Source organism: Electrophorus electricus, chromosome 7 (genome assembly GCF_041902795.1).
Source record: "Electrophorus electricus isolate QZ-2024a chromosome 7, ASM4190279v1, whole genome shotgun sequence".
Taxonomy (NCBI): Eukaryota; Metazoa; Chordata; class Actinopteri; order Gymnotiformes; family Gymnotidae; genus Electrophorus; species Electrophorus electricus.
Genome location: NC_137503.1, coordinates 26,790,282 through 26,934,460, shown reverse-complemented (window position 1 = coordinate 26,934,460; position 144,179 = coordinate 26,790,282). Strand labels below are relative to the sequence as shown.

The 144,179-nt window shown below is 39.0% G+C and overlaps 9 protein-coding genes across 16 annotated transcripts in view; 6 read left to right on the top strand and 3 right to left on the bottom strand.

Annotated features, from left to right (window-relative positions):
• The first annotated feature begins 28,922 nt into the window (after nucleotides 1–28,922).
• On the top strand, nucleotides 28,923–39,530 carry thbs1b (thrombospondin 1b). 2 transcript variants are annotated; one of them, XM_026998975.3, is made up of 23 exons: nucleotides 28,923–29,081; nucleotides 29,199–29,282; nucleotides 29,489–30,048; nucleotides 30,163–30,238; nucleotides 30,733–30,822; nucleotides 30,936–31,045; nucleotides 31,287–31,412; nucleotides 31,945–32,041; nucleotides 32,807–32,980; nucleotides 33,081–33,257; nucleotides 33,373–33,546; nucleotides 33,642–33,769; nucleotides 33,860–34,012; nucleotides 34,102–34,320; nucleotides 34,410–34,517; nucleotides 34,952–35,111; nucleotides 35,218–35,336; nucleotides 36,009–36,243; nucleotides 36,366–36,593; nucleotides 36,695–36,966; nucleotides 37,055–37,152; nucleotides 37,283–37,422; nucleotides 37,513–39,530. In XM_026998975.3, exons 2-23 carry the CDS (start codon nucleotides 29,219–29,221, stop codon nucleotides 37,518–37,520), a joined length of 3,516 nt encoding a protein of 1,171 aa, XP_026854776.2. In that variant the 5' UTR covers nucleotides 28,923–29,081; nucleotides 29,199–29,218; the 3' UTR covers nucleotides 37,521–39,530. The 2 variants fall into 2 exon arrangements, with proteins under 2 accessions (XP_026854776.2, XP_026854775.2); XM_026998974.3 differs by having other exon boundaries at nucleotides 30,933–31,045.
• A 31,230-nt stretch (nucleotides 39,531–70,760) lies between these two features.
• On the bottom strand, nucleotides 70,761–72,606 carry LOC113570548 (syntaxin-11-like). Of its 2 annotated transcripts, none has more exons than XM_026999009.3 (2): nucleotides 72,377–72,606; nucleotides 70,761–71,936 (listed from the first exon to the last, which is right to left on the bottom strand). In XM_026999009.3, the coding sequence occupies exon 2, from the start codon at nucleotides 71,922–71,924 to the stop codon at nucleotides 71,052–71,054; it is 873 nt and encodes a 290-aa protein (XP_026854810.2). In that variant the 5' UTR covers nucleotides 71,925–71,936; nucleotides 72,377–72,606; the 3' UTR covers nucleotides 70,761–71,051. The 2 variants fall into 2 exon arrangements, with proteins under 2 accessions (XP_026854810.2, XP_026854809.2); XM_026999008.3 differs by having other exon boundaries at nucleotides 70,764–71,936; nucleotides 72,452–72,606.
• Nucleotides 72,607–72,963: 357 nt separating this feature from the next.
• Nucleotides 72,964–77,162, top strand: LOC113570563 (syntaxin-11-like). 2 transcript variants are annotated; one of them, XM_081717851.1, is made up of 2 exons: nucleotides 72,964–73,281; nucleotides 74,151–77,162. In XM_081717851.1, exon 2 carries the CDS (start codon nucleotides 74,157–74,159, stop codon nucleotides 75,054–75,056), a length of 900 nt encoding a protein of 299 aa, XP_081573977.1. In that variant the 5' UTR covers nucleotides 72,964–73,281; nucleotides 74,151–74,156; the 3' UTR covers nucleotides 75,057–77,162. The 2 variants fall into 2 exon arrangements, with proteins under 2 accessions (XP_081573977.1, XP_081573976.1); XM_081717850.1 differs by having other exon boundaries at nucleotides 73,994–77,162.
• Nucleotides 77,163–78,872: 1,710 nt separating this feature from the next.
• irf4b (interferon regulatory factor 4b) lies at nucleotides 78,873–83,118 on the top strand. 2 transcript variants are annotated; one of them, XM_026998990.3, is made up of 9 exons: nucleotides 78,873–78,890; nucleotides 79,062–79,259; nucleotides 79,497–79,683; nucleotides 79,847–79,932; nucleotides 80,024–80,138; nucleotides 80,297–80,404; nucleotides 80,629–80,961; nucleotides 81,743–81,855; nucleotides 82,089–83,117. In XM_026998990.3, the coding sequence occupies exons 2-9, from the start codon at nucleotides 79,062–79,064 to the stop codon at nucleotides 82,248–82,250; spliced, it is 1,302 nt and encodes a 433-aa protein (XP_026854791.1). In that variant the 5' UTR covers nucleotides 78,873–78,890; the 3' UTR covers nucleotides 82,251–83,117. The 2 variants fall into 2 exon arrangements, with proteins under 2 accessions (XP_026854791.1, XP_026854792.1); XM_026998991.3 differs by lacking the exon at nucleotides 78,873–78,890 and having other exon boundaries at nucleotides 79,210–79,329; nucleotides 82,089–83,118.
• An 881-nt stretch (nucleotides 83,119–83,999) lies between these two features.
• On the bottom strand, nucleotides 84,000–101,529 carry exoc2 (exocyst complex component 2). 2 transcript variants are annotated; one of them, XM_026998969.3, is made up of 28 exons: nucleotides 101,426–101,529; nucleotides 98,197–98,324; nucleotides 97,391–97,567; nucleotides 97,055–97,181; nucleotides 96,629–96,742; nucleotides 96,283–96,407; nucleotides 95,331–95,411; nucleotides 94,597–94,742; nucleotides 94,282–94,363; nucleotides 93,991–94,093; nucleotides 93,459–93,577; nucleotides 92,159–92,272; nucleotides 91,875–91,999; nucleotides 91,711–91,779; nucleotides 91,130–91,287; nucleotides 90,906–91,027; nucleotides 90,458–90,519; nucleotides 90,278–90,358; nucleotides 90,057–90,116; nucleotides 89,716–89,777; nucleotides 89,513–89,579; nucleotides 88,813–88,929; nucleotides 87,404–87,545; nucleotides 86,941–86,996; nucleotides 86,281–86,403; nucleotides 86,111–86,172; nucleotides 85,736–85,795; nucleotides 84,000–85,615 (listed from the first exon to the last, which is right to left on the bottom strand). In XM_026998969.3, exons 2-28 carry the CDS (start codon nucleotides 98,312–98,314, stop codon nucleotides 85,522–85,524), a joined length of 2,766 nt encoding a protein of 921 aa, XP_026854770.2. In that variant the 5' UTR covers nucleotides 98,315–98,324; nucleotides 101,426–101,529; the 3' UTR covers nucleotides 84,000–85,521. The 2 variants fall into 2 exon arrangements, 1 of the variants encoding a protein (XP_026854770.2); XR_014124565.1 differs by lacking the exons at nucleotides 84,000–85,615; nucleotides 85,736–85,795; nucleotides 86,941–86,996 and adding an exon at nucleotides 86,808–86,871 and having other exon boundaries at nucleotides 86,156–86,172.
• A 21,023-nt stretch (nucleotides 101,530–122,552) lies between these two features.
• foxq1b (forkhead box Q1b) lies at nucleotides 122,553–124,675 on the top strand. Its single transcript, XM_026999005.2, has one exon. It carries the CDS (start codon nucleotides 123,088–123,090, stop codon nucleotides 124,024–124,026), a length of 939 nt encoding a protein of 312 aa, XP_026854806.1. The 5' UTR covers nucleotides 122,553–123,087; the 3' UTR covers nucleotides 124,027–124,675.
• A 1,505-nt stretch (nucleotides 124,676–126,180) lies between these two features.
• Nucleotides 126,181–130,598, top strand: foxf2b (forkhead box F2b). Of its 2 annotated transcripts, none has more exons than XM_035524503.2 (3): nucleotides 126,181–126,426; nucleotides 128,440–129,410; nucleotides 130,180–130,598. In XM_035524503.2, the coding sequence occupies exons 2-3, from the start codon at nucleotides 128,456–128,458 to the stop codon at nucleotides 130,344–130,346; spliced, it is 1,122 nt and encodes a 373-aa protein (XP_035380396.1). In that variant the 5' UTR covers nucleotides 126,181–126,426; nucleotides 128,440–128,455; the 3' UTR covers nucleotides 130,347–130,598. The 2 variants fall into 2 exon arrangements, with proteins under 2 accessions (XP_035380396.1, XP_035380395.1); XM_035524502.2 differs by lacking the exon at nucleotides 126,181–126,426 and adding an exon at nucleotides 128,143–128,312.
• A 4,644-nt stretch (nucleotides 130,599–135,242) lies between these two features.
• foxc1b (forkhead box C1b) lies at nucleotides 135,243–137,229 on the top strand. The gene has a single exon (XM_026999002.3). It carries the CDS (start codon nucleotides 135,611–135,613, stop codon nucleotides 136,895–136,897), a length of 1,287 nt encoding a protein of 428 aa, XP_026854803.2. The 5' UTR covers nucleotides 135,243–135,610; the 3' UTR covers nucleotides 136,898–137,229.
• A 4,706-nt stretch (nucleotides 137,230–141,935) lies between these two features.
• The window catches only part of gmds (GDP-mannose 4,6-dehydratase), a 44,286-nt gene continuing 42,042 nt past the window's right edge, over nucleotides 141,936–144,179 (bottom strand). For both annotated transcript variants that reach the window (XM_026998903.3, XM_026998904.3), the window contains 2 exons: nucleotides 142,700–142,768; nucleotides 141,936–142,612 (listed from right to left, as the gene is read on the bottom strand). In XM_026998903.3, the coding sequence (XP_026854704.2) occupies nucleotides 142,550–142,612; nucleotides 142,700–142,768 (132 nt within the window). In that variant the 3' untranslated portion in view covers nucleotides 141,936–142,549. The remainder of the gene's footprint in view (nucleotides 142,613–142,699; nucleotides 142,769–144,179) is intronic.

The following is a 144,179-nucleotide window of genomic DNA, read 5'->3' as shown; positions in this document are numbered from 1 at the left end:
GTATTATCCCTACAAATATGGAATGATTAAATTGTGTACATTTACACTGCTGCACAATAAATAATGAAGGAGTAATAATGCATTGATTGGTTAGTTTATATAAACTGTTCATAATATTTGCATTGTTAAAGATCATATTTTATATCAGTTTATCTATTTCTACACTTAACCCCCTTGCTTGGAGAACACAATTACCACAATTACTGCCTAGCCACATTACAGCATTTCAAATGTGTCAATGTGCAGACTATTTCCACTCATCTGTTTGTTGATGCCAGCTTCCTGCTATCCTGGCATGCCTAGGCACCAGAAAACTCTGGTGCAGTGTGTGCTTGCCTTATTTTCAGTATTTGGGGCGCTGTTGAGATACAGCCAAACCAGTCTCTCTCTCTTGTTCTCGCTTGATCACACATATGTACTGAAAGTTGTAAGTGCCAAACACATTAACTGACTATGTGAGATCACTAAATCTCCCTATTATCGTAACACACTTCAAGTCTTCACACCATAGGTACAAAATTTTACTTAGGTCAGTCATTCAAGTTAATTTACACCTAATTATACTGTTTTAATGACATACACATTTCCTTGTGACTGACAGTGATTTTATGTGAACTTCAGCTGGTTGATTTTTAAGTACATTGCTGGTAATCCAGGTACATATTAAAAAACATTCTCCCTTTCTTTCTGAGAACTGCCGACCCTGTTTCCTTAACCAAACATTCTCTGAAAGTTGCTTTCATTCACTGATGAATGTTAATGTTCTGAATGAACACACTAGGCAATTGCTCGCATCTGGATGTCAGGGTCATTTCTAGTGAATGTGGAATGATTTCCAGCATGTCCTTGCAGATGGTTGAGAAGCACTGTGTAATCACATAAACCTGCTCTTTTTAATGCATTTTTAACTGCAGTGGATCATGAAGAATCATTTAAAACAAATAAAACTGGTTAAGAGTTTTTGGTCCAAGGTTTCACTTATATAATGGCCTGAGGAATCTCTGTAACTGAAGGTGTGATATTTTTTTTTTTACCTTTCCCTTAGCATAAAAAAGCCTTTCCATCTTCAGAATCTTCTCTGTAAGGGGTCCTTTAATGCATGACTTGCCACAGTAATGTCACAACCAATTTGGTAGATTTTTGAAGATTTGAAGATTTTAAATGATCACTTTGTTCTCTTTTATACAAGCTACAGTATATTGAGGGATTTTGGATCACATGTATGCTCCGAGGGGTTGTCAGCTGTAGATCTGTTAATGTGCCTGAAAAACCCCCACAACAACGACAAAAAAAATCATCCAAGGACTTCTACTACTCTCAAGATTCCTAAGCTGCAAATGTCTTTAGGTACAGTTTTACAGAATAATCATGAACTCAGTACTCAGATTTTCATAAAAAGATTAAGGCTTGCTGCTCCTAAGGATATGGGCATAGATATTGGAAAAGCTAAAGGCCAATGTAATGTGTGGCAAAAGCAAGGGCACTTTATGCCACGAGTATTACTTAGTCCTTGATAGACTATTAATAACGAGATGCTACATTAACATTCACATCTAGAAAACCGCTGAAAAATGCAGGGGGAAAAAAGAAATTATGCTCCAACTGAGTAGAACCAAAGTCAGTAAACCAGCAGAGGAAATTAAACTTATATAATTAAGTTTTAGCGACTAAACGCAGATGAATTCAAAGCATAAAGCAGAGATACAATGAGTGCAGGATAACATAAATCTGTGCAGACAATGACTTTTAAAGGGGTTTTGGAACAAAATGTCTAAAGTAAAATAAAACAGAGGGCCATGGTCAAACTTACAATGTAAATGTGCTACAGAGCCAACATTACCTTTAAGTACATGTCACCTTAGACTGCGACATGTAGCAATATATTAATGGATTATTTTTTAGCATCTTTCCTTTCTTGCCTCATCTAAGCCAGCACATTTGATTGAAGAGCAGTTAAATTCACTTGTGGAACTGATATACAGTTTCATCCTTCTTCAAACTGTTTGTTTAATTCAAATCCAAACTGTTTTCCATTCTCTCCACAATGTTCTCAATAATTCTCACAAATTACTAGCTGGATTAATTAAGGGGGTAGGTAGGGGGTAGTTTCTCTCCACACATGCTACTATTTTGGTTTTGATCATATCCCACTAAGAGTGCTGAAAAGCACACATTCCATCACACCATCTCATTTCTTCATCAGTTGGCCAAGGAGCCATTCTCTGTGTCTAGTCGCACCACTTATGTTATGTTTATCTGCCACTGAAGTATTTTGGCTCCCAGTGCCCCAGAGGGCCAATTCCAAGATAGCATCTGGACTAATTTAACCCCCACACTTAGCTTTGCAGCATTAGAGAGTAAAGCAGTATGGTGTCCCAGGTTAATGTAATTTTTGCTCCGGTCACCCCTGTTCCATTTTTATAGACAGGAAAACACCAACACGAATCATTTTAAAGCAATTTTTCTTAATGTACCACAACAAATTTATATACCTGTGATGATTGGCCAACTCTTAGCGTCTCTGTTTCTTATTTCTCTCTGTCGTATCTTTTTTTATTTATTTCCTTGTTCCGCTCCTTGGTTTTGTTTTCTCCGCCCCTCGTCTGTTCCTTTAATCCAGTCCGTGTTTTCGTTCTCCCTGCTATGTTCACCTGCATCTGTTTTTCTTTGATTGTCTTGGTTATTTTAGCCCTGTGTTTTGTTTTCTAGTTTGTTGGTTATTTGGGTAAGTTAGATTGTGCTGTTGTGTTTATGCTATGGCCGCCTTTATTGTTGTCGCTCCTGCTCTGCTGTTTGCCTATTCATGTAGTACCTTCCCTCAGTGTTCTCCCTCAGCCTCTGTTTATTAAGCCCTTCGTGTTTGTGTTTCCCTCGTTTATTAAGTCGCCTCCTGTACTTTGCATTCTGCCTTCTCTCCTTGTCCTGTTGGAAGCGTTACAATACTATATAAATCTATATACAAATAAGGTGTAGAATGTAGTCATATTTATGTGATGGTGAAAGTTTCACCAGTGTTGGTTTAATTAGCTTGTAGCAGTTCAGGTTGCATATTTGGATATTTAACTCCTGATGTATATGAATTATGCACAGTAGACATGCACCTAACAGTTTAAGTCAATAGCATTGCATCTGATTGCAAGATTTGTTTCACTGAGCTGTTTAGCAGATGTAGAGAAATAGCCTTTTGACCACAGCTATTGCTGCAGAACAATGTCTACTCTATTCTTGGAGCAATCCATCTTCAGGTCAAGTTTCCTTGCATGTTGAGACCTTCCCCCTTTAAGCAAAATGGGTCATGCTCTGTTCTTTGCCCTCCCACATACTTTACACTCAGCCTCAAACAGGATCCTTTCCTCTCTTGGCCTTACACTGACCATTGCATGACAAGTATACAGCAATCTATTCATCCTGTCAAATGTTTGCATTTTAAAAGTACAAAATAAGCTCCTAGAAGGACACACCCATAATCAATTTACTTAGTATTGCTTGTAAATCAATGCTGCCACTGGGGTTTAGGTTTGAGCACCAGTTGTGGAATGTGCAGTAGGTGTTCTCACCAGGAGGAAGGAATAGGACTGTGCCCCATCAGCATGCAGCATAAGTTTTAGAGTACTCCAAGTGCTTGGAGGCACTGAAAAAGCCATGTACTCGTTAGTTTTAAAACGTGTGGGGATGGGTTTTACACACATCAAAGTAGATGTGTGACAGCTTACAATAAAGCCACAGACTGGGCTAAATTTCAAATTGGTTGCTAGCATTTAGCATGGAAGATTTTTTAAGTCCCATCATGTATCAAAAACTCTCTTCTCTTGAACACGCTGTCCTAGCACATACTATTCACATGCTATGATAACAGCACATTTGATATTTTTAAGAAGGGGGCAAGAAAAGAACCTCAGTCTGACTCCATGATACCAGTGAAGCCATCACCTTATCATAACTGGGGAAAGCTAAATATTGCTGTCTGGCAATGAATAATTAATGTGGAGAGATAACAGAATGGAGGGGTGGGGGTGAAAGAATAACACTAGCATATAAAAAGCTCACAGATTTTTCCTTCTGACTGCCATGTGCAGTGCCACGTATTTTTTGGCTGTGGTGTAGTGAACTAGTGATGCTGAGATGCAGCTCCCCCTGCTCCTTATTCTCAGCAGTTGCTTGCACAGTGCTTTCACGTAAACAATATTACTGCAAATGAGTGTGAGTGAAATTTTATATTTCCTGTATGCTACTTGCAATTATTTAATCAAATATTCAGGTATGATAGAAGAATGAGTCTTGTTACCGCAGATGTTAACCCAAGGTAAAGCAAACATGCAGTTGAGTACAACATCATTTTGTAAGGCTCTATAACAGAGTGCTTGCATATGAAGTCAACAGGATGTCTTAATTGTGGTAGTGAGCATGCAACTTGGTGTTTGATGTTATCTAATACCCTCTTTTTCCAGAATGTTGGGTACACAGGAAATTCCAATAGATCAGACCAAGGCTCCACAATAAACCTTAGAGCCAAAGTAAGAAGAAGAAGAAGACGAAGAAGAAAAATAAGTACTACATATTAATAATCATTCTAGTCTGCATTCTATGTAATAGCATACAGGCATGCCTGGAGAGCAGGGACATTAATTAAAGTCCCATTCCTCACATAACTGGCCTTTATGGAAAAAGTGGTTTTCAATAGAGGTGATTTCAACAACCAGTCATGCCCATGCTCTTATGAAAGATAGCACCTGGATCTAAGTATTCAAGAAATGCCCAGAGCCATTAACTGTGAGGCTTATGGCTTGCTTGAACTGTCTCTACAGATACTAAATAAAGTTACAGGTTGGAATTGTAGATTCAACAGTGATCTACATATTAAATAAAACTTTAAATGTGACCGGTGGGGCAAGCAACACATAAAGCCTTCTTGTATGTAGTCTGCACTCAATCTTGTATACTGTTGTATTGACATAGAAGATCCAGGAAATGTCACTTTCAATGCAAAATAAACTACTGATCATTAAGCAGAGCAACAACAACAGAAAAGACTGATTAATTGAGAAAATGATTGAGGGAAAACTAAGAACATCAAATTTCACAAAGGTTGTAAGACAGAGTACACTCTAATAAACTAAAAAGAGACATGACTAGACTTAACAACACATAATAGTAGATCAACATTTTAACTCAATTTAAACTATTCAATTTAGCCTTCTTACAGTTGGACGTCCTCACCGTGACTTCACAACTCGCGTTTTTCTATCAATGAACATCTGCCACGAAGTATTGAGCAAAGAGGAAATGTTAAAACAATGAAAGAAACTTTAACTGACAAAACTGCAAAAATTAGGGAAAGAAATGCGCCTTGTTTATTAAGCAAAATTATGCAAAAAAATCCCTTGTTTTCTACATAGCTGTACCTGATCACATTATTCAGAATGATCTGTGGTGTGGCGTGAAAAGAAAAAGGTACATGTATGTTTTCAGTTTATCACTTAAGAATAAATTACATTAGTTACAATAAAAAAAACCAAAATCATGTTAACTTGCATGTAAATGCCTGAAAATGACTAGCAGTAGTTGTAGTTAAATAAATTAATAATTTCAATAAAACAATCCAAACACTATTGCAAAACTTGATAGAAAGTTGTGGTAGTATTATGTTTAATTCTAAAGCTATACCTGATGTGACAATTTAACTTACGAAGCAGCTTGGTATAAGGTAAGCATCAAGGCTGTGTTTGAAATGAAACTTAATAGGATGCTACATTTGGAACAGCTGAAACAAATGTACTTGTGCAAATGTAGTTTAAATGGATGGTTTCCTGAGGTCCCAACCCCTTTGTCTTCAATGATCTTCAGGAAAGGAGGCTCTTCTATCCCCAAGCATTATGTAATACCAGTGTTGCCATAGTGATGGGCCCTATGTGCAGCTGGACAGAGTTTTTGAATAGGGCTCCAGTGGAAGGCTTTGATTGGTCTGGCATACTGACAGTAATTAGCTAATCATGTGGGTGGCCTAGGATGGTGATTCAGGTCTGGGTTTAAATCCTGGGGAAATGCTTTATTCTATCTCTATTCATCCCTGTTCATTCATTTGTGCAGAAAGACAGGTAATTATAATAGTCAAAGATTTCCCTACTAATTATGCAGTTTTGGTACATTATACTGCTATAAGGAATGAATATTCATGACAAACTTCAAAGAATTTGAAAGTCTATTAGTTTGCAAATTAACCTGATTCTTTACATATCATCTTCACCAAACTAAGCTGGACATATACACAATGGCTGCATGATATCCCATTTGAAAGCCTTTCAATAATCTAATTTACAGTATGGTAGTAATTCAAATCACGTTCATCTACTTCTAAAGGAGAACACTTGATTGATGACTATGGAATACTCTTCTTTTCCACCCACACAAACACACAGTTAAACTCAATTACAATCAATTTCCTTGACAGTTAAAAGCTACTCAATTAGCACATTTAGAAGGGGTCATCTTAATCTTTTTTAGCAGTTCAAAGAAAGAGGCATCTTCTGCAGTCTCACACTGTGCCCTTTCTGAGATGAACCAAAACAAGCTATTGAAGTGTTTGAACCTACTTACAGTTTCGGTCCCCAGCCCCACCTCCAAAAATGGGATTGCTTTCCACACAGGCTTTTCTTGTCAGCACTAGCTCATGGCTTGCCTTCACTTTCCCAGGACTGACTATAAGGGATTCTTAATACCTGCTCATCATTTCACACACAGTGACCTCAGCCATGCAAGTTGGCACACCGACACAGAGAGCTCAGAGCCTCATTTGCTCTGATAGCCTCTTTGTCTGAGGCAGTTATCCTCAGACCACTAGACTCCCTGTTAATGAGTCTATGTGACGTTTGGAGGGTTTAGGAAGGATGCAGGGACGAGGCACATTGACACAGACGTTTATTACGACACTTCACAATAATATGTAGCACGCAGGCTATTGTTTCAAACACCGACAACTTCAACGATAAGGCAATAGACTAATATACATGCATGACAATTACACACAACAAGGATCAGGTGAATGACATGAGAAGGTATGGCAATACAGCCAAACACACACACACATACATACACACACACGGAGACATTTGAGGTGGGGAGGGCCGTACCATGACAGAACCCCCCACCCCCCCAGTCCTGGTTTTGGTGCATGCGTGTCGGGAAGTGCACCAGCTGTGTTGCCTGGTTCCGGTGCAGGCACTTGTGCAGCTGCCTTTTTGCCTCCACGAGGCTTAGGCATAGGCGTATGTGCTCTGGGGCCCTTTGCCTTAGGGGGAGGAGTGTCCTCCTCTGACGATGATGCCTCCCTGCTAGCCACCCGGGGCAACTTGCTTGCTCCGGGGCAGCGTGCCCTAGGCGGAGCCTTGGGTGCTGGAGGCTCATCATTCTCGGAGCCTTTAGCATCGCTATGGGAGGGATGAGCCCTATGAGGGTTCTCTTCCACCTCCATTGGAGTGTCCTCCTCACAATCAGACCCCATGTCTGATCGCAGACTGACGTTGCTATACTCCCCTTTCTCTCTATAATCAGCATATCCCCAATAAACATCCAGGTAGGGGTCGTAGGACACAACGGAGTCCACCTCCAAGTACCGGTTCTCATAGTCCGACTGGTCTCTGTAGGACCCAGCAGATTCCACCTCTGAGTGCCGGTTCTCATCGTCCGGCTGGTCTCCGTAGGACTCCACATAGTCCGACCCAGGACCATACACAGGGCCCCCCCAAAATCGTCCCGTGGGTTCCTCCCTCTTTGTGGATTCATGTAGCAAGGCCAAATGAGGGAAGGTCTCTCTGCGGGATAGTAGGAGTCCACGGAGTCAGACTCCGGGGGCTGGAAATTGTTATACCAGTCCCGGTTGCCAGACGTGGTTCCGTACGACTCCCCTGCTTCCGCACCTGGACCACGCTCACCTGGACCACGCTCACCTGGACCACGCTCACCTGGACCACTCTCACCTGGACCACTCTCACCTGGACCACACTCACCTCGACCACTCTCAGCTGGACCACACTCACCTTGACCACTCTCACCTCGACCACTCTCCCATATTGTGAGAGTCCAGAGTGTGCCCAAGAACACGGGGGGCTTCCCTGTAAGGGCTGTAGGAGGGCGTTTACTTCCCTCCTTTCTCTTCTTCTTTTTGACTTTCCCAGGCATCCTTTGTCGGTCGGTGTTTCTGTGATGTTCGGAGGGTTTAAGCAGGATGCGGGGACAAGGCACGTTGACACAGACGTTTATTACGACACTTCACAATAATACTTAGCACACAGGCTATTGTTTCAAACATTGACAACCTCAACGATAAGACATGAGATTTATATATACGCATGACAATTACACACAACAAGGATCAGGTGAAAGACACGAGAGGGCGAGGCAATACAGACAAACACACACACACATACATGGAGACGTTGGGGGGGGGGTGTTCATACCGTGACTAATAGCCTCCAAAATGAAGGCTAACATTACCACTCCCCTTAACCCTATATACTCTGAGAATGTGTAAAATGGGGCAAAGTATGTCAGTGAAATTTTAATGTGTCTCAGAGTTATGATACATTAATTGCTACATTACATAAACATTAGTCACATCAAAGGCTTTTAGAATGGTGCAGGAAAAATGGGCCTTTCATGTTGGAGTGCTGTTGTTACACTTGTATTTCCTGGCTCCTGTTTTTATGGTCAAGCTCCAAAGAGAATAAAAATGCCTTGATATTATCTAGTTTCTATGGTACCAACCACATCACAAAGATGCAGTATCTGCAGGTAACTTCTGTAGAAATTAAAGAGAGAAAGCCTGCATATTTTAAGAAACAAACAAATGAAATGGAAACTTGATATGTTCTTAAAATCAGGACAACATAGCAGTTTGTTTTACATAAATTTAAAAAAGCTCTTAGATTTTTTTGTTGTTGTTAAAACATTTGGCACTCACTCTTACCCAGAGTGACTTACACATTTATCAATATGACAGTGTGTATGCTTCCTGGAAAGTGAAGCCATAACCTTATTGCTACTAGCATCATGCTCCATCTGCTCTACTAAGTGAACTACAGGAGAAATTTTGAAGCAAAAGCACTAAACTAGTGCATGTACAGAAATGTAAATTAGGTTCTATATTACTCTCTCCCTTTCCCTTTGGGTCTTGTGTGGCATGCCTTCATCTCAAGTGTCTGCTAGACTGTGGAAAAGGCCACTAATTGAGTCCTAATCTCCCCCACATAGCAGCGAGCTGTGGTCCCCCCTGACTGTTAGCCATTCTTCTTCTCTTTAAGGTCAGAACCAAGGACTGGAGTTAAACAGAATGAAGGATTACCATCTTCACTTCAAATAATGGAGTGTGACCAAACCTAACTTCTGCCTCTATTCATGCCACCCAAAGCATTTGCCAATATGTGGGTTTGTTTGCAAGCTGCCTCAAAGGCCTACTCCTGCACAGACTTGCTTTGAATTGATAAATAAATCCACATCTAGGGCCTACACACATATGTGCATGTGCAGGATATGTGCAGGACAGGTTATCTAACCCTGGTGCTGATTCACATACTTACAAATTTACACAAGCCAAATACATTCCTCCTTTCGACAATAAACAGTTTACATGTCTCATAAACCCTGGTTTGTGCACCTACCATGGTTTAGAGTGGCATAAACAAGTCAAGTTTGATTTCTGTCCTTCCATTGCATAGCTGCAAGTGAAGTCTTATAGTGAAGTCTTAACACTAATACATCTGCCAACTCAGAGGAAATGCAGAACCCCATATTACATTACATATGTGACATATTATGAATGTGAGAAAGCAGTAAAGCCCAAAGGAGTTATGGAAGTTTGGTAAAGATGAGTTGCAAAACTTTATTGATCTTTTGATTCTCAATGAATATTTGTGTGCTTGGAACATTTTAAGATTTTTTCAGTTTTTCTTAGAAGTCTAGGAATCATTCCAGTATCACTACACAACACATAGACAGAGCTTAGGCAAAGAGAGCAAAGCGCACACAGAGAAAAGGTAAGGGGGAAGAGACAACAGAGTGGGTGACAGGCCTCAGAGACCCCAGCCAGATGCATCAGGGATTATTAATACTGACGTTCAGAGACATGGTATGAAACACAACAAGGAAAACAAACAGCAAGATACAAAAACTCATGATTCTTTCCTACTCTATTTTGATGGGTTGTGAACCGTGTTGTTAACATTCGAAGTCTCATGTGTGTATGCATGTGTATGCCATGGAATATGGGGCAAATCAAGATTAAGTAAGGATGATTTATAGAGAGATGAGATTCAGATTTGTTTCATTTGATCATCATTTTATCGTCTTAGTCCATTTCAGGGTTGCAGTGGCAATAAGGTGAGCAAAACAACCCAGGGATCTTTGTCTTCAGCCATTTCTATAAACATCTGTATATTCACATGTGTTCCTAGGCCTGCGAGAGATATAATCCCTCCAGTGGGTCTTGGGACTGCCTTGAGGTCTCCGTCCAAGTGGCTGTGACTGGTCTACCTTCAGTAGGAGGTGACCAGGGGCTATCCTTATCTGATGCCCAAACCACTACATCTCTTCTCAATGCAGAGGAGCAAAGCTTCTACTCTGAGCCACTCCTGGATAGCTGAGCAACCTGTTACAGAATGTGAGCCCTACTTACCTGCCAGGAAAGGTAATTTCCATTGCTTGCATCCACAATCTTGTTCTCTTGGTCATTACCCAAATTTGACCATAGGTGTTAGCGGGGACGTAGATTAAACTGAGGTAAACTGAGAGCTTTGCTTTATAGCTCAACTCCTTCTTCACCACTACAGCCTGGTACAGTGACCACATTACTGCAGGCGCTCTCATGCCCTACCCAGAGGGAGTAAGCCATCATTTTCCAGGAGATAACAATGACCTCAGACTTGGAGGTGCTAATCCACATACCAACTGCTTTACACTAAGCTGCAAACCTCTCAAGTGCATGCTGAAGCCTTCCATACAAGGAAGCTAGTAGGACAACAATACCCACAAATAGTATCAATGCCACTTCCTGGTTCCTACACCAAAAACCCTTCAGTCCTTGACTATGCTTTGCTATCCTGTACATGAATACCATGAACAGTAGTGGGGACAACGCACCCCATTGGTGGAGTTCGATGTTCACACTGAACAAGCTTGACTTACTGCTGATGATGTGAACACAGCTCACAGGTCTGTCCTTTCTTTTATGTAAAAATTCATTATGTATGACAGGTGTCTTGAGAAGCTAATCTCATGAAGGCAAGCTCTTGTTTCTCCACTGCTAAATATATACACCATTTTAAACATCATCTTAAAGCCTGGATAATTGTACCCATGAAACTGTGAGAGCCGTGTCCTGCGTGTGTTACTGTAGCCAGGCCCGGTCTTAGCCACCCTCACATACATTACCTTGAATCTTATTTGCCTTCAACAGAACCATGCGTATGTGGAACATTCCAGTATAAAAGGTGAAAGTGAGTAAAAAAAAAGTCACTGTACCATGTGTGCTTGCCCTTTCCTCTCGTTTACTGAGGGTGCTGCAAAGAGGCCAGGAGGAAATCACACCCTTAAACAAATATGTGGTAGTTTTCCCTGTCCACTGAGCAACTGCTGCTATGGCTTTACAGTGAGAACTTTGAGAGGCAAGTGGTTCCTCACTGAGAGTGACTGGTGGGGGAAAATCCAGGGGGTGCGGGGTGGGGGTTTGTGAAAGGAAACTCTTTGGCTAACTCTCACCCTTCCCTTTCCCACTACAACTCAGAGCTTTTGCATGGCATTCTTGCCTTTGATGTATACATAGTCATTTAACCTTCTTCTGTCTGACACAAATCATGGAAAAAAATATATTATCGGACTCCAATTCCTCCAGCCTTCCTGTTGTTTGGAACATTCCATGAGCAGCCTTTGACTGTATCAGCTTTGCTAATGAAGACCTGCACTAACTTGCCATCTCTTTGAAGTTCAACAAAATAAAAAAATGCTCACTGATAATGCAGGCACTGTTGCTTTAAGTACATCAGAGTAAGCCTTAGTAAAATGTCTGATTGATGAAGAAAACAACAAAGAAAAGAAAGCCCACTAACAGTGTGAAAGAGAATACACACCCATGCACATGCTTCTATACCTTCTGTGAGCTCAGCATGTCAACTCACATTATGGCTGCAAGTGGACCTGCTCCTGCGGACATGATCCTTCAGTCAAATCAAGGTGATCCTATTCACAAGTGCAGGCAACATCTTGGCAGGCTACATTTCATCTAGTGGGGAGGACCATGTATCCTGCCAAAAAAAACCAAAAACAAAAACACGTGTAGTTTACTTGACACAAAAAAAATCATGATTCATTGAACATTTCCATATCAGACACATTTTTGTGTATTACATAATGTAACCTTCTAATAGAGCAATATTAATCTAGAACTATAACTTGACAAAACTCTGCAATGGCATTATTTTAAAACTTATATTAATGTTTCTACTTTGATGTTAAATGCTGACATATAACTGATGAAATAAGTATTTAATTATATAAATAACCAATCATCTTATCATATCATTCACATTTATTACACTACGATGCAGCTGGCCATGAACAGGACATTACATCGATCCTTTGGTACATGATGTTTTACCCAATCATAAATGATGCCTGCTGGTAGCTTCAAAAATAGCAGCTCCATTAAATGTGTGCTCTTCCTCCTCCTCCTCATGTGCACTTTGATAATGAAATCTATTTGTCTACTACAGGTTCCATCTGAGGGCTGAGAGACCTTTTTCCTTAGTGAGCCTATCCAGAAATATGGTGAAAGCATCAGCTCTAGAATGATTCTACAGTGAACCTCAGCAGTGAGGAGCAAAATGGTACTATTACTGATTACATCTACTGGGAGTGGACTGTACTTTGTTCACACCAAATCAAATTATTAAAAGTAAGTTTTGTTTTTTTTAATCTGTTTGGTAACTATAACTATATGCTTTCATCTAAATGGTGGCCTAATGTTCTGTGCCTTTCTTACTTGGCAGAGTAGAAGTCCAAGCTTCAGTGTACTGGAGGCACGGAAGCCATAACTTTCATATAAACAGAACTCTTTATCTGAGAGACCTCTGTCATTCTGTGGTGAGAGTCTCAAAAGCAGCAGTGTACTTTCTGAGTAGTCAACATAATGTTACTCTTGAGAACAGTTATCAGGCTCCCACTGAGCTTTTTTTAGGAGCCAACCAGTGAGATTTGGTTTAAACCTCAAGTCTCTGTCTACCATTATGGTTTTTGTGATCACTTCCAACATCCTAAATAGAAAGTTAGCAAAAGAATGGAAAATGGGGGGAACCCATCCTAGTGAAACAAACTTTGATGCGGAATGATGTTTAAGAAAACACTGGGTGTAGACAGCTGTAACCTGGCCAGTGGGAAGTTTGTTATGTTCAACCACGTGCCTTGGAAACTGTTTTGGCTTATCCACTTCTTTGGGCCATGTGGTTGATCCTAACTGAGTGGTCAGTGTTTTTATATTTTACAGTTCCACCTGCTGGGACTTCCAGTGGTTGCATAAATCATTGATATGAAACACATATTAAGGCTGGAATTAAATGGTTTTATACTATGTTGTAGACATATTATGGTTTAAAATGAAGCTGTGGATGGGGTTTGGATCTTCTGCATGAAACATGAGACTTCTAGAAACACTTCGTGATGAAGTAATACATGAGAAAAAAATTAATGTCTGTCCCTTTGTTTGTAAATAAGCAAAGCACTGCATTCGAATATCAAATTCGAAGCTCTCTTGATAGTCAGACAAATGAGGTATCTCAGTTGGCAGCATATTTAAGGAATCTAAGAATTAAGACTTCTTGTCAGGGGCGCGCATTCTATGACATAAAATGCTGACCGCAAAGAGCTCACTAGGTATTGAGACAACGGCTCCAGACTCATTGATGATAATGAGGATTGTTGCAATAATCCAAAATAGCACTAAACCTGATCCTTTACAACAACAAAAACTCATCTCTCTGGCAGCTATCCAATCCAAAACATTTTTCACTAGTTTATTACAATTTTCTAAATCATTGATCAATAGAAAAGCATATCAATCACTTCTTGAAATTACTGCCTCATGGCTCTGTGCTTCCCACGAATCTTGTTTAATGGGAAATAAATCATCAACTGTTTCTTACATCTGTCCTGTCAGAAAGGCCTGAGGATTATAGAGACATAGAACACTGTTCCTGAGAGTGCTGTCATCACAAGTCCCAGTTCAGATCCTCAGGGCAGTGCACAGTAGTAAAGGTAATCATTAAGGCAGGGAAAATGGCCATGTAAATACCTGCCAGCACATTGGATGGGTTCATACCTGAGTCACACTCTTGTTTTCGGTAATGTGTGTGAGCCTGTCTTCTCACCTGCTCGCATTGCTCTGTCTGGCCCTATCTGTGCTTTCCCTGCTGAGCTACAGGGTTTCTGATACATGGTATGACTGCAGTCCAAATGCTGCCCAACACCCCAGCACAACCACAGGATGCCTGAAAATGCCCCCAGGCTTAAATCCTTGCACATCATTCAAAACACTGGTAACCACAATAACATTCAAGTAGAATAATTACGTTCTTGAGAATTATACAAAAGTAAAGTTTTTGCCTTGCTTTCCCCACTGCTAAAAACAAAATTTGTGTTCGCCAAAATATCGCAAACATTAATACCTTTAGAGTCAGCACACCTCAGTGTGTGTACTTACAAGTGGACTTGCATTCAGCCACAGTACAATTCCAGTATCATGATTATTTTTTTTGCCACAGTGGCTTCTAATGCACAAAACCTAACCAAGGTAAATAATAAAAATCCTAAAAAACAAACTTTGCAATCAGGCATGATTTGACAGGTTCATTAAAATGACAAAGCACTCAAAGCTAACTTGCCCTAACAAGTGAACATGATGCATAATGTACACCTATTTGCAGGGAATCATGATGGCCATCAATTTATCATGATGACCAAATTAAATCACTGACCACTGCCTTTAATGTGTTTATTAAGTGCAGCTGTGGCCTACTTTACTGAGTTCTGTGCAGAGTCAGACTGGCAGTCCCTTGATCTGGACTTTACACTGTTACATAGTTCTGGGAGCACCCATTCATGAGTTATTGGTAAAAAGCATTTTGGGGAGGGTGACTAAAAAGCAGGGTGAATGAAACCCTGGGTTGCTGGGGTTAAAGCCTAAGTTCAATATATTCAGTTCACTTGAACTACTGATGCAAAACCCAATCCTAATTATGCAGTGGGGTGTCATTTCTATAACTTAGTGAACACATTTTCCATGAGGCTTGAATACTTCTTAATAGTATTATAGAAATATTAGAAGGATCTCTGTACATGTCAGTTGCGTTTTCTATTTCGCAAAATTTAGTTTCTGTCATTTTCTTTTTATATACTAGTAGTCATGCTTTATGAATAACACCTAGTTCAGTGTACCACACTTCTTCCCCTTTGCCCTCTTCTCCATCAGAGTAATAGTTTTCCCTTTCTGTCACTTCTCCAGAGGACCCTTTCATCCTAGTTCACTGCAGCCTATCATTTACCATTCCCAGTAGCTACCCACCTGCAGCCCTGTGACTGTCACTGTGAGAAGGGTGGGAAGGAGTGAGGGAATTCCCAGCAACAGTGCACTGGTAACAAACACTCATTTCAAAGTCTCTGGCACTGACATACAATTTCACCTTCAGTAAAAGATGAGCAGATGGCAGACATTCCTAGAATACCTGCCCATGCCAGTAGATGCTCATCCCAGAGCAGTGGTTTCTCACCCTCTGTATCCTTGCCCTTTTGCTGGCAGCACCCTAGCGCATCACCTGAGAGAGCCATCTTGTGTTTGTTTCCGCTGCTGCTTCTCATCTCCTCCTTGACATACAAAAGCCACACAACAACGAATGCCCTCAGACACCGTGCTAACAGAAGCACATGCAGACCATATGGTTGCCTCTCTGCTCCTGTTCTGTCTCACCAAACTGTGTTGCAGTCTAGTCTCTAATCACTTCCTAATTGAGATCAAATACAGAATGGGGCTGTTACTCTTATATAAATATTAGTGCTACACAAAACAAGGGATGTTCTCCAAAAAGAGCTTCCTCACTGCCTGGGTGGAAGAATTCTCATTGAAGCTCCTGCAACTGTTTATAAACAGTAAAGCTTGAGGAGGGAAAAATAAGTACAAGATGACCACAAAGTTAAATAACTGAAAGCTCATGGCAGAATCAAGCAATACTCAAATTAAATACCCTTGAATTGTATGTGTGCTTCTGGATGGTACAGTTGCACTCTCTGATCACCACAGATTACACTTATTTGCAGCTAAATTACACCAGCCCCCCCGACACACACAGGTGTGCAACACTGAATTCTAGTCCTTGTATGCAGTCCTGGTAATCACAACCTCAGACTCCACCCCCCCCCCCCCCACCCCCCCACCCCCCCACCCCCCGACATCTGCAATGACCATCTTTGGTTGCATTTAAAAAGATGGACTTGGATGTTAAGATGTTAAACACTTCTACGTGACAGAAGCTCTTCACATTTGTTTTCAGCCTGCCATACTAACAACCACACTCAGCAGCTTCTATTGTCAGTGTTAGTCTGTGCACAGCAAATGTGGGCTGCCTCATATATTACTCCTTTCTTGTAGATTACTCATTTCAGCATTCTTTTGCACGTGTGAATAACACTGAAGAGAGCAAGGAACTGGCACTGCTTGATCTATTCATTTCTGCTATATGAAGCATGCAAAAAGCTATTTAGCACTTAGGCCTATTGATGTGTGGTCTACTCATAAATGCTTTCTTGTACTTGGGTAATTTCTTGCACTAGAAGCTTTTTTTCCCAGCAGTGACACTCATATTTCATATCTCTGACATAAGTGGCAAGACATTCAGTGAATGATCTACAGATATCCATATCAAATGATCAAAAACCACTAAAAGAAATACCAGGAACAGGACACCAAATTCTTAAATACATTTTTAATTTTATCCAGATGATGCACACATGCATGAGTTATATGTCTCTCAATAAGGTATTCAGCTGATGTAAGTTAATGTGGAGCTGTCCACAATGCCACAATGCTAAGTAACAAACTCGGAATGGCAATTCAAGATGTTGGAGAAAAACTGTTGAAACTGTGAAGCTCAGAGATTCAGTTCAGTGAAATTTTGTCTTTCACTGAAGGTTATTAGGTTATTTCTTTGTTTCTAGTTTTAACAGGCACCTCTCAAATAGTTGGACACTTATTATATAAAAAGTTCTGTTTAGATATTCTGCAGATTCTGTGCTAAAAGCAATGGTAAGATGCCTAGCTCTCTAGGCAAACAAGCTCATTACATTGTAGATGTTATCTTGAAATTTAAGTCATGCTCTAGTGTTTGGTTTAAATTGACTTTTAGACCAATTCACAAATTAACCAGTTTACAAATATAAACATGTCTGAGATCATTTGAAAACAATGTTTTCAATATTTTGCAAATCCATCAGCATGTCATCATAAATTAATCTTATGCTTATTTCATGTTGAAACAGCATCGTTAAAAAAAATGTTGGATCAGCATAGATCCAAACAGTTTTTTCCCCCAGAGGGAGTTTCCCCATTATGTGTATAAAACAGTTGGATGTACTAATGATGGCAGTTTCTCTTATAATGAACACTGTCTTGGTAATCTGAGCCTCATTCTTAAGTATTAGCCTCAGATTAAAATGCCCATCAAGGAGTCCTGTCATATCCTATCAGGCTTAGGTTTCCTCTGTTTAGTGTCAACGTAAATTCCACTGACATAAAGAAAACTGCTATTTTCAGTATAGACAGGCCTAACAGCTAACCCAAATGCAAAATTGGGCAAACCTAAATCTCAAGTAAAATGTCTTGGCAAGTTAGAGATGATAGATAAGAGTCTCTACGCTCGCGGAATATAAATAATATGGGCATGTGAAAAGATGGATCAGCAAAAGGATTTTGTGTGTAGGTAGGAAGTCAGCAGAGTAAAGATATGCAGGAAGGTTATGCTTCACTGGAAAAGGGACTTACTCTTAAGAAATGCTGCCAACACATAGCAATCTCTTTGTTACCCTTAAACTTTTCAAGATTTTTTAAATAAACCACAAAATATAACCCTCCAATGAATGATATATGAATAATTGCTTAATGACAACCTGTCCTCATTAATACTCCATTATGATGGCAATTATCAGGGAGCAATACTTTATAATCGTGGTGTTTACCCAAGGAAAATATGCAAGACAAACATTTCTTTCACCACACATCCTCTCCCCTTTCAAATATGAATGAATTATTTGGTTAGTGGATTACTAGCTGCTAAACACAGTGCTCTGCTATGTTTCACATTTAGCCAAAGCAACTGAATACATATATGAATAATACATGACTGAATACAACTTGAGCAATTGAGGGTTAAGGTTCTTGCTGAGGGGACCAACACTGGCAACTTGGGGGTAGGCTTGAACTGGCAACCTTCTAGTCAGGTACCCTGACCACTGAGCTATCACCACCACTATGTAGCCTCTGTGAAATGTTGTGCTATAAACGTAGATTTAAAAAACTAAAATATAATAGGATCTTTCTATCTTGCTGGATAAATAAAATAAACACCATTTGGTGCTTTCAGTGGCTTTGATTAAAACCATAGTAGTTTAGTACATACACACACACACACACACACACACACACACACACACACACACACACTTTTGAGTGTCATTGTTTGGGATGAAAGGTCACAGAGTTTTTAAGCTGTAAATCTTTCTGGTACCCAGATAAGCATGAACCATATGATTCCCAATTGTGGATTATATATATATATGAAACTGAATGATGGCTAAACAGGAGCGCTAAACTGCCTCCAGTTGTTATGGCAGTGGTCCATGTGCAATTATTACTAGACATTCAATGCAGTTATGCAAACTGGAAATCAATCCAAGGTTTGTAACAATTCAAAAGATGTCCCTGCAGGAAAAGAGAATATCAAACATTGTCCAAATATGAAGTCAAAACTAGCCCAGTTAGACAGCATGTCTACACTTGAGGTGTACCTTGTGGTCCTATTTTGGTTATTCACAAAAAAATAAAAAAACAGCCATATGTTAGTTAGCAAGTATTGATGTCTTTGCGTTATTGTGCAGTTTTAAATATCAATAACTCTAATGAGTAATTTATAAAGAATAACATGCTGAAACAGAAGTGTTTTTAAGGTCAGAGTGTCAGTGTTTTAGGCCTGGAACATATTCTGCTTAGGCCATGTTTTCTTCATATCTCCACAGTCTGTCTGTATGTCAAAATATTACATTTTCCATACTCATCTTTCTTAGGAAGTGAGTCAGGAAAAATATTTTAAGCTATCAGTGGCCATTCTGACAGAAGACAGCTCATAACTGATAATGTACATATTGCCTGGTGACAGGATGGTTTCTGGGTCCAGTAATCTATCCCAAAGGATTCTAGCTACAAAAACAGTTTTTAGTAGTTTTTAAGGATTAAAAAAAGAAATCACAAAGTTATTGTGCATGCTCTCATTTTTGTTATTTCCCCTTTTAATTTTAGTGCATCCCATGTAAAATGTCCCTTTAAAAACATCATGTGTGAAATTAAATATCTTAAGTCAAAATATTATAGAGACTGACTACTTTACAAGAATCAACTTGATGTACAAAGACTTCAAAATATGACTTTTTTTATATCGTGCAGAATAACCTGAAAGTACATTTTTTCTTGGATCTGTATTCCAGCACACTGCATTTAAAATGAAGTGACTGGCTATGCAGATATTTCATTACTAGCTGTGTCAGCACATCATTTATATGTACAATTTCCCATCTTTTTTGTCTCTGTTGTCTGAGCAAAAGGGGAAAATAAATCATTGCTTATAAAGCAGGTCATTATGAGCCTATAATTAAGAATACATCAATCAGAGACACACACAAAAAAAAATAAAATCCAAGTGCTTAGAGTATGGAAAGGCAGATTTTTTTTAAGGCAACCAATTCAATACCATCACATATTTAGAATGAAAACAGCAGAACAGTGCTTTGCAGTGGTGCACCACAGGTCACATGTGCAGGTCACTTGATAAAGAGCTGGGATAGTTTGAGTACAGTTTATACATGGTAAAGCAAGTAAAGGATTTATGAAGTTAATTAATCTATAACCTTGGTATATTCAAACTGTGCAAAAATGCTGAAAAGTTGAGTTTTAATGTGTACTGGATAATTTTAATAAGAAGTTGAAGAATAAGCTAACTTCATCTTTTCAGATAGAAAAAATAACCATCTTGTAATCATTATCAGATTACATTTCTACTGATTTTAAGCAGAGGTTGAGTGAAGAAAGGCAGGTAGCCTCTCTCTGTCTGCTCACTTAGTGCCCGGTCTGTAGAGGGTAGAGCAGCAATTTATCACTGAAATTCACAAGAAGAAAATTGTTAAGGTCAATATTAAGTGGATGTGGAATTACAGTTGCATTCAGTAATGAGAAAATATGAATGAACTATAGTGTAAATTTCATAAGAGAGAGAGAGAGAGAGAGAGAGAGAGAGAGAGAGAGAGAGAGAGAGAGAGAGAGAGACAGACAGAAAGACAGAAGAGAACCAAGCAGTTGATGATCAAGGCAATAAATATCTTATTGAGATGCTGTATGGCAATGGGAGAAAAAAGTAATAAAAATAATGCATCTCAAACACACCACAAAATTCCTTAATAATCTAAATTTCACTTACTGAAGGCAAGACTGAAAATGAAAATTCCCTAAAATAGACTCTAAAATGCATTGTATGCCATTAGTCTGGTAATCAAACCTTGAATAACCATTGTGAGTCAAGGATGAGCACATGGACAAGGGCCATGTGCTGCACCTTCCTGACAAGGCCAAAGGCAACACAAAGAGTCACTTGAAGTTTTTGGTGAAGAATTACTAGCTGTAAAAAACCTGTGTAGTTAATTAGGGAACTGTGTTTCAAAAAAAAAAGAAAGAAAAAAACCCCACATTCCATTGAAGGGTATCCTGGAAAAAGCTTCCCAAATGTTAAAGATGCACACTTCTAAGAAGTCAGGGAGGCCCCTCCTGACACCGCTAAATTCTGCAGTGCCTCAATAAGTCTTCATTAGTGATTGCTTTCAGACAGTTCACTCAAAGGTAGCTTAGCCTTAGGTACATCACACTTGCAAGCATTTTGTGTCTGATATTTGATATATGAAGGTTTGAATTGATTAATTTAGAAACCTATGCTTTTAAATAAGGCTGTAATTTTTAGTGGTCAGATATTATATGTGAATCTCATTCACAGCAGAAACATATTGTGTGTGTGTGTGTGTGTGTGTGTGTGTGTGTGTGTGTGTGTGTGTGTGTGTGTGGATATATATTTTTTTGTTGTTGTTTTTTTGTTTTTGTTTTTTTACACAAACACAGATCATCAATACAGCATTTACAATATTTGAAAACCCTGCTGATGTATTAATTAATAATTAACATTAAAATTAACATTACTATGGAAAAGCTCAATCTTTACTAGATGACAGATGATACATCAGAGAAGTAGACCGTGGTGTGCCTAGCTTAACTGCTTTAAAGTGCCTCTATATTGGGTTTAATTAGTCAGTGGGCTGAATCACATCTTTCCTTGTAAATTTTTTCATGCACCCAGTGTAACAGCCCTCATAATTAACATGTTGATGGACCCATGTCTAAGGGTGAAAATGGTGTCTTCTATAATATACAGAAAAAAAATCAATATGGTTCAGTGTTCTGTTGGTTTTACAGACCACATTGTCTGTCAGTAAACTATAATGTTGGTCAAAACTTTGTCATGCCACATCTTTTTACACATAGACCATTGGGGCATCTGTAATCAGAGAGTAAAAGAAAATGGGGGAAAAACCCAGTTAGGTTCATAATAGCCTTAAAAATAAATGTTTATGAGAATGAGAAATAATAGACTTGGTGGTTCTAATATTTGTTCAGGAAGAGTTAACAATCACAAGGCAGACAAAAGTAGAGAAGACAGCCTGGGGGAAATGTGTCTGTATGCAGGGGCTATGTGAGCTGATCAGATGCACAGAGACTGGAACATATACATGAATTTCTGTAGTAGATCTGTACCTCCCTCAGCATGACAGCTTCACAGTGTGGCCAAGTTCTTGAAGTAGAGACCTTTCATATATATATATATATATATATATATATATATATATATATATATATATATATATATATATATATATATATAATTGGACCATCATATATTTAAAATTAGTAGTGAAGTACATTTTGGACAGAGGTCCTTTATCAGCTGTGCAAGCAAAGTGCTTCTGACTTAGTAGGAATCAGCTTTACATTGAAGAAACCAAGAGAAGGCTTGCTAAACATTTTGTTGACCATCAGAATTAAGGATTTGTTGTTTCCAGCAGCAAGACATTACTAATAGACACTGCATTAATGTGTATCTGTTTGCATTACCAGTTGTTGCTATAGCAGCAATTAATTTGAACATTTCTACATCTCTTACTACAGTACACTGTGTGTGTATATATATATATATATATATATATATATATATATATATATATATATATATGCATATTTAGACATCTATAAACCGAAAACTATTCCAAGTGAGTAATGGACTAATGGATACAGCATAATTGTAGGGCCATGTTCCCATGTGATTTTTTTAATTGTATGCGCATGTCCCCATATTTTGTGTATTTACTCTGTTCAACTGGTCATCATGGGAACTCTAAGCAAAGGCAACAGCTGGCTTATGTATAATGGAGCCAAATAAAAAGTAAATTGATTCCATCAGTCATTGCCAATGAATGCAAAACATTTCAAATAAATACACTACAGAACAGATGTCATGCAGCTTTAATCATTCAAAGTGCAAAAATATTGACAACTTAGTAGTGAAAATTAATCACTATATTCCACAAAGAAATGCCACATATTTGTGTTTAAAGCTTACTGGAAACCTGCACAGTGCCAATGACATTTTCCTAGTAGGAAGCCTATAAAAACATCAGATGAAAGAAGGTAAACTAAAAGAAGGAAACTAAGGAAAGTAAAATGGCCTAGTCTGCTTTTCTCTCTGAAAATAGGCCCCAAAGGTCAATTAATAAAAGTGGTAAATAACATTATATTTTATAAAGCATAATACAGGCATTATTAAAGCAATTTCTCATAAGAAATGAAAGGAATGGGGTATGGAGGAGGCTAAAAAATAAACTTTCGTATGTCACTGAACATTATCAAAGTTCATGGTTAATGGCTAAGTGGCATCAGTACAGTAGACATTTTGAAACACTATTAACAAACTTTCCTATAAACAAAAGGAAAGTCAGCGTCTCTCAATGCAGATTAACACATATTTTGTTACCACAGCACCTTACTGAGTAGCATGCCACCAACCAACACACACACATACACACTTCTTTCTAAGTGGGATTTGTGGCTAAATGCTTGTAGATGGAATGCAGGTCAGGTTGCTACACACACTCACTCTGCAGGATCCAAGTTCCTGATGAGGTAAAAAGCTAAAGGTGATTACAGAGGTAACTAGTGGGTGCGTCAGAGGTCGAGGGGAATACATCAAGGTGATCTTAGTTTGTTGTACAGCATAAACAAGTCCCTTTAACAAGTCCTTTTTCTTGATAAAGGGAACTGCATCTCATTGAGAATGCTGCACAAAACAGCAAATCCTGCAAACACTTTTACCTCAAACAATAAGCGGCATTTAACATGAGCAACTAATACAACATTTATCAATGCCACACAGCAACCAACAGGTGTAGAAAAATTTATGAGCATCAATTCACTAATCAGATTAAAGCACTTTAATTTAAGCACAAACATCAAGGAGCTATTTCCCTGGTTTTTTCCCTATAGTCCAAAACAATGTGGAGAATGCGGCCATAGCAAGTGACCCTTCTATGTCCCCAAATATGGGCAGCCTAGTTGTGTTTACCAGAGTCATGGGTTTGGTTTTTTAAGTTTGTTTATATATGTAGATGGAATGTTCAACAGTATAGAAAAAGGAATTTCTTGCTAAGCAACAGGAATTTTAAAAGTCAGGCAGTAAATTTGCTTTATAAAGTAAAATATTAACACAATGCAGACAGAAGAGAGTGTTTTTTAAAATTTCAGGCAGGAAATGTGTTTTTTAAAGTAAAACATTAATACAACACATAAGAAAGACAACATTTCTTACTGTGCATTTGTGGCCTCTAATATTTTAGTTATTTGGCAAATATTAGTTGTACAACATAAAGCCAGCACAAGTTTTTACAGCTATATATGGCTCTGTTTCAGTGAGGATGTTTCAGTGTTCAGTGCAGATAATGACAAGGAAATCTGTTATCTGCAGAAATTAGGAAGCACCACTGTGTTCCCAAATGCAGCTGAGCTGAGAGGAAGTACCACCCTCTGCAAAGTTCATGATACAAGGAACTTGTGAAATATAGTGGTGAAATTAAAGGACAAATGAAAGAATATTGCTGTGATCATCATCAGCATTTTTACAGAAGAAGGAGAACACTGCTTAAAAGGAATAACATTTCTTCTGACTGATATTCATGCTCTTAAGAAAGGCCTCAGTTACATATGATGTTTCAGATCTTCCACTGAGTAAGTGACAGTATTAGTGACAACAGGAGTGAGATGGTGAGAGCTCTAAGAAATGACACCATGAGGCCTTAGCTCAGTGGTTAAATTACTTGATCTGTAATTGAATGGTTGCCAGTTCAAGCCCTGCCACTGTTGGGCCCCTGAACAAGGCCCTTAACCCTCAATTCATCAAGCTGTACTCAGACAAGATTGTAAGTTGCTTTGGATAAATGCATCAGCTAACTGCCAGATAGGGCTGCAGCATTGTGATCCATTAGAAGACTCATACACATTTCCTTAGAACTTGGAGAGCCAGGATGAGAAGTGACTGGCTAAAGTAATGCTTACCAGGATGCAATGACATCAAGTTTACTTCAAGTCAAACTGAGAGGAAGAAGGAGTACCTTACAATTTTTTATGTCTTGGGTGCTGCTCATAACCCTTCTGTCTGTAGACATCTTTCAGTGAAAATAGTGATCTTATAGGAGATGCTTTCATTTGAAAACAACATAATCTAAGCAGCCTAATTTTCAGATCCCTTTTTGTGGCTTCTCAAAAGACATTCTACAGAATGTGAGATTGTGGTGTTTTTGTACAAAGCTCCAGTGCAGTTAATACAGAGCGTTTATGCACAACAACACCTTGAACTGAATGGTTCACACAGTGGTTTATGAGTGTTATGCAGACATAAAGATGCCTTTTGTTTAAAGTTTTTTTTATTGCGGTTTTGTTTTTTAGTACATAAGGTATATATTTGATTCAGGCTGTGAGATAAGCTATTATTAACTTGGAATTAGGCCTAAGATATCATTATTTTCCAACTTTTACAGATGGCATAGAAAATAACCAAATAAGGTTAATATCTCTAACTGAAAGTTTTAAGTGGGGAAGGAGTATTTGTTCTCAGGTGACCAAATTAAATGACTCAAGTAACTGAGTGGTCAGACTCAGAATAACAAAAATAGCATTCTTTGACTCTATTTGACATAGTGATCACAAATCTCTAGAACTCTGAGATCTCCAGAGAGGGGTCTGGGTAGCACATTAATGACTTCTCTTTTGACAATAAAGGTTGGAGGACTGGATTACTCTCTAGATCCATTTCTAAATCACTCTTAGAAATATAAATGCATGTGGGAACAAAATTTTACATATGCATTACAATAATGTTGCACTTACAATAACATTGATCACACCATGATGTTAACAGGAAAAAATAATTTGCACATAAATAAAAAGTCCTCCATAGTAGAGGCTTGTATATGTATTTGCTTCCAGTACAAAGAAAGTATACTGCAAGTATTCAGAATGTCAAAGCAGAAAAAAAGGTACCTTAAAGTGATTGAATACATAAAGAACCTCATCAGTATCATCAGTTCTCTGCTCCACAACTTGGCATTTCATAAAATTTCAGAGAATCTCCCATTCATTGCTTTAGGGAGGAACAGGTACTTTCTTTTATTCTCTTTCACATTTGCTACCAATGGATGGACTTTAAATAAACCTGTTCAGCCTATAAAGATAGGACTTACTTTGCATTTATTTTTCATGTGAACATGTGTGAAATTAGTTTGCCTCTGAATGCATATGATATAGAAATGACAAACATCTCCAGCCTGACATAAAAAAAGATGCACAGTCTTATAAGAATCAACCACCCTTCCCCCATTGGTCCCTGGCAGAGTCAGTGTTTCAGTGGCAAAAGGTGTTCCAGTCCATTACTGAAGGCAGATGCACCTGGGACAATCAAAGGCACAGTTGAGCTTATCATTGCTTAGAGACACCACAGGCATGCTTTTCTTTGACTTCAAGGTGTTTGTTTTTGCACACCTGGGAAATTCCACCAACATGCACCAGACCTGTTGAAAAAAACAAAATTCATTGTCTACAGGAAAGAAGGCTGAGGTTTTTTTTACAAAGCTACTCTCAATAATTATAGCAAACCATTTTGCTTGGTGGTTCCACTTCTATTAGTAGGCATTATATAGGAAGAGACACTCTGGATCAAGTATGCAAGCTATCAAACTATTTACCTTATAAGGAAAATTATTATGAGTAGGGGTTAGCCTGAATATAGCCTAGAGTGAAAATACTTGTAGTGAAAACTCCCTGAAGTGGATAACATTGGTCATCCATTTGATTTGGTCATAGCTTATTGGCCAACAAAACTGTAGCAGTTCTAGGTATAAAAACATCAGGTGGACATTACTTACATTTCTATGAAGACTAAGGATAAGACAGACATTAACAAAGACACTGAAGCTGACAAAAACCATCCAAAGATTTTCCTTTTGTCTCTTATATTTACACTTTTAACACAAACTCTAAACAAAAGAATGTTTGTTTCTGTGCTGTAACTAACAGTTCACTAAAGCTCAGAGTAGGGCTAGGTGAATATATTCAAAATGCATCAGATCTCAAAATGATGTCTCCATGGCTGAACAATGGGAGCAAATCAGTGGAATTATGCAGGAGCTTTTCTCTCTGACAGGAGTGAACTGTCCTTGTGTGAACAACAGGCCTGCATTACAGGATGGTAGAGAGGGTACACACCAGAAACTGCTTGTGGATGACGCATTCTCCCCACCCAAATAATCAGTTACAGCAAACATCTTACCCTGGATGTCTCCAGGGAGAGGGTCAACCCCTTGACCTTTCCGCAAAACCCAGCCTCTAAACATGAGCTAAACTGGTAATGCTCTGTGTCATGCAGTTATGATGCATCACAATGTATTCAGTATTCAATGCTTGACAGTCGCAGAATGAGTTAAAGGCAGAATAAATGAAACTAGAGGCCTTGTCAAGCTCTGTGGGGACAATTAAAAAAACAACAACAACAACAACTGAACATCCAGTGTCCATCAAATAACTCTTCCCTCAAGGCAGTAATGGTACATCAAGATAAACAGGTATACAGTAACCACCATGCCATTTTACTCTCTAGGACTGATCTCACAAATGGCTGCTCCACAATGCTCTTTATCATACTTTGTCATACAGTGACAGTGACAAGCAAAACTGGCATAGTGTACTAAAGAATGCATCACTAAACCTGATTGAGAAGACAGCAGAGGCCAAGTGAACCAGAACAAACACTTGAAGCCCAATCTCAAGATAGTCAAAACAGAATCTGTTTTGAGTACAACAATGGAGGCTGGCTGCCTGATCCTCTTTTAAATAATTTATCTGGCTTTAGCCCCAGATATCAGAGTACTGGTAGGAATATAACTTGGATCTGTGAAAGAAATCACTATTGCACAATAGTTCCAGATGACTATGGTTAGTGCCGTATATGGAGGGTTCAGAGAGATGCTTTGCTATTTTTGACTGACTACAGGTGACATACTTAGACCTGAGGATAAAAGCAAAAAGTACTCCCAGATTATTGTACAATCTAAAACGCTGATTACTACTGGACATCTAAACAATGTTTTGGTACGGAATATATGTGCACAGACAATGTATAAGAATTTATGCAGAATATGTGATGTCAGTGCACATACTAGCCCTTTTAACTTGCTAACATTTTCTGGTTTACTGCATTTAGATAATAAATATTATGAAATAATATATCGGCTTGGAAAATATGAAAAAAAAAGAAAAACAAAATATGAAAAAATATACTTGTAAAATTGAAGAATATGTTAATGACAATTACTGACTGAGACTGAAAACAAAGATATTTAGAAATCGAACGAGAGCATACATTAACACACTACAGCATATCTAAATGGCCTCAGAACGGCCTCTAGCGGAGAGACGAAAATGACGCGAGAGATTACTAAGCATCCTTTTAAGATGCCTCATGTTCTTAAGCGTTAGCCATTTCTTCAAATTAATATATATACTATCGATGAATATACGTGCTAAATAAGAAAGCTGTTCAATAAATGCATATCTCAAAAAACTAGACTTGTATCTTCAGTAATCACACCCTAATACATAGGTCTATATGATTAAAAAAGCGTAGTATACTCTAATCAAATATTAAATAAAGTCCGGTCGTAAAGCTAACGTGATTTTGCCTAATCATAAATGACTGACCGGATGTAGTGGTCACTAAAATCACAAGAATGTTTATGGAATGTGTTGGGTGGAATGTCGCGCTCTTTTTCTTCGTTCCCTTGTGTATACTTATGTTCCAGACGCTCGCTCTCAGCACGCTGAGGTAAGAGCATAAGCTCGTCCCTTTCCCCTTCGAGCATCTGATTGGAGGAGGCATGTTCTTAGGAATGTCATGAAACTATTTAAATAGAACTTTGTCCTCTCCGGTAATAGATTTAGCGGGTTTAACAAGAGCGGAGAGGCCTGAATAATGAACGTGTAGACGGGTAACTATTACCTTCAGTATATTTCGGAATTTAACGCATCATCGGCAATACCGGCTTTTTTGGACTATACACATTTGTTATTTTTTGTAAGAAATAAACAGGTAGGAACCGGGTTTTCGTTGTATACAGGTGTATTGAGGCATTAATTAGACTGTTAAAATTTACAGAAAGTTCCCAATTTCCACTTCAGGGTAAAGTTATGGACATTTTATTTACAGACACAAGACGAAGTTTTAGAATGAAGTTAACTGGAATATTTTTGCTACTGATGCTATCGAGCTGCGAAAGCGCAAGAGTCGCAGGTGAGTGATATGAAACCACAGTAGCAACTATCAGAAAGGGGTGATATTTTGACTGCTATCGAGATTCAAAAATGTAACACGAGAAGGGGGGAAAGGCTACCACCACACTCCAGGTATACTTTTAATGAAATACATTGCATAGACTGAAGAATATTTTAGGTCATAAAAATGCAATAATCTATTTCTGTTTTTGATCTTTCCTACAGAAAGTAGAGATGACAATAGTGTTTATGACCTTTTTGAGCTTGTCCGAGTCCCAAGGAAAAACCATGGGGTCACTTTGGTGAAAGGGGACGACCCCTATAGTCCCGCCTACAAAATCCTGAATCCAGACCTGATCCCCCCGGTTCCCGAGAACGCCTTTAGGGACCTCATCGATTCCATTCAGGCAGAGAGGGGATTTATACTCTTGGTCAATTTCAAACAGTTCAGACGCACCAGGGGCAGTCTTTTGACTGTGGAGAAGCAGGACGGCTCCGGACCCATATTCGAAATTGTTTCCAACGGGAAGGCAAATACTCTGGACATAGTTTACTCCACCGCAAACAAGCAACAGGTTGTGTCAATTGAAGATGCAGATTTGGCGACAGGTCAGTGGAAGAACATCACTCTTCTCGTACAAGAAGACAGAGTTCATTTCTATGTTGGATGTGAGGAGGTCAATACTGCGGAGCTGGATGTGTCTATCCAGAATATCATGACACATGACACCCCAGGAGTGGCGAATTTGAGACTCGGGAAGGGAGCAGTTACTGACAGATTCATGGTTCGTGCACAACAAACACATGGCATCTAAGTTATATGAATATACTTGATACATTTATTGAAGAACAATGACGAGTTGTGAGAAGTAAAATTACGCGTAATCTGTTTCTTGCAGGGTGTCCTACAAAACGTGCGGTTTGTTTTTGGGACCACGCTGGATGCAATTTTGCGTAATAAAGGATGTCAAAACTGTAAGTCCTATGTGGCGTTTAGGTTTTTATAAAGAGATTTTTCCATGAAATAAATGGCAATTCTAGTACTGCTGTGAAGGCACTGTGAGGCGCGAAGTTACCCACGTGGATAGCGCTCAAGTGAAAAAAAAACTCTTTCAAGTGTAATGCAAAGTAAAACAACACACATTTTAATATAATTTCACTATGACTTTTACAACATGCAGGCATTTCACGTTCTTAAAATTTTGTAGAGTCTTTTACTGCTTGTAAACTTTCTTAAAAGTAAACATTTTTCTAAATGCTGAATCAACTACTTATGATCAGTTCTTATATTAATGCAGTTTAGCGCAATGTTTGCACTGTGTTATAAATGTCCTGATATTTAGAATCTTGGGATTTAAATGGGTTTTGAACACAAGTTTATCAACAATACATCTGATTGTTGCTTAATGCAGGACATATGGTACATTATTTTTGCAGTCAATTAAAGTGTTTATACATCCCCAATACAGCAATTACGATTGATATAATCACCCTGGATAATCCTATCAATGGATCCAGCCCAGCCATCAGGACTGATTACACTGGCCACAAAACAAAAGGTAAATGAAACTCTTCCTTTTTGTAGAACCTCAGTGCAAAAGCCATCATTCATACATGAAAATGTATCTTTATCCCTATGGCTATAACTGCATCTCCCCCCTCCCCATAGCAGATCTGCAAATGATTTGTGGATTTTCCTGTGAGGACCTACTTAGCATGTTCAAGGAGCTAAAGGGCCTTGGTGTGGTGGTGCAGGAGCTGTCCAATGAGCTCCGCAAAGTGGTGAGAATGTTTGGTTTTTTTTATTCCCTGTTTAGGCACTACGTAGTTTTTACTTTTTCAAATGAATTAAGCATGGATCAATCTGAAATTAGTATAAATGCAATTACAGAAGTATCACTAAATGCCACGGTTTAGGGTGATGTATAATTTTGCTATGTTAGGCATAGATTTGTTCAAATAAAAATAATACTTCCCCAAAGCATCATCACCCACACTGAATGCACATGCCTTTCATTCCTAGACAGATGAGAACAATATGCTCATGAAGCGCATGGGAATCCATGCTGGTGTCTGCCTCCACAATGGCATTGTGCATAAGAACAAGGAGGAGTGGACAGTGGACGACTGCACTGAGTGCACTTGCCAAGTAAGTACACTCTGTGGAGTGGGCTCTTCAGATAGCCACCCAGCCACTTAAGGGCCATATGCTTTGTCATTAAGTCACTAATTTGTGAGTGAGAACAATGGCAGCCATGCTGTGATTAGTGACCTTGGCCTTGGTTATTGTTGTGTCTGGTTCTCTGAAGCACCTAGTCTGTAATTAAGAATAGGAAATTGGGGGTTGTACCACAAGCTCTTTGACAAATAAGCATAACCTAGAACAACAGAAATCAAGTCCACACTACAGCTACATTTTATCAACATTCAGGGACTGGGATATTCACTTGATTAATTAGAGAGTAATAGGATGTTGTCAAACTCACAGGGTTGTATGGAAGGCAGTTTGCATGTGTATTTATCTTTGTATGTGTGTGCGTATTCAGAGCTTAGTTTGACCCTCTTTGAAGGGCCCAGAGTGCTAGTTATGGCTTCTGACACAAGCAAAAGGTAATCTTTTCAGCCCTCTACACAGTAGTTTGGACACTTAATGACTAATGAGCTGTGGACGGTAATTGCAGAACTCAGCGACAGTGTGCCGTAAGATCTCCTGCCCTCTGATTCCCTGTGCCAATGCAACTGTGCCCGATGGTGAATGCTGTCCCCGGTGTGGAACTCGTGAGTACAATTCAATAAGTTCAGTACAGTTTATAGAATGACTTACTTGTACAGTCTGTTTTCAAGTGAATATTATTTAACAAATTATAATTTTCAACCAACTGTAGCACAATTCATTTGAAATTTCTGTTCCAATTAATAGGAACATTTTATTAAAATGTTAACAAAAACTCTAAATAATGGTTGTGTAGCCAAGATGAAGCCAAGATGATATATGTGAAATACAAGCTCACTGATTGCTAATCATAATATTGTTGTAAATGAAAGAATCCAAATTTATCCTACAATAGAACTTTGTGTATCTCTAAATGCAGAAATGGAGGTAATTGTCTAAATTGGTTAAAGAGAGGTGGAAAATTGTTGTAGTTCAAAAAGATTGTAAAAAGTAAAAATAACATTTTCTCCCTACCACAAAAAATGAGCACACATGGCTAGACCTTAAGTACATGTAAAAAGCTGCTTCTATTTTTATTTATTTTTTTTACCTCAGCAGTCTGAAATTCTTTCATCTGCAAAAACATTTTTGAATTTGAAATTCTACTTTCTGTTTTGGAAAAAAAATCAAAGGGAATCCCTTAGCCCTGAAGCTTTTCCCTGATGGTCAGAATGCTTGGTTCATGACAGGCTTCCCTGGAGTATCCTGTCTCAAGCAGCCTAGGCTAAATTGTGTCCATTAGGGCACTGCATTAAGAGCTTTTCTGCTCACTGCTGCTATAGAAAGTGGGAATAGCTCGCCTATTATCTCCCTCTCCTCTCCCCCAACAGCAAGTGACTATGCTGAGGATGGCTGGTCCCCCTGGTCTGAATGGACCCATTGTTCTGTGTCCTGTGGAAGGGGCATTCAACAGCGTGGCCGCTCTTGCGACCGCATCAATAACAACTGCGAGGGCACGTCCGTGCAAACCAGAGACTGCTACCTCCAGGAATGCGACAAGCGCTGTGAGTGGCGCTCCACCAGCACGAGCCCACTGTTTTCCCATTCACTGACTGGTATGAAAGAAACATCCTTTAACTCGCTACTCTTGTTCGTCTCTCTCAGTTAAGCAGGATGGGAACTGGAGCCACTGGTCACCGTGGTCTTCTTGCTCAGTCACCTGTGGATCTGGTGTCATTACACGCATTCGTCTGTGTAACTCTCCCACACCCCAGCTGGGAGGAAAAGACTGTCAAGGCAAAGGCAGGCAGACTGAGAAATGTGAGAAGTCATCATGTGCAAGTAAGTCTGCTTAACATTTAATTTAGCAAGCACAGCAGTGAGCAATTTGAGGAGGCAAACACACATAACAAGTGTCTAGCCAAAGATGTTTAATAAGGTCCTTTTGCCTTATCAGTTGATGGCGGTTGGGGACCATGGTCACTCTGGGATGCCTGCTCAGCCACCTGTGGAGGAGGTGTCCAGAGCCGCAAACGCCTTTGCAATGACCCACCACCCAAGTATGGGGGAAAGGACTGTGTGGGTGATGCCAAGGGAACTCAGCTCTGCAACAAGCAGGCCTGTCCTATTGGTGAGTTATCATGCCATTCAGCTGCGTAGACAAAGCTGTATCTACACACAGGTACACAGAGTAATCTTAACCTTCACTGAATATTTTTTTATCAGATGGATGTCTGTCCAATCCCTGCTTTGCTGGGGCTCAGTGCAGAAGTTTTCCAGATGGTTCTTGGAAGTGTGGAAAATGCCCATCAGGTTACACAGGCAATGGCATCAACTGTAAGGACATTGATGAGGTGAACCTTTTCTCCCATTTTTTTGAAATACCAAACAAAAAAGGCCCCTGAGAAAATAATAATAATTTGAGTCACCTCTCTTCTTAACAGTGCAAAGAGGTGCCTGATACTTGCTTCGGATTCAATGGAGTCCATAGGTGTGAAAATACAGCACCTGGCTACAACTGTCTGCCATGCCCTCCCCGCTACACTGGATCTCAGCCATTTGGCAGAGGAGTAGAGGAAGCTGCTGCAAAGAAACAGGTGAGCAACAAAATCTGGTGTATGGTTGAATTACCACAAACTCCCAAATTATCTGCACTTAATTACCATTTGATCTTTCCATTTTGTAGGTGTGCACACCCCGCAACCCCTGCCTTGATGGAAGCCATGACTGCAATAAGAATGCCCGTTGCAATTACCTGGGACATTTCTCAGATCCCATGTACCGCTGCGAGTGCAAACCTGGCTATGCTGGGAATGGGTATATTTGTGGAGAGGACACTGATCTGGATGGCTGGCCTAATGCTGACCTTGTATGTGTGGAGAATGCCACATATCACTGCAAGAAGGTTTGAGAACATCTATGCCACAATACACAAAACCACAGATGGCATACCTTTGGCCATTACTGACCACTTGCATATTTCAATATTTGCAGGACAACTGCCCAAACCTTCCAAACTCAGGTCAAGAGGACTATGACAAGGATGGAATTGGTGATGCTTGTGATGATGATGATGATAATGATGGCATCCCTGATGATAGGGTAAATTAATTGAAGCTGAAATATACCAATGGATAAGACATAGCAAAAAAGTACTACACATATGAAGTCAGCATTAAAACTATGTTTAAAATCTTGACATCCTTTGCATTCATCACTCAAGCTGTGATGAAGAAAAATGCTACAGAAAGAAAATTTACTTCTCACAGAGATATTTTACTTCTCACAGAGCCAAACCTTAAATTTCGGCACTGAGGGACCACTCTGAAAGGCTTATAGTTTGTCCTGTTAATTCCAACACATATGGTCTCAGCCCTAAAATAAAGCATACATTTATGCCTACCCAACTCTAAATCTAATACAAGCAAAGCCAAATTACAAGCCTACCATCTAAAAGTAACAATCTCCTATTGATAACTTTTAGGGAGTGGCTGGAGCTTTAGCATTTTTCCACACTGTGCCCTCTTTTCAAACAGGACAACTGCCCATTCATCTTCAATCCCAGACAGTATGACTATGACCGAGATGAAGTTGGAGACCGTTGTGACAACTGCCCATACAACAGCAACCCTGACCAGACAGACACTGATAATAATGGTGAAGGAGATGCCTGTGCTGTAGACATTGATGGAGATGGTAAGAGGTTGTCATGCTGCCCTAGATAAATTAAATAATATCAGGCATGGTACAATTTCATGGTATCCTAAAACAGACGTCTCTTAATACTTATGTGCTTCCTCAGGCATTCTGAATGAGAAGGACAACTGTCCCTATCTGTACAATGTGGATCAAAAAGATACTGATCTGGATGGGGTTGGTGACCAGTGTGATAACTGCCCTCTGGAGCATAATCCTGACCAGGTATGCATGAGAGAAAGCAGCAGCAAACTAGAGAGACTACTGCAGGTGCTTTAATCTGTAATCCACAAAGATCCATTTGTTGTTTGATTCAGTTTAAATGCACAATGGGTAGTTGCAGGGAAGCAAAGTTTTATCACGCTATGGAAGGGTGGAGTAAATCCTCTTCACCTTGGGGGCATGCAGCTATACAATATCGCAAAGGGGAGGCTTTTCAAGGGCACTCACTGGTGCTCAACAAGCCCAAAGGGAAGGGGGGGAGGGGTGCAGTCATTAGTGAGGAATGGATTTGCTAGTGGGTTTATGCATGCCGTGTCGGGACTCAATCCCAGTGGATCACACCTGTGCCATGCTTAACTGAAGAGGAGGAATGCATGCCTATGGAACAACAGGACTCAGTTAAGGGGAAAATGGGTGAAACTGACCCACCCCTCCTTTTCACCAGAAGAAGAGAAATGGGAGAGTGGTATGCCCAGCTCTAGGGCCATGAGACTTCTATGGACCTAACAGAATAGGGGTTGTGTCTTATTATTAGATGAAACACATCATCTGAATCAGACAAGGCAAATCAGGCAGGGATACTGGAGCCTCAAAACAGTTTGTGATTAAACCATAATAAACAGATAAATTAGCAATGCTTACATTGACATTTTGTTGTGGCACTTAATCCAAAAGCTCGACACAGACTCTGACCGAGTGGGAGATAAATGTGACAGCAACCAGGACATCGATGAAGACGGACATCAAAACAACTTGGACAACTGCCCTTACATTCCCAATGCCAACCAGGCTGACCATGACAAGGATGGCAAAGGAGATGCTTGTGATTATGATGATGACAATGATGGCATCCCTGATGATAAAGACAACTGCAGACTTGCTCATAACCCAGATCAGTTAGACTCTGATGGTTAGTGGAGTGAATTTAAAATTCAATTCACAATATCATCCTCAATTATTGTCTGAGGTCTATTATTGAATTTGATATATTTTTACAAATATGAAACCTTTTTACAAATCTTTTCTGATTAGGTGATGGACGTGGCGATGCTTGTAAAGATGACTTTGACCAGGATAATGTTCCAGACATCTATGATGTATGCCCAGAGAACTTTGACATCAGTGAAACCGACTTTCGCAAGTTCCAGATGGTGCCTCTTGACCCCAAGGGCACTTCTCAGATTGATCCTAACTGGGTGGTGCGTCATCAGGGGAAAGAGCTGGTTCAGACAGTTAACTGTGATCCTGGCATTGCTGTTGGTATGTTAGAATGACAATTTGTTTTTTTCAAGAGCCTTTTTAGAATAGTATAGTTGTTAAAAAACAAATAATTCTGACTAACTCCTTGTGTGCCTTGACAGGTTTTGATGAGTTCAATGCAGTAGACTTCAGTGGAACCTTCTTCATCAACACAGAGAGAGATGATGACTATGCTGGATTTGTGTTTGGTTACCAATCTAGCTCCCGCTTCTATGTGGTGATGTGGAAGCAGATTACTCAGACCTATTGGTCCAGCAAGCCCACCAAGGCACAGGGCTACTCAGGGCTCTCAATCAAAGTGGTCAATTCTACCACTGGACCAGGGGAACACCTAAGGAATGCCCTTTGGCACACGGGGAATACGCCAGGACAGGTAACTTGGACAATGTTATCATTTACTCATCTCTAAGATCTGAAATTCAGCAGCATAAAAATCTGTTTTTGGTTTGTTTCTTCTGTAGGTTCGCACTCTGTGGCATGACCCCAAGAATGTTGGCTGGAAGGACTTCACTGCTTATAGATGGCACCTAACTCACAGGCCAAGAACAGGACACATAAGGTATCATTTAAAGGATTACAAAATTTAAATTGTCTGCTCTAAACATAATTATAGTTTTAATTTAGCTGCTGCAATTGAATTATCTATAGCTATTTCCTTGCTTCAACAATTTTACAATTTACAATTTTAGAGTTGTTATGTACGAAGGAAAGAAGATTATGGCAGATTCTGGAAGAATCTATGACAAAACATATGCAGGTGGACGACTAGGTCTCTTTGTCTTTTCACAAGAGATGGTATACTTCTCAGACCTCAAATATGAATGCAGAGGTATGATTCCATATATTATCAAAACTTCTTGATAACACTATTGCACACAGTTCTAAATATTTATTAACTCTTCTGTATTTTTTTCCACAGATGCATAGTTGCACAGGCACAAGACTCTTGGAAGAACGCACCTTTTTGTATAAATAAGAATATGTATTTTGTTTGAAAGTCCAGGGACAGATTTTCCGCTACATTTTATGCACTCTGGTGGGGCAGAAAAAGCATGTGGTCAGTTTCAAGGTAGCTGATTCTGCTTTGGACAAAGCCCAGCTGACTGCCCATGGAGAATCAGGACCCCTCCACTAAGAGCAGGTAGAGCAGAAAAAAAAGAAACACACCGCTTTGCTTGATTGGAATGGGCAATCTTTCTCGGAAAAACCTCATTCAGATCTGTGTGGGAAGGGCTCCCTGCAGACAACTGTGCACTTCAGAACCTCTCTCTTTCTCTCTCTCTCTCTCTCTCTCTCTCTCGCTTGCTCACTCACTCTCGCTGCATTCCTTTTGCTCCTTGAATGGATGCCCAAAGAAGGGACCAATTCTAAGACTTTAATGCTCTAAAAGACTAAATCTCCCACCAGACTAATTTTATATCTTTCGAAAATGTCAAATTTCTTTACTTTAAACAGGATAATGATGCTTTACAATGAGACAGATTACCAACTGGTGAGTTTTAGTGATACCAACAGTTTACCAACAGTGTTTCAAGTGGGTCAAAACATGTTTGAAATTATAAACCCAAGACAATGTACTTGCAAATGAAGTTGAACCAAATAATTTCACATTTCTTAGCAATACATCAATGTACATTTTTAGGGCATTCCCATTCATTTGTGATGACATGTAAACAACAAGTTAAGTTAGTAGGCATAGTTTTCTCAGGGTGAGATGGAATATTCCATCTTAACAAAACATTTCGGATGACATAGTGGAAGGCTAGATTGAAGAGAGCTTGGACAGAGCCAGGCTCAGAAGTCAACATGAGATGTTAGGTTTTCCATTTTCCTAGTTCTTATAAATTTGTACTGCTTGTTCTAAACATACAAAAATAATGAAATATGAGATGTCTCTGAGAGCTCAAGATGAAGACCTCTTTCCAAAAGGCTGATTTGTTTAATAAAAGCACTTAGACAAAATACCAGTTGAAACTGGAATGATTGGACCATTGATACTTTGTGAATTCTATTTTTATTCACTGATTGATTAATGGGTAGAAGTGATGGTTGTTTTGGAGATAACCTTATTACAATAAACTATATGATCAATGATAAAATGATCGTTTAAACAAATGAAATTTAGAAAAATGCTAATACCTAAAAAACAACAACCAGAATTTCCTCCAACATACTGCACAAGGTCACAGGTCATGGATATCACAAGGCTCTGCCCAAAGCACACTGCTACATCCATCCTGATCAGTTTTAATTACTCATTTGGATGGTGGTGGTGGGGTCCTTCTGAATAGTGTGTTGACCTGTGTGCTTTTGCTGTAGAGAGAGAGAAAGGAAAACTTTAATGTACAAATATTACCTCACTGCTGTTGTATAATTTGATCAAACAAAAACTGAAATACTACTTTCATAATGTTAAAGGATGCAAATTGGTTATCTACATATTGCTACTGTAGGACAAGCTGTAAATAGTATTACATTTCTTTCTTAACAAGCATCCTGCCTCTGTCCCTTATGGTTAATGGAGCAAGATGGGAAAGTTTTTTTTTTTTTTTTTTTTTGCTAGTGCTTCCAGTATCCAGTACTTTTTAACAGATAAATTACTGGACTGTTGTAAGGCTATGTTTCATATGAGAATATGTGTTAGTGTGCGCAAGTGTGTATGAATGTTTGTGTGTAGGTGAATGCTATTTAAATAATTTATCAGGGAATGCAGCCACAGGAGGCATTTCCATCTGTATAAATGGTTTGCACACTGATGTGAGGATGTTTTGTTCTTTTTACCTTTGTTCTATGTTCTATTGTTTTACCTGTTATTTTTGTAAAATTAGTGATGCTTGTCTGTAAACATTTTTACTTAGCTGTACAATGCAAAATGTTATTTTTTATCTATAGCAATTATTTTGGTACACACAAAACAATAAACAAATGTTAAACCTTGCGAAATGTGTATTCGCATGCGTCTGATGTCTTTTAGTACAGCATGCCTAATACAATTAAGATCATATATGCACAACACCCTGTCAGTACAACATACCAACTTGTAGGCTAAAGCTAGCAATCATATACACTGCAAAAAGGTCACTTTTTTTTAAAATGATGTGTGGAACATTTCATGTAGGACTTCCAATATTTGATTTACATACCCCTTGCTGATCTATGTGCAGTCTGAGCCCCTTTGAACTCATATGTGACTCTTGGATGTTTGCAGATCCCAGTGATTTAGTACTACTCTAGTAGGCACAGGCCCACACATATGTGTAGGTAAACAGAGACATAATATTTTAGCCAAGGGTACACCAGACAACTAACAATATGTCTGCCACTGTTGATGTGAAGGTCTGCCAGTAAAATCAGCATTAAGACTAGGATTAATAAATTGGCTAATCCTGTGGATGTCATTGCACTTTGCACAAGGGGCTTAGTAATAGCATGGTACATCAATACAATTATAATGATCCAAAAGTTCATTTCCAATATGGAAATTCCATGCTATGGACACAATAGACAAGTCTAATCACTTGTCTTATCTATTAAAATAGATAAATATTACAAATGTTTTTCAACTCAATCTTATATTTTACCATGTTACCCTAAATGTAGTTGTAACTAATCCCCAACTTACTTATTCATTCATTTTAATCAAACCTCTACTAATTTATTCATTATACAAGTGCATATTTCCCCACTCTCCCTCTAACATGCACAATATTTTATTAGTTGCCTGCTAACTATGGTGGCCATGCACGTCCACAGATTAAATACACATAATAATACATCCTATGTAAGTAGTGGCTATAATAGTCTCACACTCAAAACACTGTCTTGTTAAACTAGATTTAAACATTGGTGGGCTAAAAGCAAATGTCAAACCATTACAACTTCAATAATAATAATAATAATAATATAATTATTAAAATATAATTACAGTTTAACCTCGGTTTCACCTATTTTCCCACTGTAAACAAGGTTTAAAAGCACAATCTGCAGGGTTGTCTCCTAGGGTTTAACAATTCTGTTAACACCAACTTGAACACTGATACTTCTTCTTTTAAAAAAAGATTTTACTGTTATGTTTTGTAATAAACAGCAAAAAAAATATGGCAAGAAAACTCAAAATGTATAGTTATTCTTCAGGCCTATAATTTTAGTACGTTCTTCAATACCACACTTGCAAGCATGCTACATAAAACATGGCTAATATTTTGCCCATTAATAATATTCAAAAGCAGTTTTCATACCACTAGTGCAAATAATTGTTTGTTTCCAAGCTTGTTCTCAAAGAGTAAAAGTGTGCCTATACACTGACCCACCACTAAATGCTCCTCTTCATGACAAATCCAAAATGTCTAATGTGAACTGTCTGTAGCAAAACAGGAAGACTGATCATATACTATTCAGTATGGCCCTGGCATAAGATGAGAGGGCATCATGAAGTGACCTAAGCTTTTAATTTCCTGGAGTGAGCAAGGCTGGTACCTCCTCTTTAACTCATGGTTAAAGAGAAGCCTGTAATTCATGCATTCTACTGGTTCAGTATTAGTTACAGTAGTGATGGCTTAAATATACAGTAAACAGTACTGTCCAATTTACATGGTGTACAGTCATTTCATATCAAGCTGAACCATACAAATTACAAGAACTTTGTGTCAATGGAACTGCATCATGCTAAAGAGAACAGCTGCAGCAGAATTATAATATAGTGCACTCAGTAACATCTGTGGCACATCTAGGCACAATTTTGACACAAGGATGTGTGACACAAGTGTTTCTGTTAGCCAGGGGGCAGGTGGGGAGAACTTAGCAGGTCTAGAGGAGAGAGGGCACAGAAGATTCATTGATAAGGAGAGTGTAGAAATGAAAGTATTTGTAACTGTATCCGAAGAGAGAGAAGATAGAGAGTCATGGTGAGGAAGAGAACATATTGGAAAGGACTGGATGGAAAGAGAAGGAAGGGAGAGAGAGAGAAGGATAGAAAGTGATGGTCCGAGAGGTGGTGGAGAGGGGTGACTGCGATGTCCGATGTTGTGGTGGTACGTGTGAAGATCAGGTCCAGAACATTGCCTGCTTTGTGAGTTGGAGGAGAGTGGTTGAGGGTGAGGTCAAATGCTGTCAACAGCAGAAGGATGCAGGAGGAATGTAGCTTGTCTGATGGAATGTTGAAGTCACCAACGAGAATGAGTGGATTTCCTTCAATGGGTAATTGACTCAGGAAGATGTCCAGCTCATCAATGAAGTGATCTAGGGAACTTGGAGGGCATTAGATGACGATGATAAGAAGTTTGGTGGGGAAAGATGGAAAGAGTGCTGAGCCCGCCTCTCAATTCACACCTAAGTTAACAAGCAACTAACAACTAGGTTTAGACAACAAATCTTGAATTTCACAGAATCTAAGGCAAAAGTAAGTGAACTCAGAGCCTACCTTAACCAACCAGATGATAATCCAAAAAACTAAAACACTGTTGTCATCACACTTAATCTCTTGCTACCACAGTCTGTGTCTCTTTACAGTCGAGTAGCTATCTAGAATGCCACAATACATATTTGTTGGTCACTGACACTTGCTGTGCTACAGTGAGGTACCCTTTTTCTCACTGTACAGAGGGTCTGGTAAATTGCATGAGAGTTGGTTTTGGATTGCGAGTAGCCCCATTTCACTGGCACTCCTGACCAGGCCAGACAAAAGGTCCACAGAAACTAGAGCCTCTGGTGTACAATGAAAGAGCTCCTTTACTCCCCCTGGAGCAGTGATAGGACTGTACACCTCAAACAAAGTGCACAAGAAGATGGGTTACTGTGATAGCAAGAACCCACACAAACTTGCACAGACAGACACACACACACACACACACACACACACAAACAGAAGCCTCTTCTGGTTCTCATTGAAACACTGAGCATTAGACCTTTGTCAATGCCAACACTTGCTGCTTAAAGAAGCCTGCACATGCTAGTTTCAACAGCAAGGCTTTGCTTAAATAGCCAACTAACCTGGTCTGAAATAAACATTTATTTCATGCTATTGTTCAACAGTTTGCACTGTTGCATTTTTAACAGATACTTGGCAGGAGAAAGTACTAAAAGATAACAACACAAGGTTTGTAATAACTGGACATAATATCCAGACATAATAACATCTGTTAGGAGTGACAAAGCATTCTCTACTTCTTGTTAAATAAATAAATATATAACAGCTCTATAGTACCCAACAACACTGTCACATTTAGGCCTAAATGTAAAATGTAAATCTTAAATACTCACAGAAACAACTCCAACATGTAAATGTCACATCTAGAAAAATTTCTAGACCTTTTGTTTGCTCTAATGTGAATAGTCTAAATTAGTAATCGAACAACATCTGTGCAGACAATGCTCCAGTGACTACTGGTTCAAATATATGAGAGGATTAGGCCTGTGTTTAAAAAGTCCTGCAACTTCTACATAGTTAAAACAACAGGGACATATATCCTCATAAAGGACCTTCTGCACCGGGACTTTATAGTCTTAAGGTCATTTGTTTTTAAATAGTTTATAAATATATTTCACAAAACATAAACTTCTAAGATTGTTAAATAAATACACATATCTCGGTGTCAATTAGTTGCTTTTCCTCCCTACCGGTTTCCCCAAAGCCAGCAAATTACCAGCATTCCTCTGCCATCTTGCAGAAATGGTTATAGACCCGAACAGAAATATCTGCGTTTTGATCTTTGAGCTGAGTCACAGTAGTTATGCTGTTGTACAGAGAATAAATATTTTAGAGGGAAACAGGTCAGCTCAATATTTAAGTGAGATGCTTTGCCAGTGGAAGCTGTTTGAGGGGATGTTGTTCACAGACGCATCTGAACTGTAGTTGGAGGTGCTAAATGCTTCAGACTGAAGGTGGGGGATTGCACAAACCATGATCTGGTAGTAATACATTTGCAGAAAATCCAGATCGGTATTCTTATAAACACCTGTCATTTGTACAGTATCTGTTCTTATAATTGCAGTTTTATTTTCCATCCACGAGAAAAGAACAGTGACTTAATTTAAAACATAGATTGGGACGTTCTGGTGGAAATTCCGCTGTAGCTAACTAACGCAAGCTAAGGTGACCTAACCTACCTCACTAAAACCAACAAAGAACTGCCGTTCATGTTCCATGGCATGGTTATAAAGAAGTAAGAATATACCCATTTTGATATGTCTTCAGTGCGTGTGCACGTTTTGCACAGTGATACAAGAAAGGAACAAGATTAATATCTTAATACTGTAGTTTGAGCAAGAGGAAAAAGAGCTAGCGTTAGCTATCTTAGCCAAAGCTAGTTACGTCAGGATACAAAAGTAAAGTATTTATACTGAAGCATTAGTGGCCCAAAATTATGTCAGCCATACAGGAATACCGTAACTGAAGTAGCTAGCTAATATTAAAATATGAAGAAATAGCACCGATGATTTCATAAGTGTCTTCTAAAATGTATTACGAATGTTATCTACTATTTGAATGTATTATTTTTTTCCCCCCGGGATACACATCTGAATACATTTAGAACAGTGTGTAGTATTCCATCCAACCCTGGACACTTTATACAATTTATAAATAAGACTAAACCACTGTCTACCTAATCGTATTGCCTTTTCCTATTGATCAGCTGTGCTTAATGCTGGGTACTGGGGTTCCTGCTTTGGCCCACACAATTTTCACTTTAGCAGTGTCACCATCGCACACACAAGACTCAACTCCCTCTCTCAAAGCACATTTTAATACTTTAAAGTGTATAAAAGGATTTTCAAAAACAAAGGGTTGGATAAAAAAATATCAGTACCAAATCAACACACACAAAAAAGATCTTTAAACAGTTGTATCATTTTGCTTGAACATTTCTCACACATGAGTACAACTGCAGTTGGTAAATAAGCTATTGCAACATTTGTACTAAAACTTTGTAGGGAAACCACAACGATCAACAAAAATGGACACAATTTGCATGCTTGCTAGAACTTCAGTGTAATAAATTACACAAAAACCCTGTTATTATAGTGCTTAGGAAAAGGGTTACATACTTAGCAACCAAGCATTTATCTACATGTTCATTATCAAATTAAAGAGTTTTTTTTGTACACCCAACCACAACAAAGAGGCTATTTTTTGGTTTTAATTCTCAGCTGGATGCTTTGAAGGTTAACTGCTTTTCTAACCCTGACCAGCACTAATAAGGACTAATAAGATTTGCTTAATCTATCATATTTTGTTTAGTTGTTGCCAGCTGTTAATTAAAAGAACAGGGACAAAGTACTATTTTTTATTCTCTTAACTTCCCAGGAAACAGCCTTAAAACCTCAACTAAAAATATACACTGTGTGCACAATTATTAAGCAAGTTGTATTTTTGAGGTTTCATTTTATTATTGAACAACTACAGTGTTCTCTGTCAATCCAAAAATGTTAATAACCTTAAACCTGAATATGTAAAAAGGTAAAAGTGAGGTTTTGGCTTTCTTAGGAGAATATCTATATGTGTATCATTATTGGCCACCTATTAGTGTGCAGAATTATTATGCAACTAAATGAAAAACTGAAATTTCACTTGTTTATTTTCATCTGTTAAAGTGAGAATAATAAACAAACAACTAATAATTTACAAATAAACATTTCTGACATTTCAAAAAAAAAAAAGGTCAGCGACCAATAGCCACCCTTCTTTTCAATAACAGTCATAAGCCTACCATGCATTGGAATACTTCGATGCATGCAATGGAGCATTGTCATGCATAAAAAATCACGGTCTTCTTGAAAGATGCAAACTTTTCACTGTACCACTGCTTGAAGAAAGTGTCTTCTAAAAGCTGGCAGTAGGTTTGGGAGTTGATTTTGAGTCCATCTTCAAAGGTCCAACTAGCTCATCTTTAATAATACCAGCTCATAGCAGTACCCCTCCTCCTCCTTTCTGGCATCTGAATCGAAGTGGAGCTCTGTACCCGTTACTCATCCAGGCACAGGCCCATCCATCTGGTCCGTCAAGAGTCACTCTCGTCTCATCAGTCCATAAAACCTTTAAAAAATCTTCATATATTTCTTGGACCAGTCTTGGTGTTTCAGCTTATGTGTCTTGTTCAGTGGTGGTCAGGTTTCAGCCTTCCTTACCTTGGCCATGTCTCTAAGTACTGAACACCTAGTACTTCTGAGCACTCCAGGTAGGTTGCAGTTCTGGAACATGACAGCACTGGAGGATAGGCCAGAGGAGGATGCCACCCCTTAAGTCTTGGTTCCTCTCAAGGTTTCTTCCTCACACTTTAGGGAGTTTTTCCTTTCCACTGTCCCCCTTGGTCTGGTCACTGGGGGCTTGGACTTGGGACATTTGTAAAGCTGCTTTCTGACAACATCTGTTGTAAAAAGCACTATATAAATCTGATTTGATTTGATTTGATTTAATGGTTTCCTGGTCACTTCATGTTTGATTATGCAAATATTTTGCAGTTAATATGTCTTTATTTCTCAACATGTTTCTTGCGACCCTGTTAGCTATTTGCAACAAAAGGTTTGATAGTTCTGTGATCACACCCCAATATCTTAGCAATTTTAAGAGTGCTGCATCCCTCTGAATTTTAAAATTTTGACTTTTCAGTTTTATCTCTTCTTTGGCCCATTTTGCCTGAGGAAATGAAGCTGCCTAATAATTATGCACACCTTGATATAAGTTGTTGATCTCCTTAGGTCACACCCTCCCTCATTACACAAATACACATCACCTGATATGCTTAAATCCAATAAGCATTCATGTTTATATAGCTTGGAGTTAGAAAATATGCATAAAAATAATGATATGGTCAAAATACCCTCTTGCCTAATAATTGTGCACACAGTGTACACTAGGTACCTGCAGGCAACTGTCAATGACCGCTCAATTAATATTTTAATAGTTTATATGTATGTTATATGAAATGCCATTCTGTAGATGCTAAATTACATGGGCTTTCTATGTATATAAAATTATCTCTGGTCCAAAAGATGAACTGAACTGCAGCTTCTAGCATATATTAAATTTGGGAGAAGGGGGTAGGGTAGAAATAAGAGAGAAAGAGGAACAGATTATAATGTGTAAGGTCTGCAGAGAGGTCATATCTGATAGTAATTGTAATTGTCATTGTTATGATGCCTCAAAGTGACTTTAAAGAGTACAGTCATGTGCAGTCCAACATAAGCAAATAGAGGCACTCTCATTGTATTATGTTTCAGCCAGACCAGGTGTGTGGACCTATGAGGTTGGAGAGTACCTGGCAGCTGTGATATGTGCTAAAATTAGAGTTTGACCAACAACTTAATCAGAGTGGAGAACAAAAGACAAATGGATTTGCTCAGAAAAAGAGAAAAAAAGCCAGCACTGGTATTCTTATATCCTCAGAAGCCTCCTCCTTCCCTCCTCCCTACTTGGTTTCAGGGCTGCCAGGACTACACTGAGATAATCTTGCCTAAATTAGACCTTAAATTTGCAAGTGAAGCCACAAATCCAGAAGTACCCTTAAAAAAGGGAGAGAAGGACTCCCACTCCAAACCCTTGCCTGACCTCCCACCTGGAGTATCACACCACAAACAGAAAAGAGTGCATAAACTCTGCACAGCACAGTAGATAGCAGAAAATCTGCATTCCAACACCATGAGTTTTAAAGTACAAATTTACACTTGTTTGCATACAAAAGCTTGTGCACATACACATAAATGGGTAAAATGCTGGAGGACTCTGCCAAACACATTCTAGCTCTAGACATTCTAGTCTGTGTTTTCCTGCCCTGTCCTACACATTCATATAGAGTTCATTGGGGTTGCTGAGGGAAGCCCTAACTGGCCCTTTATTTTGCTGTAAATACATTCTGACCAGAGAGCTGGACAGCTACAGCCAATACTGCAGCTTCAGCAGAGGAAAGAATGCATCTCTGCAAAATTGCTAACCCTCATTGCGTATCAAGAGCATGAGGGCAATGAAAGGAAGAATGGTTCAATATATATTACACTTAATTATCTCAGATAATGACGGGAGATTATTGATCTTAAAAATGGTCACAAGTGTCTACTTACTGAGCAGAACTCAATGTCTGTAGCCTCCTCCTCTTAGTAATTCCTGGAAACAGGAATGAAACATCCTAATTTCTCCAAAAGGAGCAGCTGTTCTGCAGTTGTTGTTCTGCTCCTTAAACAACAGGTCATTCCACAAGGTTTGTTTACAGAGGTGGTTAAGGCTCTCTTTCACTTGTGTGCATTATGCATTTCCAACTACACACCTAAGAAGGATTAAAGGGTCCACTTGGAAGCTCAAAAGGCAGATTTAGATTATAGAATGCATGCTTAAATCTACACTGGAGATTAGTGGCAGGTACAATCATCAAGTTGTAGCTACAAAACTATATTACTTAAACCAGAAAATTAAAAGATAATATTCATAAACTATCTGCTGCAGTACGTGTGCCATAAAAAGATGTTGATTTATTGCAGAAAAAAAAATTAATTTCACTACCTTCTACCTTCACACCCAGTGACAAAAGCCTCAATGCCAACATATACAAGAATCAGGGTTCAGATGTCCATTGTCTCCAAAACATTCCTTATTTCGAATCATGGCAACCAAGCCTTTTGAGACACACATCAATTGTGCCCAGTCTCAATGTCATCAAGTGCAGCCTGCAGTGAGGCAAGACTCAGCTATTCCCAGGGGAGCCCCAGCAGGCAGAGTAATGTGGGAAAACTCCAGCAAATAACTTGACGACTGATGAATGTGACTAATGAACCTGTGGCTCATCCAATTTAAGACATTCTAAAGACACAAAAGCCACAAGGCAGGACAGGGAGGAAATGGAAATAGTTGCCATTTTGCATTGCCGAATTTGTTTATCCGGCAAGACTTGCTCAACTGAAGCTGATTATTTATAGAGTATTTAGCATAGAATAAAAAAGGGAGATAAAAGGTATTTGACATGAGATTGGGATTGTGATAAACCATTGAAAGGGTTTGAATGTTTCTTCTGTGGGAAAAGGTATTAGTCTTTAGCTGACTTAGCATTTTCTTTTTCAAAAATAGTTTGTTCAAAGGATGTTTTAAACAGGATGTTAAACCCTTCTATCACAATATCCTATGGGTCAGAAAACACTATATATGTTAGAATTTCATGTTCAGTTGCTGGTGTATTTTGAAAATAATTGTATATTTCAAGTGGTTTGGTTTTTTGACATAACTTGACTAAAATAGTCAACCCGGGGTGAAACATTTATTCATCAGATTGGTTTGTCAGACTTCTATTCTTATGTATGCTACCATAGAATAATGATAAACAGTTCAGTTTCTTAATATGAGGGTCATACTTAACTGACCACAATTACACGGTAGCTGAAGCTTTTTATGCACACTGATTTAAGTGGGCAGAAATTCTTTTTAGCACTTTCTTCCTTTAACAGACCTCTCAAGTGACTGTCACCTTTCCAGCAACATTGCTGAAAAGCACTATTTTAAAAACTATCATTTTCTTCAACCACCCATACAGGAAGTTCTGACAAAAAAGAGAATTCAGCAATGACAAAAAATGGCAGACATACAGACTCGTGCAGGCCTGGGAAATTCAGGAGTACGTTTATGGCTACGTGCTGTTAAAGAATCCAAGATAAACTGTCAAAGGAAAAACAACAGAATAATGGTGGAAGGAAGAGTGTCTTTATGGGACAGCAGTCTTACATGTTCTCTTTAATGTGGTTTACAATTTGCTAAATTGCTCTGCCACATGCTGATTTACCTTCCCATCATCCTTGATAGCAACCAGATGACTGTATGTAGACTTACACTGACTGCATGCCTGAGAGCCTAAGGTATTCCACCAATTAAATTGTATTCTTCTAAACAGGATCATTACAGTTACAGGAAGCAGAATAGAGCTACTAGTCCACTACAGGGGGTACAAAAACAAGTAAGTTCAGCATAATTGTTATGAGGATTTCTTCTTTGGTTTTCTCAGTGGAAGCACAACTCATTTGGTAGGGTTTTCCCCATGTTTGATCTTTATGGCATGAAGGCCTACATTGTACTAAAGTACAAACTAATAGAGGGTTGCCTTATCTGGGTACGTCTGGCATTTCCTATTGCCTGGGATTCATCAGGAATTCATTTTCATCTTCCCCTCATACACAGCACTAAAAAAGGACACAAGAAAGTCATGGTTTAGGGTACTTAATGAAACATGGAAGGAAACCAGCTCAGAATTTCAATGTCAATGGGCTTAAAAACATTGTCACATTTCACATCAAACAAATTTTACACAGTTAAGTTAAATAATATACATGAAGAAATAATTATTTGCAACTTTGCTCTAACTATGTATCAACTTCCAATGCCATACATGCCTTATAATGACCTATTACAGCTTCAAGGAACTGTTAAGTCCTAAGGGGATCTGGGTTTTGTAATAAAGAATGCCTTCATAAATTCTGTAACAGTTTTAACAAAACCAAGAAGAGAAAGTTCTTTGTGCCTTTAATGAGAATTAATACTATAAAAATAAGTGAAGAGAATAGATTGTGAACTTGTGCTTAAGAATCTGTGGAAAGAATTTGCTTATGGGAATCCCCATCTTATGGGTAACGTACGGAGGCTTAAGCAGGATACGGGGATGAGTCACGTTGAAACAGACAGTTATTTATACACTCAACAATCGAAACGTAGCACGCAGGCTCTAGTTATCAAGCACAGACAACAACCACGATAAGAGAAGGGACTTATATACACGCACGACAAGGACACACAGCAAGGATCAGGTGAGAAACACGAGATGGCGTGGCAACAAAGACAAACACACACACACACACACAGACGTTTGCGAGGGGGGTGACAGAGCCCCCGTACCATGACAGAGCCTCCCCCAACAGTGCGACTCCCGGTGTGCCAGTCTATCAGGCTGCAGCCCTGAGACCCACGCCAAACGGCGAGGCAAGATGACTGGACAACCAGACGTGGGCCAACACGAGCAGGACAGTGGAGGAAGGACAGGGACTGGGACGACGGCAGACACAGGGACGTTAACAGGGATGGGCACAGACACAAAGGGGAACAAAGGGATTGGTACATTCAGTGTAATGGGGACAGGCACGGTGACAGGGACAGGCACATGAACAACACCACACAGAGGATTGGTAAACAGTCCGGAAAAAGAGGAAGGAACCCCAGACAGTCCCGCAGTCATTGGCTGAGTCGGAGGCCAACCAGCCTGGGAGGGATTGTCCTTTGCTGGCTTGGGTAGCGGCGGCTGTTCTGGTTTTGGCACATGCGTGTCGGAAAGTGCACCAGCTGCACTGTCTGTTTCCGGTGTAAGCACTGGTGCTGCTGCCTTTTTGCCTCTACGAGGCTTAGGCATAGGTGTATGCACTCTGGAGCTCTTCGCCTTAGGGGGAGGAGTGTCCTCTTCTGACGACAATGACTCTAACAAGTCACCGTGTAGCTTGCTTGCTCCGGTGCGGTGTGCACTGGGCGCTGGGGGCTCGTCGTTCTATAATATTGCTGTGAGAGGGAAGATCCCCATGAGGGACCGCCTCCACCTCCATTGCAGGGTCCTCCTCACAATCGGACCCCATGTCCCAGCGCGGATTGACGTCGCTATAATCCCCTTTCTCTCAACACTCAACGTAGCCCTTATATTCTTCCATGACCCAGCGGAGTCCACCTCCGAGTGCCGGTTCTCATAGTCTGGCTGGTTTCAGTAGGACCCAGCAGAGTCCACGTCCGAGTGCCGGTTCTTGTAGTCCAGCTGGTCTCTCTAGGACTCAGCAGAGTCCAACCCTGGACCATACACAGGGCCCCCCAAAATCGTCCAGTGGGTTCCTGCCCCATTGTGGACCCATGGAGCGAGGCTAGAATAAGCAAAGGTCTCTCTGCGGGATGGGAGGAGTCTACAGAGTCCAACTTCGAGGACTGGAAATCATTATACCAATCCCAGTAGACGTAGTTCCACAGGACTCCCCCACTTCCGCACCTGGACCACACTCACCTGGACCACACTCACCTGGACCACTCTCACCTGGACCACTCTCACCTATTGTGGGAGTCAGGAGGGTGCCCAAGAACACAGGGGGCTTCCCTGAACGGGCTGTGGGAAGGCGTTTACTTCCCTTCTTTCCCTTCTTCTTTTTATCTTTCCCAGGCATCCTTTGTTGGTCAGTGTTTCTGTAATGTATGGAGGCTTAAGGAGTATGCAGGGATGAGTCACGTTGAAACAGACGTTTATTTATACACAACCATCCAGACGTAGAATGCAGGCTATGGTTATCAAACATATGGGGGGGGGGGTAACGTGACACTATGACTTATAATAATCTTATATCCAGAATCCAAACATTCCCAAAAAACACAGAAAAAAAACTAAGTTCATTCTAAACACCTGACAAAAGCGCTGTCTTATTTTGACAACTGATTTTATATATTGTATTAGCATATGGGACTGTTTGGACATTGTCACATTGTGAAGTCTTGTTCATCGTTTGCTTGTTTCTAAACCCTTCTAATGTATATTGATGTGTTAGCAACCTGTTTCAGTCCATTACTTTCTGTTTCTGTTAACCCTTGTATACTTTTGCCTGTGCGTAGATTTCATGGTACAACCCTTGCCTGTCCTGGTTTTCCTTTTATCCAGTGCGCTGTGTACTTCTGCCTTAAAACCTGACTCTGTTTACCTGTGTTTGGCTCTTCTTTCTCTGTTCTGTGTTTTGTGACAGCTGCCAGTGCAACTGCTCTTAACACTTCATAATTTTGCAGCCCAGACTTTCATATTGTCATGTTTTACTTTGGCTTCATTTCATTTAAGGTTCACTATTAGTTCAATATTCATTTTAAGATACATAGACTTTGTGAATGTTCATTGAAGATCGCCTTGGCAAGAAGACATAAAAGTGTAAAATACAGATTTTGATTAGAACCAAATATGATACAGGACTCTCTGTTACTTATCTACTCCCTCAGTAGATAACATATATAATATGTTTCTTGGGTAGCAATGACTTTATTTAAAGAGGAGTATACCCTTCAGTTAGACAGATAAAATGGCTAAGCATGTAAAGGTATAAAAATGACGTAATGCTTTAGCCTTCTTAATGTGTTATACCTCCTGAAAGAGTTGTGTTCACACCTGGTATATATCACCCAAGTTTGGCTTGGTGCCTCCAGCCTGGAGGGGGACGCCACAGGGCACAGATAAACAACCTCCTAGAGCCTGGGAGGTTGTGTGTGTAATCTTCACACAGGAGAATGCCAGTACTGCAAACACATGAGAGGAGTTTAATCTCTGGAGGGCTGACACAGAGCAGGAGCTGGAACATGTATATATATATATATATGCTAACCTTAATCTTAACGTATGCTAACACCCTTTCTTTAATTTTGGAAAGCTTCGAATTCTAGATAGTGCCTCTTTTTTGGTGGACAAGGAGAAATCACCTGTATGACCCTGAGGAACAAAAAAAACATCTCACTGTTATTCTAAATAAATATATTAATGCCTAATTTGCAAACCAAATCCATGAAATTGCTGCCAAAATCTCTGATTGTCAAGCCAAGTAAAATTTTCTTCATGGCCAGAACTAGTAAAATATACTAATCTGTATGTATATTTAAGTCTAAGTCCAAAAGCTTCTTAAGTACATTTGTGTATGGACCAACCACATCTGTAATTTATTGGCCATAATTCCTGTGATTTCGTCCTGAAAAATCATACTTATGATTTTCTCCAGGACATGCATGTGATTTATAATCTGATTTATATGTATTTAGTTAAGCATGTAAAGTCACTCAAAGAGATTTGTTCCAGCTTCCTTTTAGTCACAACACTGCAATATTTGCTCTGGATTCAAAGCACTATGTCCTTGAGTTCTTCTGTCTACTGTTCACCTCTGGACAGAGTGTGAAGTAGGGAAAATATATTCCTCATAAGCCAGCTCTCAGCAGCTCCATCTTGAAAGGGGCTGTGTATGTTGGAAGAGGGAGAAATAAAAAGAAAGCAGCACTTTATGGGATTTGCCATGTGGCTAATCACTGGCTGCCAGGCATTCAAAGCTTTGCCTTTGCTGGATTTTTCAGAAGGAGCCAGATTCTACAGGTTATGTTTGAAGTCTGTTTCCATCTTGGGCCAGTCCAGCAGTGTGTTTACCTTTATGTAAATCTCATGCTGATTTCGTTGCATCAAAGTCCAAATTTAAGATATGTAAAATAGTTGCTCTAAAGATGTCTGTGTAGCATGATTTAAAAACCTGCATGCTAGAATTCAAACCCTTTGATCCCTCACTAACATTATATGAAGTTTCACAAAACTGAAGAACAATGGAACTGTTTTGGGCACACCTTCACCTTTTATGGTGTGTTCAGTCTAGTAGTTTGGTTCCCCTAGTCTGGACCAAATAAGAAAATGATACATAGTTACATATCAGTCCTGGTTTGCTTAGTGTTCACACTCATAAATTTACAATCGAATCAAAATAAGTTAAAAATGTGATGTATGACGCACGTATGATATAGTACATAATACAATTATCCTTGTTCTGTATACCTGTATTTTTACCATCTGGAAACACAGCAAGAGGTAGTAAAATGGATAAAGGAGTCAAAACAGCTCCAAAAATGCCTGCGCTGCACATATCAAAGAAGGGACACTGCACAGAGAAGACGACGTGCGTTTTTCTGGAAATTCTGTGTAAAACTTAAAACCATATATATATTGGCATATATAAAGCCACAGAAGAAAATGTATTTGTTTTAATGTCTTCAAAATATGGAACTGAAAGTGGTATTTACAGTCACAGTTCACAATTCACATTATGTCACACTTTCTGAGAACTGTGAGATAAGCCAGAGAATACCAGAAAATTATACGCAAGGCACTTAAGTCAAAATTATCTAAAATGTTTTTTCATGTTTGTCCACAGCATCCAGATAAAACTCAAAACAGTACTGACAGACTTTCTTTTGGGAGTTTTGGGGGTTATTTTTGTTTATATGTTTTTATTTTTTTCTTTGTTTATGTAGCATTGTCTTCACTGATTGGAATGTGTTTATATGACTATTGTGGTACTGTGCATGACATTTCATTCTGGTGATTCCTCAGGCCATTCTGGAAATGAAGGTACACACAGGTTCATGACACCAGTCTTACATAACCTAAAACAACAGCAAAGTTATGACACACACAGACCTAGTAATGGCACTTGAAGTACTGTATTTGCAAAGTTGTAAACTTGAAAAAATACTAATGTGTATCTAAAAGGTGATGATGGTCTGGTTGACTTTAAGAAGAAAGTCAACCAGACCAGCACTGTGCAGAAAGCTGAGATAGATGTTTTGAAGAACACAAATAAAATGAGAAAGGTGGACTCGACTGAGAGGAAGCTGCAGGTACCTGGCCCTGAGCCAAAATCTCTGCTGCAGACAAAGCTGATGGATTTTATTAGGGCTTAAAAAAAAACTTCAGTTTGAATAAAGCAGCCAAGTTTTCCAAAAACCAAAGTCTAACAGTTAAAAAAACTTTTTAGTGCATTAGAATCAGAAGCCTACTGCAGATTTCATATTGGGAATAAATCAATATCTGTTATAAAAAGTAGCTTATTTTCAAAAGACAATTGTGACATTGTAAGACAAGAGAGCAAGACCTGCAAATGAGCAAAACATATTTATTAAAAGAAAACAACAAAAAGGCTACCAAACAATTAAAGAAAGCAAAAGGGCACATAAACAACATAAATGAAAACTAATAGGCTGAATAGAAAGGTTAGTAAGAAACAGGTTTAGCATTGATCTGGAAGCAGGCTAATGCAAAGCATTGGTGGTAATAACGTATGTTAATATAGCGCTGATAACAGGTGTGGTTAATCTGTATTTAGGTGAAGGGGAGCAGTGTCATGCATGATGTGACAGAGAGGTGTGTTGTGGGCCAGAGTGATTGGCGCTTGTGGGGGATGGGGTTCTTGTGGGGGTATGTGAGCTCACACTGCCTTGTGCCAATAGTTACACCTCTGTTTTATTATTAATTTATTGATTTATTATTTTATTATAGTTCTTGTTTTTCTTGTTGTTGATATGAGTATTATAAGTATATATAATGCCTTTTTGTCTACATTCAAATAATTTCCAAATTTACCTTCTTTACAATTCCTTCTATAGCTATGCATTTGATTTTCCAAATTGGTGAAAAGATTAACTCATAGCCACCCAATGGAAAGAATCGGCAAACAACAAAATAAACAGCAATTCAAACCTGGCAATATGGGTCTCAAAAAGTTGCCATAAAATTCTAACTCCTTCCAATTGGTTCAGAGGTTCACCAGTTAGGTTCTACTGTTTTATGGCAAACATAGGTTATAACTATGACTCTGTGGGGTTGAAGATAATCTGACAACAACAACAAAGTTTGATAGTCTTTGCAGCCACACACTCAAGCCACACTCTCATGGCTCCAGAAAAACTGTAGCCAAGTGACAGTCTCTTGGTATAATTTTCAGTGACGCTGACGTAGCCAACTAAACATTATGGTCCAGTTGCTCAGCTGGTGTCTCTGCTAAAGGCCCCAGGAGCCAGACGCCAGTCTGGTTCTTCTCCATGTTGCCCGTAGACCTCTCTGCCAGACCAGGCCTCAAATGCAGTATGTGTTCCAAAATAGCACACAGCACCACCCACAAACATGGGTAGCAAGCACTACACCACACTGACAGATGTTCCTTGATATGGGTTTTTGAGGACGGGATGGTAGCACATGCAGCACTGTGCCTGCTCCCAGCCCAGTATGTGTGGTTAACCAGTTTTCCGAGACTTCTGCTTATTGGCTGTTAAAGACCTGATGAGATGATGGTTTTTGGTTGACATGTATTAGAAATAAACAAAGGCAAAGTCCTGCCTGGGGAGAGTGGAGATACTTTTAAGAGGCCTGGTATAATGCATCGCATCATCCTGATGATGCTACAATACTTGCTCAGAGAGCAAGGGCTCCCTCGCTCAGATTAAAACCACCATGCTGAATCTTCCTACCTACTACCTCAGTCAAAGTTTTTTCTTTTTTTTTTTCAAATGTATATAGCATATACTGATCTACAATAAAGAATTGGATTGCTAATGATGTAATAATCTTGAAGCCATCGTGCCACCATATGCCCAATAATTAATAATAAAAAACACAGCTATGTGATTACTTAGTTTGCCAGCTAAGTACCATGTTAAAAATCATCAAAACATTTATAAAAAAAAAATCTGCAATAAATCACTTGCCCAATCTTCTCACTTCAAGAGCAGGATTTGTTTATTTATTTACAATTTGGTTAAAAACACAAGAAGATGTTTTTGTGATTAGCCCTGATGCTACTTAGCTAAATACTCTGTTGGAAAAGTTGTCTGAATAACAGTCTAAGGTAATAGGTAAGTAGTTTGTTTTACTATCTGCAATCAGTAATTTTACTTGAATATGAATTTATTTCCCATAAAATATAAAATATTCATTCTGTCTATGCCTTTTCTGTCGACAATACCCTCTTGGTTGGCTAACTCAATTTATTTCTGCATAAATGTAACCTAAAACTTAATCAGATTGTCTCTCAAGTCCTAAAAGAAGATAAAGAGAACCAAATTAAACAAATTAGACAAAAATATTAGACTGTCATTCATTTATTGAGGATCCAATATTACATATCTGTGAGTAGCAAAAGAGTGTGAACCTTTAGGATTTGCAGATAATTTGAAGATTAAATTTCATTCAGGTGTTGTCAGTCAGTGGTATGATAATCAAATGTGAGTGGGCACCCTGTTTTAGCTAAGTCTGATCTTCACAATGCATGTTTATGGAAGTGTATCGTGGCATGAATAAAGGAGAGCTCTGAAGAAGAGTTGTTGATGCTCATCAGGCTGGAAAAGGTTGCAAAACCATCTCCAAAAAGTTTGGACTCCGACAATCTACATTCAGACAGAATGTGTACAAATGCAGGACATTCAATACCATTATATCTCTCCCCAGGAGTGGTTAACCAATGAAGATCATTGCCAACAGCAAGGCATATAATAGTCCATGAGGTCACAAAGGAACCCAAGGTAACTTCTAAGCAAGTAAAGGCCTTTCTCACATTGGCTAAGGTTAATGTTCATGAGTCTACCATCAGGAGAACACTGAATGGCAATGGCAGGGTTAAAAGGAGAAGGCCACTGCTCTGCAAAAAAAAACCCCAAAAAAAACATTTCTGCCCGTCTGCTGGACAAGCCAGAAGGCTACTGAAACAGTTTTGTGGACAGATGAGACCAAAATAGATCTTTTTGGTTTAAATTAGAAGCATTATGTCTGGAGAACGGAAACAGCTGCATTCCAGCATAAAAACCTCATCCCTTCTGTGAAACATGGTGGTGGTAGTAGCATGGTTTGGGCCTGATTTGCTGTATCTAGGCCAGGACGGCTTGCCATCATTGATGGAACAATGAATCCTGAATTATACCAGCAAAGTCCAAAGGAAAATGTCAGGCCATCTGTCCATGAGCTGAATCTCAAGAGAAAGTCAGTCATGCAGCAAGACAATAACCATAAGCACACAAGTTGCTCTACCAAAGAATGGTTAAAGAAGAATAGAGTTAAGGTTTTTGAATGGCGAAATCAAAGTCCAATAGAAATGTTATGGAAGTACCTGAAGCAAGCAGTTCATGGCAAGCTGTTTTGTACAGAGGAATGGGCTAGAATTTCTCAAAGCTGATCTGCAGGACTAATCATCAATTATCAGAAATGTTTACTTTCAGCTATTATAGTACAATGGGATCAAAACAGATACTGAAAGCAAAGGTTCATATACTTTTGCCACTCACAGATGTGTAATAATGAATCATTTTCCTCAATAAATAAATGACAGAGTTGATTTCTTTTTGTCTCATTTGTTTCATTTGTTCCTCTTTATCTAGTTTTAGGACTTGTGTGACAACCTGATGATGCTTGAGGTCAAATTTATGCAGAAATATAGAAACTAAAAGGTTCACAAACTTTTATATCAATTTAAGTTGAATTAAACCATTTTAGCTGAATGGTTTTAGCAAGAATTTGACAAGCACATCCATAATGTGTGTGTATTTATAGATTTTTGTAAGTCATAAAGTGTCCTAATTAAACAACCACCTGTCTTGCCACATCCCTTGATAAAGGTCGATTTACACAGAAAGGCTGCGCATCTGCTGTCCTGCCAATGAAGCAATGAAAATATACTACTGGTGGCCTCACTTTTCCCTGATAGTTTGTTACTGCTTCAGCTATCCAGTTTGTATTATAGATCAGTGAGAATACCATTGGATACATTTTTAAAAAGCATTGTCATGACAACATTCCATCCTTGGTTAAGTAAATTTGAGTACTGTGGATTCATGTAATTGTAGAAATTCATTAATAGACTAGGATAGCCTATTAATGAATTTCTACAATTACATGAATTATATTTAATCTTGATTTAACTTTCTTATTTAAATGATCAAAACATGTGCTTAATTAGAAGCAAGGGTTGTTTGTCAGAGCCTTCCCAGAAGCTCTCTGCACTGACATTTCATTTACAATTCTTTCTCCAAGCTGCATTTAAGGTTCACCTCCTTGAGAGAAAACAGAACCTTTTCAGAGTGATATCCAAAACAGCATAGACAGTTGTGCTGTCTCTGTCAGCAAAACCAGAGTTACTAGGTTTGACTCCTGGAGACAGCATGAGTAAACCAAAGTCACCAGTCCTGCCAGAGAGGAAGCAAAAAGGGTATTTTCTTTGGCCTTCAGCAGTGTGTTTCAACAGGGGCGGATTGTTCCAAAACCAGTCTTGCTCCTGCTTTGCAGACTGGAAAGCGTTGTTTCAGTTGGACACAAATATTTCCTCTGCATATGCAATACTCAGGTCATGGCAGCACATGCATTAGAAAAACAAAATTCATATTTGACAGCAAGGAATCAAACTCCCTTTTCAGGAACTGATGGAAACTGTGAGCTTCTCATTAAACAACCCATGATCACACTGTATGAAGCACCCACAGTTCAACCATACTGGAACCGATGTGCAAGTTTGAAAAGGAGGACCAGTTGAGGGCAAATATGAGACACGCTGTCAAACGCTGAAGTCTGAGGTCAAAGCAAAGTGGAAAGACCAAAGCCAACCTGCTCTGCTGCTCTGTGTGGTGCGGACACAAATCCTCTAACAGAGTGGCCCTGATTGGTGATGTGACAACAAATTGAGTTTTACAGGATTTTATTCATGCTCTGCCCTATGGACACTGTGTTCCAAGAATCTTTAACTTGAAAACTTGAAGCTAATATGTCAGAACTAATAACATAAAACTCGATATAACAGAAGGACTCTGCAATAGCATATATAATAGTACAGACGTTGTACCTTGCAATAATTAAGTGCTAATGTATTACCTTATTACACTTAGTGAATCATTTAATTAAATGCAATCAAGTCTAGTCTTGACCATTAAAATAAAAGTAAAATCAAATTTAAAACACTAATATAAAAATAATTTTATTCATTCATGTTTGGCCAATCAGAGATACAAAGTATACTGTCTTCTGATAACTACCAGAGCTGTGTAACTGTTTGTGGTGCAAAGCTGGCGGTAGGTCTCATAAGTTCTGTTATCATCACTTGGCAGACTAAAGTCAATGTCTGCATTTGTCAGCTGCACAGCTTTTCTTGTTCACATCTGTTAAACATATGATAAAACATATAATCTAAAGAATACAAAATATACAGGTCTATCTAAAAAATATAGATCTAATATATATATACAGTAAAAGGGCAGTGTAAATGAAAAAGGTAGCAGCAGGAAAAAACAAAGCAGCAAATAGAGCAAAATTGGCAAGCGATAGGTGACAAGTCATAAGTAGCAGAAGTAAAACCATGATAGTTTAAAAGACTGCAAGTGAGAGGAAGAAATAAACTGTTCAGCATGTTCATCGGCTGTTCAGCAGTCTGATGGCTTGGGGATAAAAGCTGTTTCTAAGTCTGCTTGTGTACAACTGAATGCTCTGTAGGTACTTACCAGATAGAAGCAGCTGAATGGAGAGTGGCTCACTGTCTGCCCATTGTCCTTGGTGATTTTCCAGGCCTTACTCAAGCACCAATTATTAGAAATTTCATGTAGCGATAGATGTTCCTTGTGTATGAGGAGTCCAGCTGCCTTCACCACTCAGTGTAAATGCTTGCAGTTGTGGGCAGAACAACCAGGCTGTGATGCAGCCAAAAGGGATGCTGTAAATGGTGCACAGGTAAAAGATAAGATATCTTCAGGCATACCAAATTCTTCAGTTTCAGGAAGAAAAAATGTTGTTAGGGTTCCCTAAAAATGTTGTTAGGTTTCATGACTGTCAATGTGGAAGGACCATGTGGAGTGACTGGAGATGTGTAAAGGGGCATAACCTTCCTGTCTTCCTGTAGTTCACTATCATCTCCTTTGTTTTGTGTTTCTAGAGAGGTTATAAGAGCATCATGCAGCCAGGTCTCTCACTTCCTCTCTGTAGGCCATCACATCAGTGTCAGAGATAAGACCCACAATGGTAGTGGTCGCTCAAAGCATTTCAAGGCTATGAAGGCCAACAATACTGGTTGGTAGTCATTGTGGAAGGAAGTTATCAACTTATTAGGACAAAAATAGTCTTCTTCTAGTCTGAGATCACCGACATACACAGCAATATGTCTGTATCCCATGATAGGTGGTCAGCGCATACTTTCAACACATTACTGGGGAGGCCCTCAGGACCTGGTGCCTTCTTAGGGTTACCCTTCTTGAAGGTCCCCTCCATGGCTGATGTTAGTGAGAGTAGGGAGCTGCTTGAACAAACAAAAATAGCAAGCAAAGCTGTTTTTAGGGCCAGCATCTGCTATCAAAAGCTACTATCTGCCTGAATGAATTGGACCAAAATAAAATGTTATCCCAGTCCTTTAAAGCTTCTAATGCAAATGCTAATCCTTATATGGGTCCAAGTTCCACTCCTCTCAGCATGCTTGACTGTTTAATGCTGGCTCTGTGAAAAAAGTAACTATAGTTACTATAGTCACTATAGTTACTGATAGTTCTTATTCAGAACCTAGTTTTACTGGGGGCACTAAGCTACATGCTGAGCACCAAGTATAATTCTGTGAAAACTAGGCCTAAGTTTGAAAGGCTCTGTGTACCCAGGCCATTTAGGGATTTAAAAAGAGCTTTGAATGGATAAGACTTGTGGATTTTGTAAAGGCTCTGGACACAGAGGAGTCACAAAACATTGGACTAAAGAGAATCGCAACATAGAAAAGAGCATGTCTATAATGTGACAAGATAGAGCACTGTGAGTGATAATGAATGGTGAAGAAATATGTCATAGGATGAACACTGTGATTTTGAGCCATCATTAACATTTTTGCATTTTTTAAATGTAATTTGTTTCCTCTCCAGAATTTACAGCTTGGTTGTTGCTTAGCACCTCCTGCATGACTGTGATAAACTAACAAAATTCTTGTAATGGGGGATGATATTGGGGTCAAAATATGTTTTATAGTGTTGCACAATTCCAAGCTTAAGCTTTTCTGGAATTCCACTGTCAACATCAAGAAACTAATACTGATTTTTAAAAATATGTATATTTTGAAAATAGCTGTAAGTGGCGAAAAGACATTCTGATAATAGAAGGAAAATTATAAGATATATAACGAATTCTTAAGAAACATCTTAGGAATTCCAACAAGCCAATTATGAGAAATGCTAGAGAGGCAGGTACACCTCTATACAATACTGGGAATGAGAGACTTTAGCCATAGACTCAAAAACACAAGTCAGAGAAACGCAAATGCATATTCCAGACATGATCTCTAAGTTGTAATATGGAAAACCATCATTCTTACAAACAGCTTCATCCTGCATTGTTCTAATCAAACCTTTAGCTAATTTGAGTGACCTCCAAGAAATAACAGCTTGTAAAATGATATTACACTGATTTATTACCCACAGTGTTGGGCTTCAGGGTGTGACACAGGTTTGCTTTTTTATGGCGCAGTAGAATCTTGATGGGTTTTTCACTACTGGATAGATTTTACGTCAGTCCCTCTAGCTCTTCTTTGCTGTGTTCAATCTCGTTCACTCTGTGTATAAATTAATTTTAAAAAATCTTTACACATGATTATCTGAACAAATTACCTATTGCCAGAGTGCTTTGCATTGTTAAAATTAAGTTATGGTTCAGTGTAAAAGCTAAAACGATTAGATAATGTTTATGACTATTCCTGCTTTAAACACACCTGCACAAAGTAATCTAGTGAGATAGAATTCTGCATACTTGGGACAGGTGTGTTAGAAGGCTGTAATGGAATGAAAATTTTGGGACGGTGAGGGGCCCTGAGGACTAGACTGAGAATACCTGTTTTACAGTGGGAAAGCATGTGGGCCATTCTGAATGGATCCAGGAACTGACAGGTTGGGATAGAAGAGCTATTTGTGAATTATTGCATATTACACTCATATCAGTAAGAAAATCCAACTCATGATAAATCTATTTTTAACTGTCTTTTATAACAGTTAAGATCAAACAGTTATTATATTATAAACAGTTATTGCTTACTTATTATTTTAAACGTTTTATCCAAATATGATATTTGCCATCATGAAAATTAAAATTACGTCAAAAATGTAGGCATCCCATTTGACAAGACTTGTTTAACTATCATGTGATTAAATGAAATCATGTGATTAAATTGCTCGTTTCATCTTTGATCAACAAGTAAATTCATAAATCTCCAGTTTGTTATTCTTAGCATATGCAATACATATTTCACTTTTCATAATGTGCTTCCAGCTTTAACAGTCAAAGCAACACAGCTTTGAATGTATGAGACACCAAGAAATCAGTCTGCTACCAGAGCCACCAGAGCCATGTGCCTGACTGTTGCTCCCTCTCACCATCCATTCTTAGTGCTCAATTTTTCCAATAGTCATTTCCACTAACTAAAGGTTCTTCATCATCCATTTAAAGCTATCTTTGAATGCACAACAGTACTCATAGTTTTGATTCCCATAGACTGCTGAAATAACTCACTTGCACATGGAAGAGACAAATGCTCAATATTAGCTAAATTATTTGAACTGAAAAAATTAACTGTGTTTATAAACACAATGTTTCACATGGGATGCATAACACCACATTAGCTACAAAACAGGCTACAAAAATGAGCCATAAGCAGAGGTGTTAAACCCAAGCTATGGAGTGCTGTAATCCAGCACATCTTTGTGTTTTCCTTGTTTAAATACACCTGATTCAACTCATCAGGTAATTGCCCTGATCAGTAGTGTTTGTGCAGAAAAATCACCAAACTGTGTTGAAGTCCAGTCCTCCACAATTTCAATTTGAAACTGGGTATAGAAGCAGTATTTAGTCAAAAACTGATTAGAGATATGAAAACTAGACAATATTCTGTTTGCTCAGCTGCCATCTTCAATAGAGAGGCAAACAAGAGGAGCAAGGCAGGTGTGAGATCTTGTAAGCACACATTTCCTTATGATGAGATGGTAACAAAACAGGTATGCATCAAAAGAAGACAAAGTTCTCAAATAATTGCAGTTTACAGATTTCTGGAGTTTTAATAGTATGCTATAATCTCTCTTCAATACTTTGTTCAAGCCAGGACAAGTGCAAGTCAGAACTAATAAAGATTATTCAGTCATCCACCAAAAATTCACAACAGTAGGGCAGTGTTACTACAGCATGCAGATGCCCCTGTCTTCTTACCATTTTATGTGTGAAACAGTAAATGTGGCATTAACTCCGTGTTCCCTTGTTGAAACGACCAAGACCCATTTTTACAAGGAGTTCACACAGAAAGAGTCCATTTGTGACAGAACACATTGGCCTGATGTTGGAAAGCCTGACTCACCTTTCATGCTTAAAGACAGAGTGGGAAGGCAGAAGTGGTGGAGGAAAAATAGAATCGTTTTTACAAGCTGTTCCAGGCCAGTTAACAAGAACAGTCCCAAAGTGGCCTTCACTGGAACGATACATTGGACTGTCTGCTCAAAAGCTGCTTAACATTCCAAATTCATTGGAACAACCTGGAAGACAGCAAAAGGGGGTTTGTACAGAGCTGTACTGTAGGTGAAGGAAAGAAACATTAACATGCAGTGGTTAGCCAGGGAACTTTTTTCAAAAACAGTCTTAAAACTGGAGGAGAGCTGAAATGGAGCTCTGGGGTGGTTGGGCATGGAGAAAGTTGAGTAATAGTTCATTAATAGTTCATTCAGTTTTATTTATTCAGCAGTAGACTACATATAAACCTATTTAAAGTTGTCCATAACATTATTCTAAATGTAATCATATATAAAAATAAGATCCAGCAATTAAAAAAACAACTGTATGTCAGAGTTGAATAGAGTCCATGGCTGAAAGGGTGTGTAAAGAGGTTTTTAACCATTAACCAATTAACCAGCAGATGTCAGTAATGCTGCAATTTTTGCATTGATAAAATGCATTTGCAGTTATTCTAGACCAAGATTTACGTCATTTGGAATATTTTGAGCAACATATATATTTTCTTTCATTGCTAAGGCAAACGGTAGCTTGCATGGGCAACTTGTCCTTGATTTACTGAAAAATAGGCTCTATATTGTTTTATTATTATGAAATAACACCTCAGTGCAACATCACTTGTAAGTCTGAAGCCTATTATCTCTGGGTCTAATAAGGAGGTCTAGGCTTGATCGTATTTCCAGCAGAGAAGCCACGGAGAGAATAAGTTCAATTCTGAGAGAATCCCAGATCTTACAAAGGGAATTAAATGTTACATATAACATCTGCAACTGAATAGCTACAGCTGAACAGCACACACCTGCCACTGTGTTGTTATTATCCATGGTGCACCTTCTTTAGCGTGATGGTGATGGATAGGGAATGGATGTCAACAAATTTGTGAAATGGGTTCCAGTCATACAACTGTCATGCCATGAAGGCTAAAGACTGACCAGGAAAAATGCTGCCTTGCAAGAACTGCATCAGACAGACTGTACATTAGGCTAAAATGTACTAACTACAGAAATTCTTCCATACAGAGAGGGTTCTTTTGATTATTATTCTATGATGACTTTATATAAAGGAAAGTAAACTTTCCTACTTATTAGTTTGTCTTCTAGCTAACTGGTGTAATAAACACTGCATGCTATCAATGGTTTCAAATGTAATTTCTCTACTCCCACATGTTTTGATCCTTTCCTATTGTAGAGGAAAGCAAGGGTATATATAACATGTGCTGAACAGGTCTTCATTTTCTCCCAGGCTGACATTAGTTGTCAATATGATTAAAATCAGATTCAGCCCTCTCTCTTCAAGTCTCTTCATGCTAAATTGCACTGGTTTACCTGACATTTACACAATTATATTGCCTAGCAGTAGCTGGTGGATATGCATTATAAAGACTTTTTTTGAAAGATCTGAAAGCTTATCTTTTTAATAATCTATATTTTTGCATGGTACATGGTAATAAACAAACATCATTCTGTACATTGTGTACATACATACATCCACATATCCATATATACATTGTGCATTGTGTATATAAACATATTATACATATATTGTACATACATTACTATAGATATTTTTGTATATCTATCTAGATAGATAGATAGATAGATAGATAGATAGATAGATAGATAGATAGATAGATAGATAGATAGATAGATAGATAGATAGATAGATAGATAGATAGATATTTCCTTATGTACCCCTGTTTTTTTTCACTCAGTTTGGACAGAGCACTCTCAAACTTCACTGCGAGTTATATTGTGTATGACTATGTATGTGACAAATAAACCAAACTTGAACTTGATCTTTTGGCTCACACTGTAAAACATTTCTAAAAAGTACTGAATATTTAATTTGTAAACATTTCTTTTGAAGCAAAACACATTATTATATACTTTCAAAACTCTAGCCAATTCTGGGCAGTTTTGTGCTGCAGATAAGCCTAAACATTTTTAGAGTTCAGATCTATGCACAGCTAGTCTTTGCAAAACTGTGTAGGTTTAGAGACATTCATTTTTTGGTTTATAGTGTCCCCTACTGGTAAGATAACCAAACCGCCGATAGCCTATTAAGGTCAAAGCCATTAAGCTATAAAAGGTACTGAACACAGAAGTGTGAACCCAGGATATCTGAATGCAACGTTGAGGGTACCTTGTGGCTCTACCTGAAGCAAGAATATAATAAAACATACATATCTCATGTTACTGTAGCAGAACATGTAATCCCAATCTTAAATGGCTGAGGGTGCAATGGAGGGGTTAAGTTCAGAAAGAGTCAGAACAGGGGGTATTTGAGAAAGTGGTTTTAGTAACTAGCCAGTTTGCAGAAACCTCGGCTGTTCCACTTCAGAATCCGAGCTCAGGGAGCAGGTTAGTTGTGGTGGAAAAACACACTGTGAAATAGGTTTACTGGACATAAACCAAGTTAAACATCATAGTGCAGCTGAATCTGCAGTGCAAACATTATGTGATCAAATGATTACTGATAAAATAACAAGGAGTGATCAAATTATAAAGAGTGATTAGAAATGTATTTATATATCATGAATGTATGTTTATTGGCAGAAGATTATTCAGCTTCGTATTTCAAGTGCTGGCTACTTTATAATTTTATCAGCCATTCATTTATTTAATTTTTTTTTTACCACTGGAAGCTTTCTTTCTTACCAGAGGCACAAAGGAATGGCCTATAATGTAAGTCTTTATGGTCGGTGCAGTCATATGTTTGCCTGTTTGAGTCATTAGCCTTTACTATAGGCCAAAATAAAATATCTGAACATCATGAATCTTAGATTTGCTGGTTATATGGACCATAAATAAGTTCCTATACATGATGTTAGGAAGTGTTAGGAATGACATTTAGTTCAGCTTGAGGTTCTAAACCTCTATGTTATATAATTTGTGACAACTTCGAATAAGTTCTTACTTTGCCAATTTGTTATCTGGATATACATCGGCTATCCTTCCCATGATAATAGTCAACCATGCATTCATAGGTCAACGTCAAGTAAGTTTAATGTAAGACGAAATAATTGGTCTTCCATGTCGCATTCAAACATATACAAAGTAGTAGACATTGTCTCATCTTCATTCTCCATAACTTGATGAAGGCCACTTCAGAATCATCTGGAAAATAGCCTTCTTCATGATGTCTACAAAAGGAAGCAGGACTAAGCTTCTACCGTTGTAGCCTGGAAGAAATGAAATATCTATGAGCAAAAAATCTTATCATTTTGAATTATGTTTTATGCTTTCTTGTCAAAGGTTTTTATACTTTACATCTTTGATTATGGTTAATCCCACTTAGACTACACAGGATATAATAAAGAGAAACAAAACAATCTATAAGTGCAGGCCTATAAATCAGAAAAATAGCTGATCAGTTATTGTTTTAAGGCACTACCTGTGAAATGGCACAATTTTAATAAACTTTTTTTTTTTGCTGATGTTGCCAAGTTACTTTTTTGCATTAGGCCACAAAGAAGAAACCTGCACAACAAGATTAGCAGGAACTTTAAAAAACCTAAAGGAAACTTTAAAAAAAAACGCTTCCTTTTTGGAAATGATAAATCCATAAAACACATGAACAATATACCACAATAGGCCAAATTGATTTTGAATCCAATTTTTAATCTATAATGTCTAGTAATGTTGTCTTTTCATGATATATTTGTGCTATGTCTTTGCTTTCTTATCTTTTGTTTGCTTATCTATAGCTTTGGAATTATGATCCTGTGATGACTACAGCGATCATATAAACTTGATGCATAAAAATGTGTATCCCAAAAACCATTTCCTTGTTTCCTTACATCATCACCTAGTTCAAAGTTCACAAAGCAAGAAGGGGAAACAAGGGAATGGTTTTGGGACACACTTATTTACCCATCAAGTTAGGTAATTCGATCGAAACATGTGTAGCAGTTCATTCTGCATCTGTTGTTCTATCTCCAAGCAAGGAAGCACTTCTACAGTAGTTTATGCAAGCATAAATTACTGTTATATTAATTATGGGTTGTTTCAGTTGCATACTATGTGAACTAGATTGACATTAGCTAGCCTATTATTGTAGTGTGACACAGACACAAATTAACCTATTGTATAGTAAAAGAATGTATTATTTATATGGAAACATTAGCAATTCTCTTCTTGTCAGGTCTGTCTCTGCTCAGTAACCTGGACGTAATAACAGTTCCTACTGCAAGAGGTCTCCATCCCCAAAATACTGATTGACCTCCACGACAACCCACTATGCGCACCTGTAGACTGTGTTTATTATTTATTTCATTGCCTTCTTCCTATTAACCTGGTGTTTGGCTATGGTTCTCTGCAAAGTCTTGCCATTCCTGCCATGGGCATTTTTGAGCCATTGTTACCGTCATATTGTATTCCCTTGTTTTTGACTCTGATTTTTTAACTTTGCTTCATGTGTTTTTGGTAGTTTGTTGACCTCTCCAAACACCCTGTTTACGATCTCTGCTTTTATCTCTGATTCTAATTTTTGGTTATTGATATTGTATCTTTGCCTGAAAACTAATCTCTATGTCAGCCTCACACTTCCACAAAGAATTGTACAACCTTTGAGAACTGTTCATACCCTCATCAAAAGAAAATCTGAAGGGAGTTTTAGCATTCTCCAACATCTTCAGTATGAGGAGAGAGCATAAAGGAATGCGCCATCGTCGAACCCCAAAAACATATTTATTTCAGCAGTTAGTTAAAAATATTAGGATTGTCTTGTGTGAAATGCTCGGTTTTAGTTACAGGTACATTGAATTAATACCTCATAGACACTTTCCAAGGGCATAATTTTGCATCCGTTTTCTGAGTTTTTGCAACACACACACGACGGGGAAAGGAACCACACTGACGGCTTACGAGGTCTTTATTCCAACAGATCCCAGTGACTGTGATTTTGAATCACATTATAAGAAAAGAACAAAACACTTAAAATAAAATAAAATCAGCAGTGTCAGTCTATAACCGGGGATCCATATGCCTGGGAAATCAAATTGAAACATTCACCTCTTTGGTGAGTTTAAGTCAGAAACCTGTAAACAAAATAAAACCCCTAATACCCTGTTATTGTCGCAAACACTCGATATCGGCATCACTCGCCTCTGAGGTAGATCTCACTCAGCTGGCTGCGTACGGTGCTCCTCCACACGGTTTTTACTTACAACCGGTGAAACCCAAACAAAATATCTCCATCAGACACGGTCCTAAACACTCTAATCCACTCAAAAGAAAAGAAAACAACTTCTCCCCAAGGGAACTCTATCTAACTAGCTATGTACAGACCCAGTACACAACTTAGCACGATATCGTATGCATGCAGCAATACGCGCACACGCTACCATAGACGCACACGGAATAATACGGCAGTACTGCCAACCTGCTGGAGTTAAATCTCACTCTGTACCCAGCAAACATATAACGTGTTCAGCCACATGAACCACATGTAAAGTACTCTATACATTTTTCCGTGAGTCACATATTTTCCATCATTATGCAATATAAATAAACATACACATATACTGAGGTTCATTATCCTTTTACATACACATCATCCAATTGTATTACGTCCTTCTAAAGACATTCAGTCAGGATGACTTTTGATAACACTCACAGTGCAACCACCAATCCTTCCATCACCATCAATTATATTCTCCACCTTCGGTCAGGCTTCCAACGTCACATGGAATGACGACTGATATGCATATGCGTGCTCAAAGCCTATCGCTATACTCATGTCTGGTTCATGTACACTTAATATTCATTCATATATATATATATATATATATATATATATATATATATATATATATATATATATATATATATATATATATATATAAAAAAAAAATCGATGACATATTTCAACACAACTCCAACTCGGGTTCTTTTTTTTTTTTGATACACTGCTCGTCACTTTCATCTTGCGTAAGCATCCCATTGGCTGGGCTCTCAAACTGCTGAACTTTCAGGCAAGTCTTGTCAGGGCACTAACTTCATGAGTGCTTGGGCCTGTCCCAGCACTACAACAGATGTGACACAATGCCAAGCCCCCTCCAGCCTTTTTGAAAGACTTTGAAAACCAATCTATTTTAGAAAACATTTACACACACATGCCATTGCACCAAACTCTTTTCATGGTATTGTAACTCAATGAAAAATGTTCAGACATGCTAATTACATTTATAGTTTATTAGGTTACCACAAAGCTACACAAAGGACATTCTCCACAGTATGAAAAATAATAACAACTCATATGGATCTTTATTCTGAACTTCAAACACCATCTAGTATTTATGACAGTCTATGATACTTTTTTCTTGCACTTTGACTATAAAGAACTTAAAATCTGTTGCATCTCAAGAAGTACTCTGCAAAACCACTACAGCAATGAAAATCTGAAATCTGTACAGGGTGAAGATGGGAGTTGATCAACGCTTCCTGAAAAAAATCTTCTTGAAGGGGTTACTCCTGTCATGTCTCTTGGCTCTATCAAGCTTCATGAGGACATTCTTTACCTCCGCGTCGGTCTTCTGAACATTGGTGTGAATGTAGTCAATCATTGAGTCCTGTTCTTCTACTAGCATGGCCACATCCAGGAACACTTCATGGATGCTCCGAATGCGTCTTTCCAGCTCCAGGAGCTCCTTGTGTCTGCTCTCGATCTGGCTGAGCGCAGAGCGTGCTGTCATCCCCTCAGAGAGGATGTTCTCACTGAAGACATTCCACTGGCCGTTCTCTAGCATCTCCTCGATCTGCTCCCCCGTCACCTCTCGGCCCACGATCTCCATCTGCCGCTGGATGTATGTTTTGCACATCTCCCGGTGACTCATCTCTGCCTCATTGTACTCCACCATCGCATGACGGAAGCTGTTGCTCAGGCCGGCGTACTGCACACGTGCAATTCGAGAAACGGCAGCGTCGGTGCCATGCATCTCCTCCAGCTCCTTGGCGCGGATATCCATCCTGCGCAGACGCGCCAGCAAGTCCTCTGCGCGGGTCTTGATGTCAGCAACGATGGCGTTGGAGTCTTGCCTAATAGCAGTGCAGTTTGGTAGATCGGCGCGAACACGAGAGTTCTGCTCATTGAGGTTCTTCACATCCAAAAGGATAAGCTGAATGTCCCGCCGGATGTCATGTGTCTCATCTAGAACAGCCTCCATCTCAGTGCTGGTGCTATGTTTCTGGGGAGGCTCTTCATGATGCACATTCCAGGATGGTGGGAGTGCTTCAGCATTATCTAGCTGTTCCACATAGCTGCTGGACTCTGACAGTGCCTGAAGGTGCCTTAGTCTGTCCCTCATAGCAGTTAAAAGCTAAAGAGAAATAAATGGGTATTGTGTTAAAATGCAGATACGAATATCATGACATTCACAGCCTTCTGTCTGGCTCTGCGAATCCATTTACATTTGACGACTATGCAAAACAAGACAAACTTGTTTTTATTTTATTTCTTTTTTTAATTAAATGTATTCAAAGTATTTATTATTTATTCGTGCATTTCCCGAAATTTAACTTTTGTTTTTATCATTGACATGACTGAGTACTTTAATTTCGGCAGAATTCATAGAAAGGTCGTGCCTTGCGTTGTATCTAGTGTTTTCCCTGTTCGCTTTGCACGTATTTCAAGTTAGCTAAGGTAGCTAGCAAACATAACCACTGTTCCGGGTTAGCAACTAGGTAAAACCTTTAGGAAATTACTTAAACTAATTAAAAAGAACATTCTGGAAAAAAAGGTTTTAGCGGTAGTACTAACCCTTTTCCGGAAACGCGAACAAACCCTTCTCTAACGATACGAATGATTGACAGCTAAAGTACTACAATAGAGTACCTGTTTTAACCCGTTCACAACGTAACCACGAAGTCCACTTTCTTAAAAATATGCAATGACGTCGAATCTTCCTCAAGCGTATCCTACAAGTTAACGTAAAACACGTTTAAATACGAATTTAATGTCCGCTGCTAGACAAGCGTCCGTGTGGTGTTTTCAAATGACGCAAAATTTTTATACTAACCTGATTTGCTGATATTCAAGTAATGGTTTTGCGGAAATTTCGTATACATGACGCTTAGATCACGCGGTGGTTACCTGTCACCTCTGTTTTTTTCCTCCCAAAGCGCATCTATGACGCGACTGTTAGTGACCTAAGGGGGCAGCAACTATCCGGAACCTGGAAACATCCATAACACATTTTAATAATGTGTTACAGCAATGCATATATCTTTAGTAATGTAATGTTTATTACATCAAATTGTTTTTTTTAAATTTTATTTTATTTATGCAACATCACTTTTTTTGCTGAACCAAGAAGAAGACTGCACAACATTGTACATAGTGATATTTATTCATGTGCATATTGTACAGACCACTGATATTTATCCATGTGCATCTCTATAGGGTCTATACGGCACGAAGATCTCAAGATAATTTCACACGAAATACATCACCGACCCTACTGTATCAGACAGCTGCCAGACCAATGAGGTTATTTTAAGTTCGTGTCTTGCGTACAAGGTACGCCCTGGAATGCACATTCTTTTGCGCACGCTGATAAATGTCCCTTAGTTGCTGGCAAACCCGAGTCTCTGAAGATGTTATGGAACGTGTAGGACGTGATTTTGACTGGTTCTCACTAGTGGTAATTCTTGCAGACCAATAAGGTATTGTGAAACCAAAAATTTAATCGGATTGGAGATTGTTTTTATGAGTGAAACAAGTGTAGCCTAATAATACTTTATGATGAAGAGGCAATACATTAGTATAAAGATTAAGATACCATGTCACTATAAAGCTCTACAACCTTACCTGGTAGTCTGATCCATTATTATAAAAGTTTTATGTAATTATTTTACATAAATGTATTTAATTTCTTTAAGATAATTGTCTCTTAGGTTTTTTTGTAACTTTTTAAGAAACATTTTTAGTAAAAAAGAAATATATCTGTGTGAAATGCTTTTTAAATGAACAAATATGCATGTTATAACTAACAGAACACAAATATATGCATTTACATTTTTTAACATGTGTTTAAATTCTACTTTCATTTCCTTACATAAATCCATGTGAGAACATAAGTAGGATTTAAACTATCTTTGCAAACTTGTTTGGTGAGTGACGCCTCCCTTACATAGTTTTACTAAGAGCACATTGTCATGCGGTGGCCTTTCATAAGGAAGGACTAGCCATATTTTTGTCTCTAAGTCAATAGAAACTTTCTACTTTTGTTTCATTTGAAGATGACAATTTACATTTCTTTCTGGAATTAGATTTGACAAGGCATTTTGTATGCCTTTTCAATAAGGGATTAACATGTATACTCTTTTTAAAACAGTCGTCTAACTGAATTATTGTTGATGCATATTGCTGTTGTAGGAGCACTTTAACTGATCAATGGAAACATATAAGATGGAGTTCATCTAAATAATAAGGGATATTTGAGCTCTCACCTCACCTTGTGGCCCAAATCCAAAATCTCAGGGGCTAAAAATAAGAGTGTGCTGTTGAGCTTTCTTTTTAATTCTCACCTAAGGTAGCCATGAGGGACAGGCTTAGTCACCTGCAGGCTCTCTCTGAGTCCAGCAGCAATTTGGAAGAGTTGGAATTTGCTGAGTCAGTCTCTGATTCATTCAGCAACGTGGACTTAGAAGATGACTTCCCACAGCAGGCCATCATTTACGACGACAGCGATGAAATGGAGGCCGTGTTTGATGAGGCTCAGGACACCAGGCGTGAGATTCAGCTCATCCGTCTGGATGTCAAGCGGCTCCGAGACCAGAACACACGCTTGCTCGCTGAGCCGACTCGGACCAGCACCATAAAGCGTGACTCCAGTGCCATTGCTGCTGACATCAAAAGCCGTGGGGAGAATTTGTTGGCACGCCTTCATAAGATTGACTCTCAGGCCAAAGACCTCGAAGAGGAGCATGGGATCAATTCTGCCGTGGCCAGGATTGCACGCACACAGTATGCCGGCCTGAGCAACAACTTCAGGCAAGCAATGATGGAATACAACGACACAGAGATGACCCATCGGGAGAGATGCAAAACGCACATCCAGCGGCAGATGGAGATCGTAGGCCGAGAGGTGACAGGGGAGCAGATTGAGGAGATGCTGGAAAATGGCCAGTGGAATGTTTTCAGTGAGAACATCCTCTCTGAGGGGAAAACAGCACGCTCTGCGCTCAGCCAGATCGAGAGCAGACACCGTGACCTGCTGGAGTTGGAGAACCGTCTCAAGAGCATCCATGAAGTGTTCCTGGATGTGGCCATGCTGGTGGAAGAACAAGGGCCCATGATAGATTACATCTACACCAATGTTCAGAAAACTGATGCTGTACTAAAAGAGGGCTTGTTCAAACTTGGCCGAGCAAAGAAACATGATAGCAAAAATCCATTTAGGAGGATGTTCTGTGGCTGCTTTCCTTGCATCAAGTGATCAGCTGGGCCAAAGATGTTTGGCTTTGGGCTCTAACAGCCATGTTGTTTTGAACCAAATTTTTGTTTTGAACCATGTTGTTTTGAACCAAATTTTTGCAAACAATTTAAGTTTGGCATAACTCAGACATGATTCATATCTGTCAAGTAGAGATACTTGTTTATGTGAAGGGCAAAGTTCAGTGAGGTTGGTGTTCACATGAAGAACATATTTTCTATAAGCCATAACTTTGAAGACAATGGGAGAGGAATGGGTGAGCAGGGAACATTTACCATGAATGGATTTTTAATAATCATATCCATTCACTTACTTTAGCACATGTATTTGATATGACTGCCTAAAACATTATCTATCTTCATGATGTATATGGCTTTGTATCTTTAGAAACTGCAGCCAGCATTAAAATATATATAATTTTAAAGTCAAGATGAAAATACTGACTACATTCATACTAGAGCTATGATGATTTAATCCAGTCATGTGTGGAATACTTCTACTCGCTTCTTTTTGTTTTAGTAAATCTTTGAGAGGGGGGAAAGAGAAAAATCCTCAATCTTTTTTTAGAGGTAGTGTAAACCTATGCACAGGTACCTTCTGAATTGAACTACCATCATCTACCTTATCCCATAAAAAGGAAACATAATTTAGGTAAAGTCTAACACATGTAAAAAAAAAAAAAAAAAAAGTGATTAAAAACATCATGCTATCTGGTTATAAAAGCCAAGTTTTCAAAATTTGTCCATGGATTATAGTCTGGGTCAATGTTCGACAGCATGTTTGTTAATTTTTGTTAATTTGTTTGATTAGAAAATAGATTCCTTCATCTTTTAAGATGAAGCAAAAATAAACATTTCATACATCACTGTGATGTGGTTTAAAAGAATATTTCTAAATATTCACATATATACAGTGTTTAACTTTCTTGCAATTGCCAAAAATCCAGACAGACTGGTATTAACAGATTAATATATTCAGGGATAAAGAGCTAGTTACTAAACCTCACTAGTGTGATAAATTTGTCAGGAAACTACAGTGGACAAACGTAAATTTTAGCCAAACACAACCAACCCCAGAAAGTACTGCCTCCACCTCTGCACTCTGCTCTGCTCATTCAACAGGCTAGTGAACCTTCTATACAACATCAAGTGTACACCTCTATTTTTTATTTGAGAATCCTCAGAAAGAGCTCAAAAGGAAGATAAAAGCAAAATAGATTACGTCAATTAATATTACTTTGTCAAATGTCTAAAACACAAAAAGTTAAGATATAAACAGATCTGGATCCTGTCTGCCCCCTGGATTCATCTATCAATGTATTAGTGGTCTGTTTTGTGGAAGGGCACAGGTACATTTGATACTGTAGGGTGTATCATGAGCACAGCTTTAGGGTTTAATACAACAGCACCTCCTACTGATGGCAAATAGGTGACTGCCATGAAGGCAATGATGCCCTTTAGCAGAAATCTCTATTATCATGGAGCATGGCTCAAATGCAGTCCCTACTGACGTTTAAGTCCATGTGGAGGCCTTTCTACAGAAGCTCAATACAGTACAGGAAGAACCCAAATAAAATGATGGTCATTGCCAGTGACGGTGGGCCACACCCAATACATCACCCTGAGGATGGCACAGCGGAGCCAGCAGTGGTGGTGCAGTGAGGAGTGACTCCTGCTTTGGGCTGATATCCTGGCAAGGTGCGTGAAGCCTTCCAGCAGATGGCAACATTGGTTAACCAAGGCCAATGTTCCATTCAAAACTCATATATAGCCCCTGGCTAAAGGTGTGTTGTGGTTGTTTTCCTTGATGAAAATAAGCAACTGTGTGATGCTTGTGTACACATTTACCTTCCTTTGTAACCTTATTTTTTGGATACATACAGAAGAACATCATGCATAGATGTTCCACAATACACTTCTTCACTAAATGTATTTGAACATTTGATTGAAACTGGAAAAGTAAAACATTTAAACATTTTAAGAAAGTAAAAAATACCTTAATGTCCCAGCTATTTTAAATCAACTGCACAATACCTCATGAGAATCACTGAGGATGAGAATTCAATAATCACAAGGACTCATAAGTATGACTGTATCAGTTAAATACTAAAGGACCCCACAAAAGTCAATAGTTCCTTCTAGTCTGGGTGAAATATTTCCAGAATGTTGAATTACAGTGACTAAGAGATAAATCCTTTTGTTACTTCACTCTTTTTCCTTCCACATTCTTCTCGTGTCTAACTAGAATCCCAACAAACTAGTTCTACTGCTTTCTTTTATCTTGGATGTTTAAGTTAAGCGGTTATAGTTAATGAACATTTTGGCAGTTGTTTTTCTTGTAGAATCTTCATTTATATTGCGGATAGAGGTCTATTCTGACTGCCGGTGTGTTTGAAATCATTATCATGCTAAAACAGGAAACAAAAACATATTGTTACGTTTTGCTTGATTATTGTCTATTTGCTTGATTAACCACCTGCCGTTCAGATAAGTAACTGATCACTTCTTGGGTGGCCTAATATTTTTGCACAGTACTTTACAACTGAAATGTAATAGTCTATAGTAAATATTGTGTTTACAATTTAATTACTCCCAAACCGCGAGTCTATGCGTCTTGTCGACCAGGGTATGACTATAGGGTTCGCTTTATGGAGCACTTAGACATCTCAGTATCTGCGATATATCATAGAATCCCATAGATAGGGTACTCATCTGTCTGGTACTTATTTGCATACGCATATGGTCCAGAAAAGACGTTAAACAAACCGCCAAACAAAAAGCCCTAACGAATCTATATTGAACTACGCGATAATAAAGTACATATGTGCAATTATGCCCACAAATTTCATAACAAATATTCAATATACAATAAATTGCAAAAGCGTTACAAAAATTGACTTTTTCGTGTTTTTTCGCCGCGTCCAGAGGATGACGCTATATAACCTTATTAAGATAACCGGGAATGGTAATAGTGTATGATGGTGAAATGGTGAGATGATCGTGGCTTGACTTTATGATACGTGTGAGATTAGACTTTATAAATTAAAATGTGTTATTGTATGTATAGTTAATGTTTAGGTAACAAACTTAACTGATCTTGCCCGCCGCCAAGTCTACCCAGTCTGAGCGGGCTATGAAAGGGCTTTAGTCTTATCCGTTGATATTCGTTATGGCTTCTAGCATTTCCATCCAAACACAAACATTTGCAATGATCTACCTCAGAGTAAAATAAGCAAATACATACCTGGCTAAACAGTGTAGGCTACCTGTTCAAGTAGTCTGTGAATTAGACTGGAGTTTTCTTGGAAGGGTTAAATCATTTTGTACACGACTTTAGGAGTTTAAGTGTCCGAATAAGACTGATCAACAAATATTGGTAAACAAGGTTAACCTAGCTTTGTTGCTACAATTTCTCAAATTTCAAAAATAGTGTGCTTAGTTTACACAGTACTAATAATTCACTAATGACGCTTAAAGTATTAATTATGAACCCTAAAATGCAGTTCATTTAAAAATAGTTATTCCCTACTGACAATAACTTGGCTGTGACTTCAAAGAAATAAAATGCTATTTTGAAAACGATCAAAAGTCCCACTCGCGTCGCGCGTGGGCTTAATGGCAACGTGATTTTCCCCCGCGAGTTTGTTTACGGGACGTCCGTGTGAACTTGCGGACTTCGGAAAATAAATCATACACGAGATACAGGTGGCACGGTCCTCTGAGATGAACACGAGTTCGCCCCGCCCCTCCTAATGCAAACGATTTAAGAAAAGTCGCGGTCGAAAGCTGAACTTCATCCCCTCAGTGACACATACCAAAACCTGAAAGCTTCAACGAGGTAAGGATGCGCCCCTATACTTTCAGAAATTTGCGTATAGTTATATTTTGTTTAACCTCATACCAAATTAAACTAAAGAACAGAGACTCCTGCTGTTCGTTTGGACGTCTTGGATATATTCATTCATACCTCTTCTTGACGGGAACTGTCCTTGATTAACTTTCTTGCTAGATGTGCTCTGATGGAGAGCGTGCGATGGCAGGGAGCTCGGGTAACGGAAAGCTGCGCCAGTGGCTCATCGAGCAGGTGGACACCGGAAAGTACCCCGGTCTTGTGTGGGAGAACGACGATAAGAGTATCTTTCGAATCCCGTGGAAGCACGCTGGAAAGCAGGATTACAACAGAGATGAGGATGCTGCTCTTTTCAAGGTAGCCTCCGCGAGCAAGAGAGCAAATGACAGAACGTCTGAACAGAATGAACAGACAGGCCACTGAGCTGGTAATAAGTGTGGGCCCTACAAACCTAACTAAATAATGCGAAAACCTAAATGCAATTTTGTCATTTTTGAACGTGGACGTAATTGGCAGAAGAAGGTCGTGTGTACTTGATTTGAGCTGCACCGTCCTGGGTAGACACAAGGGCTCATATTTACACAATTTCTTTAGGCGTGGGCTCTGTTCAAAGGCAAATACCGCGAGGGAATCGACAAACCAGACCCACCGACGTGGAAAACACGACTCCGTTGCGCGCTCAACAAGAGCAACGACTTCGAGGAGCTATTGGAGCGGAGTCAGCTAGACATTTCAGATCCTTACAAAGTGTACAGAATCGTCCCTGAAGGAGCAAAGAAAGGTAAGTAACACACTCCCAAACGCGCGCCAATTTGTCTGGTGTGTGTGCGCGCGCACCCACGAGGTTACTCAAAAGAAGTATCTCGTACGATCAAAAATCGCGATATTTAAGCTTGTTTTCTTTTGACACACTGATGATCATAAAACACGTTTAATCACTCTAGGGTCCAGATCACTGGAAGACATTCCATCAAATGCAAGCCCACCCAGTTATCCACTACATCCCTCCTATACACCTCTCCAGAGTCAGGTGACAGTTAGGATAACCACAGACTTTGTTAAGCTTCTTTCTACGTGAACAAATATGTTTTTACATGAGTGAATCTGTGTTTTGCACACAGGTGTGCAATTTTATTTCTCCAGCAGAGAGGAGCTGGCGGGATTACCTCTCCGACAAGACCCCGATATCCGAAATTCCCTACAACCAGAACCCATACACCCCACGCTGGGATGCAGGTATAGACATGTCTTAATGTTAAATTAGAATGTAGAGAAAATACTGAAAGATGCCTTATTTAAGTATTTATGATTGACTCATGCACATTTAAATCAAATTGATATACTTTGAGCAGTGTGTGTATATGTGCTAAACACGCCAATTTGTCTATGTTCAGGGTACCAGTTCAGTGGCTCATTCTATAGCTGCAGTGCATCAGAGCCTCTGCCATCTACCTGGACACTAGACTCCAGCATGAAATCAGCAGAGGCCATGGCTCTTTCAGGTACCCCCCACCCCCCACCCAACAACACACATTCTTAGCTGAATCTTAGCGATATAGACCATTTTAAAATTTATTAGGTTATATATGAGGAATACTTATTCCCCATTCAAAGAGCACTCATCTTTAAACACACTGCTAACACTTAAACACCTTCAAAAATAAAGCAAAAAAATGCCATAAGCTCAAAATGTGTTCTGACCTCCTGCCATCCTCTTCCTGGTTAGATTACCGTCTCCAGGTGGTGGTGTTCTACAGGGAAGCCATGGTACAAGAGGTGACGGTGAACAGTCCAGAAGGCTGTCTGCTGGGCGTGAGCAGAGAGGTATTGCCCTATGGACCAAACGAAGGCCCGGAGCTGGTTGAGCTTCCACATGTGGAGCGGGCTCCTCTGGAGCTTGGTGTCCTGCTCTGGGTGGCACCAGATGGGCTGTATGCCCGTCGCCGCTGCTCCTGCAGGGTGTACTGGGAGGGAGGCCATGCATCGCCTGGCAACAAAGTCAACAAACTAGAAAGAGAGCAGAGCTGCAAGCTACTGGATACCCAACTCTTCATCACAGGTTAGACAGAACATCATATTAATCATCAATTTATTTACATAATTTATTTAGTAATCTAGTTATTTGTAATCTGTCTTGGTCTGGACATGTCTGTCAGTTAAAATCTTGTGAATACATCCATTAATCTGGACCACTGTCTCTCTTTTGTAGTATGGGAACTGGGTTTCTGTGAATACTTGTGAAAAAAGATGCATATCTTTTCTTTCTGTGAATTCACAACTAATAAACTCTGTTGACAAGACCATCAGGGAAACTATTGAGAACATGTAATTTGTCAATTATTACAGTAAATAAGGTCATAGAGACTTACAGTAAATATACAACCACAGCACAAGAGGGATACACCACAACACAGATTATCTGTGAGCTACAGCAACCGCCCACCCACCACGTCAATGGTTGTCTGGTGACAGTACATCTGCATACATGCACGCAGGACTTTCCAGGATGTGATTACTGCACAAATGAGAATCCCCAGAAGTCACATGTCTCCATAATACAAGGAGTTTAAGTCAGAAAGCTTATGGAAATGTGTAGGGAAAAAAAGTAAGAGGGACTTCTAATTAATGAGCTGAGCCTTTAGTCCTGTTTTTTGGGGGGGGGTTGGAACTCACACTCTTTATTAATGGAGAATGTTCCATTAATGAGCAGTGACTCTGACTCATTAGACTCATTGCTTCTTATGTATTTTGCTTGTCTTGAGTTTGCCCTTTTCTGGATTCTTGTGAAGTTTCCATCCAACACTTTTCACCAACTGTAAGTAATGTCTTTCTTGTCTCAGAGTTACAGAGCTATGCTCTGCATACGCGTCCACCGCCCTTTCCCCAGGTGCTTCTGTTCTTTGGGGAGGAGAACACAGAGCCTCAGAGACCAAAGAGGACCCTCACAGTCCAGGTAACAGGGGCTGTATCATGACTCATCATATTCTCTGAAATTTTCAGTTGTACATCAGCAATAGAAACCTGGGAGTTGGCAGTGGCAGTGGTTGTTCAACCAGCTCCAGACCACAGCCCCCTGCTTCTTTTCACTCAGGGGCAGGTCCAACATTAGGCTAGTTTAAACTGCCACATTGATTACGGTCTATACAATATATATTGTGAAAATAAATTCTTCCCATCATGCTCTAGGTTGAACCCCTGTTCACACGCCAGCTTCTTTACCTTACCCACCCGACCAGCATGAACTACATCCGCAGTCACAACCTTTCACCTCTGTCCCCGGAGCACACCATTCCCACCAGTCAGGACTACCACAGAGTCATTTCCCATCATCACAGTAATGGCCTGTAACCTGTAGCGTTTCTTTTGGAGTCCAGAAAACTGAAGCATTGAGGGCAGTCACAAAGGACTAAAGGAAACATGCTGAGTATGCTGCCATGGGTCCTGTGTCATGGGAGAGACAGTGAATTACTTAAGGACACACAGAAGCATACTGACATGTGTTTTGAAGAAGGGACACACAAGATAGAAAACTGTAGAAATGTTCAGTGTATGTCTGACAAGCACTTGGCCTTTTCTTTATATTCTTCAGTATCATCTCAGGGAGCTGTAATGAAACATTTCATTGTGATGTTTGTTGGTTTTTGTCTTTGTATGTCTATGTATGTGTGATATATTTGGGCCAAGAAATGTAACTGTTACTACATACAGACTTTGCTAATTGCAGTACATGTTATTGTTTAATGTATTTTTCTATAAAAAACCTTTTTAGCCAGAGCAGGGCTTTGTTTATGTGAAGTGTACATGCCATGCCATGCCATGCCATGCCATGCCATGCTATGATGAACATGGGAGTATGTAATGTGTTATTTGAGCATATGTATATGTGCGTCTATATGAGCACACGGGAAGTGTGGTTTTGAGAAACAGGATGATGGGTCTCAGACTTGAAAACTGATGACATCACACAGGAAGAGGAGTTATTTTTGATTATTTAAATTTTCCCAGTGAGGAAATGTGTATCCAGTTGTCATTTTAAAAACTCTGAATAACAATTCAGATAGCCAATTCTTAACACTTCTGTAAATAAATTTTAAAAAGCAAAAAAGTCTAAAAGAAATAAATACCACTGTGAAAAATATAAACTGAAAAGTAGCCATATTTGATAGCTAAACCATATAAAGTCTCAGAGATTGTACTGAGTATAAATACTGGTGAAAATAAGTACCTGTCCTTCATTATTGTAACTTTTCTGAGCATTTTACTTGACTGACACTTTGCAATTTTAAATTTCTACCTCACTATATTTTCAAAATAAGAAATTATTACATAATCTTTTCTCTAATAGCTTTATTTATTAGCTTTATTTCAAAGCAAAAAATGCAATTTTTAAATGCACCAACCCATTTCAAACTTTCATCTTTCTGTAAAATAGGCCAGTGTATCTCTAATTCAATCATGTTCTGTCGTAAAGGTGAGGGAGTCTGTCTTGGTCTTTGGCTTTCTTCTGGGTGATCTCAGAAATGCATTTTTTTTTTTCTGGTTGTGGGCCAGGTTATGTAATACTTCAAAACTTCTAAAACTAAATGAGCATACAAATACAGCTATATGAAACAGGAATGGAATTTTATTAGAAAATTATGCCATCATGGAAAACCACCATGGATAACGATTATGGTGTAAATGCATAAATCAGGACATCTTATCAATGTACCTGTGAAAAGTTCACCCAGTACAACAGCATGTACCATGTACATGACTCTTATTATTATTATAGTTACCTCTTAAGCTATATGGATATATTCAGTTTCAAAAGGGGGAAATTTGAGGAGAAATTCGTGTGCAAAAGTATATAATGGGCTGTGTTAAACTTTTGGAATGGTATATTATGTATTTATCTAGAAGAAAAAAAAGTAGACATTCCACTAATAAAGCTGAAACATTAATAATAATAATAATAATACTGCAGAAACTACTTGCTTTGTTATCTATTTTAAAATAGTAATGGTACTGAAACTAAAATGAGGACAGTCAACATATTGCTTGATTTATCCATATATTTCTCCTCATAGTATTATCACACATTCACCTAATTGTTTGAAATTTTTTGGCATATCAAAAGGGGCTAACTCTGAATATATGTGGCAATCTATATAGGCTTCAGAGAAACCTACTGTAGTTGGTTTGCAACTTGTAAATGATTTGCACAACATTTAAAATGAGATATTTTAACTCTCACTGAAGAATACTGAGGTCAAGATTCTACTTCTTCAGTTCTCCCTAGAGAAAAATCTATGTAATGTAAAAGAATAATAAGTACAGGGAAAATAGCCATTTTATACAGTTAAGCCTTATTCTCTGATCCTCTATCAGTTGTTAACTGGGGATCATACAGAAGGATGTAAACATGTTTGGATCAGCTTCCTCTCTGCCTACATACAATGGAAAGACAGATTCATAACAACTTCCCTTAACACCTTAAGTCGTCCACCCACTGTTTTACCTGAAACAACACGTGTCTTTGATATCAACCTCCATTAAACTTGTTCCCTTAAATAGAAGGATGTTATGTTAGTAGAACTAATTATAGAACAAAAACATAAACACACCAGGTTTGTAGTAATGGGGGGAATTCATGACATGCCTTCTTGAAGAACAACTGTGGTTTCAATCACTGCCAGTAATTAAATATCTTGAAGCATAAACAGGGAAAAAAAGAGATATGCATTCCCTACAATGTTATACCGCTTTTATAGTCATGACTAGAATTTCACCACTTCCAAACCGGGTTTCTCACCCAGTTTTATACCTCTGGTGCTACAACTGAACTCCAATTTGTAAATGTATGTACAATTCCTTAAAAATCTGTAAATTACGATTTAAAACTCTCAAAGTTGTAATCCCACACTGAAAGGGGAAATTACCAGAAATGACATTAATTTTCATGAACATGGCAAAATTAATTATCAAGTTGTACATCTTGATGACATTATACCATCAACAAAACATTTAAAAGGTCCTTGTAATGACCTTATCAAACCTTTTTTTTTCTATACTTTTTTCCTACTTCAGTCTTAAATGTTATATACTGTTTCAATGCAAGGTTCAACAAACACATCTAGTCCGATTTCACACAGATACATACATGAATCCAGTGACATGAGGAAGGCCAGGGTGTGTACCTTTCTATATGACACCAGACAGGGCGTGTGTCATTACATCAGGGCTGTGGATGGGCACAGCACCAAAGTGGTGTTATACAAAATATTCTTGTTCAAGCACCATAACTTGACTCTGACTTTCAAATCAAACTGGGAAACAAGCCTCATTTTTTGCATTCTTTAGCTATTTAACAAGCTCCATTAAACTTGTATCCTATTAATAAATAATACGTTCAACAATTTATTTATGTATTGTTTCTTTTAATATACATTGTGGTTCATCTGCCAGGCAAAGTAACAACAAAGTGCATCTAATAATAATTTTTCATATAGTAATCGGAGTGTTGGAGTGCAATAGCATAATTGACAGTTGTGTCCAAGCAAAAACACACACACGCACACAAAAATAGAACTAAAATGCTTGGCTGTTGTAGTTCTCTTCAGACACTTCAAATGGTGGTTTATCTTTTGACAGGCTGAACAGAAGAGGGCTGGAAGCAGTAGAGCTGAAACTGCATACTGCTCTTAAATGTATTCAACAACTCCTCTAAGAGCCTGTGTGAGAGGACAGGAGAGGAGAGGAGAGGAGAGGAGAGGAGAGGAGAGACCTACTTTTAGGATGAGCTAAAAAGTCAGATAGAGTTTAAAGGTAGTTGGTTTAAGGCACAAGCTCACTTCTTGTCAGCTCCACTTTGAAGCTGTGGTAGAGCTTCAAGGGCTTGCTTAAAGTTGACCCTGATCAAAGAACAGACACACAGAGACACAGACAGAAACGTAAATAGCAGTTCTGATTTACTGACATGCAATTCCACTACCTTAACTACACGTATTATTACGCCTACGTGTAACTTATGAAGGTTAAACGGGTGGTCTGGCTGCTATGCCAGTGAGCTGGCTCTTTGGTCTGGTGGTCAGAGCTCACATTTACATTCCTGTCAGACCTGGGTTCAAGTCACCAGATAGAGTGGCTTCCTTCAGCCTTTGTTAAACTACGTTATTGTAAGTAACATTTGTATGTATGAAAAATGTGTGTGTGAAAAGAATTCTCACTGGCTCTCTGATGTCAGGTAAGGTTCTACAGCGTCCTTTAGTGCAAGGATTTCCAGACGTGCCTGAAACCAAAAGCAAACAAAAGAATGAAAGTCATATTCCAATGGCTACCAACATGGAAGTAGACATTTGGTTACAGGATGCCCTCAGGTGGCTGCGTGTTTCAGGACCTGCAGTCCTCCGTTCTTGCTGAAGGATGACACGCACTGCATCAGACGACTCATCTCTTCAGACACAGCTTCAATGAGCTTTGACAAAATGCGAGGAACCAACTCCTTAGAAACTGTGAACACCTTGCAAAGAGAAAGCAAGAGACAGAGAGAAACAAAAAAGATTTTAGAAAAGAGAAGGGCAGAACACTGTTCTATAACAAATACAGAAAAAAATGTGAAAGCTCAAACTATTTTAAATATGATGTAATGGTGAATATCATCTTTGTCCATCAGAAATAACATTTAGATATCACACACATTTATCTAGCAGCTTGGCTGAACATGAGCCAAGCATATATTTTATATTACGAAAAATGTGTCCCTGTGGTACTGCTTCCACTCAGTGGATGGGAAAAATTATATTACAATGTTTTCTGAGCTTGATGATCTATAATAAGGTTTATTACTGGTTTGGCATATGAACCATCATCATCTTGCTAGTTTGTAAAAAAGAAAAAAAAAGATGAATCTTTGAACACTTATACCTGGAAACTAAAGCCAAGCAGAAACACACCCCTTTGCTTATTCATAGCAGAACAGGGTGAAGTACTGTAGAGATAAAAGTCACAAAATGAGTGTTGAGGCAGATTTAGAGTATGGTGAGGTTTCATAGCTTACTTCAGAATGGACAGAGATAATGCTGACCAAAGCCTCCTTTAAATAATTCCGCACACCTGAAAATGTGAGTGAGTGAGAGTGAAAGAGAGAGGGAGAGTTAGTGAAACAAAGAAATGTTTTATGAGTGAAACACCTCTAACACAAGTTCACTAAGGCCTGAGGGTAAATGTGTGTCTGCATGTTTAAAGTTTAAATTTTAAATAATAGTTTATGCCATATGAAAAACAATTTTATAATGAAAGAAAACATAAAAAGCAGAAGTGAGAAATCACCATGAGAGAAAACAGTGTGTGTGTACAGCAGAGTGAATGTGTAAAATTTTCCAACTATTCTCTTGAGTACCATATTCTTTTTTTCACAATGGTGTCTGAAGTATCAAAACAAGACAGACAACAGAAAGGTAAATGTAGTGATTTCATAATACAAACAGACGACCGCCTACTATAAATCTGCACAGCAGTACCTGTGGGTGGTAGGCAGTCCTTCCAGTCAAAGTATCCAGCATAGATTCCTGGTTCCAGAGAGCCTACAATAGGATCCGACTTCTTCTCAATATATGACTCAAACAAATGCTCATCCAACTGACGAACTGCCTCTACGCTCACCTAAAACCAAACCATGCATGTGTGTACACACACAGAAGCACACACCACACATGCACAAAGATATAGGGTGACATTTAGAAATTGACATTTAAATAATGTGTTCTTTGAATGGTACTCTCTCTTACAAAAAACAGGGTCGCAATATTTCTGGCTGTCTTATACACACACACACACACACAATTAGTAAAACATCCACTCATGCATGTCCATCAGTCTGACAAAGCTTAACTGCAAGGAAATCTTCCAGACATGGAAAACACCAGAACTTATATGAGAAATTTATACGGTAATTATTAGTAAGTGTGACTTTTTTCATGTCACTCATTGCTAACATACGAACAGTCTCAAAACATGAGCCTTACCAAAAGTCAATAATAAAAAGGTTTACTGTTAAACTATTAGGCTTTAAAGTCATAGACTTGGTGTCTCGTCTAAGGGTGTGGGTTGATGTGACAAACACCCTTTTTCAAACCCCATTCAATGACAAACCTATATGTCTGCTCATATGACTACTATAGTTAATGCCAAACCGAGGTAGCCCATAGTCTTGCTCCTCTTTAAGACTCAAATACTACTATGTTAATGAGTTTGCATGCATCGAAACAAGATCAAATAGAAGATAAAGGAAATCTAGAAATCAAGTGTAGGTTGTCATGGTACCAAACATTTATAGTTAATTTGGTCTTCCAATTTTTTTCACATGTAGTGATGCTGCTTAAACCAACCTGTCAAACTATTACTGGCAGAAAAATGTATTGCAGCACAGATTTTTCAAGCAAGACAACTGTTAGCCTTCCAAGGACTTATACAGCTATGTGAGCCCCGTACAACAGTGTACATACCAGTAGCAAACCATGATTCTTAAACCATGGCACTCTGCATCTTTTCTATCATGATGTTTATCTTGCACTCAAGGAAAACAAATATGCTGTAACTGCTATAAGTTCAATTTTAACTAAGATCTTGGTCGATGCAGCTATAGACATAAAGACACATTTGTGTTTACTGGAACGACAACTCATTTCTTTGTGAAATGATAATGGTGTGTGTATATAACAAAGGTCACTGCTTAGCACTTTTATGGCAATCATCCCTTTAATGTGAAAACCCTCTTGCTTCTTTGAAAACCCTTCCATGAGTCACTGAACAATAAAAAAAAATTAACTCCCTTTCTTTCACTTACACACATATACATACACCCACACACCTTATACCACACATGTGTAGGTGTGTGTGTGTGTGTGTGAGTGAGCATGGGCCCTCTTACCCTGGTGATTTTTTCGGCTGTGGTGAAGCCATGTTTCTCCAGGTGCTCAGCAAGGTTGAGGAAGGTGTGTCTCTCCAAATACTGACAGTTACTGAGAATGATGAGGAAACGCTGTTCCTGCAGACAAACAGTCATGCACATATATATGTCCGTGAGCAGACGCACATCCACACCCGCACACAAAACAGCTGATTAACTACACAACACACCTGTAATATCCTAATGAACAGCCTTTGCATTGGGGGTGTTTGGGAGTATGATACAGTAAGAGCTGAAGTGTGAGATAATTCATTGATAAGCATACGTTATAAATTAGATCCTATAAGCAAGTGAGTCATGGTGGGATTGAGTAACAGAATGAAAGAGTAAATGTGTGAGTGAAAGCAGTGTGACAAAGAGCAAGGGGGAAACCAGCAAGCCCTTCAGAGCATGGCTGGGGAAGCCCCAGCAACCAGCACTTCTTATTCTGCTCATGCTCTCAGTGACGACTACATTAAACCATACTTTTCTTTTCTCTCGTTTGCACAGTTCGTTCTACCCTACTTACACATCATGCCTACTCAAAGCTGCCAGCACAATGTGAGACTGCATTAATCTGTGTTGCCCAAACTCATATGCTCAACATGTGATGTTGATGTTATTTGCAACACTGAGTGCTGTAATGGAAAGGAAACAAGAGGTTGAGGAGGGACAGTCTTACTGGGGATGGACCAAAGTGTTCGTGAAAGCTTCCAAAGACATCTGGAGATGCCAGGTCCACTGATGCACTAAAACACACACACACACACACACACACACACACACACACACACACACACACACGATGTTATGCTAATACATACGCACACAGACATGCATCCATACAAGCTCTTTAGCACACACATTGCTACAGGGTGAACTTACTGGGAGGTATCAATGTCTCCATCAGTCTTGGTGCTCAGTTGCTCCAAACAGGTGATGAACTCCTAGAAATAATCCAAATATCAGTCACTAATGTACACATGCAAAGGTAAATTCCCACTCTTCCCTGGTGCATGTACGACACACTAGAACTACGAAGTTGGATTTTCTATTTAAAAAAAAAAAAAAAAGCAGGTCGCTGGGTTTATACTCTTTCCATGTTCATGCTGTTGGCAACCAATGACTAACATTTTATTGAAACCCTGTAGATCAAATCACAATCTTTGATGCTTTAGTGAGAAAAGGTGCTCTCCCTGTGTTGACTGCTCTCCTATGCAGAGTACCTTCATAATTCCCACACACAGCTCACAGGCCCGATCCTGTGCCAGCTCCAGCTGAAAAATCTACATATGACACACACAGAGAGATGGGGGTGCAATAAAACCCTCACTTTTCCACCACATGTGAAGAGCCAACAATACAGTGGTACTGATGCAATGTTTGGCAAAATCATTTGCTTGTGTATTAGCTCTGCACAAAACTTGTTATGAACAGTGCGTCTTACATTGACCTCTCCAGGCTTGCACTCCATGGGCTCCTTAAGGGACTGTAGCATCTGCACCATACAATGTTCAAACTGAGCTGGCTGAAAGACACACGCACAAGCATGCACACACGGTGAACATCCTCTTATTGTGTTACTTTATACTTAATTACATTCAGAACAACAAAAATAATGCAGTACCAGCGATGTGATTCCCTCATTGTCTACAATCCAATCTTCTCTCTCAGGAAGCCTCTTTACATCTGGACAATACAATTCCCATTAATTACATATACAATTAAGGAGGTATACCTGACAGTTTACCTCCCTCTCTGTCTCCAACTACAGGCTGTGTTGTCTATAGACTGACATGCTTTGACTGTATAATAGGGAGAACTTTAATGATTGATGCCTTCCAAAGCTCAGTGCTGGTTAAATCTGTGACTTGTACTCTAGGGCTAGGGTGTCTAAACAGCCTCATGTTGAGAACTATCAGAATACAGCCTCATGACTGGTGATCTAAACCCTGCTCTCTACTATCCCCAGGAGGCTTTAGACCCAAGAGGTGTAAGGTGATAGTATTTTCCCTTGACTTCCAGAAGGTTAATTTCTTCCATCGTTCCTGGTGCTATCTTTTGCTTTGTCTCACCCTCGGCAGTGTGCTGTAGTGTAACCAGCAGGCAGTGCACACGCAGGTCCAGCAGCAAATCCTGAATCACTTGCAGCAGATCATTAGGAATCTCTAGAGCAGAAAGAGCCTCATGACTTAGCCTATGAGAGAGGGAGAAAGATAGTGAGAGAGAGAACTTAAACATGACTGTCCTGTAGCTTGTGAAATAGCTAATTTCATTCTTCCTTAGCCCACCCCCTGACCTGACAGTGTGTATAATCTGTGTAAGCCATGCTCCAGTCAGAGAAGTGTTGGTGTCCCAGCCCCCGTAGAGACGCTGCTCCTCCTCATAGAGAGTGGAGGGTAACAGAGCCCCGCGGACCAGCAGGACCAAGCGTCGGGTCACTTCCTCGATCATGCCCTACACACACACACACACACACACACACACTCACAAATTTAACAGTAATCAATGAATAAATATAAACAGATGTACTAACAGATGTTTTAACCATTTTTGTATCAATTAAACTTTAAAATCTCTAAAGTTTTAGAAAGAGTAGAAATTAATTAATGTGTTGTATTTAATGTGTTTAAAGTTTTTTGACACTCATTCTTTTAAAACGGACTATGACCAAGTGAATAACTGTAAACTGCTGTCAGTACTAATACTATTACCACCCTGCAACTGAGTCATCTCTAAAATCCCTACCAGTAACGTCTTCCTCTAAAACATTGCGTGCATGCATACACACACAAACGGACAAACAGACACAGACACAGACAGAGACAGAGACACAGACAGACACACACACACACAGTAGCCTGCAGCAATGGTATTCACCTTGAAGTCATTCTGTCTCTGCCTGGCATTCTTCCTCAGCTTCTCCACCTGGGCTGACTTCTCCCCCGTCTGTCACAGAGCACACAGCATGGTACACTGAGCTTTCACCTCTCCCACACAGATTTTACACTGGTCACCCAACTGCATATGTGTCCATGCCATACCTCACTGAAGAGGCTTCCATTCACATAGGAGATCCAGAGTTTCCAGAAGTTTGGCAGCTGGCTGATGACCACGTCCGACAGCTTCTCCACGAACCTCACCTGCTGAGGGCTCTTACTGCGCCAGGCTGAGTTAGAGGGTCAAACAAATTTAATTCCGTTCAACTTTATGCATATAGGTATTGCATTAAAGCAACCTCACCATCTCACCATTATCCCAAAACTATTCACTGTCACACATTACAGTAGATATAAGGTCATGGAGAAGTTACAAAACAGCTTCTCACAGTCGTCTCTGGGCGTCTGGAAGCTGCTACCTCTCCTCAGAGATGCTGTATGACTGATCCGGCTCAGAGCTGATGAGCGAGACTCTCCATCAGATTCCAACCCTCCACCACCCACTGAGAGAGCGGGGGGAGGGGGGCAGACAGAGAGAGAAAAAGAGAGAAAGAAGAAGATATAGAAACTGAGAGTCAAAGATAGCATGAATGTGAGATAGTGGGCCTGAGATTTAAAAAAATAGAGAGATTTAGAGTTTACACTATTTTTCTCAACAGTAGATGGCGCTAAATGACTTATCTTCAATTTGACATGGCGCTAAGAAATTCTGAGGCTCTTAGAACAATGTAATACAACACCCATAAGACGGACACATGGCTCACCTCTTACATATGTGCATGCACACTTCCTATCAAAGCATACATTTATGCTCTAATAAAAGAATTTCCACTAATGTCTACATACAGATGTCGTCTGTCTTCAAAATTCATTCTCTGTCTCTCTCCCTCTCCAATTCCTTTTATCTTAATTTATTTCTGCATCTTATCCTCTTTACACATCTCTCCATCTTACTGTTTCTCTCTCAGATAAACCTTGGTTGCTCCCCTTCCTGCCTGTCTCTGGAACTGAGAACTTCCTGTTCTATGTGGAGACCAGACCACACATATGCTGCTCTCTGTCTAAACACAAGCTAACACACAAGGGCACACCACTTACTCCTACACCCACAGTCTACTTAGTGACATCACATGCAAAAGACCATTACAAAGCACATCTGAAAGCCATAAAAGGTGTTGATCTACATCAAGACCATTCAGCTCCAACATCCAGACCATTACTTTCAAGTGCAGGACCCAGATCAAGACTAAGTCCCAGACCAAGAAAATCTATATGTTTAAAAATTTTACTGACAAGAACCTGGTGTTAAACAGGGCAGGGTGTTAGAGGAAGGGTGTTAGACTCCGGTCCAGGAGAACTACTTCAGGGCTTAGTCTTTACTTGATTTAACTAAACCCTAAGTTAATCACCAAGGCCTGTTTCATGCCCTTCCCTGCTAAAACAAGGAAATAATTTAATCAAGCAATGCTCTAATCCACCAGGATCTGAAGTTGATACTCCTGCTATGGATGGAGATGTTCTAATATCCCAAATTTAAGTGCAGCTCAACCACTCAAAATGATTAATATCTGGTTTAAAGATGAGGGGACACAGACACCCAGGACAAACCCAGGAGTACTATATGGCTGCTGAAGGTCTTTATGCAGAGATAGAGGAATTCAGCTGGCTCTGACATGAGTATGTGTGTACCTCTCTGCTCTTTGATGAAGTCTTCTTTACAGTTTTGCATCAGCTGCAGGATCCACTTGTGCTGGGCCACAATACACTGCCATGCAGGATCACCCGAGGCATGCAGGTCTGACAAGTACCTTCCAAGCAGACCAACACACACACACAGACAGTCATACACCTCACCTGTTCAAGACAAGTCGAGTCTAGTTTATTATCATTCCTCTTTGAAGCCAGTTGGGAATGCTGTTTCTTCAAAGTGTGATACGCAATAATAATATAGGAGCTCAGTACACAGGATTAGCTAAGTGCAAACAATGTTTGTTTCAGCAATATGTAATTTCTAGGATCCACAGGTGGGCACAGACTTTCATTCCTCACTCACGTGACTATATACCTTCCAAATTAGATTCATACGTAGCTAATAAATAATTCACAGTAGTTATTGAATAATATGCCTTAAGATTAATAATAAAAAGCCATTAGAATTTAAGAGGATCAGAAGGCAAAGTGTCAACTATGTTGGAAAACAGACTCATCTACACACGCTCACCTTATGTAGCGTTTCTGGTCATGGAGGGTAGAAGGAGTCTCTAGTAATTTGTCCAGCAGGAGATTCCTTAGAGCTCTGATGCGAGTCTCCACCTCCGCATACACTGCGGGAACAGACAGATCATCTCACAGGTCTAGCATTCATCTAACACACTGAAGCCTGGTCATGTTGGGGCATTACAGTATGCTTCCCAGAGAATTTTCAAAAGATTATTAAAGTGTTTATATAATGATGAATACAATTAATAACTTCACACTGGATGGTTATTAAGGCTTACTAATGATCATGTACCTTTTTTGAATACTGGAACCTCTGTGTTCCCAAACAGGGACTTAGCTTTCTCATAGTCGTTAATGACTACATCATAATCGCCCTAGGAGAGAGAGATTTTATGGTACAGAAGCATCCTGTGTGTGTGGTAAAGTTTTAGAGAATTACTACACCATTATAATATTAGCTATTTTCTTTTAGAATTTAAGTTCTTCTCACATCAACAATGCTGACCAGTATCAGCACAAGCCGCTGCAAGAAGGTCCATCTAAGCCCAAAAGAGGTGTGTGTGTGTGTGTGTGTGTGTGTGTGTATGCTGTGCATTTAGAGTGCCACCTTTTGGATGTTGCGCTCAATGTTGAGCGGCAGGTTAAAGAGGAATTTGAAGCGCTGCAGGACATTGAGGGCATTGCGTGTGGAGTCGGCTTTGTCCTTTCGTCCCAGGACTTCCTGGAACAGCGTGTCTGCTGTATCGCTCGCTTCTGCGAGGCAGAGCAGCATACAAAAAAAGAGAGTTGGAACTATTTCACTCCAACTAAGATGAAATCCATTCTACTGGCCTCCATCCTGCTGCCTGGGTGGCCGTGGTTACGCTGCTTGCACTGGGTCAGATTCTTTTAATCAAAGCAAGCCCCCTAACCACAATAAAAACACTGACCAGACAAGTCAGCCAAGTTATTCGCATTTTCTCCCATGCCAGGTCAAGGACTGGCTGAGAGAGTGACGGGCAGGCGAAGGGAGGAAGGGGAAGGGGCTAACGATGAAAGCTTGTCAGTGTGATTGGTTTATTTACATGAGCTGCAGGAAAAGAGCGTGTTTATTGACCTGCCATCACGTCAGTCAAATTAACATGCAGTGGAGGAGAAGTCTCTCTCTTTCGCTCTCAAAAATTCATGAGCCCATAGAAACATGCTTTCACATTTGCAAAGACAAAGTTCATGGATCCCACATGAATGTGGCTTACTCTTTTTCACTAACATATGGTCTCAGGAGTGTGTGTCTGTGCCTCAGCAGCCTGGGTTTGTGGGAATGTCTGTATGTGTGTGGAGCAAGTTTGCTCTTGATCTTACTGTTGAGAATCCTTTCCAATTGCTGGGTCATAGAGCCCTCCACCTTTTCTGTGCCATCTGATTCAAGTTTCTGATGAATAGCTAATAAGAAAAAGGAAGAGAGAATGAGAGAGAGATATGGAGAAACAAGATATTTCTCCAACACCCCAATCCCTTTAAACACAAGCACATGACTTACATATACAACAGCAGACTGTTTTCCATGGGTTCCAATTTAGAACTACCACATATGATTCCAATGGTGAGATGGTGCTCAGCATACACCCACACAGAAAGTAGTGACATCAGGGCTAACCTCCAGGCCCCTAGGTCCTGGAATACTGTGTGTTTGTTTCCTGTGACCCTGCTTTGTGTTTTGACTCAGATGTTCAGAATTTTAGAAATATTCTCTGATAATCTATGCAGCTTCCTTTAAATGTGCTCTCACTTCCTCTCAGCACAATGGCAACCTCATCAAAAACATCCCCACTATGCACCATGACCTGCTAGTGTGCCTGTTTTATATATGAGCAGCTATAAATAGATCCTCCTTTCTTTCTCCCTTGACTGGTGATCCTCTCATCTAGATCACACACACAGCCAAAATATGCAGGTTTTCTTTCTAATAAAACTTCTTTCTTTATATACAAATGAAAGAATCTCACACACACAGTAAAATTCAAAATTCAAAGAGAAAAGTAAAGATAAACAAATGGAAAAAATGACCTAGCTACATGTCAATTACCATAAAGATTTATGTAAAGTAATATAAAAACATTGTCTGTATCAATCATTGATATCTATGCTAAATACAACTCAAACTTGACATTTTCTATAATTCCAGAAAGATAAGAAATCTTATAAAAACACACATACACGAGTAAGTTGCATAAGTGGAATAAATTCTGCAAGTGGAGACATGTTTAAGGAAGACAAGTTAGAAAAGAACATGTGAGTGTGTCTCCATGCTTACCAGCCAGAGCATCCTGGGCTTCAAAGAAAGTGCTGAGTCCTCCTTTCACATAGGCCAGACTGCCCTCATTCTTCTTGCTTGCCTGCTTCTTCAGATTCCCCACTGCCAGGCGCAGCTGTTCAAAGCTAACCCAAGGAACAGGAAAAATGCACACATGGAACTTGCAGAGAAAAGATCATGTGCCAGACATCATTAGTGGTAGTCAGTTAGGCTGCTGTGTGTCAGTCAGTCAAGATAATGTGTTAATTAGTCAGGCTAATATAAGTTAAGTTATTTGTATGTAATACAAATGAATAAGGCCATACCTGAGAACTCTGTGGTTCAAGAAATGGTGGCATTGACTTACCTGGTTCCAGAATGGTTCTCAATGAGGTACCAAGTGGCAGAAAAATTCTCACTGGTAAAATCTCCACTCATTCCTGGAAACATACTCTCCAAATCTTTCAGAGGAATTTTTGCCCTAGAGTAAGCAAATAGTACAAAAATGTGTTGCTATATAGATACCTGTATAATTTAACATATCATGCTTTTTATAATAAAGAAAATAATCAAACCATGTTAGTGATCAGGCAGATTCTTCAATCTGCCACAAAGCACATTGCTTATGAAAAGGACAATGACCCAATAATGTGTTCCATTTAAAAGCTTCTATACTGCAGTAGAATATATGGACATATAAACAATAGTGAGAATTTTTTTACTGGTGTATGGTGACAACAATTTATAAATAAGTGAACACAGACAGAGTTATTTTATTCATTTTTTCACATACATATCAATGTCAATGCCCAGTGGGTTGGCAGGCCGCAGAGACAGGGGGGAGATGCCTTTGTTCCGATCTGTTCTCATGTCATAGTAATTCCTCTCATCTACCCACACAGCAGACTGGTCCAGAATACCTAATCACACATGCATGTACACACACACACACACACACACACACACACAAAAAAAACAACAACAAAAAAAAAAACAAAAAAAAAAAAACAGGATTCAAGGAAGTCATTTATGCTACATCTTATGATGCATTTGGGTTAAAGTGAATTTGAACTCTGAGCATGTGTATAAATGTGACAATTTCTAAAATGTATGAGTGTTCCTGTCTAACCAATCCTCTCAGCTTTGAGGAGTTTGAAGGACACAGTGGAGGTGCCTCGGCCTCCGCTCTTGGTTGTGACAATGATCTCGCCCTTGTCATCTTTGGCAGGACCAACACGGCACACAATCTTGCTGGCCGACATCCATTCAGCTGTCAGCAGACAGTTATGACCACAGATAGACAGACCTGAGGTGGTGATGAACACAGAAAGAGAAGGTGGAAGTCATTTGTTTATAAGTGAGACAAAACCATACTTGCATGTTTGCCTCTGTTGTAAGTCGCTTTGGATAAAAGCAACTGTCAAATGAATACATGTACAAGTAAATTTCACTGATGGTAAAGTTTTTAGGGAGAGAGCCTAAATTATAAGTGTCCTATTGTCTTAAGGAAAACACTGGTCTTTTTATGTGAGTGACTACTTCCCCGTTGCTAAAATGTACAAAAACAAGAGATGCTAGGGACCCGATCTTACTGTTGGTGCTGGTTGTGACTAACAACTAAAAGGAACAAAGAACATTAATATTTTGGCCTTTTCCACATCAGTTAAAAATGCAAGACAGCATACCATTAGAAACTGAGGCACTTTTCTTAGAGTTAAGGCACCGGGAATGAAGCAAATTCTAGGCCTCCATATTTTCAAGCATCTCATACCACTGACACTTCCATAAAAAATACTGTGAAGTAAAAGGTGGCCTAGTTTTCTTGTTACTGATTATGCTTGTTTAGACACTGGATTAACACAGAATCCTCTTGCCAAACTGAGATTTTGCTTTCCACAAGTGCCACATGTGTGAACTGTTTGGTGTGTGTACTACCAAAGAGGTCATTAGGTCCAGAGCCTAGGTTTTCCCCACGGATAGTGACTTTAGTCCATGGTGTGCCCTCATTGGGTGAGATGCCAGTGACCAGTGGAGGCTGTCGGGCACGAGACATGCTTCCCACGCTTGAGAGATGCAGCAAGAGAAAAGATTAGACAACAAGAAACAAGAGTTTTAGTCAGATGGTTTTATATAATCTGATGATTATTGATTATTTCAGCCTTGTGTATCAGATACAGGTATTGCATTTGAGACATCATATTTAGCTCTGGGAGCTGGAGGTCTTTGGCCCAGGGAGGTGTAACATAAATAAATAGAAATATCTTTTACTCTTCTCAACACTGCAAGTTGGCCACTGTCAAAGGTGTTCAAAATGCAAGAACATACACTTATATAACACTTATACCCACAGCATTTACAAAGTATTGCAGAAGACACTAGTACAGACAAGAACAAATCAGTCTACCCAGTCCTTGGGAATGTGTACCCAGGGAAGCAGAGTTATGGAGTTATAGGGTGGCTGCTCACAGGAGACCATGCTTTTCAATTCTGTGTGGTCTGGGAGTGCCAGCATGGCTCCTCTGCTCTCACTTTGAAATCGGAGCGCATTAGAAAAGTAGCCCTGGCAAACGTTCAAGCTCTTTTTGCAAATGTTGACATGTCACAGAAAATGCTACAAGGCAGGAACAACGACAACAACAGAGTGGTGCAGTTGGTGAGAGAGTGGTTTGATCTGAGCATCCATACACCATGGGATATGACCTTTCCTTGCCAGCACTTAAGGGTTTTGGGATTCCAGACTTTGAGTGGGTTTACATCTCCACACACATGCAGTGAAGGTCCTTAACAGCAGCAATAATTCTATTAGCTAAACGGCCAGAGATTCACTTATTCACAGCATAAACCAGAGAAAGGTTCCAACTGTGACAGAGCCTGGGTTTAGCAAGCTCGGCTCCTGCAAGAAACCTTTGAGTAAGCTGCATACCAATGCAGCAAGATTTTGGACTTTTACTGATTTGCCAGACCTTAGACTTTACACCAGTGTATGCTTCAGATTCCACTTGCTGTCTGGACAGCAGATTTCCTTGCAGCCTTCAAATGCAGACTGAAGACACATCTATTTGTGGAATATTTAAATGACTACTGACCACTTCCTATGTTAACTAAATAAAACTAGTAGGTATTGTAGGGTATTGTTTATTGCACTGATGTTGACTGCTCCTTTGTTGCCTAACAAACTCTAGTATTTATAGTTTATTGCACTGAATGTTGTCTGCGATAGAGCTTATGCATTTTGAACTTCTAGGCGTCAGCATTGATCCCTGTATTTCTATAGTATTCTAGTTCATTGGTATCTTGGACTCCATCCTACTAAACTGGCTAGGATGTACTCTATGCATAAATGACAAAGCACTTTTGTAAGTCGCTCTGGATAGGAGCATCTGTTAAATGCTATAAATGTAATTCTGTGGTAAAAGATGTGACGAATAAACCAAACTTGAAACTTGAAAAGATGGAAACATCAGTGTGAGCATAACTCTGACTAAGGATAGCTTGAAATGTAGAGTTCCAACCACATCCCTGAAGACCAATCACCTATCTACAATGCAACAGAACCACTGGACTGCAATCAGGGAGAAAGGGAAGCTAGCATGCCTTCCCTTAGCAGATCCTGTTCTTACATGCTGCATTTCAAAACACATCACTGGATGAAGATATCTTTACTTTTTTATAATTTAAAAATGGGTATTATCTGTCCAACTTAAATCTCTCCAGCTGTTATCCAAATTCTCACTGCTCATTCTATATACATATAACCCCAGGTCATTGAATCCCAATATCTCAAAATCGAATATGTCTGAGGGCAGTTGTAGCTCAGTGGTTATGGTACTGGACCATGTAAATATCTCCATGTAAATGTATATATCCTCTAGTAGGCCTGATGTTATAACAATTGATATGGAGCAGAAATAGATTGTTTCAGACTGAAGTGGGCTGTTCTTTTGATTCTTGCATGGAGAAGGCCTATTTCAGTTTTTTTAATGTTCAGTTTATCAGTAACCTTAGCTGTGCAATTTCTTTGTATTTATATTTGGATCCCAGGTCACGTACATTACTAAGGAACTAATAGTGAAATTTTGTTCAATATGCTCATTAACTGGAAACTGACATTTCGAGGAATAAATGTAATTCTTAATCCATAAAAGACACCAGTGGAAAGTATTGTTGTACTAGTGCTGTGATTTTGCTTGACTAGGTGACCACCCACAGACTGTATATGTATAAAATGTCTATATACATATATACTGTATATGTATATAGGGTCTATTTATGCAGCTGACAAAATGGGTGGGGTGGGCAGCTGCAGTACAAAGCTACTGAATTACAAAGACTCTTGTTCCTATGGCATAATGTGAATCTGCTACGTTATTACAGTGTGTGTAGCGAGCAGTACTAACATTAGTAGGCGGACGGAAGATTGCGATAACAATATGCAGTAACCAGTTCTATTGCAGTATGTTCTACTACTAATGCAGTATGTTCTATTGGCTAAAAGTGTAATATCCTTGTTTTTATATTTGAAAGCCAAGACATATACATATATTTGAAAGTGTAGATAAATAGACTACCAAGAGTCTTATAGCGGATGTCATATGAATTCAAAGCATAACAAAGAATTACCTTATGGTAATACAGAATTTGGTAAATATGGTAAATATGGCATTTGGTAAATATGATCAGCTAGCTTGCAGTTTGGTGGCTCTGATAAAGTGCCTAATCGTTTTTAAAAAATCGTTTGTTTAAAAAAGAAATCTGTTTACAAGATAGCTAACCTAACTAGGTTAGCTATCCAGCTACTAATGGTACTACTAGCTAGCTGGTTAACTAAAATAAATGTGTGAAAGGTATTGTTAGTTTCCGATTGAAAAGAAAATTTGTGTTTAGCACAATAACAAGAATTGCAATATGCTATTAAAAGTAGCGATAGTGTCTGTTTAACAGATTAGCCTGTTATCGTCACCAAAAATGACATCTCTAACAACCGTTCAGGGACGCGTTAGCTAGCAAGATAAGCTAACTAACCAACAACAAGTAGCTAGCAAGCTAGCATTTTAACATAGCACCTGAAAGAAGACATTTTATTTCTAAATGCAGTTATAAAGAGATTGCTTCATATATACAGAGATAAATGTGTACATTTATCTACTAGTTAATAACAACTCACATAATTTGTGATTTTCCTTAGCTGGAACACACTCCCGTGGTTGCTTTTAACCTCTGTAATTACACTTCCGGTTCGTTTGGCTTCTAACCTCTCCCTTAGCAAGCATTTTGCTGACTGTAAAACGAAGCCTACAAGGTATTTTTATTTTTAAAATAATAATAGGATTTAACCTATAACATGGGCCATAGAAATGGAGAAATTACACTGAAACGATGTCCCACTTAACTGAAACAGGCAAGGCAGCTTTAAATATAGAACACTTCATGCGCACGTTATTGTTTTACAGCCTTGCATGTGAAATGTGCTTTATTATATATTTTTAAATGTGCTTAATAAAAGTATAAATATAATTAATTTAAATAGAAAATATCATTTATAAAGACATTTTAAATCACGGATTATCGGTGAATGAAGAATAGGCTGATTAGTTTGAGGATGTTCACAGAGTTTACATAGCTTTGACCAATGCGCACATTTTTAATTCTCTGTCCTGGGAACCCCACACACTGCTAATTTTTGTATTTCCCTGGTGTGATCTGTACAGTGGGGAAACAGAATGGGTAGCACATGCAGTCCGCATAAGTGGAACTCGCTAAGTGCACAGGGGCACAGTCATGCTAGAACAGGAAAGGGCCTTACCAAAGCTGTTTCCACAAAGTTGGAAACGTATAATTGTCTAAAATCACGTTGTTGACTGTAGCATTAAAATTACCCTTCACTGAAACTAAGGCGCCTTGTACAAAACTTGAAAAACAGCCAAGACTATTATCCCTCTTCCACCAAACCCTACACATTCCAGGAGTTATCATTCTTCTGGCATCCACCAAACCCAGATTTGTCCAACAGTCTGTCAGACAGTGAAGCATGATTTATCATACCAGAGAATCCATTTGCATTACACCAGTAAGACCAGTGCAGCTGTCCAGCTGATTCTTGGCATAATTGTGGCATAGTGATCTTAGACGGCAACTGATTGGACTTGGAAAGCCATTTTTCCATGAATCGAGCTCCCAATGCACTGTTCTCGTGCTGATGTTACTGGAAGAGGCAGTTTGGAACTCTGTAGGACTGAAGCAACAGAGAATAAGCAATTTATATGCACTATGCACTTCAGAACCCAGCAGTCCTTCTCTGTACATTTGCATGATCTACCACTTTGTGGCTGAGACTGTGTTGCTCCTAGATGCTTCCATTTTACAACAACAGCTCTTACAGATTACCAGTGCAGATGTAGCAGGACATGCATTTTACAACCTGAATTATAGAGCAAGTGGCATCATATAACAGTGCTGCTTTTAAAGTCACTGAGCTCTTCAATACCCAAGCCCATTGTACTTCCAGTGTTTGCCTATGGAGATTGCATGGTTACACGCTTGCTTTTATATGCCTGTTAATCAAGGGTATGGATAAAATATGGCAAGCTATGCTTGAACCTTATTTGCTTAAACCTTATTTATGATCATGTGATAAAGAACAACCCACTGGCTACAGCACATATTCTACACGGCTTTCTCCTAGCTACACTGTTGGATACTGTCATACCAAGCACTACAGTACGAAACTGCACTTGATAACTGTGAGCTTGCAAACAATGAAAAAAGCCTCTGGTATTACATGGAAGATCTGAATCAACCAACTGGCCAGTAAGAATCCAAGAGACTTGCTTGATGCCATGATATACAAAGTGAGATTACAAAAGATGAATGGAAGTACTGTTGCTTATATGTTCATAGAACATCTGTAAAGACATGCTTCAGATTTGATCCAATTGTATTTTATACCTGCGACGTGAAACAAAATGAACTCAAATTTCCAGATACATGTGTGAAATGTGAAAAACAAAGGGGACTCTTAATTCATTGTTTATTGGGCAGTAGAGAGGCTACCAGTCTGCCCTAAATTATTTATTTTAGGTCTATTTCTGAAGACAATATTCCTTAAGAAATATGAAATAGAACATGAAAGATTAGTATACATTGGAGAAATAGGTGATCACCTTCAGTGAAAGCATGGATATAAGAACTAACAGCTTGAGTAATATTGAAAAAATAACATACAATAAAATGTAAATTTGAGGTTTTCCTTAAAACATGAGATACATTTTTTTACATTTAAAAAAACAGATGGTGGATCAGTACCTCGACCTTTTTCAGAGGAAAGAATAGGTTTATACAATTATGTATTTTTTGTTAATGTAAGCCCTATATATAATATATGCATTTACATATAGGTGATATACTCTTTAATGGGTTTTCTTGTAGCTTCTGTGCTTATGGTAATGCCCTGTCGAGATGGAGGGACGTTTGGGGAAGGGGTGATATGTTTCCTTGCTACTTGAAATATGAAACCTCAATAAAAGTAAGTTCAGAAAAGAAGAATTTTAAAAACATTTTTTTGTCAAAACACATTGTCCTTCTTGGTCTGTTTCTAGTTAGCTAGTCCATAAAGTGTTTGCAAAAACAGCATGGAAAAAAACACGTCCCATTGAAAATAATTAGAAAAGGGTGTCTCGATCTGGGTGTGAACGCCAACTTAAGACCCGAAGGGCTGTTACTGAGAAAGATCAACCACTGCCGTTATGTTTCAAGTGAAAAATATAGCAATATTCCTCTTAAAAAATGGTTCCAGAGTAGTCTACATGATTACACACACTTGACAGGGAACAAATTTTCCCAAGAAGCCAAAATTTTGTGTAGACCCAATAGCTATTAAACAAGACTTTGCTTATGTTTAGGTTGTGTTTTCAACTACTGTTTATTTAGAAATAAATAGAAATGATAAAAAGTAGAAGTTGCCTTTTTACAAGGTACTGAGTTGTATGTGAGGTTATTAGCCAGAATGCACAATTTTTTCTTTAAAAGCAGAATAAAAAGAAAATAGGGTGTGGGGAGGGAAAGTAGGCCCATGGTAAAATCTGTCCTCATACAAAGAATAAACATCCTACAATTATGTAAGACTTCCAGAGGGCGAGACCAAATGAAACGGACACACCAGTAGCCGTGAGATTAAGTGTATTAAATATCAATATTTTGATCAATGGTCAGCAGTAAATGTTTAAGTGTTTTGTGTTTTGCTTTTGATAGCTCATACTGACTTGAAATATTCAGTTTATAGAAGCATTTCCCCTTATAAGTTAGATAGCATTCTCAAATACCACCCTATAGATAAATTACCAGCGTTTGAATATGATTATAAACTGATTTCACTTTGCTTCTCTCTGCGTTTCCATTTCTGGGAAAGACCCTGCATCATCAGACCACACAACACAGACCTCCCACACAGCACGCGCCGTTACGGACTCTGTTATCTGCAGGAGCGAGGCAAGGAGACTTTCTCTTTGATAAGACCGCTCTTGTACTCCCGAGAGCCCAGTTTTTTTTTAAAAAGACTGCCAAACTGAGTGATCGCGAATGATTTGGTGGTTACAACACACTGTGTTACATGTGATGGAAAGTAACTGACTGAGGAGTGTTCAGCAACATGAACAGTTTAGATTATTATTGTAATTTCTCTTGAGAATTTTAGTCCATATCACCAGTTCCTGTGGTTTTCATGAAGGAATAATTGCTGCAACCCGTGCCCCTAACTGCCCCTACTAACTTTGTGCCTTAGAACTCTGATTGGGAAACCTAACATTTTCGTAGTTATGTGCATTTAACTATGAGGTAAATATAACTTAAATAATTTTACTATTTCCAAAATATTCCTCAAAACCTTCAACCCTTGGACGTACCCGGACACACACACACACACACACACACACACACACACACACACACACACACACACACACACAAACACGGAATAAGTGTTTATTCCTGGCTAGTAATTTACTTGAAATCATGATAATAAGTGGTGATACATGGTAATAGTTGTATGCAAAATGCAGATGCAATTCAAGTTTTATTTTTAACATAAAATAAAATGTAGATTTTTGTAAATTTAGTTTATTTTGGAAATTAGAAAGCCCACAGGAAGTGATAAAATGTGACACTCTTGAGAAATGAAAAATTCTATATGAACACATGAATAAAAATGTGTTAAAGACATGATGAAAAATATTAAATGTGAAATCTGAGAAATTTCAATGATGAGGAAGAAAATGGTTGTAAAAGGAATGGGAGTCTTGTGTATGTGGTAAAAAAATAAATATGGATATATAGAATCTTATGAATGATAACATATTAATGAGAAATTATGAATGATAATGATACAGTTGTTCAACTTTAAAATAATTACTGTAGAAGTTTGAAGACTTCCAAGAGTTTCTTAATGTGTATAACAAACTTGATCAATAGGGGGAACCAAAGAAACAGAGAATGTTTGTGTGTTCGTGTCCACACTGCTGTCTTTGTGACAGATAATATATCCTGTGCAGTATATATATACTTTAATACACTGTATGTCATAAGGATTATGTGACAGTGTGTTTTAGTGTAAACCACAGGAAGAAAACATGTTGGGGGGGTTGAGAGAGACAGTAAAAGACAAAAAATTAGATTGATCATTTAGAAAGCTTCGATCTTACCAAGGGTGGATGAAAATAATCCTGTGCAGCATAACAAAAACTGAGATGCAATAGGCTACTGAAATCCCTTTTAGAAGAACTGTGTTACACTTGTCTTTTTACTTTGGTTCACATATTGCACTTTTAAAATTAATATCACAGTCACAGTCTGAGAACATAAAATTTGACTATATACATACAGTATCTTCTTGTTTGTTCTATTATCTGTGTAATTTGTAATGAAAAGGACCATGTTTGGACTTTATGGGTGCTCCTGAAGATCTTTTGGTATACATGGTAGTGGCACTCAAACTCATATTCTGTCATGCCAAGTGTTTTACCTTTTAGTTAATTTTGTTCAGTGCCAATTGCCATTTATTTTCAAACATTCAGTTTTCACATGGGGAAAATATACTATAATCAATCAGTCTGTAATGTTCCTGCATTCAAACCTGATATGTCAACATCTCACTCAAATGTAATTCTCTCTCTGCCCATAATTCTTGTAAGGTCTAGTGATTTGCTGAAAACATCTAGTCAAGTCTAGTGGAATTTGTTCTAACTATGGCCGTGTCATGTTCAGCTATAGTCTGACATGATACAACTCAGGAAGTGTTTTATGAGTCAGGTGTTGCGGAATGGGGAGAACACTAAACTGTGCTGAGTGCCATGGACATGAAGAACTCCTGTAAGATCTCTCTACAGGTTTCAGTTTGGGGAACATGGAGATAAATATACACAGCACACAATGGCAGATGCTATAGAGGAAATGTTAAGGACTGTATATGTGAATATGCAGAGCCATGTATTTAACTGAGCTTTTATTAATGGCGATTATTTTTATTTCTTTCATTACCTCAGAGATATGATGCACACGCAAATGCATACACATGCGCACAAACACTCACACACATGATGGAAAAGAAGTCTCTCTTTACAATATCAAAGAGACGTGTAATCCAGGTCATGGAAAATAATAGCCGTGTTAAATACCAAAACAGCCAAAACAATCTTAATCAGACCTGCTCATGCCCTTAAATGCTCTCTCAACAGTGTACTACATGTCTTGTGTCTCTCCACAGTGTACTACATGTAATAATGTCCTGTGTTTCTTAACTACTGGCCTGTGTTTAGTTTGTCATGTGATTTGTACTATACTGCATTTTTACTCAATATCTTATGTTTATAACTGAGGATAACTAAAATTGAATATAACTAAAAAGAGTTTAACTTACAGGTTGGGAGGAAAGAAGTAACAATTCTTTACCCCTCCAATCACCCTGAGTAAACACTAGATCAAACCAGCTACATGGGTAACCAAGAGATCTCCACTCAAAGCCCAGCTTCTGCATGTATGTGTCTGTATGTATGTGCCTATGTGTGGTGTAGGTGGGATGAGAGAAATGTGATTTTAGGCAATCAATTCCTTCAACTGGATTAATTACCTCCAGCTCTTTTCCCCATTTACTGCAGGTAATGAAATAGTAAGAATGCTCATTGACTATGTCTCCAAGTCCTAGCAGTATGGTCTGTGCTGCCGAGTAATGGTGTGTCTACTCTTTAGTTATCATAAGACAGTGGGAGTAGCAGACATTGAGGTAGGAGCACGCACCAGCAACTGTGCTGCCAGGCTTGACTTTGTTTGAATGTTGGCTGAACAGTCAGAATTTTATCTTGCATTCAAACAGATAATCAGAATGGCATCAGGTAGATTTTGTCACCTCAGAGACATACACACACACACACACACACACACACACACACACACACACACACACACATACACACAAAGGCGTGTTTCCATACTTTAACACAAGTAACTAATGTTTTCTAATCCAAAGCCTGACCACAACTCAACCCTGACCAGAATATAAACCTAAATTCACACTTTTTTGCTGTTTAGTAGTGAGGGCACCTGCATAGAAGTACATGAGCACACAGTACATAGACACAGCTTATCTCCTCTCATGCACACTACCACACTGGACACAGCTTCTGTCAACCCATACACATTACCACACTAGACACAGCTTGTCATCTTATACACATTGCTACACATAGGCCCGATATCTGTGCCACTCCATTGATAGTGGTATCTCTTCTGAATGGCCTTTGTTTTTTTCTCCTCACACCTTATTGTGTGCTTTGCCTCAGTGCTAGTGAAGAGAACACTTCAATCTAGGCAGGTCTTGGAGGGCTATCTTTCTAACTAATAGTAATTGAGCATGTTCTAAATCTGCCTTAGACTACATAATTGACAATCCTGACTAACAATGTATCCTAGCCAAGTCTTAATTTTATTTGTACATTTAATTTGTATTGCAGATTAATTTGTATTAAATCTTAAAACTTTCACCTTATCAGTCTATAGTTTGTGCCAGATAGTACAAGAACAAGAATGTCACAGTGGAACACTGGGAATGTAAGGAGTGAAAATGTGTGTGTGTGTGCGTGCGCGCGCGCGCGCGCGTGTGTGTGTGTGTGTGTGTGTGTGTGTGTGTGCGCGTGTGTGTGGTTAAAGGTTGTTTACAGAAGTTAACACAGAAAGCTGCATAGTACCTGAGGCTTGCGTTCCAATGTACTATGTCATATAGGCACAGAGGCAAAACATATAAATCTCCCCGTAAACATCACTGTGTCTCCACTGTGACACTCACTGTGTCTCTGACACCACTTCCCATGTCTTTTTAAAGGGATTATTTTAGCCAATGTTATCCATAAAAGGGGATCTTTTGCCTCTTACATAAACAGTATTTCTTCATCCATCTACTTACATAGGACAAATGAAAAACATCCAGACATTACATAAAAACAAACACACCAAAAATATTTTTATTTAATTTGTTCGTCATAGTTCCTTAGTTTATTGCGGTTCTACTTACAGATGAAGGAGATAAAGGAGCTGCATAATTGAAACTGTTTGTAACTGTTTTTTCCAAACATCAAAATTCACGTGAATTGTCACATACTTTCAGTTTGCTTACCACCTGCCTATATCTTTCCACACATTCATCATTTAGTCACGTCTTGTTCATCATAACGTTTGGGTTGTGGCTGATCCCCACCCCGTTATTAATTCTGGAGTTGATTTGGGAAGCCTGTCCTGCCTCTTGACAGTGAGCTGGTTTGCCTCAAAATGAACCGTTACTGTTTACACACACATGAATGCGCAGACAAAATGCCTATCACTGATATAATAACCCCACCCTAAGGCAAAGGGTGTGTTTTTGAATGTGTGACTCACTACATTTTTTTCTTTACCTTGACTGACAGGCTGTATGAACCCCTTGAAGTCAGGAGAGAATATATGTGTATTACTATATTTATGCGCATGCTTAGTTGTTGTTAAATGATCCATTGCTTTTTGATCTATTTCCCATTTTCCGAATGTATTGATTTTCATAGCTATGTTGTTCCGCCATGGGAGGTAGATGCTGATGGTAATTAACAATACGGCAGCTACAGTTTTTGAATGGATCTTTATGAATATTGCTGCTTTCAGGACGTTTGTCAAAACACATCTAAGGATTAGCAGAGAGTGTGGCAAATGCCCTCTTCACATGTATTAGTGGTAGCATTGCTGTGTTTTTAAAAGCCTTGTTACAGTAATTAAAAATGACTTGCTTGCCAAATTGTTCAGAGATGCTTCAAGCCTCGTGATGTAACAGTACAATAATATTATTTTCTACTAAGTGGGTACAATAAACATGTCCACACATGAGCATGTTTCATATATTTCAGATGCTCTCTTTAAGCTCCATGGATTTGAAGTTCTCATTTGTCCTAAGTACCTGTCAATTCTTGAGTGACACTACACAGACTAAAGGTATATTAGTGTCTATTCTACATCTGTGTGTAGAATGACCACCTAGAATTCAGGCAATTTCAGTTGTTCAAAAACACACTATAAAACCAGAACAATCATCAGCAAAGAACCTAAAATTAAGCCTTACCTATCCTACAAAATCACCTGGGCATGGAGCAATATAGCTTTTAAACACCTGGCCACAATATGGTTAGGTTTGACATGGCTTGACTGAAACAAAACCAAAATGAGTGCAGTTTAGTTAGAATGTGTATGTGTGAGTGGCAGTGGAACATTGGAGGTCAATAGTCAAAAAAGAAAGCATCCAGGATTCTCCTGTATTCTCTTCTTCTTTTTGCATTCTCATTCTTTTCTCTGCTCTTCTAATCACCCTGTATTTATATATTTGACAAAGAGAAGCTTCACTTCCACTCATGAAAATATTCCAATGACTTTTCAGCAACACAAAATACTGTAGATTGTAAATAATATAAAATAATGATTAAAAAAAACTAAAATCAGGAATCTCCTAAATCAGCTTTGCATCAGCAAGATAAGAACGTGAATCTATTTGTCCTTTTCTACTTGACCATTTTCTCTCGTTCTTTCCACTAATAAATCTATAAATTACACACAAATCAAAATCAATACAGCACCAGAAGCCTTATTGCACCTGTTTCTCTAATATGTGTGTGTGCTTAAGTTTATGATCACACTGCTATTCATATCTGTGTTTATCTTTTCCTTTAATAGTTGCATTTTAATCAGGTAAACTTAAGTAATATTTAACATAGTTCATTGCCAGAGCAAACAATTGATTCAGTAGCTGTTATTGGCTTGCAGGCAGATAATGGCTCTGACCTGTGTGTAGTGGTGTATATTTCCTGACCTGTGGGTAATGAATGGTGTGTGGTGATTTTTGAAGATGACCAAGGAAGTCCGGCTATAAATATCTCAGTCACCTGCTCTCTCTGTGTGTGTGTGCACACGTGCATCTGAATCTCTCGTTCCATTAATCCTCTTTTAAAGGCTTAATTCAAATAACATGTTTAAGGATAGGAGTAATTTCATGCAAGTAGATGTGAGATAAACACTAAGACTATCTCTAATATGACATACATACTTTCATCCTATCCTCCCAACATTTACCTGACACTTTTAACCAAAGTGACTGAATAGAATTATGACTGAATAGAACTTGAGGGTTAACAGCCTTGGTCAGGGGCCTAACAGTGGCAGGATTTGAACTGGCAACCTTCTGATTACTAGTAAAGTACCTTAACCACTGAGCTACCATGGCCTGAAAGAGTCTAATTCCTATGTGACTCTGTATTTAAATCTGTACTACTAATATGATAAAATTGCAATTGTTTGGGGGAAAACAAAGTGCACAGGTTTATAATGTTTCTAAAACTGCACAAGATGGCAGATTGGCACTGCAACACAACAATAAATCAGAAGGCATGAAGAACTTTGTAATTCTCAACATTCAAGCATGAATGAGGAATGAGTTCTTACATGTTGACATTATTTATGCTTCACACACACTTAAAAACACACTTCCAGCATTCAAAGATCTAACAAGCAACAGCAGATCTGAGCAGGCTTTAAAAGCTTTTTTTCTTTAATATCTCATTGTAATCCCTTTAAAAGAAAACAACTTGAAAATAAGTGATAAGACAATAAGGACACTGTTTACAAGCATACGAGCGCTGCCAGCAAACATACAGAAACTGTTATTAAAGTAATTAGAATACAATAAGAGGAACAGCATTCCCGAGTAGATTAAATTGATTTGAATCCATTTTCATATTGTAGATCAACTGCCTAGAATAATGTACAGCCTAATCTGAAACAGAAAAATCATTTGAATGGTTTAAGAGACTTTCAGGACCTTTGCTTGCCCAGCTTAATGTAAACAGGTAATTCATACTGCTCAGTGGTAAAGAAAAATACAGCATGTGATCCATAAGAACCATATTTGGTCCATAACTACTACATTTGGTCCATAAGTACAGTATGTGGTCCACAAGTATGGTATGTGGTCCATAAATACAGAATGTGGTCCAGAAGTACAGAATGTGGTCAACAAATACAGTATGTGGTCCGGAAGTACAGTATGTGGTCCAGAAGTACACAATTTGGTCCAGAAGTACACAATGTGGTCCGGAAGTAAACAATGTGGTCCAGAAATACAGTATGTGGTCCAGAAGTACAGTATGTGGTTGTAAGTTGGCTGCCACTGTGAGGAAATGGAACTCCAAGGCTTTAAAGAAGGAGGCATGCTAAAACGATAGCCAGGCTGTAGCAGTAATGTGGTCTAGTTAAAGGATAAGCAGCAATCCTGGCTAACTCCTTTGCTCTTGTTTTCATGGCCTGGAAGGTTCATTTCGGATTGTCTGCTTATTAGGTTATCAACTTGAATGTGCTGCTTTGCACAGGTGTGCTGTCCTCTAAACACACACCTTTCTTGATCTTCTTACACTCAGTGATATAGTTATAGAGCTAGCATTTTTAAAAGCAAATCAGATGTGTGTGTATATTACTTTGCATCTTAAAGTAAACACACCTGGGCCTGATGACTTCAAAAAGAGAAGGTGAGCAAGGGAGGGAAGGAACAAGAAAAGCGATGCTTGCAAGCAGGCTGTCTCAACAAGCGCTCTCGCTCCAAAAAAGAACAAGCAAGGCGGCCTGCAGCGTTTGATGTTGTTATGTACGTCTCTCTGTATCTAACTGAGCCACAGTCAAAATGAATGAAAGAAATAAACATGAAGAGAGCAAGAGCGACACAGAGTGCAAAAGACCATGAGAGAATGAGAGACAAGAAGAGAAAGAGAGAGAGAGAGTGATACATTGAAGGCCATGCAGGGCAGTGTTTGAGAGTGTATGTCTTCTGTTAAGCTGCACTGAACAACAAAAAAAAGGTTTACACCACAAAGGAATTCAAAGAACTTTCATCAGAGAAAGAGCGAGACAATGGAGGTGAAGCCCAGAGAGGGCCCTACTCTAAATCTGCGCCATTGTGCTACAGGCTTTGATCCCCTGAAACTTGCCCGCATGTGTATGCATTACAGAACTACCACTCTTCAAATACATTAAGACTTCAGGCGGAGGCTGAATATTTGCTCAAAGATTAGTTTACTTAAAAATGCAGCACCAGAAACGGGCCTGATTCAAAATCTCCAACAGTCAACCTAATCTGCTTTAGAGAAGATTATCACTACTATATGTGTGCGCGCATGTGTGTGTCTGTCTGTCTGTCTGTCCATGCATGTGAGATAAAACACATTAAAGGATCAAAGGACTCCTAATTTGTTAAGCACTGAAGTCTTTTGTATAAATGTTTGAAGCTATAACAACATTTGATCCAGGAGAAGCAAAGTATACACAAGTCAAGCTCTTCTAGAGAAATGGAAAACAAGAGTGAGAGGAAGAAAGAGGGAGAGAAAGGGAGAATAAGAGAGTGTACATTTGAAATAAGCTTGTTTTATTGTCCAAAACATATTTCGAGTCACTGAAGCAAGTATGAGCAATTTGAATATATTTAACCAAACAGCAAGCAACACAAAATCAGCCTGACTTCACAGCAACTTCACACTAATCAGAAGAAAATATATGACCTGTATAATAATGCAGTAGAACTTGCCTGTTTTGCCATATGCTCTTACAGACACAGACACCTCACTTTTTCAGGTGAGAGGTAAGTCTCCATTTTTTTCTATCAAACAACAACTAGGCAAGCGGATTATATGACATTATAGTTATCGTCGTCACTCTCATTATCCTCTTAATGGAGCAAAATTAACAAGATACTATTCATACTATTACCTTTATACCTATTTCTTTTTTTTAAAACAATGTAATACATTTGTGGTGTATAATATTAGAACTGTTTCATGTATATGTCTCATGGTCCAAGTGTTTGGCAAAAATTATACTTTTGTTAATTGTAAAAATACTGCATGCACACAGAGATATATAGAGAGACAATCAAACACACACAAATTTGCTAACAGGTTAAAAATGAAGCCAGCCCACAGGTTTAATATGGGTGAAGTTTTAAAACTCCACTCACCATAGCTTTAAATAAAGCTTCACATTAGAAACTGCTGCATACTCACATCAGTTTGATAATTAATTATGGATAATGTGATTATGCACCTCTAGTTTTAATATGTTCAGTGGAAAAGATCAGGTCTTAGGGACAGTCGGAAGGGGCTATTATGTACTGATCACCAGAACTTTGCCTAGAATGATGAGGATGAAAACCTGACATACGCCAAGGTGAAAACCACAGCAGTCATCTGACTTTTTTGCCTGGGGTTGCTGACCTGGGGTTGCTGACTTGGTCTTGCTGACCTGAGGTTGCTGACCTAGGGCTGCTAACCAAGGGCTTTGCTACCTGTGGCCTGGTGATTTATTCCCTCCCTCTTTTAGCACTGTTTTCCTGGAGTCTGCACCTCTAATCACAACACTACTATTGTGCGTTTAGTCACTTGTCACATCTTAAGAAAACATGTCTTCAATTCAAGAGTCTCATGTAGACACATTAAGCACAGACATGCCTGTCATATTTGCTTGATTCCAGCCTTTATTGTTTTGAATGCTTATCAGCTCCCTAATTCCACAGTGCATGCATGTGTTACGTTACCCTCCATTCCAGAGCTCATAGGTTGGCCAGATGCAGATTTACATAACACACAGAACTGCACAAGCACCGCATAGTACATGCATACACTAGCTACTGAGTAGGGCAGAGGTGCCATACAGCACGTCTAAAACTAATTATAAAGTAATTACATGTTTAAACCACAAATCACTAGTAAGTTTATGTTTTTCCCTCTGATGTTCAAGCTCAATATCAGCAATTAATCTACTCTTGGTGGTGTTTAAACATGATAGTATGTAACTGTCTTGCTCTAAAAATGTGTCTATTCTTAGGACTACAAATAACTCACTTTGCATTTTCTGGATATAAAGTTACATGCCCAACATTAAACCTGTATGTATTTTTATAGGGAAGTACATCTTTGAATGTGGTTTATGCTGGAAAGTTATGCAGAAGTAACTCTGTCTATTTACATGGATATTTATATTGAACCTCTTTTGTTTCATGTCCACCGGTGACTCTGTCGCTTCAACTCAGGGCCACCTAGTAGTTTTGTTTACAGAACTTCAGTGAGTTTGTATGATGGAGAGAAGTGTAGTGTCCAGCAGTTTCAGTAGAAGAGAATTACTCTTACAGTATGCCCAACCTGGCAAGTTATTTTTTTGATTGCGAACTTAGTCATTTTTGTTAGCACATCAGCAGTGGTGTACAGTCATGGACAAAAGTTGAGACTGACACAAATTTTGGTTTTCACAAAGTTTACTGCCTTTTTTTAGATCCTTTTTTCAGATTTTTATTTGGTATACTGAGGTACAATTATAAGCATTTCATAAGTTTAACTTTTTATTGACGAATACATCCAGTTTAAGCAAAGACCCTTCTTTTTTAAGACTTCTGCAATTCGCCCTGGCATGCTGGATATCAACATCTGGGCAATATCTTGTCCAATGGCAACCCATTCTTGCCTAATCAGCGCTTGGAGTTGATCAGTTTCTGTGTTCGTGTGTCCACCCTCTTTTTGAAGATTGACCACAGATTCTCAATGGGATTGAGATCTGGGGAGTTTCCTGGCCATGGACCCAAAATGTCAATGTTACCGAACCACTTGGTTATCACTTTTGACTTGTGACATGGTGCTCCGTCATGCTGGAAAAGGCATTGTTGCACACCACATTCTCCTGAATCATTGGGAGACGTTGCTTTTGGATGATGTTTTGATACCATTCCTCATTCATGGCAGTGTTCTTAGGCAAAATTTTCAGCAAACCGACTCCCTTGGATGAGAAGTAACCCCACACATGACTGGTCTCGGGATGCCTCACTGTTGACATGACGCAGTACTCGTGGTAGCGTTCACCTGTTCTTCTCTGGACAATCATTTGTCCAGATGTCCCAAACAGTCTGAAGGGGGCTTCAACAGAGCGAATAACTTTACCCCAGTCCTCTGCAGTCCAATCCCTATACTTCCTGTCAGTCTGTCCTTGATATTTTTCTTGGTGAGAAAGGACTTCTTTGCTGCACTTCTTGACACCAAGCCATCCTCCAAAAGCCTTCGCCTTACTATGCGTGCAGATGCACTCACACCTGCCTTCTGCCATTCCTGTGCAAGCACTGGTGGTGACCCGATCCTGTAGCTGCATCCTCTTTAGGAGACGGTCCTGGCACTTTCTTGACTTTCTTGGGTGCTCTGAAGCCTTCTTCACTGCAATTGAACCTCCTTGAAGTTCCTGATGATTTGATAAATGGTTGGATTTAGGTGCTGTCTTACAAGCAGCAATTTCCTTGCCTGTGAAGCCGTTTTGATGCAATGCAATGACGACTGCACATGTTTGCTTCGAGGTAACCATGGTTAACAGAAGAAAACTTCAGGCACCACCAATCTTTTAAAGCAACCAGTCTGCTCTTCTAATCAGCATGACAGAGTTCATGGCAAGGAATGACTTTGCAATTCAGTGCAATTCATCTGATCACTCTTCGCAATCTAGAGTTAATGCAACTTGCCACCCTAAAAACTGAAGCAACAAACTTTGTGAAAACAAAAATTTCTGCTTGTCTCTTGTCCACTACTTTTGGCCACGACTGCAGGTGGTGATCCTACATCTGACAACAACAACAACAGCAATAGCAACAACAACAATAATAATACTCCACTGTGGGGCCACAGAATTTTGCTACGCCACTGCACGTCATTTTATTCTTGTATTCAGCGTAATTCTAATTTTCTAACTATAATCTTGATTCGTAGACCATTGTGTTGTTTTAGAAGATCCGCGCGATGTGCTCCGTTCATTCTTGCGTATGCAAGACTCGTTTTTGAAAAAACAGTGCCCGCGTATTCCAGGATTCGTTAGAACGACCCGGTATCGGGTTCACTTGACGGACTGGTAGGCACTTAGCCTGTGTAATCCCTGCAGAATAGTCTCGCCGAGTCTCGTAACTACTTCGTGGCGAACCTCCTTTTTTACAAGACGTTTTCGCGTTGTAAAGCAGTTGTGCGACATTAAAGCGCCGAAGATTTATTTTTTGTTTGTCTGTTGTGTACTGACGAATATGCCGAACAAAACCATTGTGTAGTTGCGCGTGGAGAAATGGTGCTGGGAGGTACTGAATCTCCCACTAAATGTTCCCGCTACACACAGTGATTTTAGGAGCCATTGAACCGAATGCAATGTAAAGTGGTTCGAAGCTATAGACAATTACCTGGATGGGATTATTCTGTAACTGCTATCTTGGCATCCGTAGACGAACGGTTTTGAATAATGAAACGTTAAACTAAGAAATCCTTTTTTGCAGATCAATATTCTCTCTCTCTCTCTCTCTCTCTCTCTCTCTCTCTCTCTCTCTCTCTCACACACACACACACACACACACACACACACACACACACACACACACACATATATGCTGTGCTAATTAACCTTTTAAGATTTTCTTTTAGAGCTTTCTGCTCAAGTAGCCTACTTGCAGTTCTTGCGTACAGACAATACAAGAAACAATGAATAATACAAGGACATGCCGGTAATCATCTAATGTGTCATTCACAGTGACCGTGGTGATCCATATCAATATTTCAATACATACGGTGTGGGATCGATGGTGAATTACACTGTGAGGATGCATTACTTTTATTTCTGCTTACTGATACTGTCGATTCGCTTGGTCCCCTCAACACTTCCTTCTCCTAATGATCCAGGCAAACAGGAAAGATTAAAAGCAAATCAATAAGAGATAATAACAACCAACAGCAACATATGCCCGTACGTCTGGCCTGCTGAGGAACCAATAATAACATCTGCCAGCAGCCAGGCCCGCTGAGGTAACTGTAGAAATCACATGCATATAAAGTGATTATCAAATGTCTCAAATGCAGATTTTTTTAATTTTTTTTTTGCTTCCTGTAATTCGCATCCAGCAGGAGCCCGAAGAGACTAGCGAAACGTCTCGTGCGAAGCACCCTGCGTGAGGACTGCGAGTTCTTGGCTCCCCTTTCAAGTTTAGACAAAGCCTACGGAACGGCTGCCGTCGTCAGGTAAACACAGATCCTTCGCCAGCGCATGTGGGTAGGAGCGGCCCGCCGCCGATGTTTTCTTCCAGAATGATTCTCGAGCAGTCGAAGGGAGCACACTGTCTATCACCGCGATATGTTGAGTTCGTATCAGATACTACGCTATCAGATTTATGTATATTGTAATGTTTACTCCGGACTGCATGCGTGTGTGGTGTAGCGTGTGAGGAACTGAGATAAAGAGTGAGAATGTCGCTAGAGCTACAAAATCTCCAAGCATGCTTGCCGTTTTCGATACTATATGTTTTATTTGGCTAAGGTTTCTCCCATTTAACTAGCGTAGAGTTCGGTCATATAGCTCCCCCAATCCCCCCCCCCCCCCCCCTCCCGCGCGCACACACACACACACACACCACCTTTCTACAACCTTTGTTCTTTTCTGTCTGTGAATGTGAATGTCTGGTTTGGCAGGTGAACATCTCAAGTAAGAAAACTGGTGCAGAACAAAAAAAATAATGCAGGAGAACACACACACACCATTTTAGTTTTTTAAGATCCTTACCCCTTTATCAATATAGTTGATTCAAATCTAATTAAAATCCTCTTGCATTAAAACACAAAACTCATTTTATACCATCTAGTTTTCCAGATGTATGTTGTGCATATATACCACTATCGAAGGCTTTGAAAGACTTTCAAATGGTTGTGACTTTCAAATGGTCTTAAAACACCATCTCTGTATATATTTTATTGTGTAAATCAGCAACAATGCTGCAGACTGATCCTGGGCTGGTATGCATATGCTGAGATATTTTGTAAATAAAGATATGTTTTTGCATCATGCATTAATTAGAAACATTCAGTTGCTACCAGACTAGGAAGTCTCAGTGTACTGCACTGCACACCTGACTTAGTTCACAAAAGACTGGATAATTGCATGATGAGTTGATATGCATGTTATTGTATGGAAAACACAAAACTATGCAGTTTAGGGTTTGAACCACTATACCACAAATAGCATGACTTTTTTTGCTGCTCCTGTAATTGCCAGTCTTGGCTGCACTCTAGATACAACATGCTCTCATAACTGTAAACCATCCATGTTTACTTTGATTTTTTACTGCCTGGCAAAAAGGTCAATATCCAGCTAGGTGTAGTAACATCAGTTTGGATCTTTCAGAGCTATGCTTCAAACGTCATAGCACATGCCACCTTTCTTTCTTAGTTAATTGCAGACACACACACACATACACACACAGACACAGACACACGCTCAATCAGTGAAATACACAACCACAACCACAGTACTATATCAAATTACAAAGTAGGAACAAAGATATTTAAAACAAACAAATAAGAAAACAGGTAAAGTATAAGGAATTTGTTGAGAGAGAGGGAGAGAAGAAGGGAGACGCACGCACACACACACACACACACACACACACACACACACACACACACACACACACACACACACACACACACACACAGAAAGAAAGGCATAAACTTAACCAGGCATAAAACAGGTGCAGTTTCTCTCACGGAAGCTGTTTTGGGCAGGTGTGTCAGGATAAAGAATGTGATTACATAGGAGCCTCTCTCTGTGTCTCTGTTACTCTCTCTCTCTTTTCTACACACACACACACACACACACACACACACAAAGAACACATACTGCACATAATACACACAAAGAACAAACACCAGCCAATAACAGCTGTCCAGAATCAGTATAATTTTTGCATTTTTTTTTTTTTACTTATAATTATAATGTGAGCTTGGAGGGTTCTACTGTTGTATTGTTTTTCCTAACATGTGGCTTACATGTATATCAGCATACTCTATAATGTAACTACTATGATACACCACAAACATGCACACATGCATACATACGCACATGCATATAAATACACACACACACACAATATACAGGTTGAACCAATATGTAAATGGTTGTATATGATTTGCCCATAAATACAGGGAGGGATGAAACACTACAGTCAGAAAAAAGCTGAGGTTAAAAGAGGTCACATGCTTGGGGGGGGGGGGGGGGTTGTTTTGTTATTTTTGTATTGTTAATTTTGTCCAAATACACTGATTGTGGTAGTGTTTGTGTTTGAAATCTCAGAGTGAGAATGTAAGCAGAAGCTTCAGTGGCCCCAGTGGGAAGGCTCAGAGTGTACAGGCCAAATTGGAAGGAGTGATAATACAGGCTCAAATATTTACATGCAGAACTACATGTGTAGTTCTCCATACACTCCTTACATGTTTGTTTAAGAAGCTAGTCTAGTAGAGGGAATTGGAAAGAGAGGATGATTGTACAAGTTCCTATATTATTATCTGAGTGAATAAAATAACAAAGTCCTTAGAGACAAAGTATCTGCCTAAGGCAATGCTGCTTTTCAATTGCTTCAATGCATAGAAAAAACCACAAAATTATTTATGCTAGGATCCTTATTGATTAAGTCTCTAATTCACTGCATCGACTAACTGTAATGTAACTACCATCTTTTACTGGGTAAAATTATACTGTTTGTGGGCTGTGGGGCAAAATGTTTATGAGTGGTGAAGCAGATAACAACAAAATAGATACTCATTGTGATTCCTCATCTGGAAGGTGCAGTATCTCTGTATGAATTTCTATATCACTGCCTCAGACCTGTCTTCACTGTTACAGATAACTAATGTTTCATTTTTGGACCCAGATTAAAATATATCCTGTGGTTTCTTCAAACATAAAGCCTCATCTGGAGCCCAGAAACTTTACATGAACAGCTTGTGAATAACAGCTGCAAATCATGTGTGAATAACAATGGCTTGTTTAAATCTGTTCCCTATAACATCTATAACATTTTAAAGTTAAGTTTTAATGACAAATGTTTATACATTCATTCAAAAGATTTCAAGTGTACCTAATGTGCTTGAATATTAAATAGTTAAAGTCCCACATAAAATGGTAAATCAGGAGTGCCCAAGATCTAAAAGCTGGTTGAAAATACTAGCATGGAGTCCATGTGGTGCATTTAGAACCATATTTATTGCCTCATCTCAGTCGTACAGGCAATCACTATACTGGACCTTTGACAAACACATGCCAAGAAAGGCACCTCCCTGACCTCAGTACATTTTTCAGTGATTGAACATGTTTATAAAATTTTGAAAACTTGGCAGAAAGACCATTTAAATGTCGTTTTCAGAGCTGCTTGAGTGTTCAGGCCGCTGGAAATCATTTTGTTTTGGATAGGGAAGGGAAATGACTAAACACAGGGCAGAAACTCAATCTGACTGCAGCAGCCTGGAGCTGCTCTTTAGCCCCAATGAGCAGATTTGTATTTATTTTTGTTATAACTAGAGAATCAGAAGGAGCCAAATCACTGGAATGCATGTGGGATTATTTGGAGCAAAGATAATCTCTCAACAAAGATGCGGTCAGTGTTATACATCAGGAGGTAATTTATGTCAGGAGGATTCATCAATGAAATTTGAAATGTACATTTGTTGATGAAAGTTAATTTTAATATGAAGTGTTTGCAAGTAGGCTTAACAGTTGTATGGCAAAGCATTTTATTGGTAGTCTGTTTTACATTAGTAGCTGGGACTGGAACTAGTGTTGGATGTATGTATCCATATGTTTAAAAACTGTTTTTATTTTCAAATTTGTTGCCAACTAAAGTCAATTTCATGGAGTCAAAGTCATGGAGTAATTCATGTGTGAGAACTGGGTCGAGATGTGTTAAGAGTTTCAGCCAGTTTCTTCCCCACACACCTCGGGACACACTCATTCATGCACATGGCATGGATTGTAAGGGCAACAAACTACAGTTTAGTGTGTTTTGAAAAGTGAGAAACTTGAGGTGATAGAATTAGAAAGCTGTAAGGGACAGATCCTACAGTCTAAATTACACTGGCATTTTGACATTTGTACATTATTGAAGCACACTCTATCTAGCACTTTGGGCAGCTGATGGAGTATTTGGGAATTCATTTGGACTTAAAAAGCTTCATACTTGGAGTTAGGGGGTGTAATTACCAAAACGAGCTTCTCATACTGTGTGAAGGTATGTGTTGCAGATGCAAGTTGTAGAGGCTTGTTCGCCTACTTGATGAACCCGGTAAAATACACGCTACGGGTGCTAAAGAAAATGGATTCATGCGAAAAGAACACATCCCATGGACTGCAAGTAGGTGTGGCAGAAAAGACAGTTTAATAATTATTGCTCACTTCATGGCACGCGAGGAACTTTATTTGACCTTTTACTGCGGCGTCATCTATGTAATGCTTACATATTATGCAATACAAATCCACCTAACGTACACTTGATATTTTCATAACTTTGCCTCTTTAATAATGCTGCTTCGCTAGTATCTATATGCAGGCGCTATTACGCCATTACCCTTGAGATTGTAGCCGCTTCTTGCCTTTCTCTACTGTCAGTATGACCTGGCATTGACCTGGCTGACTGTGCTTACCCATGCAATTAGAATCATTCACCCCTTATCCGTGTTCTCACCTGCGCGCATAGCTTTCTTTGCTTGTTACGTGGCATTTGTCCAAGCACAGAACGCAATCAAAACTTCCCCGTTCTTTTGTATGTCACCAACTGCCAAAAACGAATCGACCTCAATTTACACAGAGCAATCGTGACTAACTGGTAACAGCTCTTATTGAGCGAGATTCTGATGGGATATTCACCATATTATATCGACTCAGCGCGGGTTATTTTTGCGCGAGGGCGTAAGAAGACTGAACAAGACTTCATTTTGATCTTTGTTTAGTGTAGCAATAATATATCGTGACTACAAAATTTAGCAAACAAATGTTTGGTAGTCCAGGTTGGGGTCAGTTCACCTCTGAATTCTGATCGTCTGTATTAAACACCTGGCTACAATGCACCTTCGCTTCACCTGGTTCGTGCAAAGATTTGTCTTCTTTCACTTTTACACGAGCGCACACAAACACGGGTGCGTGGCCGTGCCTGTTGATACACCTTTTAAGCAGGTGGGCAATCCTTGCAAACGCCTTAATTGGGGAACATGACGGTAAGCCCCGCCCTTGTGGGGGTTGGCCTCAAACAGTTATAATATTTAAATAACAGTAATATGCTCAGTTCGCCCATGAGGACTTTCCACAAAAGAAGAAAAACATCTTATACATTATTCCTTACTGATCTTTATTCCGTATCCATTCGGCATTGCACTCCATTCGGCATTGAAGGGTAAACGACAAAGCATTAAAATGAAGCTGGAGCTTTTCTCTTCGAGTCGCATATCGGAGAAGGACATGTTCAGTGACGGTGACGTGATTTTGGATTCGTCACTGTATGCCGAGGAAGAGTTGGGCTCGGACGGAGACTGTACAGCCAATAGCCCGGCGCCAGCTACGGTAATTTCCGAGAGCAAGTCCAAACCGTACACTCGCAGACCCAAGCCACCGTACTCGTATATCGCACTTATCGCCATGGCCATTCGGGACTCAGCCACGGGTCGCCTTACATTGGCCGAAATAAACGACTACCTGATGAATAAGTTTCCCTTTTTCCGGGGAACCTACACGGGCTGGCGAAACTCTGTCCGGCACAACTTGTCGCTGAATGATTGTTTTCTGAAAGTGCTCCGTGATCCCTCACGTCCCTGGGGTAAGGATAACTACTGGATGCTAAACCCGCATAGTGAGTACACGTTTGCAGACGGCATCTTCCGCCGAAGGAGGAAGCGCATCACTAAAAAACCTCTCAAGAACTTGGAAACTCAGGAGCGCGTTATAAAGCATATGCGAATACCACTGCGCGAGGAGAGCACCGGCACAAAGTTTTCCAGCTCGTTCGCCATCGACACCATCCTCAGTAAACCATTCAGAAGCAGAGAGGAAAACAGGGATAGCTTTTGGAGCAGTGCTAGGCTAATGTTGCACGCTCCATCACACTTCGTGCCGTTTGTCTTAAGATATCCACCGGTCATCGTCCCTCTTGCTACACAGCCTGAATTGCAAGTCACTTCCGTAGTGTCGCAGGGGTTTGAAGGTTGTACGCGTGATACGCGGGACATAACTAATCACTCTAAGTGCGCGCCTGATTTTTTGAAGCCGCTTCAGGCTCTTCCTCATTCTCACCCATTTACCTTTACTGCAGAAGATCCTCGGTATCACCCCTTCAGTATGGACTCTCTGCTGTCTTAGGGCAGGAAGGCTGTCAGAAAGACATGCACACAAATACACCAGTAATGTATACTTTGTTGTATGCATTGAACATATTTGGGGTACATTGCATATAATTTATCTACTGCATAGAAAATACATAAAATATGTATGTTATGTGTAGTACATTGCTGTGGACGTAAACAGTGATTAGATACCCTTTAAATGTGGCGTCGGAGTTGATGTGTGCTTACTGATTCCAGTGTCTTGTTAACGATGCCAAGAGTATGATTAATATATATTTAAATGTATATAGTTTGTAATTGTGATCTTGTTTGCGTGAAGGTTTTGTCAGTAACCGCTTCAAGAGCTGCGCTCCAGAAGACGGGCAAGGCTGTTTGTGTAACATTTAAATGGTACTTTTCTTCAAAAAGAAAGAACTGTAGAATTGAGAAATCCTTGTCTGTGAGGGTTTTTTTTTACTTGTTTGTTCTTGCAAAAATAAACCTGTCACTCAATCAGTGGTTACCGAGGCAGCCAGCACATGCTCTCAAACACAAGCAAACAAGACTATCAGCGCGCGGAGAATGCAAATATTTAATTATTCGTCCAGTGAGTGATTGATACCATTGTCAGTCCTGTTATTAACGATCTCATTTTCATTGTTGTACTTACAAAATAAAAGTGTTCATACACAATAAGCCTTTGTACACCTTTTACAGCTCTAGATTCAATTTAGAACATTTATGCAGATGATAATGATAATGAGGATTATTATTATTATTATTATTATTATTATTATTATTATTATTATTATTATTATTATCAACAGCAACAAAAGCAGCAAAAGTGATAAAAGTAAATCACGAATCTTTGTATTAGCCTATTTTGGAAAGCTATGGTTAACAGAGTAGTAGTAGTATTCTTAAAAAACGATGTAAGTTATATAGGTTAAATAAGTTATCCAGTTATATGTTATTACATTTTCTGTATTTTAAGTTCACGTTTTCAGTCATTTTGAGAGTTTTAGCATGAGACGTTTCTTTTGTGACATTATCAAAAACAGCTGCTGCAACAACAACAACAATAAGAAGAAGAAGAAGAAGAAGAAGAAGAAGAAAAGAAGTAGAAGAATTTTGTTACAATACCAACTACAAATTTATTTTATTTTTTTAAATCAAAAAGTATTATCCGTCATTGTTAATCCCACTCTTGTTATATTGAGCTGCCGATAGATAAATGTTTCTAATAGACCCATTACTTCCACAACTTCAGGTTTTAGCCGAGTTATTTAAACACAACATGTCGAAACTTGGGACCTCTTAGAGAGAGATCGTAACAATTGCATTGAAGCATACAAGATTCCAGAGAAACAGGACGTGTCGGTCCTTCGTCAGATGTGGAAGCAAAGTGCATCAGTGTAGATTAGAATGCTGACGTATTCAAAACGTCAATTTAGGTAGTTACTTTCGCTCATAATAAATACTAGTGGCAGCTTTTAAAGTAATATTTTGGGTTTAGTTGGATTTTTTGGCCTCGATTTACTTACCTTATACGAAATAACTGCGCTGTCCGGGGTGCTGAAGCAGACTAGTTTTGATGATGAAATGTTTTAACTTCTTTTCTTTATATATAATTACATACACTGTTATCAAATTCACTTTTCATAATATTTTGTTCTATTTATTCTAACATCCGAGCATATCACAACTGAACATAATATACAATCACCAAACAGGATATTGTTGCTTTCTATACCTAATGGTATCTTGCTTATGGCCAATATACATAAACAAACGTTCATCAAACACAAACGTTTTCTCAATGGGCCAATAATCTAACTTCTCGCGCGTGCGCGAGATTTTACTGTTTCCATTATTCAGGTGAGATGCTGCGACCTGCAGGTGGGTTAGCGAAATAACACACCTGTAACTGCCAAAAAATAAATAAATCGGAATATTCTAAAAAATTGTTAGGAGACAACAGTTTTGCGTATTGTTGTTTATTAATGCTATTTACTGAAAATGTCTCGGGTATATTGGTTGCACTCCATTCGAAATTTTTAATCAGCGCAGAACTCACCACGATAGGACAAGAGCGTACTAAACAGTTTACTAGATAGCATAACAACAAGGCTATCATAAACTACACATTTCTAGTCCCTTAAACAGATTATTCAGGCAAACTTTTACCTAGTAATAAACGAAACAATTCAGGTAAAACAACTGTCTGTCATATTGTAATTGCAAAATACGTCTGTTATAAAACAGAGTATTTGATAATATTGGTCAGGCCTATGACATAAGTGTCTTGTGCAGCAAAACGAGTTAGCACGCCCCCACCTGTGACTGCTTGATACGGATAAGCACACAATCGTTTGCAATTCTTCTGTCGCCGTCTGACAAGTGAAAAGTTTTCATTCGTGTCACAGAAAAAAACAAGGTAAGAATGTTTCATATTCATTTCGATTTTACACCTATAGGAAGAATGGGTAGGGGTATGATAAATCCCTGACCACTACTTAGATTAAACCTAAAAAATAACGCAGCATTTTCCGTGCAAGATCAAAGACATGGATAAGAAGTTCTTATTTAATAGTATGTGATAGAACAATCCAAGTATATGTTATAGTGTGCCAGTGCGTATGAGAACACCGGACTGAATGTATGTCTAGGTGAGTAATTGTAACTTCAAAGTACAGTAGAGCAGAGCTAAATTTCCCCTCGGCCGATTGGACATCCGGGACTCAGCGGGGGTTAGGCGCTCAGTGGGCGGCGGAAACTGTACGAAAAGCTGCCTCTACCGCGCGGGAAAAACGTTTTATCCACATCCTCACAGAACTGTGCACAGAGGGGATTGTTGATTCGCATTGTTCAGAAAGTCTTTACCTAAAAGGGCAACGGTGACGGTGGCGGGTTATCCTGAGATATTATATGATCTTATAGGACCTACAGGAATGTTCTGTTTTCTATTTCGGACCGCCTACATCTGCAGTACAGGCCTACACAGGTCTATTGTAAACCAACCCATAATAATAATTAATAAAGACTACGTAAAATAACCATGTAGAAATACAATAAAGATCACGATCATCTTAACAATAATAGTAATGTTGAAAAACAAGCAATGCAGGTCTAAGTGAAAATAATTGGTCAGGGCGTCACTATGCCTTTGGATAGATTCACTATTCACTATTACTATTCACTATCACTATTCACTATTATCTAAAATAGTTTCAGGGCCCTTCAATTTTTTGTGTTTTTAAGAAGCTAACATAAAGTATGTGTATACACATCCAAAACATCATCTAATAATAATAATAATAATAATAATAATAATAATAATACAAAGTTACTGTAGACTGGTGAAGCATTATATATTAAATTATATTCATATGTCTAGACCCCCCCCCCCCCCCTCCCGCCAGTTTCTTAAAATAACCACTACATAATATTAATAGTGCAGGCTACTACGTTCGGAGAAGTAAGAATTATTTGTTGACGAAGCTAACTGTGGTTTTATGTCCCTATAAATACGAAGCTCCGGCGACTAACGATAGCCTCAATACTTAATGTCTGGTACTGTGTGTGGTACCACGCTGCCCCTACTACGCTGTGTGCGGAACTCAACCTGAACTTGATGGAAAAAGTATGTTTCCACTCATTTCAAATTATTTTACGGTAGACTCTGTCTCTATTTCTTTCTCTCTCCACCTCTTTCTATATCTCATACACAGGCGCATATACACAGGCTTTACACACAGGATAAAAGAACCCGATTCTTCGCCTGGTGTACTTGATTTCCATGCACTTGCGTATTGCGTACTCTTTCCTCAGAGTTCCCAACTTAATGGTTAAAACAGTACTAAGACAAACTTGTTCGATGCGTGTTTGACAAATGATGACGCCTGCTTCTTAACACTTTAACTTCTTGACCCATAGAAATAGCAAAAGTGAGAGCGAGCGAGCAAGAACGGTGAGAAAGAATGGAGCGAGAGAGGGGGGGGGGTTATTGAATAGAACTGGGGAATAGACTCGAGAGGTAGAGCATGAAGGCGGAGAGGAAGGAGGAGGGATTCCGAGGGGGTCGGAGATTACAGAGTGATAGGCGTTTTGTTTGGTTGAGGGCCTTGCGAATGTAGATTTGCAGTTTCTTTCTCATGAGAGGATTATGTCCAACCGGCGCAGCACAACTAAAACAGTTCACATAACTGCACGATGATAAGACAGCGGCATAACTTCATCTAGATACAAAATTGTTGTCTGTGGCTATCTGGATACCGAATGTGAACATTTATGTTACCGAACAGAATTTTTAAAAATCTAAAGGTTGGAGCATCAGTCAGTTAACATGTACTAAATCGTGATACTGCGTTCCGGTATAGCTTTTTATCGCTTCTGAATGTTTAATTCCACTTTTCTGTTAACTTCATTGTCCAATTGCACCTATCTTTAGTGTCAGAGCCAGAGAGATGACGACCGAGAGCTCCCAAGCGCCACTAGTGCCGAGGAATTCTATGGAATTCTACACTTCAGCGACCGCTGCAATGCATCCCGGATTAATGAACTCCACGATCGATTTTGAAAGCCACGGCACCACATCCAAGGGGAAAAAAAGCAACTCGGGACTGCGACGTCCCGAAAAACCACCATACTCCTATATTGCGCTCATTGTGATGGCTATACAGAGTACACCAACCAAGCGGCTTACCCTCAGTGAGATTTACCAGTTCCTCCAGGCGCGATTCCCTTTCTTCCGAGGTTCTTACCAGGGATGGAAAAACTCTGTCCGGCATAATTTATCCCTAAACGAATGTTTCATTAAGATACCGAAAGGCCTAGGGCGGTCAGGAAAAGGGCACTACTGGACCATAGATCCCTCAAGTGAGTTTATGTTTGAGGAGGGGTCGTTTCGGCGGAGACCACGGGGATTTCGGAGAAAATGCCAAGTTCTGAAGCCAATGTACAGAATGATGAACGGCCTCGGATTCAGTTCCACCATTTTGCCTCAAAGATTTGACTTCCATACTCCAACGTGTCATACCAATGGCTACAGCATGGACATGATGTCTGGTTGTGTCAGTGGCAGCGGGTATGACGCACTGAACATTGGCCACTATGCACAACACATGTCCGCGAACCAAAGCTCTGCAATGGTGAACTGTTCATTGCCCACAAGTGGAGACTATGTCACAAATAGCAGTCCAGTTCCCGCTTCCCCTGCTGTAGCCAGTGCGCTTGAGAGTCATGCGCAGTATTCTGGAGGCGCTCCATATTGGTGTTCTTCCAGCGGTTCCCCGTATCTAAAACAGCCTGCTGTGAGCTCGCGCAGTCCGGGGTCATCAGCGGTACACCAGGGCATATCATCATACTCCGTGGAGCAGACATATCTCCAGCCGATCGCTAGAAATGGTGCAGAGATGACAGGTAAATTAATCTTAGAAAAGCCATTATTTAATTGCCTGCATTTTTAGACACCAAATCACGCGCATTGCCTGGTCAGATTTTTTGCACACTTGTTTAATTTATCCAAACCTAAAATACCATGATTTATTGTTACTATAGTCTATTTTTCCATTAGAGGCACGTGACACTATCAGAACTGGTGTACCATCCGTTTAAGCAAGACAAGACTCCAGATTGAAATCCAGATTGTCGTGTAGAATTGCATAAGATTAAATCTTATTAAGATGATCTTAGAATCTTAACAGTATTATGACAGTTTCCCTTTGTGCACCTGGAAATCCAATTATGACATTATTGGGTCTAATTAATATATGGTAATTACTCAAATATATTTATTGCAGGTGGTCATGAATTCATATACAATAGATCAACTATTATCTCGGACAAAGTTAAATATAACAACGGGCCTAAAATATTGGTAGAATATTTAAAGTGTAGCTTGATTTAACCTGTTTAGCCAACACCGAAAGAAAAAATGGCATTTACTTAAGTGAATTATAGGTTCGACGTGAATTATTAGTTTTAAAATAACATATATTTGCGGTGTGTCAAATCAGCATAATATAATCACTTTTAATAATCAGATATTGATTAAATAGAACACACGTGACAGCCTATTGGTATTCAAGAGATTCAAATACCCATTCCTCATTGTAGCCTAATTATTGTTATTTACTTGCTGATAAGTTGATTAGTGCATCCGATTTCTGCTAACATGTTTAATTCACAGTGGGTGCATCGCGGTATCAGGCCCATTCCTCGCCTGACGCTGAAAGGAAGGACTTTGTATTAAACTTTAACGGAATATCATCGTTACATCCATCTTCAAGTGGATATTATCACCACCACCGTCACCATCGGAGCGTTCACCAGGACTTAAAGTCATGTGTAATGTGAGGGTTTCACCAATGTTATCCCTACGACTACTCTGTCCAATGAAAACACAGCCTTAATGTTCCCGCAATAACTCATAGGCCTACTGACTTATCTTCAATATTTTACAGGTTAATCGGCGTATACTTATCATGTGTGGGGTGATATGTGCGAGAACTGTTATAACTGATGTTCACTTTAAGTAAATACAAACAATGGAGATTTTGCATATACGATCGTTTTGTAGTATAACTGTCAACATATTCAATAATAAAATATGGCTGCATAATTCTGCATTGTTTTTCCCTACTACGACGAAAGGCTATTATGTTTATATACGATAGTATTCATTATACTTTATATAATGTATATAATATTAGATTTATATAATCAAAACCAATACAGAAAGCACTCTGCGAAACATTCAGTTAAAAGCAAGCAAACAAACAAAGTACAACAAAACCCCCAAACTTAATTGGCCTGTAGTTACAATTATTCCTTATTAGTCTTGGCTGACAAAAATAATTATTTACAAATTGCCCAATACATCTGTTCTGGCCCCTTATAACTTCTTATAATAATAGTTTATCTTCTTTTCTAACTTTCAATTTTTCAGCATAGGCTGTTGCAGTGGGACAGCACTCCGCGCAGAAATCAAAATATTCAAAGTGCATCTTATCTTTGAACTTGGAACATCAACTTAGATATCCATCGATAAATATGAATCGAAAGAAAATTTTGAATTGACAGAGCGCTGAGAGAACGTATCTTCAGCTGAGCCAAGTACTGATATCCTCACCCAGGAGATTCGATATAATAAACCTGTATTGAATAAAAATGTAGTAACTGAAAATAAAATGGCCTCATCTTGGCCAATAGCTAGGCATTATGAGACCCACGTCATGTTCAGCGTTATTAAGTTATTTGCTATACTGCAAATATAGTCAGAATCAATCGGAAACATCAACCTGTCGCTTCTTTTGTTACCATGCTACCTGACTATTGAGCTCGCCTCAAGCTCTTTCTTCATACGGTGATATTACTATGCCATCTAGCGGTGGCTAAAGGGCCCTTTCATAGATGCCGGCTTTAAAAAATAGCGAGTAAGCCGGTAATAAATACAAATGTTAGCGACGCGTACAACGAACTTCTCGCCTCTCTCGCTTAAGATCCATAATTTGACAGTATTATATTAAACACTATAATTTGTAGCTGATGAATTTGTTCGATTAACATCTAACTCTTTGTGTTTTAAATTTTATGTGAAAAACTAGGATGTGGCAACAACTTATAGGATCAGACGGTCTTGACTCCCATTACACCCACATCTCCAGGTCAGAAGGCCAGTGAATTTGGGGTCTCATAAATCGAGCAAATAGTTTTAACTTCAGCGCATTTTAAAAGCTGGCCGAGCTAAACGGACAAATGGATTCTATGCATTGAGTCTCCTTATGAGGAAATATTGAGCATTAGAAACAAAGATCAAGAATATACATCTGTGTCAGTTCGAGAGGTTCTTAATTATACATATACACGTTATGAAAAAAGGTTCATCATAAGTATTTCAGAATATTACCGCCTATGTTTTTGTACGGGTTTCCAAACTATCCTACAGGAGGTCTGTGTTTCCATCTGAGTAGAGCGGTGAATGCGGGGAGTGCAGGGGTTCTGCACCTTCATTTTTCTGTCAATAATGAAATCTAGAGGCTATTGCACCGTTGTATCAAAGCAAAGTTTTGGAACGCGAAGCATATATTTCTATAATTTCACTCAATTTTAGTGAGCATTGCAAAGCTAAATTGACCAATCCTAATATCTATGTCTGTTTTTCAATCCTGCGAATAATTCACATCATTTTGCAATGATCATTCCTGCTTTAAGCACCGTGACCTTTGTATCTGCATCTGTAAAGTGTTGGTAAAATCAGTTATTTGCATTGTTTCCTTTGACAAGGAGTCAAGTGTAATGTGCAATAAGCAATCACATTTGCATTCCAGTAGCCTTCGTCTCATTTGACACTGCTATAGCCCTCTATTTTATACACTGCAGTACACACAAGTACAAACTATGTGGCGCGTAATAAAACAACAATACTAATAATAACTGTTGTTCTTAATTCAACTAGCTTTGAAACCGTCTCACTACACGAAACGCGAAGTTCAACCTGCGAGGTATATTGTAGCTCACCTGGTAATCATTAGCATAGTGCTAAGAACACCACGATCGTGGATTCGATTCCGAGAAGCACGTATACTGTCACAACAATAAAGATGCAGATCGCTCTGAATAAGAACGGCTGGTAAATGACGTAAATTAAAGTTTGACTGTTGCCATAACCCAAAATATAGACCATGGCCACATGGGGGCAACCACTGACAGGATCGCGTTTCTCAAACTCCAGCTTGGAGAATGAATTTATGGATAATACTGCACGTTTCGGTAAACAACAACATTATTATTCAAATATTAATTGTAAAGCAAAAAAAGAGTCCATTTTACTTTGACAGGGTGGGAAACAACCATTCATCTGAAATAAACTAAAGATTTCTGCAACTATATTTTTCGGGGCTCGTGGCTCCAGAAAGATAAGTGTTCGAGATAAGCTACGCCTGCCGTAGGAAGTCAGTGAGAGCAGCCGCTTGCAGAGCTGAGCCGAGAGCCGTCAGGCCAGACAGTTTTACCTGCCGCACCCCACGTGAGCTGGCAGTTCTCGCGGGTTTCATACAAATGGGCCTAGATAGCGTTTCTTTGAAGAATACGAAATTAAATTTCGCATGTGAGCATAATATCCACCCACATACACTAAATATTTTCATAGCCTGTTTTGTTTTGGACATGTTTGTCAGAGGAGATTCTAGCCAATGCGGTTTAAGCTTTTGTCGTCATCAGGCCGTCTCTCGACTCGCGCAGCCAGGTGAAGAACACCTGCGGGCTCAAGCTCTGAGATCTGCAGCCGCCTCGCTTCCACGAGATGATAATGGCACATGTCACTGTGAGGCACGGAAGCAAGTTATACCAAAACAAACAAACAAACAAACAAACAAACAAACAAGCAAACAAACGCCATGCACAATACCGAACAAGGCGTCGATCGGTCTGCGAAGCGTAGCGTTAAATCGAAAAAGCCTATTAACTAATATTCTAACAACAAAGTAGTGAGACACTTAATTTACATAAAGATGGAAGTAACCTGAAGAACCAGTAGTCAGTAACCTCAGTAAACATTTTAGAAGTTGTAATTGCGATTTGTTTGCGTCATCGGTGTTTGTAAACAATGGGCTCTAAACCTCCTCATGAACACTTTAATTATGTGTTAAATATTAATTTTTTTCTTGAATGCTCTGAAAGGAATTCAAGAAAAAAGTAAAAGGTAAAGATTTAGGAGTATCCAGAGCTTGCATCCACAACATGACGTGAGTTATTTCAGGAATGTAACTATAATAAATATAATTATTGAGTGATTAATTTTTTTTGGAATACATTTTCTTTGTAATAATTTAGTAGCCTATTTCAGATAAGAATGCGCCTTGGTTTTTGGTCTAAATAATCAGGCTACATCAAACTACAACAACAATTAAATAACTGTACAGATTTACACTGATTTTATTTTATTCCTAGTTTTGGTTAGTTAAACTTGTTATTTTTATAGAATGTCTTGTAGGTCTGTAGTGTCTGCGGGGCTAATTTAATCACAGTCGTTCCCATTAATTTGTATCGTAAGAATTAAATCAAGAGGTAATGCCCTTGCAAAGAAAACAGCTAAAAACTGCGAATGGTTTCAGTAATGCCTTTACAAACGGGTGGGATTATGTACAGTTTTACAACAACAAACAAACAAACAAACAATTATATATATATATATATATATATATATATATATATATATATATATATATATATATATATATATATATATAAAGAGAAAACGGTTTTGTAATTATTAAAAATTATGTTAATGTAAATTAAACGTATTATAGATGCGTTTGGCTAAAGGGGGCAGGGTTTCCACACAAGTCTACGCATTCTACCACTTTCATATTATTTTTGTCAGTTCCTATTAGTGATATATGTTATAGTAAATAAAATGGCAATGGGATGTTCAGTAAAAGGTTACTCCGGCTTTGTAACAATGTTAAAGGCTGCATAGTTCGCACCATCATGAGATGATAAGCATGATTGTTTCAGTTAAATCTCGGCTTCTTTCTTAATATCTGTTGAAAAACACTTTAAAATAAGGAATTTTGAGTATTGCAAAGTTTAAATTGACCATTTTGTGAAGACATTCTGCATTTCTCTTGGTATCTTTATCATTATATGTCTGAAAATCAGTAAAAAGAAACCTCAAACAGCATAGCAAAAAGTGATGGCATGTATATGTCCGATTTTTTATTAACCATAACTAAATTTACAGGTAACTATCATGGCAACAGCAGAACGAATTTGTTCGTTTTCATTATGATTGTTTTATATGTGTTCAACTGTAAGAGAAACAAGCCTACCTTCCGTGCATTCAAGAGGCAATAGGTGTTTGTAACCTATTTAAAGCTACATATTTGGCCACAACATACACTCTTGCTTTTATATCCTATTCTTCATTTGTTCCCTAAAGTGCTTCACACTTCTGCACCTTACTTTTTCATTTTCTTAATTTTCAATCAAACCGGGACGAAATTATACCTACAAGCTAACGAGATACTGAACTTTCTGCCCATGTAAAGAAAGGATAAATACATGTATTCCTTCAAATATGTCTCATTCTTATGTCGCACTCCAAACTTTTCCTGGACTTTTGTGCTTGTATGTGCATGCGTGTGTGAGCACAATCGCGCTTCAGACTTAATTCATGTACGCGTGCGTCCACTGGGAGAAAATGCTCCGGGTATAGCCATTCCACAAACACCTCTGAAAGCTCATTGGACGTCGGGTGTTCTTGGGGAGGAGCACTCAACAGCCAAAAGGCAGAATTGGTTTACGGTCAAAAAGTTTCACAGAAGTGACGGATGCGGGAAGTTCAGAAGTTTTCCTCCTTCAGTGAATTATCCACGTTTAATATTTTGCTTACTAAACGCACGACTAACCGACTAACCGGACTATTAAAAATCATATGTAGCTCACGTTTACTACACGTTTTTAGAGAAGCAAAGATTATATCTGAGGAAACTGTGGACGCGGTGAACAGTTGGATGAGTTGAATAAGATTCGTTCGTAGTTTAGGAGAGCTTCGCAGATATTAGAAGAGTCTGGATAAAGTTCGTCCTGTCCTCTGGCCGGAACTGTGAAGCGATACAATGCAGGCGCGCTACCCCGTGTCCAGCCCGAATTCTCTGGGCGTTGTGCCTTACATCACCGGGGAGCAGGGCTACTATCGGGCTACAAACGGAGGGGGATATACCGGTATCCCAACGCCCATGAGTATGTATTCTCACGCAGCACATGAGCAATACCCCGGTGGCATGGCCCGTGCTTACGGCCCTTATGCTCCTTCTCAACAGCCTAAGGACATGGTCAAGCCTCCATACAGCTATATTGCACTAATTACAATGGCTATACAGAACTCAGCAGATAAAAGGGTCACACTGAATGGGATATATCAGTTTATTATGGAGCGTTTTCCGTTTTATCGGGAGAATAAGCAAGGCTGGCAGAACAGCATCCGACACAATCTGTCACTTAACGAGTGCTTCGTCAAAGTGCCGCGCGACGACAAGAAGCCAGGTAAGGGCAGTTACTGGACACTAGACCCGGACTCATATAACATGTTTGAAAATGGTAGCTTCCTTCGCCGGAGGCGCCGCTTCAAGAAGAAGGACGTATTAAAGGAGAAAGAGGAGCGTGAGGTGCAAGGCAAGGAGGCAAGGGGTCAGACACGCGAAGCTGAGCAGCCCGTGAAACTCCGGGACATAAAGACAGAAAGCGGGGCTTGCACTCCCCCGCAGGTTTCTTCCCCTTCTCTCGGTTCCGTGAGTAAAACTGAGACCCCAGACAGCAGCAATGGGAGCGCTTGTAATGGGAGTCCACAAACGCAAACTACACAGCAAACCTTCAGTATGGATAATATAATCACGGGTCTTCGTGGCTCCCCGCCGCAGGCTGCCGAACTACCTGTCTCTCGCGCTGCTTTACCGAGCTCGGTGTCTCTCACTTATTTGGCCCCCCCGCAGCCGGCACATTACAGTCCTCCATGCGGCCAGCCTGCTACCTACCAGTGTGACATGCAAGCAACAAGTCTGTACGCTGGAGATCGCGGGCATAGAAACGACGCTCTACCGGATTACATAAACACAACAAGCGCAGCCACGCTCTCTCACGCACACCTGAGCTCGAGCCAAGAAAGCCAGCACATCCAGCAGAGTCGGCTTGCCCCCTGGCACCTTAATCAGAACGGGGAAATAGGACAGCTGGGCACGAGCTATCCCGCGCAGCAGCAGAGTTTTCGAGAGATGTTCGAAGCGCAGCGGCTCACACTGAACACCTCCCCGGTGAGCGGAAGCAACAGCTGTCAAACCCCTTTCTCTTCCAGTCAGTCACTCTACCGGGCATCGGGAGCTTTCGTGTATGACTGCAGCAAGTTCTGATCAAACCTCACACTAATCAAAACACTTTTTAATGTCGGTTTGCAGACCTTCGTTTTCGTCAACGTTTCTATAACTTAAGCTAAAGATTTGAGCCAGTTACAGAGCGAGCATAGATAGTACCGCTGTATTTTTCGGATTTATTTCAATAGATCTCATTCATAAATATTAATTTATTTTATTAGGAATTCGATTCACGAATCTTTCAATGAAATCGTATTTATGTTACAATATGGAACGTAACTGTGTACAAAACATGCGAAATTTTGCTTTATTTTTTGAAAATACTCGAATATATTATTTGTTAAATAAATTACATTCTTGTTTAAGTTTAACTCTCGAGTGATTTATCGGTTTGCTTTTTTACACGGTGGAAAGGAATATTGTTCAGTATGGCGGATAGACAACCTCCACATATTTTATAAACCACCACTTTCAGTATTAATTTTGGTACCTGTCAGACTGGACACAAGAACTAGGGAAACAACTTTAAAAGCAGATGTAAGACAATACCGTATTACTCTCAGTGTTAGTAATTGTTTTTAATTAAATTAATGTCACAGGCGCAAACCTACACAGGCCTGTCATCGTGGCCGGAGTGGGTCATAAGGTTTCCCGATAGTGAGAGTATTTTAATCTAGCATCATTATTTTAATCTATCTTTTATCTTCTCAATAATAATAATAATAATAATAATAATAATAATGATAACAATAGTAGTAGTAGTAGTAGTAGTAGTAGTAGTAGTAATAATAATAATAATAATAATAATAATAATAATAATAATAATAATAATAATAATAATAATAATAATAATCACAATTACAAATAAAACCAGGTCTCGTTTTAAAAGGAGAGTGCATATTTCGCTTGGCCCTGTTTCTTTTTATAGGAACTACTTTTCATATAAACTGCCAGGGAAATTCCCTGGACCTGATCAATCCATGAATGTAATTTCTTAGTGACTAAAAAATCCTAAAGTGTAGTACCTTACGTGCTAATTAAATACGTGACTAAATACTTTGACTTTGACTAATAATAGAATATACCTAAACATTTTGGATATAGCTGGAGTACAAGAAATTAATGATTTAATTTAAAATACCCAGCAAGATACATTTCCATTTAATTTAATTTCAGTTAGGATACGAAAGAAAATGTACATCCAGAAGCGGATTTAGGTTAAATAAGGTACATGCAGTAATCGAAAAGTTTCATGAATTCCTCCTGAATCAGCAAACCATCACATTGTTATAACTATGTACTGAATGACTGAATGAATGTTTATGAAGTGATACGTCTCCAGAGACCTGTATGTTTATTTTTAACAAGTACAAAACGCCTGCCAATAGATTCTCTATGCAATAACTGACCTTTGCAGTTCGAATGGTCACATTGGATGTTATGATCTGGTTTTAAAACTCGAAAGGGTTAGGTGTTAAACGACTGCATGCTAAGAACATACAATCGGAAGATTATAAATATCAGCATCCTTCTCCTGTATCCTGCCGCATGAATGCTATTGAGGTTTCGGTGAGCCATTAATTATGGGGTCATAAATGACATGTGTGAACAGTTGCATGTGGTTAGTTTGTGTAATTGGCGCCTTAATTGATTTAGAATTTTAGCTATAAACTGCGTTATAAGAAGATTAAAAAAAAGAAAAGAAGAAAAGAAAGAAAAATAAATATTTAACTCCAGAAACAGTACTGATATTATAGTCTTTTTAGTGCCCGCAGGGTCTAAGGTTTTGCGCGGATTTAAGTGCCAAATGCAATGCAGGTGCGCGGGGGCAGTGTTAAGGGCTCGTGGCAGTGAAAAGGTGTCTTTGTTGTGATCATTTTGGAGTTTCAGGCCTGAGCCGAGCGCGAAGGGAATACGATACCGTGGAGAGGGCCCTTTGGTAGTTAACGTGCCAAACACTCTTCAACCAGATGCACACAAAGCAACAGGCCTACATATCTAGCCCATGTGAAGTGATCTGAACAAATTACGCTTCCTCGTTTTGCGCGTAAAGAAATAAAACATTTTAGTTAGTGTTTGTTAGTTTTGAAAGGCAGGCATCTCATCTGAAGCGAAGTATTTCCAATCTATATCAGATACAGTATTGTGTTTATCACGGTAGATAATGTAGACCTTATGTGCATAGCACCTCACACTGCAGACTGCAGCAACAATAACTGAAGTCAACATGTTGAGTTACTACAATGCATGAACGCGTGTGACACTGCCTAAACACACTAAGACATGCCAGTATGTGCCATCGCCTTTGTCCTCTCTGTTATGAGCTATTCTTCAAGATAGTCGTGCTTATAGAAGCCAGTAAACGATGCTGATAAACCAAAGCACTGACCCAAGACGATAATATACTCATCGCACAGTTAGTCGCTCATTAAAAGAAAGCGATTTCTTTGATTTATTTGAACTGCCTTTAGACCAACTTGTTTTATTTGTATTATTTATTTATTTATTTATTTAACTCTTAGTGAAGAGTACAATACTTTTGAAATTGAGTAAAAATAACTTGTTTTCTTTCATCCTTTGAAGAAAGACCATCCAATGTATTTTAAAACAGGGTGCTTCTAGACAAAATTTAGGGCATTCCTCCCGTGATGGATACACCAATTCGGACACTGAACGACTGGAGTTTGTCAGTGTAGGAAGGGTTTCTTAACCGGGCGTGATGATAAAACATTGTAGTCTACCAACATTAATACAGTCTAAAGTAAACATTTAAACAAGCAAATAAAAATTATCATTATCTTATTAAAATAGACATTAACGCACAGAACGAAGCTTTAACTCAGGGAATGAATATTATTAGAACTTGATATAATCTATCAACTTTTAATAATCATTTGCGACTTTCAATTTGTATTTCCTCTAAATCAAATTTTAATATATATTGCACATAAACACAAAAGTGAACAAACATAAAATATATTTGAATATACCTAGACACGCATTGCGATAATCCTTCGTAATATCTCACAGGCGATATTATCACCAGTATTCTTAGATTTAGCTCAGCGTTAGTTGAACGAACCGACGTCGATTAAGATCGTACGAGATTAAGACCCTTCTTTATCCAAACCCGAGTCTCACACAAACGCCACAAAAATCTATTTGGTCTTAGGTGAGAACCCAATTTCAGGCTTAAATAATGCGTTAGGAAATTACATAAACACTCCAAATCGAAGCAAATCAGTGAAGGGGAGCGGGAAGCTATTCTAATATTATACCTTTTGGTTGGTCGTTTGTGAGGTATATTTTTAAGAAATAAGCAACAGATCAGAACATGCACGTACGTTTCATGCCAATAGGCAAAGTGGACCTTAGTATTAACTTCTTTAACTAAATATAGATTTTTACTTCACGTTATTCCAAAGTTTTCCTACTTTAAGAGACGAATAGTAAAAACAAAAACAAACAAAAGGCATTTAAGCATGTACGCCCTTCATTAATCGTGAATTTGAGTCAACTTATTTTACTTAAATATCAGCATGTCGTGAGCTAGCGCAGATTGATGCAACACGGACCAAAGCAGGCCTGCCATATTTATATAATATAATATATAATATTCTTAAATACAGCAAATGGTACTTGTTCTGAACTGAATTCGTTTGATTACATTCCTGTCTCCAAGTTACCGCTGACAGTCATATATGCACCCTTGTACAGAACTTGCTTTTAGGAAATACATTTTGGAGGGCATATCTTGCAGCTGGTGGCCGCTTGCGGCCTGTGCACCTGTATGTGGTGCTGTGCTAGAGCCCAACCCAATGGAAAAGTGCTGTTTTCGCTCCCGGGCCCGAGGCGACGTCTGGTTCCGATCAGGGCCGCGTTCACTGGCGCGATGTTAAGTCGTTTAAATGGCATTCTACAGGTTCGAGGTGCCGTCTCAAAAATTTGCAAGCCCTTGCCCTTCTTATGGAGCCGTCTCTAGCTCCATTTTCCGTAAATGCTGACGTGAAACAGCCCTTCCAAGAACTTGGCACGTCAAGTGCAATGGAATATGTGTCTCTTGAGACACACCATTTTAGGAAAGGAATATTACCCATGCGTCGTTATATCTTCCTCTACATTATGAATAAATTTAACAGAAAACGGTTACAACTGTAGGCAACCTCTGCACATGTTATGTAAATCCGGATAACTATAAAATCGCAAATAGAACGGCCACAAAACTCGTTTGCAAATAGCGAAAAACGTCGAGATGTCTCCACCGTCGGGTGCAGTGCCCCAGCTGTGCGCGACGTCAGAGGTGATTAAATATGAGCTGTTTTACAAGACCGTTACGGCTCCCTGAGCTGCGCGAGGTGGCCAGGGCGCGAGCACCTGGAACCAAAGGCGGCGGTGCCTAGTGGACACACGTTTCCTCAGAAGACAAGGCAGCAGTTGTGCTCGCGGGCAGCCTGGAAAGCGTGGGGAAACGACGACGCTTGATGACCCCGTGGCAACCTGAGAACGCTGGCACGAGCCACCGTTTGACGGATTTAGTCGAGAATAGACCGCTTGCACAGGCATCCACGTAGGCTTGAGCAGCCCATCAGGCCGTAGGATAAAGCTAGAGGTATAAGGTTGTGGCCGCAATACAAAATTTAAGAAGGGTAAAATTCTCTCTCTCTCAAGTATATTAAGTCTGCTATTCAGAACCAGCATATCTAATCCAATTATTCAAGATCTTTAGGAGCATTAATTAAAATATCCAAATAGAGGCAGGCATGTTAGATTAGGTTTGGAACTGAACTCCACCGGTGAATAGATATCAAATGCAAGCATGGGGAAACATCTTAGATGTACATCATCAAACATCTAATTAAATTATCATTACGTTTGAAAAATTAAACTGTAGGTTACTGGGAGACAAGGAATGAAAGACTAAGGTTAAACATTTTTCCTTGCAAATTTTGTGATTAGCATTAATTAAAATGATCATATGCAGGCAACTAAATCCTTTAATATTTTTGTCAACCAAAGTTATTTAATTGCTTAAACAATTGAATACCAACAATCATAAGAAGGGAAATCATTATTAAAATTATGGTAAATCCCCTTTAATAAACAAAACCCAGGAAAAAAATCATATGGAAAGTTCAAGATTAAAAACATTATTAAAGGCAAGCTATTTAATTTGTCATTTGTTTTCAGGATAATTAATCATCTTCTTGAGCTAATAACATAATATAAGAAGACTGTCAAGTAAAATCCATGTTTAGACTAAAAAAAACCATCACACTATAACTCTTATAAAACTAGAATTTCATTAAATATGCCAACATGTCCTTATTAGAATTATAATGCTACTGAAGAGAAACTGGGTAAACCAGAAAAAATAATTTAAACAGAAAAAATGTTAAGAGGTCCCATAGACTCATGATTAGAAATATGCTGAGGAATGTGGAATTTGAATGGCAGCAATGAGTTTCCATCTAGAGGAACAGTAGACAGAAGCACTGAATGTCTAAAAAGAAAGACAGGTACTAAAGCATGCTTCTTCATGTGTCAGAAACACACACACACACACACACACACACACACACACACACACACACACACACACACACACACACACACAGAGACAGACAGACAGACAGACAGACAGACAGACAGACAGACACACTTCCTTGGTATGTAGTACTTTGGCATGTGGGCTCATGCATTTGGGTTATTCCTCATGAGCTGAACATCTGCATCCACCATCTCCTTCACAAGCTCCTGTTGAACAATATTATATACACAATCAGAATCACACCAAAAGCTTTACGTATGGTCAAGTGAGGATCTGTGTGAATTGTTTCTCACCTCAAATGTCACCTGAGGCTTCCATCCAAGTTTCTCGAAAGCTTTAGTGCTGTCGCCTTGCAGATAGTCCTAGAGAAAGAGAGAGAGGAGGAGAGGAGAGCGTGTGGGAGGAGAGAAAGAAAAGAGAGAGATTAAATTTTCTCCCTCTTATGAACTGGACCTCCCGTACTGTACAACCCCCACATGTTGCCTCTCTTTGCAGCCTGAGCACACAAACCTATATGCGCACATACAGGTGTCAGGCTCTGTGTCTCTTGGGGAAGCAGGGGGCAAAGGCAGGCCATCTATCCAGAACAGGCCTCCTCCTAACCCCTTGCCCACTGACTGAGCATGATGGATTATGTGACTTCAGTGTTCTCCCTCACTCCCTCCCTCCCTCCATATATCTCAGTGGGACTTAGGCAGAGTAAGAAATGGATTTTCAGAGGAGAATCTTAGGGTGCCAGGGAAGATCTTAAAGATCCGTTATGGCTGATCTGATTACACTGAAGTACTAAAGAATTAGAAAACACACACACGTTTTTGAGAAGTGTTTTAAAGTATATCCATAAAATCCTAAGTGACACTCAAAAGTTTTATGTGAATCACATTAAATTCAGGTTTTTTAAGGTTAAAATGCCAAGTATTTATTTCAAATATATTCCATATTTTAATTTTAACATCATTTAAGTAACCTAAATTATGTAAAAAGTCTACATTAGAAAATAAACTACAGCAATAGCATTTGTCAAGTATATGGAACAGCATGCAACCATCATAATCAAAGCCTAGAATAAAGCAGTATATTAATCATAATTAGGTTTTACTGATGGTTAAATTAATCTCAGCTGTTTGTCATCCACCCAATTCACTGTAAATCCCATAAAAACTAGCAGAGAAATATTCAGCAAGAAAGTTAGTTGGAGTTACGAAATGAAAGCAACGTGCATGTTAACTCATGTCCACGTGCATGCGACTGAAAGAAAGTGAGAGAATGTGTGTGAGCGAGATAGAGAGATATGACATGAATATTACAGTTTAAAGTCCAAGCTGGGATCTGAGGAGAGCAGAACAGCAGTAAGACAGTCGGGGGAAGTTGTCTGACAGACTGGCCCTGACTACACTCAGAGTGGGTTGAAATAAAAATGGCCCATCCAGTTTTTGAGTGGGCCTTTAAAGAAGAAGAGCCGGCAAAACTAAAAACAAGTCACCAGTGAGAGCAGAGGTCAGCATGCGTGAACATGGAAGAGCATTTGAGTAATGAGCGTGTGTGCTCAAATAGGGGTGTCAGTCATAAATCAGGGAGTTACACAGCACAAGCTGTGTTCCAAGTTGTAGTCTAATAACAGCACTGTAATGATCTGATGGGGGTTGGAAAAATATCTCTGTGGTTGCAAATGTAGTAGATAAAATGCAAACAGATTAAATCTATGAGGTTATCATCAGAAGGGTAGAATTTTATAGTGTATGACTGAGTGCACTTAATGCAAAGGAACCTGGG

Bases quoted from the DNA above. Each gene is read 5' to 3' on its own strand.
- foxc1b (XM_026999002.3), top strand. From the start codon at position 135,611: ATGCAGGCGCGCTACCCCGTGTCCAGCCCGAATTCTCTGGGCGTTGTG.
- irf4b (XM_026998990.3), top strand. From the start codon at position 79,062: ATGTGCTCTGATGGAGAGCGTGCGATGGCAGGGAGCTCGGGTAACGGA. The intron at 80,139-80,296 runs GTATAGACATGT...GTCTATGTTCAG, and splicing joins CACCCCACGCTGGGATGCAG to GGTACCAGTTCAGTGGCTCA. The intron at 80,962-81,742 runs GTTAGACAGAAC...TTCTTGTCTCAG, and splicing joins TACCCAACTCTTCATCACAG to AGTTACAGAGCTATGCTCTG.
- foxf2b (XM_035524503.2), top strand. From the start codon at position 128,456: ATGACGACCGAGAGCTCCCAAGCGCCACTAGTGCCGAGGAATTCTATG. The intron at 129,411-130,179 runs GTAAATTAATCT...TTTAATTCACAG, and splicing joins AAATGGTGCAGAGATGACAG to TGGGTGCATCGCGGTATCAG.
- LOC113570548 (XM_026999009.3), bottom strand. From the start codon at position 71,924: ATGAGGGACAGACTAAGGCACCTTCAGGCACTGTCAGAGTCCAGCAGC.
- LOC113570563 (XM_081717851.1), top strand. From the start codon at position 74,157: ATGAGGGACAGGCTTAGTCACCTGCAGGCTCTCTCTGAGTCCAGCAGC.
- exoc2 (XM_026998969.3), bottom strand. From the start codon at position 98,314: ATGTCTCGTGCCCGACAGCCTCCACTGGTCACTGGCATCTCACCCAAT. The intron at 91,780-91,874 runs GTATGGCATGGA...GCTCTGTGACAG, and splicing joins ATGGAAGCCTCTTCAGTGAG to ACGGGGGAGAAGTCAGCCCA. The intron at 86,404-86,940 runs GTAAGCTATGAA...TCTCTTTGCAAG, and splicing joins TTATCTCTGTCCATTCTGAA to GTGTTCACAGTTTCTAAGGA.
- thbs1b (XM_026998974.3), top strand. From the start codon at position 29,219: ATGAAGTTAACTGGAATATTTTTGCTACTGATGCTATCGAGCTGCGAA. The intron at 35,337-36,008 runs GTATGCATGAGA...TTAATCCAAAAG, and splicing joins TGGAGCATAATCCTGACCAG to CTCGACACAGACTCTGACCG. The intron at 36,244-36,365 runs GTTAGTGGAGTG...TTTTCTGATTAG, and splicing joins AGATCAGTTAGACTCTGATG to GTGATGGACGTGGCGATGCT.
- foxq1b (XM_026999005.2), top strand. From the start codon at position 123,088: ATGAAGCTGGAGCTTTTCTCTTCGAGTCGCATATCGGAGAAGGACATG.